General features: G+C 40.7%; 1 protein-coding gene across 2 annotated transcripts; it reads right to left on the reverse strand.

Annotated features, from left to right (window-relative positions):
• Positions 1–7,349: 7,349 nt before the first annotated feature.
• LOC127529594 (chemokine-like protein TAFA-1) lies at positions 7,350–117,639 on the reverse strand. Of its 2 annotated transcripts, none has more exons than XM_051933598.1 (5): positions 117,263–117,639; positions 69,922–70,077; positions 34,522–34,662; positions 12,740–12,864; positions 7,350–8,688 (listed from the first exon to the last, which is right to left on the reverse strand). In XM_051933598.1, the coding sequence occupies exons 2-5, from the start codon at positions 70,064–70,066 to the stop codon at positions 8,638–8,640; spliced, it is 462 nt and encodes a 153-aa protein (XP_051789558.1). In that variant the 5' UTR covers positions 70,067–70,077; positions 117,263–117,639; the 3' UTR covers positions 7,350–8,637. The 2 variants fall into 2 exon arrangements, with proteins under 2 accessions (XP_051789558.1, XP_051789559.1); XM_051933599.1 differs by having other exon boundaries at positions 7,350–8,683; positions 117,263–117,638.
• Between the last annotated feature and the right edge of the window lie 26,540 nt (positions 117,640–144,179).

Here is a 144,179-nt window from a genome sequence, read left to right on the forward strand (position 1 = left end):
GAGCTGAAACGTAGAATTCGTTATCCAGTTTGTCTATGGTATTCCACGTATGTGGGTACTGAATTTCTGCTAGACCGACTTCCCAAGAACCTTCTAATTCTATGGGTTTAGCAAGCTTCGTTGTGAAATTGGAAATTGTGTTGTTAGGGAAAATGTCTGAGGAAGCGTTGCTCGGTAGAGTCACAAAAAAACTTTTGCGCTCCATCGTATACCGCTAGAGAATGAAGAGTCGATTAGGAGCGTTCTGGATTTTATTGCACATCTTGGGCTTGGCTCTCCGGTATCCAGCTGTTAAATTTTTCTGGCCAGCCGAGCCATTTGACTAAAATGAGTCGTTTTTTATTCTTAACTTTCCTAGCCAGTATTTTTTCGATCCTGTAAACGTCTGTGGTTTCGACTTTAATTTTCTGTAATTCAGGGTCGTAAAAGGATCCTATGATTTCTTCACCATCGTAGTCTTTCAGTTTGTACACAGCTGGTGCCCTAGGTACAAGTTCAGATACGGTAAAGATTTCATCTGAAAATGTTTGTTAATAACCTTTCTCAAAAGGATGTCTGGTTTTAGACACCCTAACTGTATCTCCTACTTTGAACTTAAACAATGGCAGACCCGGGGGGTTGGCTACGCCATATAAGTTTTTGAAAACTTTCCAGGAATTTAACGTGGAGGAGCCATTTTTATGCTTCGATGATAACTTTTGTTGTAAGAGTATACTAGATCAGGCAATTTATCGATGTAGGTTCTCATATTATAAGCGCTGAAATATTTCCACATTTTAGATTTTAGTGTGCGGTTAAATCTGTCCACCACAGAGGCCTTTAATTCGTTTCCTGTGGTGAAATGTTTTATTCCGATCTTTTTTAACAGCTTTTGAAAATCTCGGTTGAAAAACTCTTTCCCCTTATCGGTCTGGAGCTTCTTTGGAGTTCGACCGGTGCTCAGAATGTCTTGGAAGGCTCTTGTCACTTCCTTACCCGTTTTATTCTTCAGGGGCCGTACCCACATGTACTTTAAAAGTACATCGATACAGGTTAACAAATATTTATAACCCCGATTATGCTCAGACACATTTGTCATGTCCGCTAAATCCATCTGCCATTGCGAGTCTATATCGGATACATAAACCTTATTTCTCCTAAAATGCCTTCTAGTGTGTTTGTGAATTGTATAAGCATATTGACCGGATAACCAATCCGCCACCTGTTGGTCATTACTTTTCTGACCCGAAATCTTAAGAGCTCTTTTCAAAGAGTCTTTTCCCCCCAAAGCTGCCAGGATTTGCCGGGTTATAATAAACTTTTTTCATGTAACCCTCCATCGCCGACGGTAAAAGAAAAATGTCAATGGTTTAAAAATCAAATGAGGCTTTATTGGTAATTTTCAAAACAGCATGATTAAAAACATTATTAAAATTTCAAAACAGCATGATTAAAAACGGACAAAAACATTTTATAGCACAGGCACATTGAGTTCAAACACTTCATCTGATTTTTCTATGTCGTATTCCCCGTAAAACCCCAAAGGTGCATCGGTCATGTCAGGTACAGAAAAATGCCTTTTAGAGAAAGCATCGGCTATTTCATGTATTTATGAGTAAGAAGGATTGTCCATGTTGTGAAAGGCTTGTACAATAGCCTTGTTAATAGAATGTTCATTTTCCAGATCGTCGACAGCATTTTGAACAAATGAATGAACCTTGTGAAAAGGCGGAAGGATGTTGAAGCAACCCAGAGTCTTTATGACCAGGTTCCTGAGCCACAGTTTGCGGAAAACAGTCAGAACCTCTTGAAAGTGGCCAACCCGATAAACAGAGTCAGGCTCAAACAGACACGTATGCTGTGTCTGGCTGGGGTGATCTATCAAACAACCTTGACAGGTGCTTTTTAGGTCCCAATCGACTATTATGTCCAGCAGAGCCGCAATCAAACTCTTGATCAGTTTCAGAGTCTTTCGGTGTGTTTCACCCAGGGGCCAGTCAGTTTGTTCAAGGTCCATGCCCTCATAATCAACATCCTGGGACAATGTCTTCCAAGCGGACAGAACATCTACCAGTTCATCCACGGCCTCTTCTTGCCGCATGGCCTGCATGGCTATCTCCTCAGTGCCCGTTAGGCTCCCCAGAGCATCCTCAGCAGGGACAAAAAGGTCAGGTACTGTACGGTTCTCCAGGAGACTGTCCAGCCAATACATATCATCAGGGGTGGGTAACTGAGGCTCAAGCCAAAATATCTGGTCATTTTGAGGGCATCAGAAGATCTGGCCAAGACGGCGGGTCTGAAGGAGTGTTAGGATCAGAGTACCCGGAGTTAGGTACGATGTCATCGGGCCAAAACAGGCAATCAGCGGCAGCCGTCTGTTCCATAGACCAACATGCCTGATCAGGAACATAGCCGGCGGAGTGCTGGTTGTTACCCGACCAAAACACATCGTTGGTTGTCAGCATCTGGTCTGCAGCAGAGTAGCGGGGTTGTAGGTTAGTGTTGATCATCATCATCATCTCGTCGGGAGTAAAGTAGGCGTTGTTGGCTTGAGGGTTAGCCGGCCAAAACAGGTAGTCAGCGGCGGACATATGTTCCATACCCCCAGAGCTCGGTTCTTCAGAGCGCATCAGAGTGTTGAGGATTTCTGCCACCTCAGAGGCCGAGAGAACAGGGAGATGACCGGCCCAGCTAGCACCAGCTTCGGTAGGGTAGTTAGTTGAAGACATCTCGATAGTGTTTTAGGTTAATATAGTCTATGAAAAAGACCTCTGTATTTATCTCCACTCACTTAGGGGGTGGTTGTCTCCCAATTTTCTTCCTCCTCCTCCGAGCATGAATTATTCAACAGGCTAAACTCCACCTCCAATTTTCTTTTAATTCTTTTCATTTGGTCGGACAGTTTTCCTTGATAAATAGCCTCATCAATATTTGGAATAAGAGCTTTAAAAAAAGTCCAGTCTTTTATAGAAAAATGAATTTCACTCACTCGTTCCTTTATCTCATTTTCTTGATCTTCCTCCCTCTCTTTGTGACTGGCCTCTTTATATTCGGGAAGGATAGGCTCCTTCTTGGAAACCGCTACCGTGAGCTGTCCCTCAGCATTTCTTTTTACCTCTACCCGGTTCAAAGCACAGTTAGAATCGTACCAGCCAGAGCTGAAACGTGGTTCCCGTAACTCCGTCCTTCTGGACACCGTTTGCTTTCAGTTTCTTAGGAGCGTTCACAAGACCGTCCATTCTGTTTGCTTTTGTGTGTCATGGCATTTTTCAAATGACTAGAATTTTATACAAAAACTCTTTTGTCTCCTCCCACAGTCGGGTGTGAGCGACACGCCTCACCCCTAACCCTATAGGCGGTTAGAGAGATAAAGGTGTACCTCGGGGGTATGAGTATTGTTAATGGGGCGTGATAAGGGTTTGGTTTACGAAAGACCCACCCTAAAAGGCAGAGTTTAGGGATGATCAATTATGACGGTGGTCCAACCCCCAGGGGCGGGGTATATTTCATATTTTCATAGTTTCATATTTACATATTTTTATATTTATATTTTCATAAATCATATTTTTATATTTGGGGCGGGGCTTAGTCAGCCATCATATTTGGGGGTGTGGCTTAAAGTCATCTATCATATTCGGGGGTGGGGCTTAAAGTCATCGACCATCCGTGTGACAATAGCTGTCTGTATAACTACTTGGGGGTGGGGCTTAAAGTCATCCATCATATTTGGGGGCGGGGCTTAAAGTCATCAATCATCTGTGTGACAATAGCTGTCTGTATAACTACTTACATGAAACAAATATTTTTTAACGCCCTGGACCTCCACAGTGGATATTAGCAGGTGCAAATAGATGAAGACAGCAAGCAGAATTACCCCCAGAAGCTTTATACCAAATCAGAACCATGCTAGCTATTTTTCAGCATCTTATGGAGCAAGTCCTCAAAGAGTTAATTGGCACAATCTGTATACATTGATAACGTTGTTGTGTTCTCTCTAGCACTGCAACAACATCTGCAACATTTTGAGGTGGTCTTCCAGGGAATGCAGCAGGCTCAGACAAATTTATACCTAGACTGGCTAATATTTCAGCCCCATTGAATTTCTTTAAGAAGAAGGATGTTCCATGGGAGTGGACAGCCCAGTGTCAGGTTGCTATTGAACAACTAAAGATGGCTCTACAATATCCACCCATCCTGGGACAACCTGACACACAGCTTACTTTTCAAATTACACGGATACCAGCAGCACTGGGCATGGAGCTGTGCTGACAGTCAGCCATGTGGGAGCAGAAGGTAATTGTTTATGTGTCAAGGGCTCTGCGTGGTACACCAGAAAAAGAATGCTTGGCAGTGGTGTGGGCTGGGGAAAAATGGTATCACTTTCTAGAAGTAGTTGATTTTGAGGTCTACACTGAATGTAATTCCCTGACCTGGGCCTTTAATCGTCCCCAATGACTAGATGGGTTTGCACCTCCAAGCCTTTAATTTCAAGGTGTTCTACCAGAAGGGCTGCAGCAGCACCTTTCCAGATGTACTGTCACAGATCTGGGGATGTATGTGTGACCATTACTCAGGCTCAATGGTCAGACTTACCTTTAAGTATGCAGAACCTAACTCGAGCACATACCAACAGCCTTGTGTGCCAAAGGGTTAGAGAAAAATCTGATAATACTGAGCATGGTCACATACATTTTAAGGAACTCCAGGATGTGCTTTTCCGTGTTTTGCCATCTAAACCCAGAACATCTAAATACCGGTTAGTGGTCTTTGAGGAATAGGTTCCTGAAGTATTATCACGACAGTCCTTCTGGTGGGAACCTTGGTCACAGGAAGAACTTAATGAATATTTTGGAGGTGGAATGGTGGCCCACCATCCAGATGGATGTCTTGGGCCACATAAAATCATGCAAAACCTGTCGAGAACTGAAGACATCACCAGGTATGCCAGCTGGATTTCTCAAATCCACTATTACATCTGAACCGGGCAAGTTGTTGGGTATTGATTTGATGGGGCCTTTACTTTCAACCAGTGCCCAGAAGACAGTATTGATGGTCATTGTAGACTGTTTTCTCAAAATGGGTAGAACACTTAGGGACACTTAGGGACGCCAAGGTTTCAAAGCTTTGTTTTACCCTGAAAGATGATATTTTCACCTGCGGTTCCAAATGTATATCATGTCTGATAAGGGTCCACAGTTTACCAGCTCTCTGTATTCAGCTTGGGGAGTTGAACAAAAACTCAACACTGCGTATCAGCTACAGACCAATCTGATGTGATCAGGACCCTGAAGTCTGTGATGGTCTCCTATGTGTGTGAATGCCACCAAGATTGGGATAAGTGGCTACTAGAGCTCTGATTTGCCATTAACACAGTAGTGCAAGTGGCCACTGGTTATACTCCTGCTCTGGTTGCACCCCAGCACCTTGTCCTGACTCTCTAAAGCATACAGTACACCAGTATTCATATTCAAGAAATATTAAAGCAGCAAGTCCAAAGGAGACTGATGAGTTCAACATCCAGACGTGCCAAGTATAACACACAATGTAAAGAGGTACCCTTAGCTGTCAGGGACTTGGTCTAGACTAGGACTCGCCATCACTCCAGTGCCATCAACAGATTTGCTGTCAAGCTAGCGCTGAAATGGTCAGGACCAGCAAAAATCATAAAACGTTTCGGACCAGTTAACTTCCACATACAAAGGGGTAATGGATTAGATGTCAAAACTGAAATAGTTCATATACACAATATCAAGTCCTACTTTGGACCCGCTGTACCGTTGACTGGGTGTGAAGATCTGTGTAGCTCCTCCACATAGAAAATGTCAGGTACTTGCTGCTTGTCTGTCTGGTCTGCTTGTGCAGGCATGAAGATGGCCCATACACACTGAGATTGACAGTGGCACCCCTGAAGGCTGGACATCTGGTTGTAGAAGGAATTTGCATAAATTGCATTGTTTTTCCAAAGGAGAGAAAGGGTACAGGAATTGGAGGTAAAAGACTGGACATCTAGTGAAACAGATAAGCATCTGCCTTGGCCAAATAAAAGGGTTTTACTGGTGTGAAGACCTGTCTAGATAAACCAAGGTCAGCAATTGTCTCCAGGGACGTGAATCTTGCATCTAATTACAAGTAGCAGACTCTGGTGAGCTTGTTGAAGTCCTTTTTTTATAATGGTGCAGTGCTGACTGTGAAAACATTTTACATTTAAATGTTGAGATTCTTTGGTTGGCCAGCTTCTAAAATTCCTTCACTAATTATACTCAGACAACTTGAACTGTGGACTATGGTGTGAACTCCAGAAGGGACTGGGGTGTCTATTCCACTGTATATATTTTTATTCCCACATACTGATCATTGCTCTAAATGTGTAATATATTTTTTTCCTGCTTTGCTCAAATTGCCTTAACTGTCATTTTTCATATACTGTAAAATATATCAAAAGGGGAACGTATGGTGAGGCACTTCATGGGGTGATATTAGCCTATCCTTGTATTAGCCACCTTACAGTTCAGGAAGGTGAGTGGTAGCAATCAGCCCGTTTCAGCATATCAGGTCCGATTTGTTACACTATGACTTTGACCACCTTAATGCAGGTTTTAGTACACTCTTTGTTGATAAAAGGATGTAATTGAACATGTAGCCATGACTGCTTCAATGTAGACCTTTAACACATACCTTTACTTCATTGTTGATAATGTGCTTGCAGTGTACTCTCTGGCTGATACCAATGCTGTAATGACTTAATTCTTCATGAAAGCATATAACTGCTTGTTTGGCAGGCAGAACCTTAACAAAAGATGTGCCCATCTCTTACATGAAGAATCTCATATTGTGACCACCATGTTATGAAGGGCTGCATCTCAAGACTTTATAAATGAAGTTGTGTACCTGTACCTGTGACCACCTCCATGTCAATGAAAGGCTTTAACCCACTCTGACCATAACTTTGTCATGGGATGGTTTTAATCTACCCTATTAGATCATCATTGAGGGTTGTGACCACCTGAAGACCATATCTTCAATAAACAGTTGTATCATACCTTGTGGCTACCTCCTTCTTATTCAAAGGTTGTAATGCCCTCACTGGGCACATCCTTCTCAATGAAGGCCCTCCTTGCATGATTAGGCCTGAAGTAGGTTTCTCTGTTGACTGTCACTAACCCAATATAACTGCATTCCAAGATGAGGTTTTAATTACCATATTTAGATTTAGACTTAATTTTCAAAGTATCTTCTGGGAGGGTGACATGACCTGAAACAGTCCACACATCCACAGGTGACAGACGCATTTTTCCCCCAGCTCTGGCAGGTGAATATGCTTCCACATTATCATTACTTTATTTTGCCGCTCAGGCAATGTGGTGCTTGAATATTAATTTGCCTCGTGTCTACTCTTGGGTCTGGTAGTTAAAAACCCATCGCAGAGATAAGACCGGTGCTATTTAAAAGAAAAAACTAATGAAATTAAGTAAGTGACAAGACTAATTTACTCGAGTTACAGGACCTCATTATCTTTTTTTTTTTTTTTCTTTTTCAAATTAGCTCACTAATTATAGGACCGCTGAAGTATTAAACATTTTGAAAAGCATAGAAATGTTCATGTTTTATTTGGAAATGGTCTCCGTATAATTAATTTTCAACATATCAGGAATTATCATATTTTTTTCTTTCATGTCTTAGGACTAACTTGACACGTTGGATGGGAACTGGAACATTACAGAGCCAATGAAGTAAGTCGATGTTTCAGTCAAGAAGTCTGTAGGTGAGTAGTTCTGGTCAAACCTCCTATTGCTGTTCACCTGGTAGACTGCAAAGGCTGCTGCTCTGTGTCAAAGCCCAGAAACAAAACAAGTAAGATGTATATATTTTTGCAATAGAGTATGTTTTAGCTTCACTCACACCGTGGTTGATGAAAAGGGCTTTTTGAAGAAATGTTAATTATAAAGGAGCCCTTGAGTCCAAAAGGCTGAGGTGACTTCCTCCGGTTAGAATGCCGCACCTCTCTGCTTTTTCCCCAAATTCTGAGATCTTTTGGTTTGAGCTTGTGTGGTGGCAAGGTGCTGGCCCCTCACTTGAGTCTGGACAAGTGGCTCAGCTGTTGCACATTTTTTCATAGGAGCCAATAGAAAACTCCAGGCCTTCATCCTGAATCTGAAAGTGGTAGAGCAGCAATGTTTAGGAGTAGGTGGCGATAGCCAGGTGGTGCCAGGATTGGCAGCCAGCTGCAGCAGAGAGGGGCAACACAATCAGACCTTGGAACACTACCAGACATTTTGTGAAGATGGTCAGAGCAGAGTAACTGAGAACTGCTGTGTGTGCCAGCTCATGCATGTTTGTCTTCATTGCAAAATGAGGGGCACCAAAAACCCTTACAATTATGAAGGTGATATGGACAAATCATGCACAATGTGAACATACCAATTTTGCCCACATTCTAAAAATCATAGCTATTTTTTGAATATAGTCTGAAATCACAGCTGTCCCCATCAACTTCTGTTCAGTTAAAAGCAGGTTTGCCCTCCTCAGTACTTGTAATGACACATTCAAATCCTCCTTTGTTGTCCAGTATCTTACGTTTTATGTAACTGCCACAAGGAGGAAGAATACTGTGTCTGCAGGGGTTGGAGATCTGAAGGTCTGGCTCCCTGAGTTGAATTTTCAGATCTGTCGAGCTCTGCTGAATCTCTCAGAAACGTTTGTGAATCTGTGCTTGAAACAGAAGAACATACAGAGAGCAAGTCACAGCATCAGTCCTTCATTTTCATGATGATCTGCTTAAGCACACAACAGGATATCATTAATGTAGAAACATCACCCCGTCCCCTGCTGACCCTGCATGCTGGGCTGCAATTGAAAAGGGGACATGGCTAAATAAAGTAACACCATCTTCTGGCTGTTACAGTATTTGTGCCAAATCAAATTGAGGTAATACCATCTGAGAGCCTGGTTAATATGGCCGACTCTGTAGACTGGCCAGTTGTTGAGCACATGACTATCTGTGTTTGCTAGTCTGGATCAACAGTCTATAATTAAGTGATCTAAACTTCCTCCAAAACCACACAACTATGGAAGAGCACACACCTGACACGGCTAGCCCTGTCCACTGGACTGCTAATAATACATAGAACAGTGAATGAATAAGATTGATGGGCTGTGCTGAGCTTGTTGTCAAAAGTGGCTTAATGTTCTAATGCTGTAGAGCTGATTTTGACATGTAATAGATCACACCTTCTATCTACTGCTGCACTATTGTGAACACAGCTCATCTTGTCTGCTGGGCTGTTTCCAAGGACACATTTAGCACTAGAATTCCTGAAGCCTACCTTAAATTCCTTTGCACCTCTACCATCAGCATCTTTTGTACATGTGTCGATCAGCACAAGCAGCAAGCAGCCTGCTGTCCCATCCCCTGCCTTGACAGAACTCAGCTCGGGGGAAAAAAGTTCTCCCAGCTCAAGCCAAGGCTCCTTATCTGCATGTGGGGTGCCTGGAGTTGTATAGGGTAAATAATACAGTATATCGTTATTTGGAATACATGCATTTCATGTGTGTTCCGTGTCTACAAAGATCTGGATAAGTGTAGGATGACAGGAAATTCGAGAAATGCAAGAAATGCTGAACACAGCAGAAAGTTTTTCAATGTTACATTATTAATGATGAGAAGTATATAATGTGTGAAGACTTTAGTCCAAATATCAAATAAACGTGTGCTTTTATTCAAGAATATAACCAAAGGAAAAAAAAAGTTTATATGTGTTCTTGAATGGTGCAGAGGTAAGAACTGCTGCCTTATAACCCGAAGATCCCAGTTTTGAGACCGGGTGCTCCACGTTTTGAGTAGTGAGCTGCTATTTATTATTATTATCATTTCTACAATATAATAAAAACATACTTTGATTTGAGTCTGTAACACCCAGTGTAAATTTTGGCTACTTGTAAATGTTAGCGGCTGTTTTTTATTATTCAGGTTTATACTCTCCGTGATGTTCATGTGGTAAAACAAACTTGCCTCTCCCTTTTTGAGTTGATGGCATTTATCTCCATTCTTTTCACAAGAGCAGCACTGTGGCTGATGCCTGCTCAGAACTACTTGTTGTACCAGCAATCAAAGATACAATGTCCTGTGACTGCTATCAGACTGGACAAAGGCACGACTGTAACAACAGACAGCTTCTTCACAGTGCTTTCGCTGCACTGTAACGCAACTCTGCTTGGCACCATAAGTAAAATGGGACTTCCACCTGCTGCTAAAATCACTTCAGTATGCGAGCAATTCGCCATGCCCACAAAGAAGAAGCCTTTGATTTCAGTCTGTAAGAGCCGGTGTAAAGTTTGGGCGCATACACCGTCAGCACGGCGCTGTCAGATCTAAAACCTATCATGGCGAATTGCTTGCGTACTGAAGTGACGTTAGCTGCAGGTGGAAGTCCCATTTTACTTATGGTGCCAAGCAGAGTTGTGTTGCGTTACAGCTGTCTGTTGCTACGGTCCTGCCTTTGTCCAGTCTGATAGTGGTCATGGGACATTGTATCTTTGATTGCTGGTAATCCTCACAGGTGGCGCAGTGGTAGCGCTGCTGCTTTGCAGTAAGGAGACTGTGGAATATTGTGGGTTCGCTTCCCGGTTCCTCCCTGTGTGGATAGCACTTTGAGTACTGAGAAAAGCACTATATAAATGTAATGAATTATTATTATTATTACAACAAATAGTTCTGAGCAGGCATTAGCCACAGTGCTGCTCTTGTGAAAAGAATGGAGATAAATGCCATCAACTCAGAGAGGGAGAGGTAAGTTCATTTGTACCATGTGAATGTCACTAAGAGAATAAAACTGAATAATAAAAAAACAAGCACTAACTTTTACAAGTAGCAAAAATTTACACTGGGTGTTACAGACTCAAATCAAATGTATGTTTTTATTATATTGTAGAAATAATCATAATAATAGCAGCTCACTACTGAAAACGCGGAGCACCCGGTCTCGAACCCGTGACCTTAATATCAATGACAAAAGATGAACCAACAAATTTTTTCAGTTAAATAGTGAATCAGTTATCTTCCACACTTATGGAAATTAAGGAGATTTAAGACTGAAGCCAGCAAGCAGTTCTTCACACAATGAGTGGTGGGAATTTAAAACAAACTACTCCGACATCTAGTTAAAACAGAAACTTTGACTACTTTTAAAAAGTAAAAATGTAGATAAGAGAGGAGAAAGCTATTAGGTAAAGAAACTGGCTTGGTGGACTCAATGATCTCCTGTCACAATCTTTTTATTTTGTATAATAAAATAAGGCAGGAACAGTCCATCTATGGTTATCAACTCAAATTCTCAAAATTTAAAGATGTGAATCAACCAAATCTGTGTACCTTTGGTTTATGGGAAGAAATGCATTGATACATGGGATGAACATGCAAACTCAATACAGAGAGGGTGCATGATTAGTATCCTAGATACGCGAGACAGCAGCATTTACCACAGAGCCACCTCTAAGCTATTCATGACACATTTAATTGGGCTAACCCCGTCAGCCAGGCTTTTACCAAAAATAAAAATGATGTGGACAAAGGTTATAGTTCTAGCCTTGTCTTTTTTCAGCTAACAAGGGCACAAGTCATAAAACAAAGCCCATTTACTACTACATGCTTCACAACAGAATAATCTAACTAACTGTCTCCACTGAGGCACACATACTGTAAATGACTGAACCCACCTTGCCTGCCAGGTAAGAACACACATAGCTTTAAGTACATGCTGCTTGCCAGTGCTCACCAAGTATGGCCTTGGGTTGGTACTGAAGATGCAAATAAGTCTATACACTGAGATTAAGAGGTGACATGATTGAAGTTTTTAAAACTATGAAAGGGATTATTAGTACAGCGGATCCATGCTGTTACATTAAAACAAGTTCAACAAGAACATGGAGTCACAGTTGGAAACATATTAAGGGCATACTCAAATGTTAGAAAGTTTTCTTATAGGAAGAGCACCACAGATACATGACCATGTAGTGTGGGTGAGAGTAGGATTTAGGAACCTTGAATTACAACTTGATGTTATTTCAGAAAAATTAGGTTGATCGAATTGGTGAGCTTTGTTGGGGTAAATGGCCTATTCTCATCAATGTTTTTTTCTAAAGTTATAAAGGACGCAAACTAACAGAGCTAACCCTGTCTTCTGCCCTGTTCTTAAAGGACATAGTTAATAGAACTACTATTTTCTTGTATTCTCAGTTGATCTTAAAAATGTTATCAATTTCAGAATAAGCCAGTGTTTAGGTTTGTTAGCTAAGTAGTGGCAAGGATTACTGGGTATAGGGACACTTACAGTAATAAACACTCTCCTTACAAGAGGTCAGCAAGTCTTGTACTGCTGTCATTATATGGGACTATTCCTTCATGTTTGTGCCATATAAATTGGACATAATTATTAGCCATTTATTATTGCAAGTGGCCATCTTTCATTAAAAGTCAAAGTTAATGTATGATTGGCATTATTTTTACAAAGATATGAACTGTATCCTTTGTAGATGGTGATACAAGTCAATCTGGCTTCACAATATTTTCCTCCTCTTGAATCTGTCTTTGCTGAGGTGGATTTGCTGTATTGGGTGCTCTGCTACAGAGTTGAACCAGGCATCTTCTGATTGGTGCTTGCATTGGGCACAGTCATGCCAATTTGTAATTTTTTTTAAGTTTGAATGGCTAATACCCTCTCTTATTATTTAGCACCAGCCCTTCTCACCCTTAGTTTTAACTCACCTTTGTAGTTTTAATGCGATTGCCTAGAGAGCACATCCAGCCAGAGTTGTCGGGCAGTGTTTTGCATTCCTCACCCTCCAAGCACGGCTCCATTTCACACCACCACTTCCCGGTGACAATAGAAGCTGTCATTGAAAAGACACAGGAGCAGATCAGAGCTTGGCTGTCACACATGGACTGTACCTGTGAATCCTGAGACAATTTAGAAGATAATCCGCTTTGTGCTGCTTCTAGTAAAGGAATGTACCTTCATAAATTAGTTAACCCCCTTATTATTTCTCACTTTTCTAATTTGCAAAGTCAAATTAAAGAATATTTAAATTCAAAATTTTTCTACTTGTGCAGAAGTTGTTCTCTGTAACCTAAAAAATGAAAAACAGTATTTAGATGTCCTCAGAATTACATCAAAAATGTAAAAAAATATATGTAATTGATTTGTATTACCCACTTAATTCTATTATCAAAATTGGGCTGTAGTATAGTGTGCCTGTGGCTCAGAAGAAGGTAGATGATTTTTTAATAAATAAATAATTGAATGCCTGGCCCGATCACAGTGGGTGTGCGTGCTCACGCAGCTGCGTGGAGCAATTGGGGCGAGATGCACCTGCATGTGAGGGTGTGGTCTGTCTCAACTGGGTCATCGCCTTTTCCCAGTTTGAGATCAAGGTGCTGTGTCCACAGGGGCAGATAAAAAGGGAGCCAGCACTGTAAGAAGGAGTCACGAAAAAGGAGGAAAATTAGCCTGGCCAGCAAGACAAAAGACAAGAGACAGAGGTTAAATAAAATGGATAGAAGACAGAGACATGAGGAAAGAGCGAGAGGCAAGTGGTCAGGTGTGAGCTTCATGACTGCAGCAGCCTAAAGCTGAAGAAAGGGCACTCTTACTGAGCGATTTCCAGGTAGTAGGAGCGACCCAAGTGATGGCTTGTCCCACAAGGGCCAAGTATGAGCAGTGGGAGAGATGTGTGCGGCTTGACAGGTTGCCCCACAGACACTGATGGAAGAGGGGCAGTGAACGAAGCCATGATATGAAGGTTGAATGCACCTGTCAGTCAGCATCTCCTCCTCCTGCAGCTTCTGAACAGGATAAAGGGAGGAGGTACCAGGTTTAAATTGGCTCAAAGTTTTGTGGATCGTCACTGGTTTTAACTTCTGCTTTTAATGGATTATTTATTTGTTTTTAACCTTTGCCTTGTTTTTATGGATCATTTATTTATTGAACGTTTTGAACACTGCACTTATTGAACTTTTTTTTGAAGCACTTTTGCACCAACCCCTTGCTTTGTGTGTTGTGTCCTCATTTGCGGGCTAATCCTCAGGTATGTTTTTGGCAGTAGAGGGTTCAAGGGGCTCCCCGGAAACACCCAATAGTGTGGGGCCGACCCACACAGTCACATGGGTGTGTAATTCTGTTTCAGAGTTCACACTATATACAGTATGTTAACAAGGGAGGTAACTGATTATTTTGAATCCACCTATTGTGTAATTGCTGACTTAAAGAAGTCTCACAACTAAAACGGAGGGTTACATCAGTCTTGCTATCACTAAGGCCAGCGAGCTTCCCATGGAACTCTGAGATGATGTTGTTAGGAAGAAAGAACTGGAGAAGGTTATAAAAGGTATGGCAAAGCTTTGCACTTGGAAAACATGCTGCCATCTAAGCATCCCTGTCTCCAGACCAAACTGATAACGGCGGCACCTGACTTATTAGGGAGGGCTTCTCATGATACTCTCTCAAATATCTAACTAGCATTCACAGATTTCTGGCTGACTAAAACAGGTTTTCCTCAAGGATTTGTCCATCCATCCATCCATTATCCAACCCGCTATATCCTAACACAGGGTCACGGGGGTCTGCTGGAGCCAATCCCAGCCAACACAGGCTGCAAGGCAGGAAACAAACCCCGGGTATGGCGCGTGCATACACACACACACACACACACACACCAAGCTCTCGGGACAATTTAGAATCTCCAATGCACCTAACCTGCATGTCTTTGGACTGTGGGAGGAAACCCACACAGACACGGGCAAGGATTTGTCTATTTTTGCATCCATATATTTTGTTTTTGAGGTAAGCCTGGTTCCAGAGGGTCATTTAACTAGGCTAAAACTTCCCTCAAATATCATGTGAAGCCCAGCTAAATGATACCCTGGAACCGGGTTTACCTCAAAGGCAACGTAGATGGAGTCAAATACAGACAAATTCCTGAGGAAACCCTGTTTTAGTCAGACAGAAATCTGCATTTAAGGTGAATATTCATTTGCCAGCAGCACAATGACCAAAACCACATGGGCAAACTACTTAGAAGTGGCTTTAACAATATAAAAATGTAGTAGTGCTACCGCTTGAAGGACTCCATTTCCCAGAAGCCCCAAAGGGGATTGCCCTCATTGGATGTCTGAAAGCAGGGGTTGCTGGGGACAAGAAGGGCCAGCGGCAAACTTGACAAGGGGCCGGAGAAGCAGCAAGAGGGAGATCTGTGTTTCTGTGTAACCCGTGTGTCCCTTCCTATGTAACCACTGGGAAGTCATTTGTAACCTGGATCACTTCTTGCAAGGATGAATGGACCGTCTCGTGCCTGCCTGTCATGTGAATAGTGGTGGATTTATCATCATGTATCTTCAGAAGGAGCACTCCCACAAATCTCACATCTCGCCATTCAGGATTACTGGTAGGACAGTTCAATTAGTTTATTATGGAAGCTGTTCCAGGGATTGTCATTGTCATCTTAATTCCATACCATTTTATCCGTTTCTGCCCCATTGCAACTGTATAAGGACATTGTCATGAGTGTTTATTGTCGTGGTTGATTGTTGTGTTAAAATTGTATCGCTGAAGGGGATGGTTGTCTGATTTTTGTTGCTTGTATTTGCTTTTCCATTTAATATATTATTTATAAATTTGTTTGTTTCGTTTCTGTCTGTGAGTGTGTGCGGGTTGGGCCAAGGCTGGCTACATTCCTGGAATCCCCACCGAAAAAATAAATAAATCACCGTCCCATCAACGGTGTGAATCTGAGCAGTGCCGGACCGCTACTCATTTTGACGAGCTGGGTAGGAGCCAGGTTTCTTACACATACCCTTCTAGTTCCACACACATTTCTCACTTAAACAGAAGTCATGTCTGTCAAAGGCGCAGTGCAGGGTGAGGAGGTTGAGCTAAGTTTGCTGCTAATTGATATACGTCCGATGCCTAGGCCATGTCACATAATGGTCAGTGTCCCTCTTGAGGAGAAGTTGAGCCAGCAGAATACCCTGTGTATCTCCAGTCCAGAGCAGCCCAAGACCAGCGAGGGACGGGTTCTGCAAGACCTGATGCTGCACCTAGACCAGTTAGAGGCACGGGTTGATGACATTGCCCGCAACTTTATCAATTGAGACTAGACTGTCCATGGCTGCCCGAGGAGGCTGTGAGGGTGCAGTACCTTGAACAGTCCTTCATGTGGTGCGTGTAGCGCCTGGAAGCAAACATGTGAGAGGAGATCAGGAGGCAGGTGCAGGACAGCTGGCATGCCGTCTCACAGTCATTAAGGCAGTTCACTCTTGTAGTGGGGGTGGGGAATGACTGGAGACAGTCGTCCTTGTTGGTTGCAGCGCTGCGGTTGGAGCTCCCTAAGCTGGCTCCTCAGTGTGCACCCATGAGCATTGTCGACTTTGTAGAGGAGGTTGACGTGTTCATGGTGCTGCATCCACTGAGTGGGGCTGTGCTGTGGGGATTCATGAACATGGCACTCAGTGGTCTGGTCTGGTGTGGGCTTGGTGGTTTGCAGAGTGGCACAAATGTAGCAACTTGGCTACTGAATTTCGCACTGCATTACTGGATGCCTTTCTCTCATGCCTTAAGTGGCATTTGAACATGTGTGAGGAAGAGACATTGCGACAAATCCTCAGGTTACCCTCAGGTGGCAGCTATGCTCAGGGGAGTTGTGAGGTCGGTGGACAAGATGGTAAAGTTGGTGTCCCGAGTGGAAAAGGACTCGGCGGCCATCAGGGTTGGTGAGTTTCATAAGGGTCCCACATCTCTGGAAGTCCCCCGTCCCAAACCACGAGGGAAAGCCACCCTGCCCCTCTTAGAGGTGCCCGTACAAGTGGAGGGGGTCACTGGAGAGGCTGTTTTAGATACCAGCAGCACTTATACCCTAATGAAATACAGCTTGTGGGAAAAGCTTAAAGTGCCTCATGAGCAGTTAAGGGAAAATGTGAAAGTAAAATTCCTTCTTGCGGATGGAAGGGAGCACGAGGCAAAGAGCATAGTTCCTATGAGCTTCTGCTTGTATGAGATGCACTGGGAAACAGAAGTATACGTCCTGGAAGATGGCCACCTGTCAATGCCCTTATTACTCGGAATGGACTCACTCATGTCGGTAGGGCTTACCATCCACCTGTTATGGCTGGAGTACGAGTTGTCGGGGGAGAGGGCCATTGGTTTGGGAGGAAGGCTCAGAGCAATTTGGCCTGGCCTAATATACATCATTACCCTCACGCAGGAGGTTGTTGAGCCCAGCCTAGTAGAGAAGGCAATTCTTGAACAGCCAGAGTTCGTTCAGCCACTGCTTAGGAGGTGGTGTGTCACAACATCCACACAGTCGACCCAGTCCTGGATTTGCACATAGCCTACAGAGTGTCATCTCTGGAAAGGGGAATAATCAAGGAGTGGGTCGACCAGATGTTGGCAGATGGGGTCATCGAACCTTCCACCTCACTGTGGGCTAGCTCTGCGGTGCTCATTCAAAAGCCTGATGGAACCTACTGATTCTATGTAGACTATCGGGATCTGAACAAGAAGACCTTCGATGATGCCTACCCCATGCCCCTAGTACATGACATCCTTGAATCACTGCATGGGGCCGCAGTCTTCAGCTCCCTGTATCTGAAGTCCGAGTATTGGCAGGTGAGGATGGGGAAGAATAGTGGTTGCCAGGATGCCAGGACACCTTTGAGAAACTCAAGAAGGCACTGCTGTCATCACCAGTCCTGGCACAGCCTGATCCAAACTTAAACTTTCAGGTCCACACTGATGTGAGTGACCTTGGGCTCGGTGACGCCTTATGGTCACTGAAGGGGGCTGAATACAATTATTCCACCATTGAGAAGGAATTCCTCTTTGTTGTGTAGGCTGTTAAGAAGTGGCGCCATTTTCCTGGAGGGGACGATATTTGAAATCTACTGCATGACCACCATCATCAAGTCCTTCCAGTGGGAACCCTAAATACAAAGAGGACTGTTTCATTTATGTTAGGGTTATGTAATGGTCTGGAACCCCTACAGATTTTATTTTTTAGGTAATGTGAAGAAAATGCTTATATACACAATGAAAATCATCTCCATGTATTATTGTCTTATCCTATTTCTACTTATTACACTTCTGTGACAGGTGAAATAATGAGTTACACCCGTCCATCGTAGGGTGCATATATTCACCAGCATGACAGGGCCCTTTGGTGTTAACTATCAATTCTGCCAAGTCGTTGGCTAACAGCAGGAAGCCTGCAAAGCTACAGGGAGAAGCCAGTTGAGCTGTAACACTATGCAGTGATTGTAGTGAGAAGATAAGCATCAATATCACTTCTGCCTAATTTTTGAACATTGGATTTAGGCTGCTAAATAAATCGACACATACTGGTGTTGGTTGGGGGGCCTTGGATTATTAAAATCTCAAGGCAAATTAATGATAAAACAAATTGGATTTCATATAAGTTCTTCTTAAGGCTTGTATAGTTCAACTGCTGTCCCCTTGACCACACTTGATTTTATGGGTCAGATGAATGGTTTCTTCTGCAGTGACTGCCATCATTTCCCAGGCTGGATGTCAAGAACTGCTGATGAGGTCAGCAGTTCATTTGCCAGCGCTGCTTCCCTCCTTCTCGCCTCTGCCAGGGTCTCTGAGTGGCACCTTGTTAGCCACATTGTCCATGCAGAACAGCCGACACCAGACCACCGGATTAGGAACCTGACTCAGACATGAAGGTCAGCAGCACTTTACTATGTTTTCCTGAGGATGAAGGAAAGTCTACCAGGAATGCTGCAGCCTTTCAATTAGCAGGCAGACACCTAAAATGTAATCTTTTCACCAGCGGCCATGCAGGCGTACAGCGTGATCTTACTGTCTGCTTTGGACAAAGGACAGCCCACCAGCGGGCTTCAAAACAGACACTACAGGATGCAGCTTGAAGCCGGTGCCAACAAAAAACAAGGACCAAAAGGAGCTGAAAGCTAAAAATCAGAAGCCAATTGAGAAAAGCAAAAAAAAATGAATGTGCTCAGAAAATGAAGGGAAAAATAAAAAATGTATATACACATAAAAAAAGAATTATTCTGAGCAGAAATGGGTTGATGAAATGGTCAGGGATAAACTATTTAAAAATTAAATTCTTAAAGATAATCCTTGAGTGAAACTAAGTACACACATTAATTATCAAGTGACAAAATAGAAACATGTATTTTCTCATATATGAGAATTAAATTAAATATATTGTGCATATGTATATTCAAATCAAGATGTGATCTAAAAGCAGCCTCTTTATAACAAAAGTGTAAGCCTAGTGACAGCCCCTGCTGGTGCTGTGATGTCATGACTGGTCAGGCTCATCCCCTTACCGCCCCTGCCATGTTTAATCAAACAGGAAATGGGTGGCTGCCACAAGGAAAATATTTGTTGCAGGGCTCTGGTGTTTTTTTCACGGTGACAGCTTTTTTAACGAGTGTATAAACGTTATTTTGAGATGCTAGCAAGCGCCCCAACATTCAATCATGCTGCTGAGCTCCAGAATGAAGGACCCCGGTGCACCAGGTAAGCATCACCTGCTTCCGCGTGCCATTGATTTATTCCTTGCCGCCTCCATCTGACTACATCAATTTCCAAAAACATTATTATCGTTCTTTAAAACAGGCAACCGAGGCATGGTTTAGCAGAGGCTCACATCAATCTTCTGGCAGTGCTGCAAAGAGTGTCGGGGAAATGAAAAGGGGATCAAATCCGTTTTGCTGACAGTCTCATTAATCCAGCCTGCTGCTCGTCTCTCACACATCCTGAGTCGGCACGGGGACTGTCTGTGTGTCTGTCTGCTCTTCTTATTTCTGTTTCTTCTCCTCAGAAAGAGCTTTACTGGTTGGCAAAACTCAGGCCTGGTGTTAACTAAGGATAGCACCATCTGGAGGCATGGCAAAGACCATCGTTTTGAGTTTAAAGATACACAAGAACTTTCAGACAGAACTGGCATCCGTAAAAGAGAAACAATTTACTTGAAAGCAAAAACTGGCATCCAAGAGAATGTACATGTTAGTGCCAGTTTAGGAATACAAAAGTGGGAAGACCTTCCTGAGAAGGCCAGCATGAAGCATTTATGAAAAGTGACCCTTTACTGGGAAGCACAGTACGATATGGAATTTTTCTTCCAAGAAACTGGAGCTTTTATCACCACTTCAATACAGACCCTGGCATGCAGGAATGAGCAGATCTTACTGGGAGGAGAGGCAATGCATAGACTACTATAGTAGCTGGCATCCAGACAGTGGTCTTCTTAATGCCAGTTTATGCGGTTTTTCCTAGGAGACAAAGCTTGGGATATGAGTCCGAGCTGCCCATACTTTTAAGGAAAACATAGACTAGCAGCTGGCATCTAGAAACTGGCACAATCAGGGCCAGCACCACCTTTAAGGTGAATTAGGCACTCATAGACCATAAGGCGGTTAAAACTCAGCTGCACAGGTTAGCTACTGAACAGTTGGTTGGTACACTAATAAACTTGGCCTAGGGTGCAAAAAAACCTAGCATTGGCACTAGGCACAATTAGTGATTACTTACATCCACAGGAAGCATATTGTGCAGGACCAGGCAGCCCTTACTGGGAGATATAGTGTTGTAGCTGGCTTTCAGGAAAGTGTTAGCATAGACCACTAGAAAGCATAAAAGTGGGCATCTGTTCCAGCATGGGCCTGTATGCTGAATAACAGCTGGCACTGAAAAAAATGGTGCTCTTATTGCAAGCTTGGCATCATAGTTGGCATACTGTACAGGAGCAGGAGATTCTTTACTAGAAGACAAAGCATAGACTAGTAGTTGGCATACAGAAAAGTGGCACTCTTAATGCCAGCCCATAGTCATAATAGTCTTGTAGGAATGGCTAGCCCTCACTGAAATGTGATGTTAAGACCAGAAGGCAGATGGCATTTACAGGAGCTCAGTTCATGGAGAGTTGCCGAGACACCACAGTACACCACACAAAGTGGGGTTTCAGATCCTAAGAGGCAGGCCTGCAAGCAATTCCACTGGTACAGAATGGCACGAAGGCGGAAAAGGAAAACCTATCCAGCCCTGAATGCCCCCTGGGTTTAAAGAGGCAATTCCAAGTGCGCAGACAGGGTCGAGTTCCTCCTTATAGTACTTCAAGTGAATGCAATGGCAGCCCGTCCTCTCCCCCACACCCTGAATCACTCACAGTACAGCACCTTTGTGCCACGCCACCTCTAAGTTAATGAAAACGAGTGTTGTTGTATTTTTCCTCGTCTGCCCAGAGCAGTTTCCGTCGCATACACCAAATGCCTCTTCTCGCGGCACAGACGTCAGCTCTGACAAGTTATTCTCATTTTGAAGCTCCTCTTCATTGTGACAGTCTACTGAAGTCTCCCAGTCTGTATGTCTTCAGCCTTTTGGGGCTGGACAACCTTTTCTAAATGTCGACTCTGTCAGTGGAGCCCCTAGCTAAAAAGTCTGTTGGGGGGGACTAAACAGGAGAGCCAGTTTCTGACACAATTTCTATCATCCCCACTTCAGTAATTGTGGCTTCTCTGGCTGATGTGACATTCAAATGTAAACACCCCCCCCCCCCCCACATCAACCCCAACTAGAAAAAAAATAATGAAACTGCCAGCTTATTTGGACAGCACCCTGGGGTTCACATGCTGCACTCCATAAAGAGCAAGAACTGAATACACCTGGGCAGCCCAAAATGGGCCAGAGACCAAATAGCCGCACCATGTAGCGCTTGCTGATTTGCTGAGGGAGTATAAGGTAAGCGCCACTTTCTGAGATGTGAATAGCATGTACACTTGTGTTGTTACTATGAACAAAATTTATATTAATCACAGCAGAGCAAAAATAATAAGAATCTAATCTGTAAAATGAGCCATTGTAGGAATGCTAATGATGAACATGTAAGTTCTAATAACATTTACTTGCTGTTCTCTTCACATCCCTTACATGCTGAGCTAGATAGACCAGACCACCCTATACTCAATAACAACTCCCAGTGTCCCCTAGGGCAGTGTTTCTCAATCACTCAGTCTGCAGCTGGTTAATCGTGGGTTGCTGTCGTCGGGTATGTGAGTGGGTCGACAGTAGGTCTTGATGGGTTGCCTAAGCGGTTGACGGCACTGTGCATTATTTATGCTTGTTTGTATCTTATCAGTTGATGTTTCACCAATTGGGGATACCTTCCCTACTCTATCATTTGTGCTTAATTTACTGAGAGGAAAGACCCCAACCAACCCCCCACCCCCCCTTGGTGAATACAGTAATCTCTCCTCGATCGCGGGGGTTGCGTTCCAGAACCCCCTGCGAAAGGTGAAAATCCGCAAAGTAGAAACCATATGTTTATATGGTTATTTTTATATTGTCATGCTTGGGTCACAGATTTGCACAGAAACACAGGAGGTTGCAGAGAGACAGGAACTTTATTCAAACACTGCAAACAAACATTTGTCTCTTTTTCAAAAGTTTAAACTGTGCTCCATAACAAGACAGAGATGACAGTTCCGTCTCACAATTAAAAGAATGCAAACATATCTTCCTCTTCAAAGGAGTGCGTGTCAGGAGCAGAGAATGTCAGAGAGAGAGAGAAAAGCAAACAATCAGAAATCAATAGGGCTGTTTGGCTTTTAAGTATGCGAAGCACCGCCAGACAACGCAGCTGCTAGGAAGGGAGCAATGTAAAGGTAGTCTTTCAGCATTTTTTTAGAGGAGCGTCCGTATGGCCTGTGGTGCAAACAGCCCCCCTGCTCACACCCCCTCCATCAGGAGCAGAGAATGTCAGAGAGAGTGAGAGAGACAGAGAAAAACAAACAATTAAAAATCAATACGTGCCGTTCGAGCTTTTAAGTATGCGAAGCACCGTGCAGGAAGCATGTCGCTTGACAAACCAGCTGCAAGAAAGGGAGCAACGTGAAGATAATCTTTCAGCATTTTTAGATGAGCGTCCATATCGTCTAGGGGTGCGAACAGCCCCCCTTCTCACACCCCCTCCGTCAGGAGCAGAGAATGTCAGAGCAAGAGAGAGAGATATAGAGAAAGGCAAACAATCAAAAATCAATACATGCTGTTTGATCTTTAAAGTATGTGAAGCACCGTGCGGGAAGCATATCGCTTGACAAAGCAGCCACATTTAAGCCCAGCAAGGAAGAGAGCAAAGTGAAGGTAATCATTCAGTGTTTTTTGAGGAGCGGCTGCATCTTCTAGGGGTGCGAACAGCCCCCGTGCTCACAATATATTTGAGGAGTTTTATTTAATAGGTAATACGCGCTCTGGTTGGGTAGCTTCTCAGCCATCTGCGAATAGCGTCCCTTGTATGAAATCAACTGGGCAAACCAACTGAGCAAGCATGTACCAGAAATTAAAAGACCCATTGTCCGCAGAAATCTGCGAACCAGCAAAAAATCTGCGATATATATTTAAATATGCTTACATATAAAATCCGCGATAGAGTGAACCCATGAAAGTCGAAGCGCGATATAGCGAGGGATCACTGTAAACTGAAAATGGTAAAACTAGGTTGAGAAACATTGACCTAGTGAATTCACAGATGCCCCCAGGTAAGTCAAGACATATAATCCCTACAGTGTACCCTGGGTCTTCTTCTAGTTGGCCCTATCTTGTATACCTGAAAAGCTTCTTTGTTGGATTTAGCTCCCTGTTTTACTACCATGGTCTGGTAAAACATCCCCAAAACTGTGGCTGTTATACCCATTCGTTGGTCAAAATCGCCATCAATTCTCACTGGTAAACCAGACCCTGATTTACCTAAACTCTTCCACTTTGGACAACTGCTCACCCTCTTACTGGAATAGAAGAAGGCCACTCTTTTCTGGAGGAGGGCCGAGACCTTTGAATTGGAGGTGCAAATTCTCATCCCAGTCACATCATACTCAATTGCAAACTGTTCCAGTATGTGCCACAGATAACTGTTTGATGAGGGCTTCAGGAGCACATTTATAATATAATATAACTAGGGGGCTCTGCCCACTGCTCACCGACCCCCGGGCGGGCACTATGCGCTAGCCACTTTATGGATCTGCCGCTCGCGTATGGGTAATGGATGTGCAATTTTAACAGATTGTTATTTTCATGGAAATTGTTACATACAGTATGCATAATAGAACTAACTATTTCACATTACAATGAATAATTAACCATATTAAAAAATAGTAAAATGTAATAAATTGAAAGAAAATTGTTTCATGTTGCGTTAGAGGTATTTGTTGCGTTATATGTAGTAAAAACAATTTTTTGAATTAACTTTCGTCAATATCAAAATAGAATTTTGATTCTGTGTTTGGACTTGCATCGTATTAACGGAACATATAACTGCCCGTGAGTGAATATCATTTCTTTCTCTCTAATAAATAAACCGACTTTTTCGAATGTTTGTCCCTGTGATTTGTTAATTGTTGTAGCAAAAGCTATTCTAACGGGAAACAGTAAACATTTTAATACGAATAGCATATGAAGATCTCCTTTGGTGTCTAAAGTTATCCACGGAAGATGTACTACATTACCTTTCTTGTTGCCTGTTAAAATTTTACATGTCATTGCCATGAAACTGATCGACAATTTTCATGTTAATTCATCATTTCTCTGTGCTAGGATTGCCCGTGTACTCATTTCTTCTGTTGATAACCCTTCGGGATGAAATTCTTCAATAAGATTTGTACATAATAAGTCTTCTTTTGTTGGGAATTTAAAGTGAGGAAAACATAAAAAATGATAAAAGCTGAGAGTGCAGGAAATGTGTCTGACAAAAGTATTCACACTAATGAGAGGTGAGAGGACCGTGGGCTTGGTTAAAAATGGTTGAGAGGAGGGTGGGACTTGAAAAAATCTCTTGGCAATAGTCTTGTCTCAAGATTTTCTTTTACAATAGAGATATATACGAGGGACATTCAAAAAGTTTCCGCACTTTTATATTTTCGTTGGAAATGGTGAAGGCAAGAGGAGTAGTAATTTGGCATTAAAAACTTGGTATGATGCTGGGAAAATTACATCACAAACAAAGGTGACTGTGTTAAAAAAAAGGGCAGAAAATTTTTGTAAGTCCCTTGTAATATACAGTACTGTGCAAAAGTTTTAGGCAGGTGTGAAAAAATGCTGTAAACAAAGAATGCTTTCAAAAATGCAAGTGTTAATCATTTATTTTCATCAATCAACAAAATGCAGTGAATGAACAAAAGAGAAATCTAAATCAAATCAATATTTGGTGTGACCACCCTTTGCCTTCAAAACAGCATCAATTCTTCTAGGTACACTTGCACACAGTTTTTGAAGGAACTCGGCTGGTAGGTTGTTCCAAACATCTTGGAGAACTAACCACAGATCTTCTGTGGATGTAGGCTTCCTCACATCCTTCTGTCTCTTCATGTAATCCCAGACACACTCGATGATGTTGAGATCAGGGCTCTGTGGGGGCCATACCATCACTTCCAGGACTTCTTGTTCTTCTTTACGCTGAAGATAGTTCTTAATGACTTTGGCTGTATGTTTGGGGTCGTTGTCCTACTGCAGAATAAATTTGAGGCCAATCATACGCCTCCCTGATGGTATTGCATGATGGATAAGTATCTGCCTGTATTTCTCAGTATTGAGAACACCATTAATCCTGACCAAATCTCCAACTCCATTTGCAGAAATGCAGCCCCAAATGTCCAAGGAACCTCCACCATGCTTCACTGTTGCCTACAGACACTCATTGTACCGCTCTCCAGCCCTTCGACGAACAAACTGGCTTCTGCTAAAGCCAAATATGTTAAATTTTGACTTGTCAGTCCAGAGCCCCTGCTGCCATTTTTCTGCACCCCAGTTCCTATGTTTTCGTGTATACTTGAGTCGCTTGGCCTTGTTTCCATGTCGGAGGTATGGCTTTTTGGCTGCAACTCTTCCATGAAGACCACTTCTGGCCAGACTTCTCCAGACAGTAGATGGGTGTACCTGGGTCCCACTGGTTTCTGCCAGTTCTGAGCTGATGGCACTGCTGGACATCTTCCAATTTTGAAGAGTAATAAGCTTGATGTGTCTTTCATCTGCTGCACTAAGTTTCCTTGGCCGACCACTGCATCTACGATCCTCAACGTTGCCCGTTTCTTTGTGCTTCTTCAAAAGAGCTTGAACAGCACATCTTGAAACCCCAGTCTGCTTTGAAATCTTTGTCTGGGAGAGACCTTGCTGATGCAGTATAACTAACTACCTTGTGTCTTGTTGCTGTGCTCAATCTTGCCATGACATGAAACTGTCTTCCACAACCTCACCTTGGTAGCAGAGTTTGGCTGTTCCTCACCCAGTTTTAAGCCTCCTACACAGCTGTTTCTGTTTCAGTTAATGACTGTGTTTCAACCTACGTGTGACATTGATGATCATTAGCACCTGTTTGGTATAATTGGTTGATCATACACCTGACTATAATCCTACAAAATCCCTGACTTTGTGCAAGTGTACCTATAACAGGGGTGGGCAAAGTCATTCCTGGAGGGCCGCAGTGGCTGCGGGTTTTTGTTCCAACCCAGTTGCTTAATTAGAAAACAATCCTTGCCAATAATTAAATTTCATGGCTTGTTAGTGCTTTAACTCTTTGTCAAGTCATTCTCATATCCTAGATTTTTTTTTCCATTCTAAGGATATCATCCAAATACTTTGAAGTGTAAAACGGATGGGTAATTCTCAATCCTTCACTTTTTTCTCTTCTCTTTCCTTCCAAGTATTTAATTAAACCAAATAGTGCATGATAAATACACACAGGTGTAAAGGGTAACAAGCAAAATGGATAACTGCTGGTTTCTTTTGTCATTTGCATCTTATTGCTAATAAGGAGCAATTAAAAACCAAGAATGCAGCTGTTTAAGACTTAAATAAGCAATAAGGGTTCAAAATCTTAATGAGGGAGACAACTAAAATGAAGCAGAAGTGTTTCTAGAGCAATAAGTGCTTCTTATTAAGCAATTGGGCTGGAACAAAAACCTGCAGCCACTGCGGCCCTCCAGGAATGACTTTGCCCACCCCTGACCTATAAGAATTGATGCTGGTTTGAAGGCAAAAGGTAGTAACACCAAATATTGATTTGATTTAGATTTTTCTTTTCTTTGCTCACTTTGCATTTTGTAAATTGATAACAATAAACAATCATTATTTATATTTCTGAAAGCATTCTTTGTTTACAGCATTTTTTCACACCTGCCTAAAACTTTTGCACAGTACTGTATATGTGCCTCTTTTATGAAGGCAGTAATTCTAATAATGACAGTAATGATATTGTTTGGCACAGTGGCACATGCTACTGCCTCAAAACTCCAGTGTCCTGGAGTCACACTCTGACCTGATCATCTATGTGGAATGGAATGTTCTCTCTGTCTCCCTTGGATGCCCTCTTACACGAGAAAGATGCACAATTTAGACTGAGCAGTGACTGTAAATTGACCCTGAGTGAGGAGTGTGGATGTGATGGACTGGTGCCTCATCTGGGACTTCTTCCTGCCCTGTCCAGGAATTTTTTGGCTTGATTTTTTTTATCTTTGTGGTTGTCTTAAGATAAATACTATAGTAATTTTTATAAAATACTTTCAGCTTCATTTATTGTACAGTATAAAATGTGTCAAATATACCATTTAAATAAAAGTATTCTTTTTTTTCTTTTGCGTGACCTCAAAAAAGAATGGATCAGGGTTTAGTAGTTGGCATCTTTTTTTAAATTATAAGATATAATTAATAGTTCTGAACATCTTTCCTCTTGTTTTTTGACTCCAGGCATCTAATTAAATCCTGACAGCATCCAGACAGGAATCAGTCCTGGATTGGATGGGATACCAGTCCATAAAATGACACACTTGGACACAAACCCAATCACCCCTCAACCCATCACAGAACATGCACACACACCCCTACCCAGTTCAGATGTGGAATTGTCAATTATTGCAATGCCCACATATTAGGGATTAAAAGAAAAGTGTAGCACACAGAGACAACCATGGTGAAAATATGCCAAATGCACATAAACTGTATTGAAATTGAATCCAGGTCCTCGAAGCAGCACCACTTGCCACTGTGCTACCATGCCACCCTAGTTATAATAATACTATTAATTATTAATTTCAATCATGTGAGTATTCATCTTCCTCATAAGGAGATTAAGCAACCTCATAACATGATGGATGGAGTCATTTGCCTTATTGTTTTTGTTATAAATAATGCAAATATTATAATGTAAATATAATATAAATTGGCAGCGGTAATTCAAATAACTGACCCGACTATTCATTTTAAAACTCATTTTTTCCTGTAGCTGAAATATAATTAGGAATACATTTCCACTGATTTAGTTTACAAAGTCTGTTTCTAGCTCTAGTGGTCTATTTTTCATTATGCAGTGAAATTTCTGGATTTCATTCATTTTTCATTTTGTGTATCTGCGTTTCATTGGATGGGGGCACAAATTACATTCACTCATTCACAGCAGGTCAGCTTAGAGCAGCCAGTCTGAGAGACCTGTGGAAAGTGACAGGAACAGGTGGAGAACATGAAAAATCATCAAGGAGGTCACCCAAAATGTGCTGAAGCGGCTTCCGTCGGCTAAGCCACCCTGTCAACAATGGTAGAATCAAAAAAATGCCTCTTGGCACTTAAATCTCAGGTTTGAATCAAGACCTTGTTTTTTGGCTTCTCCATGTGCTCATTTTAGAGTCTGGTTTCTTCTTATAGTCTACATGCTGACACTCAGAGTTTACAAGAGGCGCTCTATTATCCTGTTGCGTGCGTGCGCCTGCTGCCATAGGCAGTTCAACCTCTCGACATGGTAGACACTCTGCTGATGGCTGTGCCCAAGAGGTCATTAAAGGCCTGGATCTTGGTTTTTATCCAGGACACTTGCAAGCCCATGTACTCTGACTCCTTGCTCAGTCTCTCGAGCGCCCCAATCAAAGCCTCCATTGACTCCACGAAGATCACAGCTTCGTCGGCAAAGTCAAGATCAGTGACTCTTTCTTCACCAACAGATAACCCACAGCCGGTGGACCCCATGACCCTGGCCCAACGAACCCTAACGAACCCCAGAATCAACTGGGAAAAACGCAGAGGTTCTGCCTCCATTCTGCACAGCACTCACAGTACCAGTGTACATGCCAGCCGTGATATGCAGCAACTTTGGGGGGATTCTGCAAAGTCTCAGGATATCCCACAGGGTAGCTTGATCAACTGAGTTGAACGCTTTACGAAAATTGACAAAGGCTGCAAAGAAACTCTGCTGATATTCACGTTTGTGCACGATAAGAGCCCTCAGTGCCAGAATGCAGTCGATGGTAGACTTCTTAGGCGTAAAACCAGGCTGGTAGGTGAGCAAGTAATCACGGATCCTATTGAGGATGACCCTAGCAAGGACCTTACCTGGCACTGAGTGCAGTGTTACCGCAATCCAGGTGATCAACCTTCCCTTTCCTGACAGGGATGACAAGTTCTGTTTTCCAGCCCGTGTCCCAAATGGAAGCAAAGATTGCTTGCAATGCAAGGAGGAAAGCCTTACCACCAGCCTGGAGAAGTTCACACCAGATACCACAGATCACTGCAGCCTTCCCTACCCTCAGCTGTGAAATCTCAGTGAGACTGGGTGGTTAACAGCTAATTGGGGGGATCATCCTCAAGAACCGTGGACCTAGAGATGCCCAACGGAGGATCATCTTTAAACAGCTGCTCAAAGTAGCCAGCCCAGCGGGTCACAATTGTGGCATCATGATGCTGATGATGACGATTTCTACATGTTCAGTCAATCTCCAACCCGCTATATCCTAACACAGGGTCATGGGGTTCTGCTGGAGCCAATCCCAGCCAACACAGGGCGCAAGGCAGGAAACAAATCCCTGGGCCTGGTGCCAGCCCACCGCAGGGCACACACACACACCAAGCACACACTAGGGACAATTTAGGATCGCCAATGCATCTAATCTGCATGTCTTTGGACTGTGGGAGGAAACCGGAGCACCTGGAGGAAACCCACGCAGACATGGGGAGAACATGCAAACTCCACTCAGGGAGGACCTGGGAAGCGAACCCAGGTCTCCTTACTGTGAGACAGCAGCGCTACCACTGCGCCACCATGCCGCCATTTCTACATGGTGTGACTGAAATTTATGAAAATATCCTTGACTGTTTGATTTATAATTTTAAACTGCAGAGCGCTTGGGGGGGGGGGGGGTAAATCAAGTACAAATGTGTCTTTGTCCCAAATATTATGGAGGGCACTGTATTTTCTGAACTTGTGGAGCACCACAGACTATTGTGTGCACCCCACCCAGAACTGGTTGCTGCTTTGGGCCTGATGCTACCTAGATACTATAAGTTCCAGCCACCTCATGATCCTTAATTGAATTAGTCTGGTTAAAAATCGATGGACAGGTTTGGAAATCGAAAACAAATGCTTGAAGGTAAGAGGCACACTCCTCCAGTATAAGAGTATATCAGCATGACTACACTAATTTGATGAATACGTCAGCATGTGTTTTTGTTAAAATGATTGTTTGTGGGCTGTTGGGGAATGACGAATGCTAGGTCTCATACTGTATATCTGTATTACAGTTTAGCAATAAAGTTGGTCCATTTCTTTTGATTTAACAGTGAATCACCGGATATAGATTAAGAGGAAGTCCATTTAAGAGTGAAGACACAAGTACTTCAATACACAAATATGGAACAAGCCACCAAGTGATGGAGTTGAAGTAGAAACCTTGACAACCTTTAAAAAGCAACTGAATGAGATAATGGAACAGCTTTTCTATTCTATAAGCAAACACAGTTGTTCTTATATTTCTATGAACCTAACCAAATCAAATTCCATGCAACTGAGATTGTAGTAGCAATGAAGTATTTACTACTTACTTCTGTATAAACAATCCATCACAGGGATACACTTACACGTGCCACACTCATGCTTTAAAAAAATTTAAAGAGGGCTGGAAAGCAAAGGAGCTATGAGATAAGACTGTTAGCCATTGTTCCTCCTTACTACGTATATATAGTCCACCATTCTAACACCTACCAACCAAACTCACTCATACAGCCCTGGGTTAACCTAAAAAACACATCCTTGGGCACTCAAACACCAGGGCAGCATAAATCCTGTCCTAGATTACAGAAAACCCTTGGCGATTACGATCCCCCCTCAGACCCTCTACAAAACTCAGTCTATGTGCTATGTGTGGGGTGACAGGGAGCTGGAGCCTCCTTTTAATTTGTACAGAGATTATGCTGAGCCTATAAAAAGTATTCATCCATTGGAAGTTGTCACATTTTATTTTTCTACACCATTCACTCACAGTGGATTTAATTTTTTTTGACACTGATCAACAAGAAAAGACTGTAAAGTCTAAGTGAAAATAGATCTCAGCAAAGTGGTCTAAATGAATCCACCTTAAAAAAAGATGTGTCCGTGTGTTTATCCGGTTGCTATGTCTCTGTCATTCCAAAAGATGAGGCATCATAAACATTTTTAGTAATAAAACGATACGTTGTATTTGTCATTCTAATAAATGGTACATCACAAATGTTAACACTGCTTTTATGAATCCCATACCAAATGGCATATAACAGAGACTGATGCTGTGCATGGTGCACTGTAAATGTTAATGCTGAGGTCTAAGTTGATTATTTATTTAAATCAAATAAATAAATAAGTTAATTATTATTTACAACTCTTCTTAGATGGGTAGCACCATCAGTTACAAATATAAAACACAAAATAATTGATAGAGTAAGTATTCACACCTTCTTCAAATTAGTATTTAGTAGATGCACCTTTGGCAGCCTTGAATCTGAGTGCAGTGATCTCTGTCATCTCTATATGTCTGGACACTGAAATTATTCCCCATTCCTTGCAAAACTGACTAATGGGGATTGTGAGTGAACAGCCTTTGTCAAACCCTGCCACAAATTCTCAGTTGAATTGAGATCTGGACTCTGACTCCGCCACTCCAAGACATTGACATTATTGTTTTAAGCCATTCCTATGTAGCTTTGGCTTCATGCTTGGTATCATTTTCTTGCTGGAAAACAAATTGTCTTCCAAGGTTTAGGTATTTTGTGGACTGTATCAGGTTTTTCTCTAAGATTTCCTAGTATTTTGCTGCATTCCTTTTTCCCTTGACCCTCAAAAGTATACCTACAGGGTATGCTGCATGTGTATTTTTGGTAAAAGTGTTTAGTCTGATGGCCAAAAAGCTCAATTTCGGCCTCATCAGACCATAGAACCTTCTTCCAGCAAACCTGAGAGTCTTCCACATGTCTTCTGGGCAACTCCAGACGAGAGGTCATGTACCAATTTTTAACAGTGGCTTTCTCTTTGCCTCTCTCCCTATAAAGATACAACTGGTGAAGCTCCCATCAACAGTTGTTGTCTGCACAGCCTCGCCAGTCTCATCCTCTGTAGCTTGTAACACCTTTAGAGTTATCATAAGTCTCTTGTTGGCTTCCCTCAATAGTCCTCTTCTCAGTTTTTGTGGATGGTCTGCTCTGGGCAGATACAGCTGTGCCATATGGAGGATTTTACTGGAGTCCAAGGGGTACTCAGTGACTTGGATATTTTCTTTTTTTCATCCCGACTTGTGCTTTTCAGTCGCCTTTTCATGGAATTGCCTGGAGTGTTCTTTTGTCCTCATTGTGTAGTTGAGGCCATTATACTGACTCACCACAAGTTGGACCTTAACATACAGGTGCATTTATACAACAATCAATGGAAACTCTTTGACTCTAGACACGTGATCTCCATTTAATTATTTGATGTCTAAAATTAATTGGCTGCACCACTGATGATTTAGGTGTGTCATATTAAAACGGTGAATACTTATATAATCAATTATTTTGTGTTTTATATTTGTAATTAGTTTAAACCAGGAGTTCTCAAAGTTGGTCCTGGGGGCCAACTGTGGCTTCAGGTTTTCGTTTTAACCAAATTAATAATCAGTGACAACAACTGGTAACACTGATCTCATTTAATTAGCTGGTATTTTTTTCTCTTTTGTTATTCTACATTCAGAAAAGCACTGTAGTATGATTTTTACATTAGTAAGACATTTAGAAATATTTCTGTTTTGCTGTAGATTTAAATGCTTAACTCTCTTTTGTTTATATCGTTATATTTTGCCCTTTCTCTGTGCAGTTTGCTCCCTTCATTGTCTTATATTTAAACATCTACATGTGGAAGTGTGTGTGTCTGTCCGGCCCAGAAGTGAGAGCTGGAGTCGGGGTAAGGGCTCCACCTCCGAGGAAACAGAAAACTCGCTTAGCCAGTAATAACACAAGCGGGGCCAACACGTCAGCAAAACGAAACCTCAGAAGAAACACAAAGTCGCTTATCTGCTAACATCGGCAAAACGTTATCCCTTTAACTTTTCCTCCCACCGCTAACGCACAAGCGATGCAAGCACATCGGCAACATGAATCCTCCTAGGAGAGAGATGCCCAGAGTAGTTCCTTTCAATTACCTGACATCTGTACATTTCAGTTTTTTTTTCTGACGATTTCAACAGTTTCTAGGACCCCGGGCTTTTTACAGTACAGGCTTACACAGCTAGTATCTTAATAATGATAATTAAAAACAAGCAGTGCAGGCTGCAAATACTTTAGTGTCAGACCCACTAATTAGTAAACGACGCATTAATTAAACAATTAGAATACCTGGAAGAGTAAAATGAAAAACAAGAAGAAAATATTGTTAAAAAGAAAAAATTCCCATTTAACTGCTTAGTATTTTTTTTTCTTTACCAAACTTAGTTTTCTAATTTCTATATTTTTCCCAAAACACGGAATCTGGGAAATAACACATCACTTAATTAGCCCAGGAGTCCAATTAAAAACAGAAGCTGGCTGGAACAAAAACCTGCAGCCACAGGGGGTCCCCAGGAACCCCTGGTTTAGACCATTGTGAAGAGATTCGTTTTCACTTTGATATTAAAGAGTTCTTTTCCGTTGATCACAGTCATAAAAGCCAAATTAAATCTTTTGTGATCCAAGGCTGTATAACAAAATATGTGAAAACTTCCAAGGGGGTGAATACTTTTTATAGGCACTGTATGTAGTGAATTGTGGTTTCATCCACAGTATGAAGTGTACTGCAGTGTTAATATTCTGTCCTAAATGGGGTTCCTTCCACACTAGGGTCTGTTTTCCCCTTCACTCTTTAATGGATACAGCAGATATAAAGATGGATGGATAGCAGTGCAGTTTATGCTTGTAAATATTACAACAGACAGCAAATCCTAGCACCTGCATGGCTGCTCAAAGGCACTGGTTCTCACTAAGCTGGTGGTAATTCTAGGAGCAGCAAAAGGGGGTTAACAGCAGAATGGCAGAACTATCAGAAGAAAAACTATTGTGTGAGTTGTGGGGACAATGACAGAAAACACTTCAGTCAGAATTGTATTGAATTAAATCAGCAGGTTTCTTTTTCAGGTAGACAAAGACAGAGGAAGTAAGAAGAATAGTTACGTCCAGAACATGATTCATCTTACTAGTTGAACCAAAGGCCTGTTTAAGTGGAACTCACCGTCAACACAGGAAGGTTTATTTCTAGTGGTCCCTGCCACTTTTCCTGGGAGGCAGGAACACTTGACTGTCTGTGACCGTTCCTCAATCCTATTTCTGTTGCAGCAACGGTGAGCAGCTATCACTTCACATGTGCCACCACCTGACAAAACAGAGAATAGAGTCATTCAATAATAAAATTCATTCTGCTGTCCACAAATGAACTTGCCTGTGAGAAAGTCATTGATTAGAATTCACCCTGCTGGACATTCTCACTACAGGACTTGAACTACTAACAAATCTGACTTTCTGAGGCCTTAGAAATTTACCTTTAAGTATAAAGGTGTATAAACTGTGTGGAAAACCAGCCCGGACACCAACAGACAGACACTGGCAGTTCCAAACTACACCCAGTTTATTTACAGAATTTACAATCCGCACATAACACAGTGTCCCCTGGAACCAAACTCCTTTCTAAAGTCCGGGCCTCTCAATGGTCCTTCCTTCACCGCTTCTGCTCCACTCTCCAGAGCTTTGACTTCTTCCTCCCAACACCGGCTAATGACTGGAGGAAGGCGGCCTCTTTTATTTCCACCCGGATGTGCTCTGACGATCTTCCTGCGGCACTTCCTGGTGTGGTGGAAGTGCCACATGAGCACCCGGAAGCACTCCGGGTGTCCCTGGTATTCCTTCCGGCAGCACTTCCGGGTGTGGCGGAAGTGCTGACATCCAGGGCTCCTCAATCCTCCGGGCACCCCCTTGTGGTGGCCACAGGCCCCGGTAGGTTTGAGCTTCCATGCTCGATTCCTGTGGCCCCCATACAGACCAGGGTGGCTGCCCTCTCGTGGTCCAGGGGAGGTATAATCCCTCTCCCGGTCCTTCCAGGCGTCCCAGCTAGGCATAAGCCCCCAGCCGACCGGCACAACTGACATACAGAGATCTCTGTGATATGACCCAAGAATAAGAGGTACTGAGATCTGTCCCCATCTTAGAGAGCTGACCGTAGAACTAGAAGTGCTAAGCGGATGTGACTTGATGAGCTCTCCGAGATCTGCAAACAGGTAACTGAAGACAACTGACCTGTCGAGTTCCTAGAAACATGTTCATAGGACTAGATGTGCGGACTAGAACTGACCCGCCAAGCTTTTGGAAATCTCCCCACAATTTGAAAAGAATCTAAAAACACCGACCTGCTGCTGGACTCTTATATGACCAAAGGCCGGTCATCTCAAGAGTAAACATGCCCTATGCGATACCATATGCTAAACAGCTGGTGGACAGAAAAGACTACTTTTGCTGATGCAGTAGTTTCTAGCTGAAATGTTTAACTCACATGCCCACAAGGCCTCGGCCAGATGGCATTAGGCACTTATATGACTGCACTTTTCTGCCTCAGTGCCCCTGACCCCTTCAGGCTCAAAGAGACAGACTGTCCCACAAAAAGGTCACCTGCTGTTTGTCCTCTCTTTTTGTGTCGGAAACCTTTTACTTATGCATTTTATTTGGCAAACCTTACTTAGGGAACAGAAAACAAAAATCCCTGGATGTTCTTTAAAATACATTCTCAAGTTTGAGAGGATTGGGTGTGTTGATGTGATGTTCTGAGCAGAGACACGAGCAGACCTGCAGAGATGAGTGTGAATTTCACAATGAGGGAAGCGACCAGTGTACCTTATACTTCTGCAACCTCAGAAGTCTCCAAACTAACAGGATCAGGCGCTGCAGAGACATCATTACAGGCTACTCGTCGCTGATGGGATCAAGCTTTACAGAGATAACAGCTTTACATTTCTCCAAACTGACAGGACCCAGATGTGTAAATTTACTCTTAGAGCCTCCTTGGGGTGGAACTGAAAGAGATGTCTGTATTTAATATTAGATATTGAATTACTGATTAGATCAGAAAATCCTGAAATATGGTGACAGACTTCTCAGAGTTGACAGAATCTTGCTTCATAGAGCCCAGAGGATCAGGCTTTATATGGCTGTCAATGACAACTTCACACAGGTGACAGGCTCTGATGTTATAGAGATACAACTTAAAACTTCTAACTGCTAATGGCATCTGTCTATGCAAGACTGCTACTCTGGCATTCTCAGTGTGATTTATATTTGTTTTATAGAGACACTATTGTTTCTATGCTTTCAGCCTCATAGTTCCACAATCCTGGGGTTGAGTCCCAGGGTTCTCTGGGGTCCCTCCCTCCACAGAGCAGACATCCATAAGGTAAATGGTGAGTCTACAGTACAGTGAATGTCGGGCTGCCTGAATGTGTTCTCCTGTGGACTAGTAACCATGTCAGGGATCAGGTTCCTGCATAGAATCTTGTGCTGTTGGGTAAAGAACTGGGCTCCCTGTTACCCTGAACCGGATAAATAGGACAGAAAATGGATGCATAGATGGACAGAAAGAATTAAGCAGCTGCCTCAGAACTAATAGGATCAGACTTTATGAGCATTTGGGTGTCCCAGAGTTGATAGGGCCAGGCTATAAATAGATATGACTTTAGACTCTTCAGAACTGGAATGACTCCAGATTAATGTGTTTACATACTTTAGAACCAAGAGGTTAAGGCTTTATAGAGATCACATTTTGTAGAGATTAGGATTCAGGCATATTAGAACTGGCAGAATCATAGTTTACAGAGGTAAGGCTTCACATGCCTTAAACGTGAAAGAATTTGCTTTCATAGACACTTGGTTTTAGATGTCTCATACCTGACAGTATCAGGCTATATAAAGACATGATTTCAGATTCATACTTTTCACAGCAGGCAGGATCAGTCTTTATAGAAGCATGGCATTGGGTATGTTTTAGCTGATATGATCAACGTTTAGAATGATACAGCTTCAATGCTGCACACTGACAGGAACACATGTTACATATAGAGTACAGTATATGGTGTTGAGTGCTTTAAACATGACATGATCAGACTTGACTACAAGATCACTGCAGATGCCAAAAAGTTGACCAGATCATGTATAACAAGTAGAAGACCTAGATGGCTCAGTGCTGAAAGGATAATCCTTTATTAGAGATAAGGCTACAGATGTCTTAAGGCTGGCATGATCTGGCATTATAAGCACACAGCTTTACATGTCTGTAGAGCTGACAGGATCAGAATTTAGAGAGTCATGCCTTCAAGTCTCACAGAACGTATGGAATGGAGTGTGGTAGGTACAGAATATAATTACAGACACTTACAAGCTGGCAGGAACTGCTTTACAGAGCTCATTCTCAAAACTAAAAGGCTTTGGCTTCATAACAGCATGACTCTCTCAAGGACGATAGCACTATACCCCAGAGATACAGCAGTAAACTTCATGACGCTGGAAGTATTTACAATGACTCAACGTTGGATGTCTCCAAAATAATAGCATTCCACTTTATGGACTTGACACTGTATAAGTCTAACTTTCCGAGATGCAATTGTTGTTCCTTCAGATCTGAAAGAGTTGGGCTTTATAAAGTGGACTTGAGAGCTGGCAGGATCAGAAAACAGAGATATAACTGCATGTGTCAGGTTTGGCCTGTTCAGAGCTGTGACTGCACACATCTCAAATTGAACAGAATGAGGGTTTATAGAGATTAGAGTGTAATGATCTCAGAGGTGACATGATTAAACCTTATAAAATAGTTTCTTAAAGCAGAAAGGATCAAGCCTCATAGGGAAAAGTGCCGACATCTCAGAGGAGAGGAATAGCCTTTATAGAAATAGAACTGGAAGCATTTCAGAGTTGACATGATCGAGTTTTATAGAGATAAAGCTGCACTTGTCTCAAAGCTGACAGGTTTAGTCTTCAAAGAGATATAAATACAGAAGTCTCAGAGCTGACAGGATCTAACCTTATTGAGTTGATTATTAGGGTTAACGGATCTGGCTTTATAAAGATATAAATGCAGTGATTTTCAGAGATGACAGGGCCATATTTACAAGATATGATCGCTGACATCACAGAGCTGGCTGGATCAGGCTACACAAAAATACAACTACAGATGTTTCCAGAGAGCCAGGCTCAGTCTTTATAGAAGTATTCACTAACTGCCCCCTTTGTTAGGTACATCTGCTCAGTACCAGGAATTGGGGATCAGGGAAAATACATATAAGCCATTGAAGTAAAGAGAAGTTACTGTCCTGTTTAGGTAGCAAGCTTGGTATGATGTATACATTGTACCATTGAGCAACATCCTGCTGAAAGCATCGCTTTTGGTTAGGTACACTGTGGAATTCAACTGATGCTCAGTTGGTATTATGAGGATTAATGTGTGTCAATACCATCATCACCTCATACTGTGGGCACAATGTATGCCAGACCCGAGAGGGAGAGAAACACATAGGAGTTATAAAAAGAAGAAAACTTCTGACTTGGCTAAAGATAATAGCACAGTCACAGTGAGGCACCATAAAGTAATTTTGAAGTAGGTATGAAGGAGCCCCAGTTCTTTGCACACTTCTGAATAATTTGTTGGCAAAAGATGCACAGTATTGTTCATAATGGCCATCCATTTTGTCTTGATTTTCTCCTCTGCTAATATCTCCAGAGGGTTGAGAGTGTGTCCCATAATTGAGCTGGCCTTCTTAATTAGCTTGTCGATTCGATGGGCCTCTCTTGAAGTGACGTTACCAGCCCAGCACACCACAGCATAGACAATCACACTGGCTATGACTGGATTCTGGCCCTGTCATCTATATGTCACTGCAGAAATCAAGATTAGTCAGCCCATGTGACATTTTTCTAATTTTTTTCTAATCTTGTCTAGTCTGAGTAATTGTACTCACTCTACCTTCATCTCCTTATTTTAGTTGATAGTTGTGAAATCTTGGCATGTTGTTCTGCTTCTACAGCTCATCCACCTCAAGGTTTCATTTGTGTGTTACAAGATGCCCTTCTGCACAAAACTGCTGTAAACGGCTGCTGAGTTACTGTATATGTTGTCTGTTTGTTAGCCATTGCTGCTCAGTGAATGTTTTTCGATAACTGCACCATTCCCTCTAAACTTTACATGCATTAGTGTGTGAAAACCCAAGAGGGCAGCTGTTTCAGAGACCCTGGAATCATCATGGCTAATACCAAAATCATATCACAAAGATACTTAGATCACGGTGTGCTGTTCAAATGTTTGGTCAGGAAACAACTAAACCTCCTGGCCACATCTGCATGTTAAATTTATTGAGTTGACAGGCTGTTTGAAGTAGCAAGCTATTTGTATTATCAAGCTGGTGTTCCTAATAAAGTGTCCACTGAATATAAGCACTCAGGTCATTCAACAACAATGATGAAATCTTACAGAGCAGACTATTAAAATAAAAAGATCAGATATTAAAAAGATAGAAGTACAAATGACTCAAAGCAAACAGATACAAATGCAAATGTTTAATAAATGACTTGGATGCAGACATCTCAGAGATGAAGAAATATTTGTCAGATTATTATAACTGAAGATCCGTATGTTACACAGAGACTGTTGTAGGTATCTCAGGATTGATTGCATTAAGAGATACAAAGGTACACATGCAGAAATCTAAAAGCAGGGGGTATAAATCTGTACAGTATTGAGTATTGTAACAGAATTAAAGGATCACTTATAGACATCAGGGTAGTATGGTGGTGCACTGGTTAGCAATGATGATGCACAGCTCCCATGCGCCATTTTCAAATTCCAGACTTGTCACTGTCTGTATGGGATTTGCATGTCTTCCCTGTGTCTGTTTGGTTTTCCCTCTCAGTATTAACCGTTTTCTCACACATCCCAAACATGTGCATGATAGGTTCACGAGTGATAAGTCAGTATGGGTGTGTGCATTAATATACTCTGTGTAGCAGCAGTAGTAGTAGTAATGTCATGAGTACAGGGTACAGTGAATCTTTACTATCATGTCTGACCAAATTTCCACTCTCCAAATGCCTTGGTAAACAAGAGTAGAATATAATAGAACATTTTAGCATACTCAGTCCAATTCAGTGTGGCCGGATTCTTCAAAACATAAAAAAAGAAACATTTCTTGTGTCAAGTGCATGGTGTACAGAATAGATGCTAGAGAAACACTGGTTTCTGCCTTTTGCCTAATATTACAGGAACAGGATGCAGTTCCCAAAAACCTCAAAATTGAATTAATTCTATAAAGCCTTATCCTCTGATTTCTAAGGTGACTGCAGTGGTCCCTCAATAAAGTCTGACCCTGTGAGCTCTGAGAGAACTGCAGGAAGTCTGATCCTTTCTAACTTAACAGTCTAACCTACGAGGTTCAATCTGCTCTGCTCTAACAGACCTACAGTTATAGCATAAGTCTCGACTCTGTCAGCTTTGAGTCTACTAGTTTTATCACCACAAAGCCAGCTCTTGTTATCCCGAAGATGTCTGTAATCACAGCTTAACAATATGGTCCTATCATAACTAACATATCGACCCTTATATCTCCATGGAGCCCAATCCTTTAGATCTAATGATCTACTCTTTAAGGTTTGATTCTGTCAGCTCCCAGATTTTTACATTTGTATCTCCATAAAGTCTGAATCTGTCACCTGTGAGACAAATGTGCTTCTGTCTCAATAAAATTGTATCCCGTCAGCTCTGAGATGCTTCCAGTTCTATTTTCGTAAAGCCCGTTCCTCTCAGCTCTGAAATGTCTGCACTTGTTTCCTTACACAATCCTGATCCTTTTTGCTCTTTGAATCTGCTTTATTAGGTTTGATCTTCTCAGCTCGGAGATGTTAACATTCATATCTCTATAAACCCTGATCTTGTCAGCTTTGAGACTAATGCTATTCTGTCTCTATAAGGTAAGATTTTGCCATCTCTTGGGTGTCTGCAGCTATTTTTCTTCAAATTCTCAACCTGTCATCCCTGGGAATTGTCTGCAATTGAGTCTCTATAAAACTAATTCCATTCACTTTTATATTCCGCACTTCAAGAACTGATCTTGTCTACTGTTAGATTTCTGCATGCAGATTTTCAAAAAGGGCAGCATGGTGGCTTCTACCTCACAGCTTTTTGGTTTGAATCTCAATGTTGACTCTGTGGAGTTTGCCCTTTCTCCCCTTGCATGACAGAAATTGTCTCCCAAAGAGATGAGTATTTGTGTGTGAATGTGTCCTGTGATTGACTAGCACTAAGCCCATGGTTCCTGTCTTGCTCAGCTAGTCCGAAAATGGATGGATGAACATCTTTATAAAACCTGATTCTGCCAGGTTTGAGAGGATTTATATTTTTAATCTCTATAAGGCCTAATGCCGTCAGTTATGACACATTTACACTTGCCCATGTATCCATTCATCCATCTACAGGCCCTCCTTAACTCTGTAAAGCCTGATCCTGTTAGCTGCTGTTGTTTCTCTATAAAGTATGAACCTTTACAGTACATCTATGAATCTACTCCATTGGGTTTAGTCAGATCTGCACTTATCTCTTAGTAATGCTGGGTCTTGTCAGCCCTTTCTTTAGAAAGCCTAATCTTGTCATCTGAGAAAGGAATGCAACAATAACAACGGCCTCAGGATAGAGGGGATCGGGCAATAAAGGGACAACTGCACATGTCTCAGAGCTGATGGGGGTCAGATGAGAAAAGTAATACCATGGCTAAACATTGCATCGCAACATCAATACTTTCCATGAGCTCAGTTCACATGTTTCTTTTGGTGTTTTTTTTTAATTAAGCTATTTGCTGAGGGCTATCAAGATGGGGAAGGCAAGATGGTTGAGGGAAAGAGAGCAAGTTACTATTCATCTCTTCTTTTTACACCCACAATTGCAAGTGCCAAGTTAGTGACAAGCTCCTTAGCCATAGTACCCTGTAATGATGATATGAAATTAGTGATAAAGCAAAAAGCTGAAATAATGCACTGCTTTTAATTAAGATTACAAAATGTTCTCAAACTTTCAGAAATATGTTCAACCTGGTCTTTTTCCAGAAAATAATGGAGAATGCAGCTGATTTTTTGTAGCATGGTACAAAGCAGCAGACAGCACCTCATGTAACATACTGTATGTATTTTGTCACCCACCCAGAGTGTATGGCAGACCCACTCGAAGGCCTTTAACAGCTTTCATTAAGCTCTCTTTTCTCATCGGCCTGCTACTTTCACTACCGACCTGAGGTGATGAAGATCACGGCTGCTGTTTAAACACCACAATGGGATGCATACAGAATATTACTTCACAGAATAGCTTGGTTGCTTTTACACAACTGCTATTTTCTCCCTTTTCTTTTAACTTACGTGGGGAATGTCAGGCCTCACATATCGATCAGTTCACTACCTCCAGCTATCAGAAGTGTCAGTCACTCCTGATCACTGGATGCACAAGCTGATGTGGCCAAGCGCAGTGCTGGACTTCCTAAAAGTCATGCCGGTCTCAGTCTGTCAATCCACTTCCTCTCTTCTGGAAAGGACCAGAGTGTAAAGCACATTAGTGGGGGAGAGTAAAGGATGCTGCAGGCTATCAAAGAGAAGCCTTTCACACTCTCTTGTGCCACATGGAGCACTCAGAACTGCATTAAAAATCAATGAGCGCAACTGAGATCCATTAGGGTCCAGACAGAGTGAGAAAGAGGCATTGAGTAATGTGCAGGCTGTGAGCGAAGCGGCCTTCTTTGTGAATTCACTTGCGCGCGCACAGTAACCTGTCTCTCATGTCATACAGGCGCACACATATAAATTCTGATTTGATTTGCAGTGTAGGGAGAAGTGTTACATTGGCCCTCTCTTTCCTAAATTAACAGATAAATAAATCTAAGTACTGACACTTTTTGGTAAAAAAGTAAAGATATCCTCACATATTTCACATATTGTGGTGTGGAAACTGGACTTAAAGTTTGCCTTAAGATTGATCCCTGTGCACATACACACATATATACACACCTTCACATGTACACATGCTGGTGAACCCTGTCCAAAGAGCTTGACTGGACCTAAAATATGGGTGTCCTATCATAAAAGGGAGGCCACTACATGGAGATGAACCACAAGTCAGGTAAAGGTGGAACCCACAAAGGCAGATGCTTAGATGCCCAGTGGCATAACAGTCGGCTCCTAGACCAGGCAAACTGGCTACGCTACACTGCGCTTGGGGGTTGTCAAGAAGGCAGGACAAAATTTAACATCATATTCAATCCCTCAATCTTAAATGGGCAAAATGGAAAATGGCAAAAGAATTGGAAATGTAAAACAACAAATGACAAACAATGAACGAAAAACACACTATGCAACCTCCTAGTTCTGCCATACTGGTGCACTCTCATTTTAATATTACATGACATAAATATTGAACATTTCATTAGCAACATACAGGTTTAAAACACACAAACCCATCCAATTCCCTTCTGGCAACATAGTCCTGACTCAAAGAACCGATCAGCACACACTGTGTACTTGGGTTGTAAATGGTGAACTGTCCTGTTTATGAAACTGTAGGAGAATATAAGAAAATGAGGCGGTCATTCATCACAGTTCTCAGAAAATAAAGTGGCAAAGACTCTGCTTCAAGACCTTTCATCACTGTCTTCTCACTGGTTGAGGAAATGGCCAGACACCTACAAAAGAAAGCAGTTCCTTGGCAGGGAACATTCCTTATCTGGTGATAGCTTTAGCTGCCATAAAGTATGTTTATTACAGGACAAGAAAGCACTGCTTATTTTTTCACCCTTGTTTATCCTTCCTCCTGTTTTCAATTCCTTGTCACTTTCTCATGTGATCTTTTCAACGAATTAAACTCCAGGAAGTTGCTTTTGCCTTGAAGGTATGTCCTCCCTCCAAAATTATACAGACAGATAATGGTCCACTCATTAAAAAAGAGATAGCATATAAATGGCAACACACAGACCAGAGTCACAACTATGTCATGGGGTTATATTGGGACCTGGCCTATTAAAAACATTTTGGAATCGGGATGCAATGTCATCAAAAGCCAGCAGGAAGCCAATGGCAATTTCAAGGAAACCCTTGACTCTGAAAGTAAACCAGAATGTAGTAAAACAAGAAGAGGTGGCAGTGCAGTATGGATGGAGACACCAGGTAGCTTCTCCCACCATTCAGTAAGACCTATTTTATTTAATTAATAAAACACTAAGGATGATATTAACATGTGCACACTTACTCAGTGACAACCTCCCTCTACTGCAGACCATACATTTCATTGGCTGGGACCTCTTCTCTCTTCTCATCCTTTTTCTCAGACCATGTGGCTTTCTTAGGTGCTTTGCCCCACTCATGCGCAGCCTGGCAGTCAGGTGGAGTTGAGTGGCATACGACAGAAGATGGCAGTTCCCAGTATTAAAAACTTAAAAGGAATGTTGGGAAATTAAGGTGTTTTCTAAATACAGTATGCAGGATACTGAGAAATTAATTCATGTGTTTATTTCTAGTAGGATTGTCTACTGCAATGCAGCATTCAACGTTCAAATTGTTTTTTATACAGATTTCATTTAATTCAAAATGCTGCTGCAGGAATTATGAACACATAACCCCAGTTTTAAAGTCCTTACACTGGTTTCTGGTTAAGTTTAGGGCCGATTTCAAAATCCTCCTTTTAACATATAAAGCCTTAAATGGCCAAGGTCCTGTTTAGTTATCTGAATTCATCATTACTTACAAACCAAAGTGCACATTAAGATTTCAAAATGCTGGTCCGCTTATGATTCTAAGGATTAATAAAGTAACAGTATGAGGTTTGAGTTTTTACTTACAGGATCCTGAAGCTGTGGAATGGTCTGTATTCTACAATAAGAGTACTATAAGAGGTGTCCCTTCAGTCTCAGCTTTTAAATCCCGACTAAAGACTCACTACTTCAGTCTAGCATACCCTGAGTAGAGCTGTTGATTATCTGTGCATCCTGCATTCTCTGTTGTTAGTCATTAGTACTAAAACATAATAACACTAATATCATGGGGTAGAAGGGTCCCTTCATCAGATTGGCCAGCCCAGCACTGACTCAGCTGTGGAATGGCCAGTAGGGGGTAGACGGTTTGTTGGCCGAGGTCTCCAGGACTCTGAACAAATTTGTATCCTCATATGTGATAGTTCTACTTTTAGTGAGTGATATAATCTATTCTTGCATTTTGCTTTGAAGTTTGTACTATACTATTGTATTGTATTCCTGAGGTGGCAATGATACTGTAGATTAGCCATCTAGCTCTGTGAAGAGGATTACTTGTGTTCTGTTTTGTGTTTTGCATTTACTCCATTTTTTGACACCCATTGCACAGCCAAATTACTTGGAAAGGGGTCTCTCTCTCTCTCTGAATTGCCTTCCCCAAGATTAGTTTCCCTGCAAGGGTATTTCTGGGAGTTTTTTCTTGTCTACTTAGGGAGTCAAGCCTGGGGGCCTGTCAAGAAACAGGGCCTGTTAAAGTCCATTGCAGCATGCCTTGTGTGATTTTTAACTATACAAGAAATTAATTGTCGCTGTTGTTGATTGAAATATAAACTCATTAACTGTATCTGGCAATGAGTTGTCTTTTTGAGATGCTAGTTAATACAAGGTAAAACCTTTTGCCTTGTGCTGACCTAAATTATCTTGATAACATCCACACTTGGAAACAGTGAGCAAAATGGCAACTATTCTCTGGAACCCTGGCACTGGCCTTATTTCTATTCCTGCTGACCACTGGAATCCTTATCAATCATGTGTTCCAGCTAGCTAGTACAGAAGAGGACATTTAGCACTACATCTCACTATGCTCCCTCAGTTCTTAATTATAACTTGCATTTTAATTACCAAGGCTGCCGCTGGGAGGCTGACATGCTGGGATCATAAAATACCTGGGGACTCACACAGACTACCCAAGGGGACTTCAGAAAAGTGCAAAAATTATGAATTCTACTAAAATAAAGGCTTTCTCCTCCTCTCCACATTAAGTCAGCTCTAAGCTTCTGATTTGAATGAGCTGCAGAGATAATGTCAGCGAAACTTGACTAATTAACATCTCTTATACCCACCCACATGTCAAAGAGACTAAGATCTATTCCGTGTCCTTGTCTGTCTTTTCTTCCATTAATAGGCTTTGTGATATTCCATCATTTTTTCAAAAAGGACCTGGATCTGGCAATGTTGCCCTTTTGGTCAGCTCATGTCATATGGAGGTGAAAAACAACTCTTTATATGTGAAAGATAAGCAAACTCTTCAAAGCGGGTGCCACTCAAACCATTACCCTTCAGAAGAATGTACAACTTCTGAAAAAGTCCAAAATGGAATTGTAAGATGTTAAACTCCAACTCCCTTGAAGAAATATGGCTGGGGAAAGCTGAGCTTAAGCCATGTCTCTGTGGTTCAGCAGCAGAATGGCATCAGGAGCAGCACACACTAAATGTCCACTTAGTCTAGTGCTAATGCACAAACGCATATGACAACACATCATGGCATGTCAAAAAGGATGCTGTTTGATAAACAGAACCCTTCATTGCTGATGAATGTAGCATTTAAATCATGAGGATGAACTAAAGCATAGACAGGGAGGAACAAAAAAAAATTTACTGCTTTAAATAAAAGATGAGAGGCCCACCAGACGCTCTGAGAAAACAAAATCACGTCTGCTGTCAGCAGGGCCTATCACTTCCACTTAATGCAATTTCAGCCTCACTGTATCTGCTTAGAGGAAGGATCAGATCACTTTAAAAGCAATTATGAGCCAATCAGCAGCAGCTCTGTCCTTAGCACTTTTCTCGACAGCCAAACCAAATGCAAAGCTACAAATTTCTAGGGCTCACTTTAGCTCATGAGGCTCCATAGCTGGTCAGATCTTTCATGCCATGGTCTACCTGCAAATCTGAACAGCCATTCTCACCCTTTAGCTTAATTCCAGATAGCTCTGAGAATGGGGTCTGATCAGTTCTTTTTTTATTTCATAAAATTCATCAGGTCAAATATCACAAGCATTTCTCATAATCCTGTAGCTAGTTGTTGCTCTTTTGGGGGGTTTACCATAAACAGATCAGCAGCCTAGGTATGGCCAGCAGGGCACTCAAATAGTAATATCTGAATAGCTTCCACTTGTTGTTTTCATGTCACTAGGAATGTCATGTTAGGTGTAGCTTACTCTTCATGCTCTCCAGTCAGACTTCAGAGATCTCAGGTGGTCTGAACAGGTCAAACCTTCTTACCTGGTGGTCAGATTTCAGTGAGAAGGGAAATTTGATTCCCAGCGGACACTGGAAATCTTGTTTTATTAAGGTCAGCAGGTGATGTGTGGGCACACCCTGTTGGCAAATCTCATATGATTATAATTAGTAGCTCTTGCATAGGAGGCTTCACCTGAAAAAAGTCAGCAGCTACCTATCATGTCTTTTATTCCAAACAGAGCCATCAGCACTGGACAATGCTTCTCATTCTGTGGTTAGAGGATTATTTCTGATCAGCTTTGAATTCCTGTTTTTATTTCATTGAGGTCGGCAGGTGTGGTGTGGACAGCATTTCTAACCTGGTAGTTCATGAACGGTCATTAGAAGTTTGACCCCAGAAAGATCAAGAGTTCATGACTGTTGAGCATCTCCCCTTGTGGTCAGCTGGCCAGCACTTTTTTACTCTCTATACATCCAGTCAGCACTTCACAGATTATAATCAGATAAGATGTTGGAAACGAGGGAGTGTCCAGAATCATTAGAATGAAGGTTATTGTGATTCATTCAGAAGTCATTGAATGGCGCTCTGTCAGCCTGCATTAGCACTGGAATGAATGATTCCTCGAGTTTAGTGCTGCTGGTATCTTGATGAAAAGGTGAATGACCACTGCCCAGTAAAAAGCCCGACAAGGAAACCTTGGGTATTGGAAGCAGCCACGGACTGTCTTGAGGCCTCCCAAGTTGTGGGGTACTGGCCGACCCCTAAACTGAGGCATTTTCACAATCACCTTGACACCCATCCATCAGCTCATCCTCTCTACTGAGCCAATGGAAACAGACAGAAAAGACCCCAAGGCGATGAATGGCACTGACTGCAGAATGAGGATATGGAACGCTGAACTGTGGGAAGCAGTTGATGTCTCAATGTATGCTGCAATTTGGGAGCGCCGGTGGCTCTTATTAAGTAGAGGTCATTGATTACCATTAAACTTGTCTTCAGCATTGCCTTCTCCTCAATCATTTGGAGCTGTCAGTTTACACGCAATCACAGAGTATGAGACCAGGTGAGAGAGTGCAGGGCAAAATTAACTCCCACAGGTGCAGAAGGGGAAGTAAAGCTGAATGAGAACTGGCACCTTTATCTGCTCTGGGTGTTGGCACCTTTTAGGTCCAAATTATAATTAAAAAAATTCCTGCTGTTAATAGCCGGATCATGGTGCTGGTTTACAATGGGGTGGCACTGTAATACAGTAGTTAGTACTGCTACATTGTAGCTCAAGAAAAGTAGTTTTGAAACCCAGGTCTGCTCATTCTCTGTATGTCCTTCCAGTATCCAAGGCAACTTCCTTCCAAGTACTCAAGTTTTCAATCTACATCCAAAAGTTAAAAGAGGATCCCAAACTATAATTGCAGAGCCCATCTAAATATGTGTGTGAGCCAGCCGGCACGGGTAGTGGTGTGTTATCTATGTTTGCAGGATTACTCAGAAATAACTGCAGAGTAGGCACTGGAGAAAGAGGGAAGGCTCATGGGAATGGGCAGGAGGCCAACTAAGTTGAACTAAAATACTAGGTGGCAGCAGAGAGCTCCCCAGTGCAAAAGGTGGCACCTATATGCCAGAAAGAATGCCTGGTTCTTTAACTGTATATTGGGATGCCGGGATAACTGGGATCACCAGAGGCTGCACTAGGAACATGAACAACTTTTAACAAGTCGGGTGTATTTGGGGATTAGTTAACTGTTTTGAAATTAGGAACATTTTTAATATCTCTTGATTTTCTTTTATTTTAACAATGAGAGACTCCGCTGTTTTGTTTATTAAAGATAGCATTTTTGTAACAATGTGTCATAATCAAAAATAACAGTGATAACAGAATGTACTTTCATACTGTAAATTAGTAGAGTAGAACCCCGTGACCCTGTGTTCGGATTCAGCGGGTTGGAAAATGGATGGATGGATGGATGGATAGAACATGTTTTTAATACCATTTTACAATTAGCTTGTGCTGTCTAAAATTTCATGAAGAAGGGATGCTGGGCCTGCAGGATTCTGTCTACCCATGCAGGCAAGTTTGAATTCCGATAAAAATTCTTAATACCATTCACTACCAGTTAAGAGTTTAAACATATCCAGAAATGTCCATATTTTAGATAGAAATAGATGCATTTTTTATCTGGATATCATTAAATTAATTTAACCCAGCCACAGGGGATGCACAAACCAGTGTGCTTCTTCATACCGGTCCCAATCCCGGAAAAATGGGGAGGGTTACGCCAGGAAGGGCATCCGGTGTAAACTTTTGCCAAATCAATATGCGGACAACAATGCAAATTTCCATACTGGATTGGTCAAGCCCCGGGTTAACAACGACTGCCACCAGTACTGTTACCCAACAGGGTGCTGGGGGAAATTGGGCTACTGCTGGCTGAAGAAGAAGAAGGAAAAGAAGAGGAGGGGACGTGTCCAGAGGCAGGAGGAGAGAAGGAAGGTAAAGAGAGTGGAACTGAGGCTAGGAACTTTGAATGTTGGCAGTATGACTGGTAAGGGGAGAGAGTTAGCAGATATGATTGAGAGAATGAAGGTTGATTATATTGTGTGCGCAAGAGACTAAATGGAAGTGGAGATAGGCCAGGTGGATCTGAGGTGGATTCAAATTGTTCTATCATGGTGTGGATGGGAGGAGAAATGGGGTAGGAGTTATTCTGAAGGAACAGTATGTCAAGAGTGTTTTGGAGGTGAAAAGAGTGTCAGGCAGAGTAATGGTTATGAGGCTGGAAATTGGAGGCGTGATGATGAATGTTGTTAGTGCATATGCCCCACAAGTTGGGTGTGTGATGGGGGAGAAAGAAGATTTTTGGAGTGAGTTGGATGAAGTGATGAACAGTGTACCCAAGGTACAGAAAGTGGTGATTGGAGCGGATTTCAATGGACATGTTGGTGAAGGGAACAGAGGAAATGAGGAGTTGATGGGTATGTATGGTGTAGAGGAGAGGAATGAAGAAGGTCAGGTGATAGTGGATTTTGCACAAAGGATGGACATGTCTGTGGTGAATACATATTTTTTAAGAAGAGGGAGGAACTTAGGGTTACATACAAGAGTGGAGAAAGATGCACACAGGTAGATTACATCCTATGCAGAAGAGCTGATCTGAAGGAGATTGAAGACTGCAAAGTGGTGGCAGGGGAAAGTTTAGTTAAGCAGCATAGGATGGTGGTCTGTAGGATGACCTTGTAGATCAAGAAGAGGAAGAGAGTGAGGGCAGAGCCAAGGATCAAATGGTGGAAGTTGAAAAAGGAAGACTGCAAAGTTGAGTTTAGGGAGGAGGTGAGACAAGCACTGGGTGGCAGTGAAGAGTTACCAGACAGTTGGGAAACTACAGCAGATGTAGTAAGGGTGACAGCAAGAAGGGTGCTTGGTGTGACATCTGAAAAGAGGAGGGCGGGAAAGGAAACCTGGTGGTGGAATGGGGAAGTACAGGAGAGTATACAGAGGAAGAGGATGACAAAGAAAAAGTGGTATAGTCAGAGAAATGCAGAAAGTAGACAAGAGTACAAGGAGATAAGGCGCAAGGTGAAGAGAGACAGAGGGACCGAGCTGGGAAAGATGTGCAGCAGGCTAAGGTGATAAAGGAAAAGGTTGAAACGTACTCACAAGTGAGGAGAGTGTGTTGAACAGATGGAAAGAGTACTTTGAAAGGCTGATGAATTTTTGAGTTTTTCTGAGTTTGAGTTTTTAACCAAATTGCTTAATGGAATCTTGTGAAGTGAGAGGATGCCTGAGGAGTGGAGAAGAAGTGTACTGGTGCTGATATTTAAGAATAAGGGGGATGTGCAGGACTGCAGTAATTACAGGGGGATAAAATTGTTTAGCCACAGCATGAAGTTATGGGAAAGAGTAGTGGAAGCTAGGTTAAGAAGTGAGGTGATGATTAGTGAGCAGCAGTATGGTTTCATGCCAAGAAAGAGCACCACAGATACAATGTTTGCTCTGAGGATGTTGATGTAGAAGTATAGAGAAGGCCAGAAGGAGCTTTGTGGACCTGGAGAAAGCATATGACAGGGTGCCTCGAGAGAAGTTGTGGTATTGTATGAGGAAGTTGGGAGTGGAAGAGAAGTATGTAAGAGTTGTAAAAGATATGTACTAAGGAGGTGTGACAGTGATGAGAACTGCAGTAGGAGTGATGGATGCATTCAACGTGGAGGAGGGATTACATCAGGATTGGCTCTGAGCCCTTTCTTATTTGCAATGGTGATGGACAGGTTGACAGACAAGATTAGACAGGAGTCCCCGTGGACTATGATGTTTGCTGATGACATTGTGATATGTAGCAATAGTAGGGAGCAGGTTGAGGAGACACTGGAGAGGTGGAGATATGCTCTAGGGAGGAGAGGAATGAAGGTCAGTAGGAACAAGACAGAATACATGTGTGTAAATGAGAGGGAGGTCAGTGGAATGGTGAGGATGCAGGGAGTAGAGTTGGTGAAGGTGGATGAGTTTAAATACTTGGGATCAACAGTACAGAGTAATGGGGATTGTGGAAGAGAGGCGAAAAAGAGTGCAGGCAGGGTGGAATGGGTGGAGAAGAGTGTCAGGAGTAATTTGTGACAGACAGGCATCAGCAAGAGTGAAAGGGAAGGTCTACAGGACGGTAGTGAGACCAGCTATGTTATATGGGTTGGAGATGGTGGCAGGGGACAGAGCTGGAAGTAGCAGAGTTAAACATGCTAAGATTTGCACTGGGTGTGATGAGGATGGAGAGGATTAGAAATCAGTACATTAGAGGGTCAGCTCAAGTTGGATGGTTGGGAGACAAAGTCAGAGAGGCGAGATTGCGTTGGTTTGGACACGTGCAGAGGAGAGATGCTGAGTATATTGGGAGAAGGATGCTAAGGATAGAGCTGCCAGGGAAGAGGAAAAGAAGAAGGCCTTAAGAGAAGGTTTATAGATGTGGTGAGAGAGGACATGCAGGTGATGGGTGTAACAGAACAAGATGCAGAAGACAGAAAGCTACGGAAACAGATGATCTGTTGTGGTAACCCCTAACGGGAGCAGCCAAAAGAAGAAGAATGCCATTAAATTAATTTAAAAATATAGCAAAGATATAACTAACATTTCTAATGGCTATTATTGCTTAAAATTACAGATTTTAAGCTTATTTCTCAGACTGAAGTTCAGTTCTTTGTTCAAAAATATCCAAAATAAAACCATTTTCTCAAGAAACATGTCATTCTGTTGTTTTTGCAGAATGAAGGCTATTCCATACAATTGATGTCCAAGAAACTGGAGATTTCATACAAAGGTATCTAATACTATCTTGAGAGAAGACGGTGAACTGGATCTAACTAGTTTAGAAAAAGATAAGGAAGGGCAAGATGGACAACTGCATAAGAAGATAAGGATATCAAGGTCTGTATTTTGAAAAACAAATGCCTTAAAGGTCGTCAGTTGGCTTCTTCATTAAATATGCATCAAATGCAAGTGTCATATACAACAGAGACAAGAGGATTCCAGGACGCTGACCATAATATGCTTTTCCAGTTATCTTCCATCCAATATATGTGTTATTTTGCCCAATTTAATATTTTCTTTTTACTTGCCAGATTCAGATATGGCTCTTTCTAGGAATACCAGTTCCTTGCAACCCAAGTGAATGGAATAACAAGTTTCACAGATACTAATACAATTAGAAAAGTTTCTCTAATAACCAATAAGCCTTTAAAATGACTAATTAACTATAAGCTAAGGGAGTTCACCATTAGGACACTGAAAAAATGGCTGTTAAAAATGGGTCTTTGCAGTCATATGTGAATAATAAATTTACAGTCATTTCAAGCCATAATAGCCATTAGAAATACTAGTAATGTCACTATAATTTACATCAATTTAATTGTATCTTGATAAAAAAGGTGTCAATTTCTATCAAAAAATGAAAATTTCTCTGTGCCTGAAGTTTTGACTGGTAGTGTTTTTTTAGTATACAAGTATGTACTGTATGTACATTTTATATGCATGTGTTTTACTTGCAAGATGCAATTTTGCATGATTGTATGATGCAAGATTATATAACAAAATGAACTGAATAAAAATATTAGTTGGGAAAAGGTGTAAAATATCAAAGAATGCAGGGGTAAGTGGAAGGAGAAGCCCCTGAGGAAATGTCTGTTATTTAAAACCTGCCTTTGTGTTTTTACATCAGCCTTTATCAGTGGTGAAATGTTTTGATAACTAAATATTTGGCCGACAATGCATCAATGGCCTTATCTTAGTAGTCTTGTCAGCTGAATGCAGGTAGGCGAAGCTATTTTTTAAAATTTTATAATCTTCCTTCGCTGAGTGCATTCAGTGTTGTGTGTTGGATTCTCTGTGTCATGTCATTCTCTTTTGACTAATACAACCTCGGCTGGGCTTTGTTCAACAGCAGTGCTAATATGTGGTGTTGCTTTGTGTGGAGTGATGTTGTTCTGTTTGCTCGAGTTTGTTTTGTGTGTATTCTCAGGCATATTGATTGTAAAATGAAAATACTGTGGTTTTCTTTGTATTTTAACCACACATTAACACCCCCGCCATGAAAACCCAATGCATAGATGCCAGATTACAAGTCTAGTGCTATAAAAATCGTTGGTTATGGAGGGTCAATGGCTAATTGTAGTTGATATTTCTTAAGCATAAACGTTTAGACAGAAATGCCTAATTTAGAGTTAAAATCTAGTATGTTGAAATCTCAAGCTAAAATGGTTGGTTGCAACAGTGTTGACCATGATGGATAGTAGGTCCTTGTGGAGCTTTGCCGGAAATTATAGTGTCAGTGAAATATTGATTCATTCCAATCTGTAGATAATGCAGCCATGAGATTGTTTTAGTGTATGTTATTGTAAATAACGAGCACATCATTATTCACTGTAGGTCTAACTGCTTACAGAGCTCCTTTCCTCTTCCATTAATTTTTAGATCAGTTAAGTGACCTTTTTCCTTACTTGCATTTTGATTTTTATGAAAATCATTTAAGTTACCTGATACGACTTCAAACAGCAAGAAAACTGAGTTATGTTATGATTGTGATTTCTTTTCGAGTTATTTTTCTGGTGTCACACACGTGCACATGGAAGACAGCTTACGGACTTAAATAACTGTAGTTATCTACCAAATCAAGGGTTAGTACTTTTCTCTTTCTCCCTCTGCAGACCAACTGATGGAACTGTCCCACTAATGACATAATTTCCGGTGGTGGTTCCCCTGGACCTGCCCCTTCTGGCCACTTATCCATATAACTGCCATTTTGTACTACTGCCGTCAGTTCAATTCATGAGGTCTGCCTGTAAAGACTGTTTGCTTTGATTTTTGGAACCTTGTTTGAAATATACAGGGTTACTTTGGAAGCAATCCCAAATCTTTATTGTGTTAGTCTCTGCTTATTTTATACTGGAAATACCATTGCTTGCATACATTATTTCTTTCTTATGCTTTTATCATAAAGAATCCAATGTTTTAATTATTTTTTGATTTTCGCATGATTTCAACAACATCAATCTTTATTCGCATTATGTTTCTTATAGTTATTTGACACCATTTGAAATCATAATGTAACGTGGTGTTGTTTTGATCACATAACAGAAGTTATGATAATTTAAGTTGGCACACAGAGTTATCCTTCATTGAATAAAAATCATCCTTGCATTCTGGGTAGGTTTACTACTAAAACTACTAAGTTCTATCTGTTCTCTACCAGTTCATATGTTGTGCATCCTGAAGTATTGTAAAGGGAAAAATATCTGCTTTGGAGGGCAATATTAAAAAAACGATACTGATTTTTGTGAAAATTTGTCCATTCGTCCAGTCCCTACTGTAAGGCCAGAATCAGCAGCCCCAGTTTGGCCTTTGGGTGAGTTTAGTAACAGTATAAAGGGGGCTAGAAAGTCAAAATTAAAACTCTTGGCACCCAGGTCACCAATTCAGAGCCAGAATCAGTACTTACCATATGGCAGCATGACTGTTAAGAGTGACTCTAAGAAATTACTCCTCATTGGTGGTTGAATAGGTTGAATTGAATATTAGAATTCCAAAGTATGCAAACCCAGCAGTAAAAGTTAAATGCCCCCTAGGTGCCATGGTTTTTGACAATGAGGATAAATTGGACCTCCTGGTCAATGATGAAGTGCCCACCTTTTTTTCTACATGTTGACACTAACTATATTGTTTTGTTTTGTAGCAACATGAGGACAGAGGATGTGGTCTATAGCAGACTGTATTCGCTTTATTGCTGGTTAGAGTCTTGGTGTACAAAAAAAAAAAAAAGTAGTATTTGTTAACTAGCCAATCCGCGGTGTACCATACGCCGCATAATCAGGCTGGGTTTTTAATGATTTTTAAGCACAGGGAAAAAATTAACATTTGAAAAATCCGGAGGAGAGGGGAAGGACGGCCATTACGCCCCATCTGTCATGCTAGTCTGCTGATTTCTCGTTCAGTAACCTGTGAGTAGTGATGGGCGGAGTGAAGCCTCACGAAGCATCAACACGTTTGAAGCAATTGTGTCAGAAATCGTATCGAAGCTTCGAAGCATTTAACACTCACCTCTGTAGTGACACTTCCTGGCCATTTTTATTAACGTTACAGAAACTTATGATACACTTCAATGACGTCTGTTAAAACTCGTATTGCTTTTATTTTTTCGCAGCTACAGACTGACAACGAAGAGAAGGGTTCGTCAGCAGCTTCTAGTGTGTGATGTGTAAAAAATATAAATATAACTTCTTTAACTGCCTTGTGGCGCAGTAGTAGTACGGCTGCTTTGCAGTAAGGAGACAGTGGAAGATTGTGGGTTCGCTTCCTGGTTCCTACTTGTGTGGATAGCAAATTATCCGCGACAAACAAACTGTTTTACACGCTGCAAACCAACCCGAGGCGTAGTATACGCCGCTTTTTCAATGTTTTTTAAGCAGAGGGAAAAAAATGAACATTTGTAAAATCCGTAACGCTGCTTTCAGTAAGTACAATGCACACGCGTTTAGTTTGTTGGTGACTTTTTGCCAGCTGTCTTTCCTGGTTTGGGCTGTTTTTGCACTGTTACCGCTTGTGCATATTAAATCTTGAATTCTTTTGAGTAACTAATTTAACTAACACCCACCCACTCAGCTTGTGTGAAAAAAATGCGCCCGTTCTTTCATCATTTTGTTGCAGCAATATACATTGTGTTTTCACTCAGCTCGGAGGTGCGCATTCATCTCGGATTATTACATCCAGCTAATCTGCTACACGACTGCGTTTGAAAAACCGACTTATCCCTGATGAGTTTCACCGGCATTAATGATTAGGAATCTGGTTGGAACAAAACACTGCAGCCACAGGGGTTCAGCAGGACCGAGTTTGGGAAACACCGCTGAACACTCGTGGCTCTTGCCAACTTCACGGCGTATCATATGTCGCATAATTATGTATTGATGGGTGAACACTTTCTGAACGACACAGTTGTCCAAACAGAAGTGAAAGTAAAATCGAGCCTGGTGCATTATTTAACTGCATTCTCTGTCTTGTAGCGCAGTGGTAGTGTTGCTGCTTTACAGTAAGGAGACTGTGGAAGATTTTTGGTTCGTTTGGGCTGCATTTGCAGTGTTACCACCTGTGCATATTAAATCTTGAAATCCTTCGAGTAACAAATTAACTAACACCCACCCACCCACACACACACACAGCTTGTGTGGAAAAATGCGCCCGTACTTTCATCATTTTGTTGCAGCCTATCAAAGACTTGCTGCCCCCAACTCAAGGTGGCTCTGAGGTCCATGTGTAGCGTACAACAGATGAACATAAATGACGCCATTATTTTCCGAGGTGTCGCGTCCCAGTTAGTGAGCGTGGCTCTGCGAGTTGTCATCGTATCCAATGGTCATAGAGTTGGTGGGCGAGGCTCTTTCCTACTTGTCGGCGGCTTAGAGATTCCACGCCTCTTCCTGCGTGCTTTCATGGGTGTCTTGTTTTGGTGTGCGTGCTTTCATGGGTGTCTTCCCCCTTTGGCGGCGACTTTGTGAATTATATATATAGATAACTGGCTTGATTTTTGGAAAAGGTCTGCTCTCGGGTTCTAAACTGGGGGATCCTGAGGTGGTTCACCATGTGTTTTGGGGTGGCAACGTGCTGTATTAGCACATGTTCACAACATTTCTCTCTCTCTCTCTTTGCAGTTTTAAGAGAGATTGTCTTCATCCTAACTGGAGTAGATCTTTACTTTTATCAAAAAATATAGCAGCAAAATTGGCTGGCTAACTAATTAGAGTACCATCCAGGCTGACACCTTGTCATCTTAAATTGCACCCTGTCTTATATCCAACCTGCTATTTTTCTGCAGCTATTAAACTAAATCACTGTTGCGGGGTATCTCAAAAACTGAGTCATACAACTAAATCCAAATCAACTGTTAAACAAAAACAGAATAATTGTCCCCTAGAATTAAAACCACATCTTAATCCAGGAGTGCACGGAAAGATCTTTGCTTCTGAAAAACTGTGGCATGAACTACCAGCTTATATAAGAAAGGACCTATCAGTCTCAGCTTTTAAACCCAGACTGAAGGCTCACTGCTTTTGTCTGCTGTACCTTCTGGTTTGTATTGCATCTCTGTTTGTTAGTCAGTTGTACAAAAATGTAAGTATTAAAATAATTAGGAGTGGTTACTTGTGTCATGATTTAACCAGAAAGAATACTTGTTGGTGTTAACAAGGAACAAAAAAGTTGATTCAACAGGCAACGTCTGGGTTAGATAAACGAGACATGGTGCCAGAAGTAAACTAATTAAAATTCAAAAAATCCTTCATAAGAGAATAGGACCAATTTAAATAATTCTAAAACAGCTGTGGGACGCAATGGAGGTTTTAAGCCGCCAGGTGAATTAAGTTTTGAAGGAAACCTAGTGGGAAACTGGAGTAGATTTTGGAAGCACTTTCAGTTGTACATCGTGGTGACTGTTAGCGACGGGAAACACGCAAGTAAAATCCTTCTTCATATTGCGGGTACGGAAGCCTTACAAGTGCAGTACCTTTACGCTTGAAAGAGAGGAGCATAGGAAAAATTTAGAAGAAATTATAAAGAAATTTGAGGAATACTGTATCCCCAAGCAAAATATAACATATCTACTCTATATATATATATATATACATATATATATATATATACAGTATATATATATATATATATATATATATATATATATATATATATATATATATATATATATATATATCTATATAAAATCCTAAGCCTGAAAGTGCAACAATTTTATGTCACACTTTAAATCAGGCTTATTTTAAAACCTACATATATATGTTTGGTATCATTCTTTTCAGAATTTATCAAACTTTAATGTGATGTTGTTAGATTTTCAGATTCTTACTCCGTTTTTAAATTATAAACTAAAATATCAAGATCTCACGTTTCGCGAGAGGAGACTTTGTGCCAAGACATTTAACCACGCCCAGGGCCGGAAATAAAAGACAAAGAGTAGATGAACAAGACAGCTGCTGTACAGGCTTTCAAATGTTCGAAGTGCCACACAAGATGCAGATAATGCCGCAAGGCAGCAGCAGCAAGCCAGAAGTAAGAACAAGTAAAAGTAAATGTAATGAATTATTATTATTATAAATCCCAAGAACTTCCATTTTTTGTGGTGAATAAAAGAATATCACCTGTACTGTGGATAAAAGCATATGAAAGTTTGAGACTTATCAAGAGAATAATGTCAGTAGCACAAGATGATATTCTGAATGAATACAAAGATGTATTTGGTTGTCTGAAAGGGGAATACTCTGTTAAGATTGATGAAACAGTGACACCTAAAGTACACCCACCTAGACAATTTCTAGTAATGCTGAGGGGCAGACTCAAAAAACAGCTAGACAGAATGGAAAAAAAATAAAATAATGAAGAAAATTCAGGAGGCAACTGAGTAGGTTAATCCAATAGTAATTGTGGAAAAAAGCGATGGAAACTTGAGAATCTGCCTTGACCCTTGAGATTTGAATCAGGCAATCCAAAGGGAACATTATCAGCTTCCCACAGTGGAAGAAATAACAACCAAACTCTCCAATGCAAAGTACTATTCTGTGTTGGATCCAAGTTCAAGATTCTGGCAAATTAAGGTGGTTGAGAAAAGTTCTTGCTGTTGCACATTTAACACACCCTCTGGACAGTACCAGTTTGTATGTTTACCGTTTGGTATAAATTCAGCTCCAGAAGTATTCCATACAGCTGTTAAACAGGTTTTTGGGGGCATTGAAGGTATAGAAACCTATATTTATGATGTGTTTGTCTGGGGGGCTACCAAAGATGAAGACAACAGGCTGTGTCAAGTCCTAGCAAAAGCAAAAGAAAATAACTTGAAATTGAAAAAGGAAAAGTGCAAAATAGGTCTCCAAGAAATTAATTTTCTGGGGTATGCACTAACTGGTGAAGAAATAAAACAAGATCCAGACAAAGTAAAGGCAATAGTAGATATGCCAATACCAAACTGCAAGAAAGATCTAGAAAGATTCTTAGGAATGGTGACCTGTCTTGGAAAATTTATTCCAAATATGTCTGACATTACAGAACCTTGTTGAGAGCTCTTACAGGATGAGGTGGCATGGCACGGGGAAGAAAAACACAACACAGCAACCTGTCGTAGAAGGGCACGTGAGGTTATGTACTTGCCTGGAATGGGGAATGACATTGAGAAGTTAGTGAATGCATGTGCAAGCTGTAAAAAGTATAGTAAAGCACAGCAAAAAGAGCCACTCCAGGCATACAGGGTCCCGGAGAGACCATGCCAAAAGGCAGGAGTTGACTTGTTTAATTTTAACAATAATGACTATCTAGTAATGGTAGATTACTTCTCAAAATACTTTGAAACTGTTCTCTTAAGCCACAATACACAAGTACTACAATCATAAAACACTTGAAATCAAACTTTGCTCACCATGCAATTCCTGAAAAGGTAAAAATGAATAATGGTCCGCAGAGCTCAAGTATAGAGATTAAATTTGTACAACATTGGGAATTTATACATACTACTTCCAGTCTACATTATCCCCAGTCTAATGGAATGATGAAATGTACAATATAAAATTGGAAGCTGCCAAAGACAATAAAGATCCATACATAACACTATTAGATTTGAGGAACACACCCTTAGAGGGTATAGGATTGCCACCAGCACAACTCCTGATGGGAAGAAGATTGAGGACAACCCTTCTCACAGCACCTCAATTACTGATTCCCACCCCGTCAGCAGGATGAGTGAAAAAGGAAAGAAGAGAAACAAAAAATGTACTCTGAGCGTAGTGCATGTTCCTTGCCTGTGTTGCAGCCAGGAGAGGTGGGTGCTCATAGAGCAAGAAGAAGGACGGAATCCTGCCATTGTTAAAGACGTTGAAGAAAATCCCATATCATACGTTTTGGAAACACCAGATGGTCAACAGAACAGAAGAAATAGAAAACTTATTAGGAAGACAAATGAAAAATTTAGTCAAGTAATAGAAACAATTGAAAACCCTGATAAAAAGTGTCAAACAGCATTAAACAATAACCATGAGTCATCTTATGCTCTAAAAAACTAATGACACAGAGATTCTGCCACCTATAACACCTAAATCACAAAATAAAACTTTGAGTGGAAGAATTGTGAAAAAAACAGCAAGATACAGGGATAAGTGAAAGAATGAGAAAAAAAAACTTGTTGCATAGGTAAACTGTGGGGACAATAAATATTTTTTTATGTTCATAGGTACACATAAACTTGTTTTTCTGTATAATTGTTTTTTTAAAGAATAGGATACTTGTCAGTGTTAACAAGGAATAATAAAGTTGATTCAATAGGCAGTGTCTGTGTGGTTCACTAGATTTACCAAAGCAAAGGAAAATGACTCTTTATTCTGAAGTTCTAATTTATGTAAACAAGTAAGTATATTACGGCTTTTTTCAGTCTGATTTTTTTTTCTTTAGAGGCCAGCTGAATAAGAACCCCTCTCATATCTGCTTTGTGTGCAATCCATAATGTGGCACTGCACAAAACTGACCTTTCATTAGTATGAAAGAATTCTTTAAGACTGTACAATCTGTGAAGAAGTCATAGGATAATGAAGTAAATAATTATTAAAGTCTCCTACGCCTGTTATTAGGTAAACCAGAGGTCTGCTCCAAACCTAACAGTATGGGAGAATGATCAGATCAGGATATGGTGCCAATAGTAGATGATTTCACTTTCTGTAAGGTCCATTTATCCACCTTAGAAAATATTGATATGAGAGTAAGAGGCATAGAACTTTGAATAAAAGGTAAAGTCTTTTTCTCCTGAATGCAGACACCTCCATGCATCATATAATGATTCATTCAGTAAAAATTGTGATAAATCATTGGTTTTTCTGGATCTTACACATGCAGAGTCTTGTGTATAATCTACTACTATATCAAAATCACCATACAAAATTAAAGATCCCATCTTAACCAATTCAATTTGCTTCCAAAGTTTAGAGAGAAATTTAAGTTGATTAGAATTAGGGGCATATGTGTTAACAAACAGTACAGACATTATTATCAAGTGATACTAGCACAATAATAAAACGGCCCGCAGGATCAATTACTGTTGTCTGAATTTGTACAGATAAGGACCTCAAATGCTATCACAACCCCTCCTTTTTTACGCTTAATTAAAGAATAGAGAAGATTATTAAACCTTTTATTTGTTGGTTTAACATAACTATGTTGGGAAAAATTAGCTTCTTGGATGCATAATACTGTACATCACAATCACTTAATAATGCCTCCTTCAACATAAGTGACCTTTTGAAAGGGGAATTAAGTCCCCTAACATTAAAAGAAAGTACCTTTAGGACCATGTTGATCAAAATATTTGCAGCAAACGAAGATTATTTTAAAACCCAAATGAAAATGTAGTTAATTATATATGAAATTGAAAATAGGTGGCACTGTACAATAGCAATACACATAAAATCAATAAACATCAAAACTATTATAACCAATAGAAACAAAAGAGTAAATATTAAAAAAAAAGTCAATGCCCATATAAAGTTTGATGAGTAAATTCTTGTGCAGACCTCAAATGAGTATATATATTGACAAAACAATCAAAAGCACACACAGTACAGCACAAGAAATTAGGATGGGGTGAAGTTATATCTCAGCTTTAACTTAAACAGGCATCACAAAAGTAGATCAACCAAAGTCAAAGCAAAGGCCATTCAGCCTCTAGTGCCCTGTTTGTCCATGTCTTCTTGTATATAAATTTAAACTTCTAAGACAATGGAATAGTTAAGCCTAGATTTCAGATAAAGCTTGAGAGTAGGGGAAAATGTATTACCAGGTCAGTTAACTGTTTCCCAGTCCTTTTGTTCCAGCTTTGGTGGGGATAAGGGGGAATATCAGAAATATCCAAGTTTTTCAACAGGGATGCAGCTTCGGTATTACAGCTACAGTTGATTAACAACAAACTGTCATGAATCATTAGCGAGAATTAATTTCACAGGAAAGCCCCATTTTATTAAAATATGCCGCGTTTGCAAAGTAGCGCCGTATAGGGAGCAAATTCTCTTCTTTTAGCCAAAGTTGCTGGTAAAAGAGCCTTGAAAATCGTTATCTCTCTGTAAGGGTCTGGAAGAGTTTTACTGCTTCTTGCGTTTTGCATGGGCCTCTCTTTAATGTGATAAAAATATAGCCAAAATATAACATGCCTGGGTGAATTTGCAGAAATGTGTTTAGGTTTAGGTAGTCTAGATCATCAAATCTGGTAATTCAAAGTCTGGCAAGAGTGCACGTAGAAATTTTTGCCAGTATTGCGGCAGCTGCGTATTATGTTTATCCTCCAGGATCCCTTGCAGTCTAACATTATTCCGTTTGGAGCGATCTTCCAAATCAGTGATCTTACCAGACACCCTGCTTATTGTCTCCATTTCGTCAGAAACCATTACAATTTCATAACTTCACAAACTCAGACATTCTTGTTTCCATATGTGACGTGCGTTCTGCAGTATCTGGTATGTCTTGTTTAAGGGCCATAATAGATTTCTTAACATCAGATCAAATAGATTTATGGAGTTCATCCAGAAGTAGAATCATTATTGTTTCAGTAATGGGTTGATCAGTAATTTGCATATCCAACTTTTTTCCCACTTCAGTTGAAACAGGATACCAGTGAAGATGTGGGGGACAGGCTGCAGGGTCTAGAGCGGTGTGTAGGCCTCGGAGTTGAACCTCCGGAAGTGCCATGTTTATTTCTACGCATCAAGCTTTCTGGAGTAACAAAGAAGTTTGGCAGCGTTGCTGGGCCGCCAGGACTGATACTGTGTCTGAGATTGTGTTATAACAGACTGCTAATCCCTTAGAAGTTTATTTTCTCCAGGGATGCTGATGGCCATTTCTCAACAATAATATTAATGGAAGTATATGGTTAAGATACTTATCAGTTTGAGATGTGTGTACACTTTGCCATTTGTAAAGTGAGTAATTGCGTTTCACCTGTACAAAAAGGAAATTTTTGCCATAAAGCTGCAGTGAGACAGGTGATTGAGTCAAGCAGAGAAAACTACGCATGCACTGGCAGTTGAAGAGCACCCCAAAATACCAATGTAGATAGACAGCTGGGAAAGGTAAAACTTGCCTGTTTAATTGATGCCCAGAATGGGATTTCTCACGGGCACAATGGTGAGAAAGAAATCTTGAAGGATCTCTGCACTGTGCCTGAAGGATGTTAGGTGGCAGTAGGCAATTTTCAATAGCAAACATCAGCCAAAATGCTTTTTCACAGTGCTGCTAACACACTTCCTTAGGATGTTGCTCACTCCAACCCAGTAGGGCACCACAGCAATCAGAATTATCTGAAGCAGCTCAGTTAAATGAGAAATCTCCAGAACTTATCTTTGCTCTCTCACACTCCACCTGTTCCTAGTCTACATCTAAAGGGTAAATGCTAATTTTTTCTTACACTCTTCAACACTGATAAATTGACACACCGGTATAAAAAAACTCTGTACTGTATCTCTAGAGCTGTTTTGCTATACCAGAGCCTGAAAGTTTTCACAGACATAGTAGTCCGCCATTGCCAGTCGCTATTTACTCTTTGCAGAGGACTTCATTATTTCCACAGGAGCACAGATTTCTGCTTAACTTTGTGTCTTCACGTTTTCTCACACTTTCTGTGCCTGTGAGTCCCTTCTCAGTGTGTGAGTGCTTCAGGGCTCTGTTACGTGGTTTGTAGGCGTCATTGCTCTGGTAGGCAAATTAAATCTCACACCGTACAAACCAGCTAATTGGCTGGCTGTCCTGTTAACCTACTTAAATGCTGCAGCTCTCTTGACTTTGCCACAAGCCTGCACCTCTACTTTTGACAAAATGAGTCAATATTTTTATAACAAATTCTACTGTATAATAGTGCTTTAGTTGGAATAAAAATATCTGTGAACACAAGAGTGCCCATGTGAGATTAGACAGTGAGCTTAAGCAGTTGGTTTGAATTATAATGCAAGACTCGGTAAATGAACATGAGAAAATACAGATCCTCTATAAATAATGTAGGTGAGCAGATATTCCACATTTCCCAGGAGAGTCCCTTATTTTTCTGGACTGTGTAAATAATATTTCATTTTTATTTTATAACTTATTTAGCTATATATATATATATATATAACTGTAAGGGTTGTCTGTCTGTTGTGCAAAAACTCGCAAAACCCTCAGCTTTGAGCCTTGATTTTGATCTCAAGTGACAGCTTATGTCATGATATGCGTAACGCGAACCATGAATCGGATGCACAGCCGACCTTGGCCATGATATTGGGGTTCAGGTCCTTCTTACAGCAGGTAGCGACATGGCAGGAGCACATTGCACAGACCAACTGATCGTTTGCATCGCAAGTATCAGTCGTACACTCTGAATTTGTCAAGAACATGGCATGCTTGTCAGGAAAAGAGTCGCGGTGACATTGGGTGGCAGTGTAGGACATTGTAGCAACCTTGGAGGAGTGACCAGGGATGATGTGTTTTGTGAAAAGTGCATGCACCACCTTTCGTTGAGGACTGTAGGTCCAAGTGTTTCTAGTTATTTGTAAATCTTTGTGATTTCTATTATCATTTTGCATGATTATTTGTAACGGTATCACCTTTCTGTTATTTGTTTGTAGGGGTACCACCATTTTGTGTTTCTGGTTTTCATGGGTGCCATATAGCAATGTCTGTCCATGCATTAAAAATAAAGAAATGCCTTAGAGAGAAAACAGTTTATGAGCACTGCTTTGGGTTGCACAATTTATTAAGTTTTACTATTACTAATTTTGGTTATGCCTACCACTAAGCTAATTTGATTTGGTCTATCTGAATATGTATGGAAGGCTCTCAGTTGTCTCAAAACAATCTGCCCAAATTTATGTGTCACAACATACTCTTAAAACATATATTTCCTGTATTTTAGATATTTTTGTGTAGACATTGTATGTGCATATTGCACATTGCATCATACTACAGTAGGCATTCCGGCAATTGGTTTAGTCAGCAATTCCATCAAGCCTATTCGAATCAAGATCTGACCAAATACACATCTGGGGGTGTTCCAGTGCTCACGTCTATGTCACTGTCCTCACCAGCATGATATCATGCTTCAGCCAAGTATGCTCTCTGTGAAAGATCACTTCAAGAGTGTACTGACTGACTCAAAAGAGACACTAATGATTATTAAGTGAAAGCACTGGGAGATGTGACGTAGTCAGAGAACCAGCCAAGTTTGTTAACCATTCTATTTTTCATTAAACCAATATGCTAGCCAAGAAATTAAGTCTAATTTCCAGAAGAAGAAGTCTGTTGCTCCAGAACACACTGAAAATTGTTTCATTATGACACAGAGTCTCGTTTAAAGTATAAATGCCAATGCCAACATTTTTATGGTTGTGCTGCTGCCGCCACGTTGTCATGCAGCACTGGGTAGTTCTGGGTAATATCACTATGGCAACTACAAACACAAACATCAGAAAATGGAAGCACCCATAATAAAATAAAATGGCATTGCGACGTAACTCAAAACAATTTCATCTCGCTCAAGAAGCTTTATACAAAAAACAAATGCAGTGAGTTAAAAAATGCAGAAAAGATGTATACATTGTCCAAAACATTTAAGGAAATCCCAAAAATAACAGGGAACAACCAGCCCAATTAAGAAAAAGCATTTTAAAATACTTATTTGTAAATTAAAGTGTAGCTGACAGTGACTCCGTTAGGAATGTTGCTGACTTGTTTCAATTTTTAGTTTGTGGTTAGTGATTTTCATCCTGTGAGGATGTCAGTGTCATTTCTTTATGAAAAACTATATTCTTTTTAAGACTGGATAAAACTTTCAAAACAGTTCTAATTCAAAGAATGGCTTATCGTTTCACATTTAGGGAGTTGACTTTTGCTGTCTCTATAGACTTTGATTTTTCTATAACATTCTAGTTTAGATACTTTCGTTTGATGGCTTCCCTTAGACTTACATTTGACGACCTGATCCGACTCTCTTTTTCTATTTCAACGTTGTGTGGCATAACCCCACCAGTTCAGAGTGCCTTTCGCCCCCAGCTCTCTATTCATCTTTAAAGGAATCACTTCCAAACGGGCCTTGAACTGGATAAGCAAGTAAGAAAACGGATGGATTGAGTGTACAAAATGGATTTAGTAAGCAAGCTCTGTTGAGTCGCTCTGCACATTCTGCAGTGGGGTATGGATAATGGCTAGAATATGCTCTAGCACATTCTGGCCCAACTTGAACAGATTGAATAGCTGTGACCACTATGTTCAATCAGTCAATCACGTTTACTACAGAGAGCAGTTCACAATTACTACTGTTACATGAAAGCAAAGTGCTAACTCCACACAGACAGTGGCCAGGACAAGGATTTGAAGCCAGGACTCTGCACCATTAAGGAAGCAGTACTACCTGGTGCTTGAAAGGCACTGCCTATCCAGTTCACAGCACCTTATTATAATCTTATTTAAATTATACCCTTAAGTAGTGTTTTTCACTGTGAATATTCTACTCAAAAAAGAATAAAATAACTGTCAAGTGGGACAGTTTTTAACGAAAATCATGTATTTTACAAGTTAAATGGCATCTGATATTATCACCTTTGTAATTTGTGACTTATAGTTCAACACTACCAACTATAATGATATATTTTCATTGTGGTTTGATTTCTTTATTGGGATGTGTAAATGAGGTTTCTAGTTTTGATGTTTTAATTAAACTTGTTTTCTTCCTTTTATTTAAGATCAAATGAATTAATCCTTGCCCTTCAAGTTCAGGCCTAACAAGTTTTATATTTTGGGACCTGCTGATCACTACCATATTGTGTTTGGAACACTACTGAAATTATTATTTATTTCATATTGTGGTATTTATGAGAATTCTAGTCCTAATATTTGGCTGGTTTGATTTTGTTTTCCACTTTGGCATTTCAGACTATACCAGGCTTGCACCGGGGTCATGTTGACTATGGTGAGAAGCAAATTTTCTTAAGGTCTTGTTAGCTGATCATGCTAATAATCAACCATTATAGGCTTGATGCAAGACAGAAATGTGAACTACATGCCTTGTGTCATTTGTGTTTAGGAAGGAAACAAGGTGTCTCATTTCCTGACGATGAGTTCAAGCAGAGCTGTTCAGATTTTAGAATTAGGCAACTGTACTGAAAGGACTAGACGAGAAAATTAGAAACAATTAATAAAATAAATTTATACCAAGCAGGAAACATCATCTCACTGCAGGGAACTGGACATAATTAAATGGCATCTACTACTGTCAGCGGGCAACTTATTTTAAGCTACATCCTTAACTAATGGACTTTGTGGTCAGTGGGTAGCTTACAATAAGCTAGAGGTCTATAGAGCATATCACAACAACCCAGACTCTTACCCAACATGTTTTAAAACTAGTGTGGATTTTACATTATTACTTAAGAGGCATTAGTTCTGGTGGACATCTGCTTTGGAGGCTAATAATGGCTAAAAATCAACTAGGATTAGGGCCAGTGTGAGTCTCACTATAGTATAACTTAGTTATTACCAAATAGGTAACTCACTGCAGTCTAGTAGGACTAGTGGGTATCTTGCTGAAATTATATCAGTAGGCATCACGGCCACTGGATATCTCACTGTAACCTCGACTTTAAGCAACAAATATTAAGGCTTTCTGCTGTCCATCTCATGGTGAATTAACCTACTAATCAACAGCCATTAGGGCATATAGGTTCTTGAGTAAGCAGGTAACATTATGATGAATGGGCCCCTCAATACCTGAACACATTAGTGGTCATTGGTGATGTTATTGCTACACAATGTGTGTGTGATTACTGGCATCTGCATTGACCACTGGGCATCTTGTAATCAAGTACTGAAAATAACTAACCATCAGACATAGGCATCTCACAGTAAACTCAAAAATAAACGACAAAACCAAACCTCAGCAGGCATCCAAGTACAACTTAGACAGCTACCCAAGAGACATTCTGGTCAGAGCAATTAACAGTGGACAATGAAGTCAGCAGGCATCTAACAGCAAACTATTTCATTAACAGTGGGCATTAATGTTAGTGGACACCTGACTTTTTTGTTTGGCTCATCAGGAACTCATGGTACAGCAGTTCAGTTGACTCCACAGCTTGTGGGGACCACACTGAAGACTGGCTCATTAACAAGGCACTAAGAACTGCAGCTTTTCATGCGGTGCCAACTTCATGCAGAAAACTGACAAGCATGTGGTATTTTCATTTAAAAGTCCTACTTTAAGAGATTTTGTTGGAATACAAAGAAAGTTTGGGATTTTCTTTATGTGTCTTTTTCAGAAAGACTGCTGGTGCAGATCAAAGAAGAAATATGACCTAAATGTTTGATACCCAGCAAACATCAGTGCACTTTGGATGAGCTGCTCAGCTGCGGCACACAAAGGAGCCTCAGGTCTCAGCTCCATACTTCCTTTGGGAGAGTCAAAATTGAGGTGCTGTACTCGGCTGAGTGACACACATCCTTCCTCTGTGTTTCTTGCGTTATCTATTCTCATGTAACCCCTACTGTGGTCTTTCAAAATTTGGGATTTAATCCCCCATCTTTCCTTGTGAGATCCATCATTTAAAAAATAATGAAGTAACCCTCCATTTTCTTGCATAATGAACAGCTTGCACTGCTGGATTTTGACACAAGTTTACCACTTTTTTCTGAGTGGCCCTCTACTTAGACACCCCCATATCTAAACATCTTATGAGTCACAGCAAGGCCCACATCCTCCTAGGAGTTGTGGATGTCACACACTTGAATCTTAACTTAGATTCAGATAACTCCAAGTAATGGTGAGTGCTGTATTAGTGTACTCACTTATAATTGGCACAATGGTTTCTTCATACTGGTAGTGGTGATGATGGTGGTGCCAGTGTTGATGTAAATAGAGCTGGTTGGCCCTTGTCAGCTGGTACAGCAGGGTGGCACACAAAGTCAGGTACAACTTGGAGATCCACGACATGACAAGTGTAGCTGAAAGAGAAAAAGATCATATTACACAACATACACCCAATTGTACTATCTTCTAAATTGTCCCAAACCACATACCTTTATGATCAATGATTTCAGCTGTGGTGGCCATTCTTTGCAACAAGATCTGCAGCACCATATTCTATATTATCGTCCAAGTTTTAGGTTCCTCAGTAACAACCCAACACTTCACTGGCAAAATGAGAATAAACTAAAAGTGTCACTTTCACCAGTCTTGATGTAAACACCTCAGGAAGAGAAGAACAACATTTCTTTCATGCTTGCCAGGCTCATGGTGGGACCAGAGTAAGTAAGTAAGCATATTAGAGACATGCTTTATTGCTCCAGTGCTTTGGAGATCTCATCCACAGTACATAAAGTGGGGAGCGTCCTGACTTCTGCACATCACAGTCCAGCAAGGTGACTACCAAGCCACTGGAAGCCAATCATCTACATTACCGTCTACATCATGATGTCCAGTTCTTTAATGAAAACAACTAAAACCTTTTACATGCAAAATGTTATGGTACAGGGAGAATTACTGCCCTGGCTAAGGATTTATGCCTTGCTTATTTAATCTTTTTGTTGTTATTTAAATATACAGTAAGTTTTCACATTTTGTTATTATTTCTATTTTTGGTTTCATCTTGTGCTTATTTAACATTATAACTTTTTTTGTATTGTTTATTAATTTTTGATATTTTGTATCATGTTAAGAATATAGATCCGTTGTTGGACCTAAAGGGCCAGGGCCAACTAATTAGGAAGCTGGGGTACTAGCCCCCACAGTATTTAAGCCAAAGCTGACGAGGGATCAACAGCTTTGGCATTGCTTATTTGTTTGGATTTGTGTTTTTTGATTTTTTATATTTGGATTAGATCCTTTGGCTTTGACGCCATGCTGTTATTGGAAGGTGCTGTTTTTTGGATTGTGATTTATGGGATTTGTTTGCTTTTATGCTCTGCCTTTTATTTTTGCTCCTTTTTGTTTCTGCCTTGTTTTTTGTTGTGATATTTCTGAATTATTTTGAATAAATCTTTAAACACAAGGGACTTACTTTGATTTGGTTGAATTAGAGTTTTTTTTTTTTTACATTTTTTGCCTTTCTCAATATCACAACAGTTTGAGACTTTGAACTTTAAAGAAGACTTGACTCAATATTTCAGTCTAAGCAGGACTGGAGGCTGGCTGTTGAGGTTGGGGCTGGGCTGCCTGGGGTGTTTATAATCCACTGGGCCCCGATCTGAAATACTGCAAGGGCTGGTGTGGCCTTTCGTGTGTTTTTTTTTTGATGGTCTACAACCCTTTTTTATTCTTTATTGAGCTTTCTATGAAGTGGTCCTGATGAGCAAGATTGAATTGACTGAGCCACTGAGGCCCATTCACTTGTATATCTTGTGGGTCCGATGCTCAACTTATTGAGTCACCAAAATGATTCCTTTATACTACCTACAGACCACTACTCTGTCCAGTGATGACCTGTCTAACTACTAGGCCCATACTCTTGACTGAGTCATCATTTCTTTCTTAGAGTGTAGATGGCAAAGGCTCTGCACAAGGTATAGTTTGCTTTCCAGATGAGTGCTGCTATGTTCATTTGTTAGCTGGCCTTTGCTAAATCTTATCCTGTTACTGCAACCTGCCACATTTTCACGCTTCTTTTAATTTTTCAGTTCCCAAGAAGGCTTTAAAGTTTGGGGATTTTGCCTCTAGGAATGGTTTGTTCAATTTCTGCATTTAGGATTGCACTTTTGGGCCAGCTCAGCATAACCTTTTACATTTTGTTGCAGTTTTAATTAATAATTCTGAATTAGGGAGCTCTTACTTTAGGGCAGCTTGGGGTTTATACAACTAGCTGCTGTTCACTATGAGCTTTTAATCATCCTGAGTTCTGACACATTATCTACTTTATGTCACTGTCACTGCAATCTTTAGGTGAGACCAGGTGGAGGGATAGTAACATTTGTAAAACGCAAAATAATAAACAGTTTATTTGTTTGTTACTTCTGCAAGGCTCAGGAACCAATGAAAAGCCTACATGCACCTGCCAGGCAGATGAATATTGTACACCACGACAAAATGCTGTTCTTCTGTCCTGTTTTCTCCTCTCAGCTAATTCTGAAGATGTGAGGGAATGTGGTGAAGTCTTCTCTGCTTGGTTAAGATGGTGGAGAGAAGAAGATGCAGATGGTGAATATGTAGTCTGCATGGTGAAAATTCTTCTCTTGGCAGGGGAAGCTGTATCTATAGCAGCACAGAATGGCACACAGAGTAGAATATCAACTTACTTGATCAGATCAAATGCAGATCTGACGAGGTAGTACATTAACAATAATTATTGAAGAAATTGTATTCTGGCAGTTCAAAAAAAAAATTTATTTTATATGTAGCCACATGCCTAAGTGCAGCCTGGTGTCCAACTTGTAGCAGCCAGCCCAGCAATTCACACTGAGGAAAGCCTGCCTAGGGAATGCTGTGATATGGCATTTAGCCCAAGATGACAGGATTACTCAACTGTAAAAAATGTTTCTTCCAAAATTAATCCCTCTTGCCATAAACTGAAGAGAGCAGTGATTCAGTCTGTAATCCAAGGAAGCCATGATCTCACTTTTAAGCTCATGCTGGATACAGAGAGGCTAGAGAGGGTGCCACCTGCTGGTCTGCCAGTACATCTCTGAGGGGGGTTTGCAAACAGTATATCCCAAAACATATGTTTTATTATTTATTTATAATTATTCAAATAAAGCCTTCAGCTTTAATATAATTAATGTATCCATTGCTTTCAGTTCAAAAGGTGGGTGTGAAACAGGAGATCCTGGTAGTACTGGCCACAAGCAAGAACCAAATCTGAATGTGGAACCAGTCCAGGTGACAATTTACACTCTGCAGTCAACCCAAGCTGCACTTTTTGGGATGTACAAAAAAAATGGAAAATTCACATGAACAGGGTGAGAATAGAAAAGCTCAACAATGACCTGTAAGGCGCCTTCAAAGAGTACATGTTTCATATCAATTTATTCTTTTATAGCACACATTCACAAAAGTGTATTGTTAAAAAGAAACCCCCAAAACACCAATGAATACATAAGAAATAAAGCAAATTATAGTATTTTTATTAATGTTTTTTAAAGATGGATATTTGTATACAGTTTATACAGTATGTCATGGTGCTTTAACTTTTATTCTCAATGTATTACATGTTAAATTTAATTGTGTCACATTGCTCAGAGCGTGTTCTAGGCAGACACTGTTATAAGGATAGATAGATAGATAGATAGATAGATAGATAGATAGATAGATAGATAGATAGATAGATAGATAGATAGATAGATAGATAGATAGATAGATAGATAGATAGATAGATAGATAGATAGATAAACTTTATCTTTTAATGAAGCTCAAGAAATATAATCAACAACAACAACCACCCTCAAACATAAACAAGAATTTCAAAAAAGAAGGTAATTAATTTGAATATAATAACAATAATGAAGTAATGATGGAATAATCTATGCATTGTCTTTACCATGCTTACACATGAGTCAGGCTCACACAATAGGGGGGAAGCTGGCCAAGCACTTTTCAAAACACTCTTCATAATAAAAGTTGGTTCATAAGACCGATGCCATCATTGTGGCAAATGTTAAAGCAAATCTTCATTTGTTACTATTAATCTAGGATGTTAATGTTTGTAACTGCTTCCTGCCTACAGACATAGGGAGAATATCATTAACAAGCCATTCCAAAATTAAACCTCACTTTCTACATTTGACGTCAGCCTGATCTCATTTCTTGTGGCTGGGCCTTCGTATTTTGGACTCTTTACTAACACTTTACTACTGCTAGGGCTCTTGTAGATTTAATTGACATCTAGTCCTGTCCTGTCACGCTTGGACAAACTGGTGAGGAAGGCAGGCTCTATTGTAGGCATGGAGCTGGACAGTTTGACATCTGTGGTGGAGCGACGGGCGCTCAGCAGGCTCCTGTCAATCGTGGAGAATCCACTGCATCCACTGAACAGTATCATCTCCAGACAGAGGAGCAGCTTCAGCGACAGACTGCTGTCACTGTCCTGCTCCACTGACAGACTGAGGAGATTGTTCCACTCCTACACTATGCGACTCTTCAATTCCACCCGGGGAGGGATGGTAAATGTCAACATTATACAAAGTTATTGTCTATCTGCATACCTGCATTGTTATCACTCTTTAATATATTTTCTTTCTCAGCATGCTGCTGCTGGAGTATGTGAATTTCCCCTTGGGATTAATAAAGTTATCTATCTATCTATCTATCTATCTATCTATCTATCTATCTATCTATCTATCTATCTATCTATCTATCTATCTATCTATCTATCTATCTATCTATCTATCTATCTATCTATCTATCTTAAACAACAGACACTTCACTGTGAGAAGAGACTGAAGCAGCTGACTCTCTTCATGAATATGAAAACTGTGTTAGACTGGTTGACTGTTACAATTTTCCCCCTGTTGTCAAAACAGTGAACACTTTGAGCTGTCTCTGTGGGGTAATATCAGATTCTGCCAATAACGAAGCTGTAGTTTAATCTCATTAATCAAATGACACCTGCATACTTCAGAAACCATTCTCTTGAACAACACATCATTTTTAGTCATTAGGGCCATGCTTAATTTGTTGTATGGGGAACAATACAAAACAGAGTAAAGGAGAATAAACTGACAGGCAGCCACTGACTAATGCAGATTGGTTTCTTAGGTTTTGAGAATGAACCAATGAAAACCAGTCATTGTCATATGGCAAATATCATTTCAGTGTCTGGTTATGCACAACTAGCCATGAACATTACCTGGGCTCAATGGAGCTGTGCCCATCTGAACCTGATGAAGAATGTCATGGTTAGTACCTCTACTTTTCTATCTCCTTCCATTTCTGTTAGAGCTAAAGGCTAATTTATACTTATGTGCCATAGGATATGCTGGTTGGTGGTGTTTGTATCATGCAAGAAAAGTGAATGAAAATGTAGAGAGTTTTTTCCCTTTGGGATCATCGCTCCTCTTGCTACACATTTTCTTCCAAAGGTGAATGTATTTGCCCCTCACGTTTTTCCACTTTTTCATACATTCACTGACGTTCAAACTGGAAGACAAACAGAAACGCGTTTCAGGAAATATGTAGTTACAAAACTGGCCAATCATAGATGTCTGTGTAGTGTTCACATAGTCACATTTTTGAGGAGGTGTGCATCAGGCTACGCCATAGGTACGCCGTAGGCATAGGTATACCATAGGCTACGCACGTGACAGCATACCTACTGTATTGGCTCAACGTAAAAATATAAATTAGCTTTTACAAGTAAGTCATGGCTAGCTTCTTTTGACAAAAAATAATCTATACATCAAAAACAATAGAAAAGTATGTGTCTATTGTGCAGATAAGTAAACAAAGTTATCAGGTGTACCACCTCCCTAATTATTCCACCAAATTCTGTGGCTGCACTGCCTCCCTCCCAGCCTCCATGGTCTCTAAAGTCCTGGAGCTATACCACCCATACTCATTCACAATATACAAACTGTATCATGACCTCCTTGGCTCTTGAAGGGGGCCTGCTTTTTATCACAAGTTTATCTATCCATTTTCCATATCTTTTTATGGTCTGTCTTAATCTTGAAATAGATAATTTCCCGCTGTACACTACTACTTCTGGAGAAGCTCTCCTTTCACTACTATGGCTTCATATGACCCCTGCAGAGCTAACTCTCAAGTGGATTTCCATTGGGATAGGCATAGAAAGAAATTAGGATTGAGGAAAGCATGAATTGAGGGATGGATAGAGAGATGGGAGAAGGAATAGTGAGCCTACATGACTCACTATGCACACTGCAGATCTATCTGCTCTTTCCACATTTTCATTGTAGGTCTTAAGCAGTGCCTCATTAATGTAGGTGTACAGTTACACAATAGCAGAGAAGTTACCCAAATACCAACTTTAATCTGAAACCGGAGCACAAAAACAGGGAGAAACTAATAGGAAATGAGACCAGACTGCAGAAACCTCCAAATGACAAGGAGGAGAAGCCTGACACAAGCAAGCGCCTAAGCAGAACAACTGAAACTAAGAGAGTAGAGCACACAGGCAGGGGTCTCCCGGGAATGCTAATGCAGTGGAAACTGTTCATGAGTGAACAGAAATGTGAGCTTTTGTGCTAAACACTATTGCAAGTGTAGTTATCTTCAAGGTGCTGTGGTGTCTCACTGAAAACATCCCAGAGCTCGTGAGGGGAGTCAGGGATGTGAGGTGCACCACCACTGCATGGCAGATGCTGTGTGATTGCTTCTTTCAGGTAGCAGGTGTATTATGAAGCTTATCATATTAGCTTGCATGAAAGAACATTTGTAATTTAGTGTAATTAACTCAGCGTTAGCAGATTGATTTCTAGTGACTGGTATTTCTAAACTTGTTCAACAACAGCATATTATTTCATGCCCAGGAAACATGTGTGTTAGCCACATGTGAGGTCCTCACCAGTGAGTGGGGGATGGGCCCAGCTCTGCTTCTCAAGGCACATTGTCTGCAGATTTTATAGCTAGTAACTTCTTTAAAAATATTCTGTATCTGTTTAATTATTTAAATCCCCTAACCTCCTCTGTGGGCCAAAAAATATTTTAGACTAAGTGCAAATTGTTGGAATAATAATTTTAAACTGCTACCTGTGAAAGTATATTAAACAAAACCAAATGAGAAAACAATTAGACCACTTAGAATAATTGAGAGGTTGGGCCAGAATACAAAGGAAAAGACATGTGGCCCTCAGAGAGCCAACTCCTGGGTCTTTGCTGCAGGCTCTCCTCCCTCATAAAAAGGGCACTGCAGCTGAGGCCATCTGCCAGGGTTGGTTGCTTTCATAATGCAGTCAGCAAGGGGAAAGGCCCTCAGTGTGAACGAGCTGGCAAGAATCAGTAACAGCAGAGGCGGAAATGACAGGGGTCACTGAGGTAACAGATAAGGCCATGCTGATGATGCTGAGCTACCTTTCCGTTGTCTCTTTCCTACACTTCTGTGATGTCAGTGAAGAGACTGAACTTGGCCTACTCCTCTAAAAGTGCTCCAGAGAAGCCAACTTGGATAGATAGATAGATAGATAGATAGATAGATAGATAGATAGATAGATAGATAGATAGATAGATAGATAGATAGATAGATAGATAGATAGATAGATAGAGATAAAAATGTATACATTAAGCATAAATATCATATATTAGCATTAATAGCCATAAAAGTAATTAACAGCTTCTAAAGCGTTAGATTTAGCTTAATTTAGACATGACAAGCTAATAAGATATGACAAGCAAATAGTTAAATAAAGACATTAGTTATATTGCATTTTCTAGTTAAAGCTTGAAGGAAAATTACCAATATTGGGAAAGGAAGGATAGAACAGGAAGAGAATGACGTACAGAAACTACCCGAGGACAAGAGAAGGGGGAATAAGAAGAACACCTGTTGAGTGATACCAATAACAAAAATGTAGGAAAAATGGTCCTGGTAGGCACGTGGGAAGCCAGCTGGAACAGTGAATCAGCAGAAACTGCAAAAGGCATTGCTACTAACAAGGTCAAGATGATGTAATGCATGAAAAATAAAATTAGTATATTCATGTACTAGTATAAATAAATATAGAAAAACATATAAGCATTAACCTTAGTGCAGATATTAATGCAAGTCAGGCCTGCCAAGCAAATGATTAAATAAAAGCACATGTCATATTTATTTTTAATTAAAACTTAGCTTTAAGCTACCAAGTATAAACTAGCTCGCAAGCCAAGGAAAGGGAAGTGATAAGAAAAAGCCCAAAAAATGGAAGAAGGAACTTCTGCCCAGCCAAGGCCAATAGAAATGAGCAAAATAGAAAGTAGGGCGGCACGGTGGCGCAGTGGGTAGCGCTGCTGCCTCGCAGTTGGGAGATCTGGAGACCTGGGTTCGATTCCCGGGTCCTCCCTGCGTGGAGTTTGCATGTTCTCCCCGTGTATGCGTGGGTTTCCTCCGGGCGCTCCGGTTTCCTCCCACATTCCAAAGACATGCAGGTTAGGTGGATTGGCGATTCTAAATTGGCCCTAGTGTGTGGTTGGTGTGTGGGTGTGTTTGTGTGTGTCCTGCGGTGGGTTGGCACCCTGCCCAGGATTGTTTCCTGCCTTGTGCCCTGTGTTGGCTGGGATTGGCTCCAGCAGACCCCCGTGACCCTGTGTTCAGATTCAGCGGGTTGGAAAATGGATGGATGGATGGAAAATAGAAAGTAAAAATGAACAATAGACAGTAAAAATACCGAAGGCCAGCTGCAGGGAAAGTCAGGAGATAATAATGGTTCCCATGAGAACTCAAGGTATCGGCTGGGCAGATGCAGAGGGGAGTCAGAGAAAACAGCAAAAAGCTAATTTGAGTGAGCTCGGAGTGATAAGAAATTACTATATAATTTTTGTGTCCTGAACTGTTCAGGGCTCAGCTCAATTTGGCAGTATTGGGTTGAGTCCGTGTTATTATTATTGTTATTTTATTGCAATAAAACTATAAACTCTGTTTGCCTATCCTGAGTCTCCTAATAGCCTTCATTTCAGGTAAAAAGCCTTGTGGTGACAATTTTTCTCCACGACAATAGATAGATAGATAGATAGATAGATAGATAGATAGATAGATAGATAGATAGATAGATAGATAGATAGATAGATAGATAGATAGATAGATAGATAGATAGATAGGAGTGCACATTATACACTGAATTTCTTTCACTAGACCTATTTTTCTGCTGAGTTGGTGGGTTGTTATTACAAAGCATTTTCACATTTTCGCTCTCCCTTCTCTCTCCCCTTACCAGTACTCCCTTTTGAAACCCTTGCTTTGCTCCACAAGCATAAACGTTCACTGTCTTCATTTTTCCCACGTTTGACTTGAGAAAGAACAGGATCAAACGATCTATTCAGGACTGCCCTGCCAAGGACACAAAGGCTCTGGCCAAAGCAGGGGTTAGTGTTCCCTTTTCCTATTCATCACCTAGTGCTTTTGCCAAAGGTCACGCCAGAGGACAGCTGACTTGCTACTGCTTGAGCTCCAAGATTGACTAGGATCAACTGTTACTGTCTGTTATTTGTTCCGATTCCCTCTTCCTTTTTATGTGGCACATACAGCAAAGTAGTGCCTGAAACACTAAAATGAAGAGAATGTGGTGAGATACTGAAAGCTGAAGTAGCTCACTTCATTTAGCCTATCATTGCCTGTATGAGGTGTTCTTTAAGTCACATTGTTCTATATGAATCATTAAAGCATTTTGTGTACAGTATGTCAACTCAAATTTCAAAAAGATTAATCTTACTTGTAATTTAATCAGTCTGCAATCTTAAAAACAGCACCCTGGTCTGCTGACTCTTTAACAAAGGACTATTTTTCTAATTTACAGTATCAATCAATCAGTTAGTCACAAGCACAGATAATGAATGTTTCTTTTTCATTGAGATAAAAGCTTATATTGTCATTCACATCAAAAACAGAAGACTGATGGCCTTTGGAATAAGACTAAATCTAATAAGCCTGCACGACTTGTCAGGCTGCTGCAAGATTTGATTTTGGCAATAGTCTAGTTTTCTCCTTCTCCATGTGCACACATTGTGCCCGTTCAAGAATGTATCCTATTGTCTTTGTAGCTAGCAAGTGCCCCATTGTCATATATGTAGCTTAGCAGTGCTGACATTCACAATGCTGGTGCACATAGTGGTGCACAATCATCGTCATTTTCAAGAATACAGTGAGAAAGTCAAAACCAAGCACAGCACATTTGGTTTTTTTTTAATAACTGCAGACATTGGCGCTTTATCGCTCATCACACCAGGAAAAGACAGGAAGCAGTTTTAAGCCAAGAGTATGCATCACACTGACAATCACAACTATTTACTTAAAATGAACTGTGTTGAAACAGCTGACAGGTGCTTCTGTTTTAAACTGAATCGGTGTGCATATTTTCATATACTGTATATACCTTATATTGTTTTAAGTGCTAACTTTGACAGCAATAATAACTTTAGAGCAAAAGATGTGGAATAATGCTATTAACACTCTTTATAGTTCTATGAATCCAATCTTTTGCTAGCTAATATTTTATTTCATGCAGCAGATATAAAGTATTTCCCTCAAATAATTTAACATTAACTGTTTTTTCTTCATATTGCCTGCAGTCTGCCATTATTAAATCAATAATGATTTTATGATATCAATTATGGAGGTGCCTCTGCGCCCATGGCAAATAAATTAGAATCTGATGGAATTAAGAAAGTCTGTGCATGGTTAGTCATCTTCTTTAAAGCTGATACAAAAGTCTGGGAATCACCATTTTAAGAGTGTCTCTGATTTTGTGTTCGGTCCAGTTCAACTTGCTGCTTTTAATTGCACTTCCACTCATTAACTCAGTGTACTATACAACAGTATATGTATATTTTCATAATTTAGTGTTTATAACTCTACTGTACAGAACTCAGACATGGAAGAGAAACATCTGATTATCTCAATGACCAGACAAGACACTACATCTCCCAGCGTCTCTCCTTAGAGTCGCATTGAAGCCAGCTCAGCTAAGATATGTCTCCTGAAATCAGGCATCAAGATCAGGCAGAAGACGTCACACACACACACGTCCTTAAACTTTTTGTTACTGTACACCAGTTCCTTCGCCAGGGTCAATAAGACACGTGAAGTTATAGTCTAAACGGATGAGTGCTCACAACTAGCAGAGAGTTATACAATTGACAGCCTAAGACAGCCTCATAAAATAAGAGACTGAAGGTCAGGAGTCAGTCTGAGCTGGAAATTCAATTACTTCACTCTGTGAGCAAGTACTAAGGCATTCAAAATCACTATCACTCTACCTGCTCTTTGCAAAAAAAGGAAATTTTTAATGACATGGGTTCCAAATTCTGTGCTTGTGTGAACAAAAAGGACAGCCCATCAGCAGCCTATCATCACTTGTGATTTTTTGCTCAGATCTGAGACAGTTCAAGCATTTGGATCAGCTCATCATTTGTTTCAAAGAATTTTCAGGGCTTTCTGTTTTTCATTTTCCTTGGGTGAGATCTAACAAAACATGCTGATCAGGTCTGGTTAGCACTTCTCAATCTGAGCTTATTGCCACATCATCAGCTTGTGTCAGACCTCCACCTTCATGCTTTCCAGTCAAGTGAGACAAGAATCATTGTTTAACAGAAGATCTGTTGAAGTGAGTTGGATATTGTTCTGAAAAAATGAGAAAGGACACAATTGTTTTAGGAAATAACCTGGAGATTAGACGTGAACCAATGGACAGATGATATTCATATAACCAGAAAATGAGTAGCATGATCATCAAAACCAGAACAAACCCTACATTGTAGTCAAAAAGTCATAGCACAAAATTCATTGCCAGGAAAGTCCTCACAAGAAAAAAAAAAACATGCCACATTTTTTGTACTTTTTTCTGCACAAACAAAGTGCTCTTCAGGACTTTTATACCCATGATCCCATTATATCAAAGCTACTAACTACAAATATTTTTCTAGAAATGGGGCAACAAAATGGTGGTGCTTGCCATAATCAAATTGCTGTCATGAAAAAAATGGTAAAATAAATCAACTTTTACATAACACTTTCATGATGCAAACCAAAGTCAAATCCAGAATCCCTAGGTTAAAAAACCAAACCATGTGTAAATATTTTCAAGAAATACCTCAGAAATGGCATAAAAACTGAATGAAAAACACAAGTCGAGCACATAAAAATATAGTTGTATGGAAAAACATTAATGAGCCAATTGATCCTGGGAGCAAGTAAAAAAAAATGTGTTCAAATCCCTAGCCAAAAATGATTATCCATCCATCCATCCATCCTCTTCCGCTTATCTGAGGTCGGGTCGCGGGGGCAGCAGCTTGGGTAAAGCAAAAAAGAAAATAATGAAATAGAAGGTCATAAATATGAGGGATGAAAAATGAGGTAAAAAGCTTGAGAAATTAGACTGGAGAATAAATGGTGTCAACTGCTTCCTAAAATGTGAAAATCAATTGGGCTCAAATCTATTATGACCAGTGTTACACACGTGCGATTGGAAGGCAGCTAAAGGGCCTGAATAATAGTAGTACCACGCCAGACCAGGGGTGGCGAGCTGCACTGACTTTCTCTCTAAATCCTCTGGAGACCATCCACGGGAAATTCCACTAGGCTCCAGCACCATTGATGATATCACTTCTGGTACTGGCGCTATTGAAGACGTCAATTCCGGAACCGCTGCCACTGATGAAAATGTCACTTCCAGTCCAGATGGCATCAGTTCCGGTCCCATTGATGATGCAACTTCCTGACCTGGCCATTAAAGCCACCATATTCTCATCCTCAAATCAGTTCTGTTTTGGACTCAAAGTTGTGAAGAACTCAAACCAGATTACCCATTTGCAGCCAGGGCATAATACATGGCTGACTGGCCCAAACCTTTTTGATGTCTTGTGACTGTGGCACAATCAACAGGATGCAAGAAGCCCAGAAGAAACAGGGACAGGACCTGAAAATTAACCAGGTGGGAGAGTACTGGGACCGAGTTTCCAAGTGGGGGGTTCGTCCCTTGGTCCAGAAAGACCCGGTGCAGGCTCCGCTCCCAATATACTTATCTCGGCTATCAAAGAAACAAGGGAAGAGTATGGGAGAGACACACAGGAGTGGGCTGGTCCCAATGGGGGAAGCAAAGGGGGCTTATGATGCACTCTCGGAGGAGAGAGCTGTCCCCCCCACTAGGGTCAAGACCTTAGCTAAATGTGGGGCATCCCCAAACCAGCAGGTGGAGAAAATAAAAAACTGGATATCTGACCCAGAGCGGCCGACCCAGGAGCAAGCCTTTGCTCTCTGGAAGAAGGTGGCGCTATGGCTAAGGCCATTTGAAGCCACCACCATCCAGACAGTGCAGCAGATAGCCTGTTTTCTGTTCATACAGACTCCTCCTGAACACTTTACCCAGCCGGTCTGGGGAGAATTTAAAAACATGGATGAACTCATCGAGCTCATTGAAACATCTAGGACGGCCTCACAATCTGGGAGAGCAGAACAATCCTTTAGCAGACACTGTGAGGATTACGTCCCACAAAATCTGTCTATTCCTTACAAGCCGGTAGCCTGTTCCAAAGTCCCTGGACTTGGGGCGCGCAACTTACTCGGGAATGAGGAGGAATGCAGGTGGAGAGAGAAGGGAGGGTTATGTGTACTTACAAACCCCCTGACAATGTCACATACAGAAGTAGTGATTGTTAATGGATTTAAAGTTGAAGCACTCTTTGATTCCAGTAGCAACATTTCAATTGTTGATCACCGATACATACTACTGCGACAATGGGTGGAAGTAAAGATCAGTATAACTTGTACAGTTAGGTCCATAAATATTTGGACAGAGACAACTTTTGGTTCTGTACATTACCACAATGAATTTTAAATGAAACAACTCAGATACAGTTGAAGTGCAGACTTTCAGCTTTAATTCAGTGGGGTGAACAGAACGATTGCATAAAAATGTGAGGCAACTAAAGCATTTTTTTAACACAATCCCTTCATTTCAGGGGCTCAAAAGTAATTGGACAAATTAAATAACTGGAAATAAAATGTTCATTTCTAATACTTGGTTGAAAACCCTTTGCTGGCAATGACAGCCTGAAGTCCTGAACTCATGGACATCACCAGATGCTGGGTTTCCTCCTTTTTAATGCTCTGCCAGGCCTTTACTGCAGCGGCTTTCAGTTGCTGTTTGTTTGTAGTCTGTCTGAAGTTTAGTCTTCAACAAGTGAAATGCATGCACAATTGGGTTAAGATCAGGTGACTGACTTGGCCATTCAAGAATTTTCAACTTCTTTGCTTTAATAAACTCCTGGGTTGCTTTGGCTGTATGTTTTAGGTCATTGTCCATCTGTATCATGAAACGCTGCCCAATCAATTTGACTGCATTTAGCTGGATTTGAGCAGACAGTATGTCTCTGAACACCTCAGAATTCATTCGGCTGCTTCTGTCCTGTGTCACATCATCAATAAACACTAGTGTCCCAGTGCCACTGGCAGCCATGCACGCCCAAGCCATCACACTGCCTCCACCATGTTTTACAGATGATGTGGTATGCTTTGGATAATGAGCTGTTCCACGTCTTCTCCATACTTTTTTCTTGCCATCATTCTGGTAGAGGTTGATCTTGGTTTCATCTGTCCAAAGAATGTTTTTCCAGAACTGTGCTGGCTTTTTTAGGTGTTCTTTAGCAAAGTCCAATCTAGCCTTTCTATTCTTGAGGCTTATGAGTGGCTTGCACCTTGCAGTGCACCCTCTGTATTTACTTTCATGCAGTCTTCTCTTTATGGTAGACTTGGATATCGATACGCCTACCTCCTGGAGAGTGTTGTTCACTTGGTTGGCTGTTGTGAAGGGGTTTCTCTTCACCATGGAAATGATTCTAAGATCATCCACCACTGTTTTCTTCCGTGGACGTCCAGGTCTTTATGCGTTGCTGAGTTCACCAGTGCTTGCTTTCTTTCTCAGGACGTACCAAACTGTAGATTTTGCCACTCGTAATATTGTAGCAATTTCTCGGATGGGTTTTTTCTGTTTTCGCAGCTTAAGGATGGCTTCTTTTACCTGCATGTAGAGCTCTTTTGACCGCATGTTGTCTGTTCACAGCAAAATCTTCCACATGCAAGCACGACACCACAAATCAACTCCAGGCCTTTTATTTGCTTAATTGATAATAACATAACGACGGACTTGCCCACACCTGCCCATGAAATAGCCTTTGAATCAATTGTCCAATTACTTTTGAGCCCCTGAAATGAAGAGATTGTGTTACAAAAATGCTTTAGTTACCTCACATTTTTATGCAATCGTTTTGTTCACCCCACTGAATTAAAGCTGAAAGTCTGCACTTCAACTGCATCAGAGTTGTTTCATTTAAAATTCATTGTGGTAATGTACAGAACCAAAATTACAAAAAAGTTGTCTCTGTCCAAATATTTATGGACCTAACTGTATACACGGAGAAATCCAACAATATAAAACCGCCTTGTGTTTCATCAGCCATGGAGGATTGCTAAAAAAATTCCCTGTAGCGGTCCACCTGAATCCACCTTTTCAGTGATTCTGGGGCTGGACTGCTCTAACAATAAATGTAGTATAGTACTGACTACTTCCAAACATAATTTAGGCCTAATTATAGACATCTCAAGCTGTCTCCATGCCATGTAATCAGCCGGTGGAGAGAGATACGGAAGACCAAGAGGCGGATGGGGAGGTTCCTGGACCGTCGCTGGCAGAAACATCATCACCCAGTGCCTCGATGAGCTGGGAAGAAACCCCACCCCTTGAGGTCAGATCAGACCCTCTCTCCAAGATTCAATTTCCATTTAAAGAAACACCGGCTCCTTTTAAAAGGGAGCAGTGGAATGATGACTCCCTGAAGTTTGCTAAAAATGCAGTCGTACTAGTCAGTGGCCAACATACTCATCAGCCCATGCCACAGGGTCCTCACTTAGAAAGATAGAAAATTACCTATTGTATCAGGTAGCCGAGTATGAGGGGGAGGTGCAGAAACTGTTGTTAATCCCACAAACCTACCGGTGGCAGGCCTGAGAATTGGTGCACACCCACCTTCTAGGAGGCCATTTGGGCACCAAAAAATGTTAGAGTGTATTAAGCTCCAATTCTATTGGCCAAGAATTAATGAGGAGGTTCGCCATTTTTGTATTTCTTGTCCAGAGTGTCAATTGTGGCAAATTCCTGGGATGGGCCGAGCTCCTCTCATTCCCCTTCCCTTGACTGATGTCCCCTTTGAAAGGATTGGGGTCAACATAGTAGGACCCCTAGAGCCCTTAGGCCTAGGACCTTACTCCTTTTCTATGTTAACTAATGTTGCCTTATTTTAATTTCTTATTTTGTCTTTTATTTTTATTTTCTTCATTATGTAAAGCACTTTGAGCTACTTTTTGTATGAAAATGTGCTATATAAATAAATGTTGTTGTTGTTAGGACATAAATATATTTTAGTTCTCGTGTTCTATGCTACCCGAAATCCAGAGGCTGTTCCTTTGCACTCAGCCACGTCTAAGGATATTGCACGGGGACTTGTAGAGGTCTTTGCGTGAGTCATCATCCCTAAGGAAGTCCTTACAGATCAAGGAATGCCCATTACCTTGGAGTTGTTCAAAGAGACGGCCAAGTTACTTAAATAAAGCACTTAAGACCGTGGTGTATCATCCTCAAACCAAAGGTCTAGTCGAGAGGTTTAATCAGACTCACAAGCAAATGCTTCGCAAGGTGGTCAGCGGGGACAGGAGGAACTGTGATCAGCTCCTCCTCCTCGTTTTCTTTGCCTATCGGAAGTCCCACAAGCCTCTATGGGGTTCTTGCCTTTTGAATTATTATATGGATGACAACTTCAGGAAATTTTGGATATTTTGAAAGAAGGATGGGAAGGAGTGGCTCTTCCCTCTACAAATATATTGGAGTATCTAATATCAAATATCCAATGCCTCGAGTGGACGACCTTCTGGAGAGCCTTGGACAGGTAAATTATTTGACCATGCTTGACACGACGAAGGGGTACTGGCAGGTTCCTTTAACGGACTCTGCTAAGGTTAAGATCGTGTTTAGCACCCCTGTAGACACTGGCAGTATCGTGTCCTTCCACTCGGGTTAGATGGGGCTCCTGTGACTTTCCAGCATCTGGTGGATAAAGTGCTCCGCCCTCATAACGCGTATAGTGCTGTCTACTTGGATGACATAGTCATTTATTCCAGCACATGGAAGGAACACATACAGCAGGTCCAAGTTGTATTGCAGACGCTGGGTGAAGCTGGGCTTCGGATCAGTACAAAAAATGTTTTTTTGGATTGAAAGAAGCTAAATATTTAAGCTACCTGGTGGGTCGGGGTACCGTAAAGCCACAGTGTACAACTCTCTGCAGACTATCCACAGGAAATCCCGCTAGGTTCCGGCACCACTGACGACATCACTTCCGGTACCGGAGCCAATGATGACGTCACTTCAGGTCCCGGCCTTTAAAGCCGCCATATTCCCACCCTCAAATCAGTTCTGTTTTGGACTCAAACCTGTGAAGAACTCAAACCAAATTACCCATTTTCAGCCAGGGTATAATACATGGATGGCTGCCTCAAACATTTTTGATGTCTTCTGACTGTTTTTGTGACACCAGAATGTAAAACGATCACTTCTAAGCTGTGGCAATTTTATCGTAAGAATTCAGTTGCAACACAAACTTGGGAGAAAGATGCTTCTAGGAGGGATGAAGCCATCCTAAGAAGCCATTTAGAGGAAATGTGTGTGTGAGAGAGAGATGATCAAGCACTTAAAGAGGACAACTTACAAGATCCACTTTACTTCTTAAATCAATTGGCCTGGGTAAATGCCTGCCTGTGAGTCTCGGGAAGGAGCGCAGATTGTGTTGCTTCTGACCACAAGTGAGTGGTACAAGGAGGAGCCAGTTATATGAATGTGCTAGCAGTGCAGGTAGCAGATGGGTGCAGAAGAGTTGAATGGTGGCTGAGGAAGGAGACAACCTCAAGTGAATTTCACATGAGGAAGCGATGGAGAGACACTGTGTTTCACAATGTATAGCCTTCTGGCACCAATGATGATAAAATGCCAATTGGAATAATGCTATAAAAATATACAAAATGCAAATATATCAACATACTGTATTTTGTCATAGAGTACAACAACCAAATGACAGTATTAAAAGATATGACAGCATCAAATACTCTATGCTGAAAATGGCATTTATTTCTACAGCACATTTTTATACAAGATAAGTAGCTGGAAGTACAAGAAAGTAAGAAAAAAATTATAGTTACAAGGGATAAATACAAATGAATTTTCTTATATTTCCAAGTGTTAACTTACATTGTAAATACAGTATGTAATCAACATGATTTTTGATAATGATGATAACCACTCCAAAATGAGATATTCAAGTTCACGCATCCTTTAAATTGTATCACAGTTAATCAACCAATGGTTGATTAAAACAACTGTAGCCTTTAGTCCCCTAAACAAAGGACTTCAGGATCAATGGGTCTGCCTAACCAGTCAGGAAACAGGCGGGCAGCACCAGTCACAAAGAAAAATTCACATACATAAAAAGAAATTGTTTTCTAGATAAAAAAATGCAATGAGGATATCACAGAAAACTGGAAAAATGTCTTTTTCTGCCACAAATTTGGTAACCTATACCTTTTTTTTTTATCTAAAACGCACATTTCATCTGATGTGTCTCTGAATGAATTTTGAAAATCGTGCCACATGGTTGTGCTCATCTACACAAGCATACTGCTGCTGGTGCCCATGCACTCTAAGTTGTCTACAGCTAGTCTTGTACCTTTATCAGATTCACTACAACATGCTCTCACAGTGGCTACATTTGTTGAATTTTTTGTGTTTTACATTGTCACACATGTGCGCATGGGAGGCAGCTAAAGGGCTTGAGTAAGGGCAATTCTGAATCCGACCGGGATATGACAGAGTGCACTGACTCTTTATCTCACTTTCCTACAGGTCATTCACGGGAAGTTCCACCTGGCCCTGTTGACGTCACTTCCAGGTCTGGACCTATAGAGGAAGACCTTGCTGGCTCTGGCCCCCTTAATGTTACATCCGGGCTCGAGCCTATGGCTGAAGACCCTTCCGATCCTGGCCCCTTTGACATCACTTCCTATCCTGACCTTTAAAAGCCTCCACCTTTTCCCTATACCCTCAGTTTGTGCACATTTATTTTTGCAACTTTTGCAGCCAGGAAATTAATATACGGGTGGCTGCTCCATACCTTTCTATGGCTCTTTGTGGAGTTTGTGACAACATACATTTCATTTAACTGCATTCTGTTGTGAGAGGAGTCCGCCTTGTTTGGAGGAGAGTCTGTGCATGAGATGCCTGGTGAGTTCTCTGTCGTATTCCAAATGTAGCCTAATGCACAGAAACTTTCACATTAAACAATTCCTTATTAGGTAATTTATGAATGAATGGTTTATTCAGAAATAAAGAACTGATGGTTCCAAGGGTAAATATTAAATATTTCATGTAAAATATTTTTTTGATATCTGATTTTTAATTTTTTGCTGCATTATCATGAATGGATTAAAATCAGGTACCAAAGGATGATCATATTTACTATAATTTTTCATCTCATTATATTTGTGTAAAGTCTACATTTATTTTGTTGCATTTGGCATCGTGATGTAGGGGTTGAAAGGTGTCTGAGGCTGCCCCTAAGGGGTTATATTTTTTTATTTAGATATGAGGAGGAGCCTCATTTTGTTTACCATCATTACCACTTCTTGTATATAGGCTTATAAGCATTATTTGGACTTTACATATTCATTTTACTTGTATATTATAAAAAATATTTGGTCAAATGCTCTGTCAGGTAAGAAAGTCCAATAGAGCTTTAAGATGACTGACTGCATCCCTTTTTACTTTGTCGTATACGAACTATAGGGAAAATATTGTAATCGTCCAAAAATTCCATTTCGAGATTTTGATGAATCTCAAAGTTTTGGACCTCCCAGAGTCTAAAAATACCATTTTTTGAATTATGTCTGTGTGTGTGTGTGTGTGTATTTAAACACGATAACTTGAGAACGCTTTCACATAGGTCATTGTTCAATATATTATTAATTTGATTCGATTTGTTGTTGATGGTTCTTTAATGTACATGATATAAACATATAATCATTGTCTTGCAGTTTACTCCTCAAATGTCCATTCCCATATCTGAGTATACGAGAAAGTCTAGGGGAGACCATTCCCGATTTTTTTAAAAATCCTCATTCTGGTACTTTTGAGGGGATTATTTTTGTCCAGGCTCATCCAGTGAGACAGTGCAAACCTATAACAGGTACACAAAATTTGTTATATATCTTGGTTCATGCAATTAGGATTGAACCAGAAACAAAGTTAAAAAGTGAAACAAAACCAGCCTTCCTGTTTGATTATGTCTAAGCCTCTAATAAAGTTTTTCTTTTTGGCGGCCAAAGTTCATTCATTTTTTGTGTATGCTTTCTTCTTTCTCAGCCTAGCCATACCAACACCATGTACTACTTTCACACTTCAAGAAATAACTCAAAAATGAAAGCAGCAAGAACTAATAATAAACTATACTCAAACAAAACATCAGAAATCAAACACTAATATGTATCTAACTAGGTTACTATAATAATGATCAAATCAATGACATATTAGAATAAAAAATAATAATACATAAAAATAAAAGTGACTGCAAAAATGTAAGCAAGCATGTGTTTCGAACAGCGAACAAGATCAATAGAAGCTTCCCCATAAGGTGTGCCTTCAAAAACCACAAGCCAAAAATACAGAGGGCCAAAGTCCAGGACAGCACATTAGCTCAAAAAAACTGATGAAACGGCTGACTTAGTAAACCAGAAGTTTAAACCCTTTAAGACTACTCTCTGAGGATGCAGCAGAATGATCACCATGGACTAAAAGCAACTTCTCCTATCTGAGTTACTCTCTTCAAAGCAGAGAACCTCTGAGCAAATCGCTGGGGCCGAACTATTATTTTCTGAAACCTAAGACAAATGGGAGTCATTCCCTCTAGACAAACTGCAAGGGCAGAATCATTATCTGGAACCAAAAAGACGTGGGAATCACTTGAAAATGGGGTGAAAATATTATTACAAGGAGCATAAAATATTAGCAAAATATTTCTTTTGGAGAAATTACAATATCAGAATGATTATTAAGAGTAATAATGGATGTGGAAGGATTTATTTTGGACTACTAACACTTTTACTATCTAAAACAAAAATATACTTAAAAATGGTCTCAATATAGGCAAACACAAATTAAATCCAGAGCAACTTTGGAATAGTTCTTTCTGAAAAAACAGAGTCATGATGAGATGACTCAAAACCCTGAAAGTTCCTGAACCAGCTGCAGTTTCTTGTCAGATTGAAAAAAAATTGCCCTGTGCGTTCAGATGAAAAGGGCTTGTTTTGTGGACTAGTTTAGATCAACAAGAGTACCAGAGAAAGCCGGCTATTAACAGTCATTCCAACTAACCAGAATTTTGTCTGTATGACCTCAATGTGAGGTAATGTCATGTCATCAACCTGCATTGGGCCTTCGCCTCCTTCTTCTCATATTTGGCTTTTGGTGGTAAATTGGAAAGGAGGACTTGCAACAGCAGCAAATTTACAAGTGGATTCAGTGGAGTTGGAGGGCTGGAGGGCACGAAATTATAGTTCTGTAGAAGAAAGGTCATGGAGCCAATCAGTCAAAGCAGGAAACGCAGAACTGATGAAAATGTAATCAAAAAATGGGCAAGAAGTCAAAACACAGACTGAGCAAAGACGTAATGGAAAGGCAAAGTCAAATGTTCGAAAATAAAGGTCATAAACACAAGAAGTAGAAGGCAAAACAAAACTAACATAAAACAACATAAAGCAATGCAACATGAACTCCATACATGTGACAATACTACTATTACTCCAACGACATAACATAACACAACATTCTCAGACCTCCTTAAAACAGTTCAGGGACAAGGTGTGGCTGCTGTGTATACGAGTAGCACAACCAACAAGGCGGGAACTAAACCTGGATGGAGCACCAGTCCAGAGAATAACACTTAACAAAAGAAGGCTGTAGTGACTGGTCTGAAGCGAAAACTGAAATAATTGAGTAAGTTCGGTTCAAGTCCAAGTGTTTTTTTCACAATTAGTATAAATAATAATTTGCCACATGAAACTTTGTTCTAAAGTGAAGTCATTTTTATAAATGTAAAAAAAAATACCTAGCTTGTTCCCATGCTTTAAAATGGAGGTAAAGGGTATCAAGTTCCAACATGAAATCATGTTTTGATACATTGCAAACCGCTTGGCCACCTTGTATACAGTGGCTGCCTTAGTGTCATGTACTGTAGTGCGTGCACCACTAGTGTTAAAGATGGCAGTGCCCGTGAAAAGCAGGTGCACAAAATGAAACATGACATGTCAGTCAGTCAGACAAAAAAAAAATGAAGAAAAAAAATTAAAAGGTAAAACAGAGCCTTACTTACTTAATCCTGACAGCATACGCCTGGAACATTATATAAGAAGTGTCTTTGTATCATGACTTAGCTGGCCATAAAAAATGCATGAGGGATCTTTACTAGTAAATACAAACAGTAAAAACAGAACTCAGTATCAGAGAAAAGTGAAAACCAAAGCCATGAAGTCAAACAATACAATTTGGAAGTTTAAATAAAGGGAGACCCTCAAATGTGATTGAGCATCTTGTCCATGTTGGATTCAGAATTTAAATACCTTTCTCTTTTTAGTTTGTAGTTTGCATGAAATTTTCAGGAACCAGGGACTTTTTAGAAACTCAGGAACATTTTTAGCACTCCCACCATAAGAACTTGGACCTTTTGTACTTCCTGATAAGTTGTTCCTAGTATGTTTTTTTAGTTCCTAGTATATACTTTTCATTTAACCAGAAGCTATCGTGGGTAGGGCTTGGGTCATGAATTGTGCTGATTGGAGAGGGTTTGGTGAAGATGGACTGCCACAGTTCTCATATACTTGGTCCAAAGCAATAATCTCCCCTGTGAAGTCGAGATTGCTTCAAAGCAATAAAGTGGAGAGGCCATCCTGTAAACTCCATTCGTGCCGCACTTTGCACCAGATCACTCTCCATAGTCACCTCCCTGGTGTGCTGTGCCATGCATCACATTAAAGCAATAATCTCCCTAGTGAAGTCACGATTGCTTCGATGCCATAAGGTAAGGGGAACCCGGTGAACTCCCAATCACACCACACTTCTCATCACATCATTGTTCTTTGTACATTACATATTTTGCATAAAGGTTACAGTTCATGCTGAGCGGTAGGAATGCAAAACATGAAAGTGGCCAGGGGCCATAAGTATCTGAGAGTCTACATCGTACAGGAAAATGTGGTGGAAAAATGCCTTAGATTGCTATTATTTGTTGTCTCTTGTGATTTTTTGCTATGTTCAATTTTTTGCTAAATTTCTATACATTTTGTTTAGTCATTGTTATTTTTTAAATTATTTTATAATTGTCCATGATGTTAATTTTGCTTATAGTTGTATCTGTTTATATGTTGAGCCTAAGGAAACGAAGCCTGCTGATGCTGCATGAGGCCTCAGGCAAACTTTTGTTGTCTGGCTCCATTAACACTCCTTTGTTGTATATTTTGTTTAATTTCTGTCTGTCTCTTTGTAGTTTTCCTGTTGCTAGGGGGGGTGCCCCTGGGATCACGACCCACAGGTAATTGCCCAATTCACTACATTCTTATCCGTGCTGCAGGTAACAAACCTTGCTTCATGCTTTTTTCATGAATATTTATTTCTTTAACTCTGGTTTTCTGACTTTAACTATGTTCTTAGACTCTGATTTTTTTTTTTTTTGAGTATGCACTGGATGCAAGGCAGGAATCAACCATAGACCAAACACAAATCATTTGCTGTGCACACTTAAGCACACACTACTACAGGGCCAATTTAGAGTAGACACTCAAACTAACATACATTTATGGGAGGAAAAACACAATACCTTGAGAAAATCCTAGGTGGACACATGAACAAAGTGTAAATGCTCTATCATTGATGTGCTGATAGGTTTGTATTTAAACAATGGTATACATGATTTAATGTGTGTCTATGTGTGCCAACCACGCACAAAATGCTGTCAACTCAAACCAATGGGACATGCTGATGTTATTATGAATGCCCCAAAAGCACAGACAGTTAGCAAACACCTAAAAATTTAAGAAAAATGTGGACACATCAAGAAAATCTGCTCAACGCCACCCAAAATACTGACACTACAGTGCTGATCTATATAGAGTTCTGTTCAAAATACTAGCAGTCCGATATCACTAACTTGATCAATCACTGCTTTTGGTAGAAATTGTATTTCTACATGGCAAATAATTTACTAGTAGCTGTAGTAGAGTAATAGAAAACCAACAGACCCAACAGTCATGCTGCTGATTCTGTGTAATTGAATCATTAACTGAAAGTGTTCAAAATAATAGCAGTGTGGAGATCAATTAGTGAGGTCACTCATTCTGTGAAAAAAACAGGTGTCAATTACGCCCTTTATTTAAGGAAGGAAGGCAGCAAATGTTGTACATGCTGGTTATAGTGCATTTCTCTCTGAAAATCTGAGTAAAATGGGTCATTCCAGACAATGTTCAGAAGAACAGCGTACTTTGATTAAAAAGTTGATTGGAGAGGGGAAAACATATAAAGAAGTGCAGAAAATGATAGGCTGCTCAGCTAAAATGATCACAAATGCTTTAAAATGGCAACCAAAACACAAAAGATGTGGAAGAAAATGGAAAACTACCATTTGAATGGATTGAAGAATAGCCAAAACGGGAACGACTCAGTCAATGATCAGCTCCAGTAAGATCAAAGAAGGTCTAAAGTTACCTGTGAGTACTGTTACAAATTAGAAGACACCTATTTGAAGCCAAGCTATCAGCAAGAAGCCCTCACAAAATCCCATTGTTGACAAAAAGACGTGCTGAAGAGGTTACAATTTGCCAAAGAACACTTTGACTGGCCTAAAGAGAAATGGCGCAACATTTTGTAGACTGATGAAAGCAAGATTGTTCTTTTTGGGTCTAGGGGCCATGGACAGTTTGTCAGATGACCCCCAAACACTGAATATAAGCCACTGTGAAGTACACTGTGAAGCATGTTGGTGCAAGCATCATGATATGGGGATGTTTCTCATACTATTGGCCGGGCCTATTTATCACATACCAGGGATCATGGATCAGTTTGAATACCTCAGAATACTTGAAGAGATCGTGTTGCCTTATGCTGAAGAGGAAATGCCCTCGAAATGGGTGTTTCAACAAGACAACAACCACCCCAAACACACCAGTAAGCGAGCAACATCTTGGTTCCAGACCAATAAGATTTATGTTATGGAGTGGCCAGCCCAATCCCCAGACCTTAATCCAATAGAAAACTTGTGGGGTGACATCAAAAATGCTATTTCTGAGGCAAAACCAAGAAATGCAGAAGAATCGTGGAATGTAGTCCAATCATCCTGGGTTGGAATACCTGTTCACAGGTGCCAGAAGTTGGTCGACTCCATGAAACACAAGTGTGCAGCAGTTCTCACAAACAGTGGTTATACAACTAAATATTAGTTCAGTGATTCAAAGAAAGCAAAATCTTGAAACATTTTTCAGTTTATACAGTGAGTGTTTGAGTTTGTAAGGAAGAATGCAGACACTTATTTTTTGAACAGCCTACTTTCTATAAATGAATAACACAAATTTGATAAATTTTCTTCATGTTTTGATTTGGAGTAGAATGTGCAGTACATTTGCATGTATGGAAATAAAAACTATTATAAAGATTTTAAGCTTTAATCACTTTTTTTTTGTTAAACACACTGATATTATTCTGAACACAACTGATGATTTGTATCTTAACTACTGATATCTTATTGTAAGCCATGGAATCCTACACCACGAGCTATAAATGTTATATGACTTGAAGCATAATGGGATATCTTAACATAAAGCTGATATACCTGCATATACATATTCCAATACTTTCTTGTTCATCATGGCACTGGATATTGTTTTGTGTTGGTGTGTACATGTGATAACATTACTGGCTTTACTGCATCAAATATTGTTACTACTACTACTATTACTAGCAGTACTACTGAAGTCTGCTGTTAGTTAATGCAGAGAATACAAGAATTTCCCCAGAACAGGGTCTCTGGTCAAACTAGCATTACAGTAAGAAGCACTTCAATAAAAAAACTCAGTGATCCACCAGTGCCACGCTTCACAGAAGTAGATATGTGAGGAAATAATATGCCAAAAGACTCCCAGGTCAGAGAAAGCCAAAACTGGATTCTTGGGCTTGAATACAAAGTATTCTGCTTCAAGTGTAATGAACACAGCTCTTCATCTGGAAATCCAAAACTCCCACCATAAAGCATAACAGTGACTGGCACTGGAACATGTCAGAACACAAGGAATAAAGTTAGACCTAAAAATGAGAATACCCTAAAGGAAGCCCTTGTATTAAACCAGGGGTCATCATCTCCGATCCTGGAGGACCACCGTGGCTGCAGGTTTTCATTTTAACCCTTTTCTTAATGAGTGTCCTGTTTTAGCTGCTAATTATCTTCTTCTGAACTAATTTTAATGGACTTGTTCTTGAAGACTCAGACCCAATAACTGTTTCTTTTTCCTTATTAGCAGCCAAACAATAATGAGATATAAAATGAGCCAAAACAACTGGTGTCCAAAGTACAATATCTGAAAATAAAGAAAGAAGAAGGTCTCAGGAATGTTGATCTGCTCAGGTCTCCAAAAAGTTTTAACTGAGCTCTCAGAAAAAAGAAAATCAACAATTTTGGAAATGTCTGCTATTGCACAATGAGAGCAGCAACAAGCCATGGAATTAAAGAATGGGTTTAATGAACAACAAGAATCAGTGGTTAATTAAGCAACTGGTTGGAGTTTGAGGCCCTGACTGAGTTGGTCTTCTGTTGGCTCACTCACTTCTCATTTCATTTCTGTTTGGGTGCCACTTAAGGAAAGAAATTAAGCAATTTAGAGGAACGGTGAAGAAATTCAGGGGAACAAATCTTAAAATAGCAATTTAATTAGTTGCATAAACAGGGCACTCATTCAAAAAAGGGTTAGAATGAAATCCTGCAGCCATGGTGGTCCTCCAGGACCGGACTTGGTGACCCCTGTATTAAATTATACTGCATATTCACAATCAACATTAACCATTAAGCATCACCTGAGCAAATGGATAGAACTGAAAGGCCCAGCCAAATGTCAAACCTTAAAATGAGAGAAAACGATTAGATTGTCCTTTGTTGGTTCTCCCCAGCTAACCTGGCAGAACTCCATCAAATGAACAAGATTCAATGAAAGTTCACAAATTTATGTAGACATACAGATGAAAGACACAGAGATGGAACTGCTGAGAAATGCGCAATGCCAAAATCCTCAATATGGAAGTGAGTGCTTATGGAAATTAGATATTCCAGCTTTTCAGTTCTCATACTTTTGTTAATATTACAATAAAATGATGTCCTCCTGTTAAAACTGATATGTTGTTTTGCGTGAATTAAGGTAGAAGAAATCATTTCAATTCTTTTGAAGTTCAGGGGTATCCTGACAACAGACCCATTTGTTCATCAGTGTTCATCAGCATGTAAAAGTCTTTGCAGTTCCAAACAGAACTTTCCGACATGTGAACAGTGTGAAGAATGTCTTGAGACAGACTTGAGTTTGTAATGTACATACAAAATGTGTTTTGAATGTTTTACTCATTAAATCAGTCACTAAATACGATGGAGAATCAAAAAAAAAAGGCAATTCAGAAATTACACGGTAACCGCAGCGGATAGAAGCTGGAGCAATACTACACTTTCACAATGGCTTATAGGTAGTTCAAACACACACAACACAGTGCTCTGCTGTTAGTCTAGTTGAAGCCATGGTCAAATGAAAATGGATGATCTGCTATGGGGATTTGCACCATTATTGAACACATGCGCTGTAGTGAGATGCCTTTGGGCAGAGGGAGTGAAACCTGTGTATGGCTCTGTAGCCCCAAAAAGTTTAAGAAAGGTTGAATTAGATAATGTTTAGATGCTAAATGATATCAGAGTTAAGATTGCTTTAGCTGTTCCAGTTCATTGGCTGCATGCCAGCGTTGTTTAAGTGTAATGTGGCAACTTTGATTTGTTTCATGGTAGATGAAAAAATACAAATATTACACAAGCTAAATACTGCCAAAGTTATACAGTAAAATCTACAGCTGGCAATGTTAGGTGTATTGTTTTGTTTAACATCTTTTATAACTACCACCAGTATTTCATTATTTCAATATAGTCTTGTTCACTAGAGATGATCGTGGTTAAATGAAGAACAGTACTCAGGTAAGGGTAGTAGTGAATCAGAGCTGTCTGCATCTGACCATAAAAAGCAAAACAAAAAAAAGGTGAATGTTGCAGCGTTGTAGTTCTGCTTAACCTCTTCTTAGATATCTGTGATGGTCACAACAGTCTAATCAACTCTCCCTCATTGTTCAAAGTGGCAATGAGAGTGCTTGCAGCATTTGTTGAGCAAGTGTAGGGGTGATAATGCAACCAAATTTTTCACAAATCTTAATACATAATTCGCCTGCCTCCTAACTCACTCACTCATTCACGTCCGTCCGAAGCCGAATGTGCAGTCGCCTTCTGCGCAGCTGCCCGAAAAACCTTACGAGACCGACATCCAACCCCAACATCGCGGCATCGCGGATTTACGGCTGCAAAAATTCAAATAGAAAGGCGACTTCGATTAAAGCTCTAGAGGCCTGAAAGGCGATTTCGACTACAGCTCGAGGCCTAATTACGCATTCTGATTCAATTACGCATTCATTCAATATACCTATATCAGGTTTGTGGTGCTTATACTTACTAATAATAATAATAATAATAATAATAATAAAACTACATTTTATTTATATAGCGCCTTTCCCATGCTCAAAGCACTTACAGAATATAATAATGAACGGCAGCGTATACAGTATATAGCATTGTATAAACCAGATAAATAAATAAAGAAGATTAAGACAGTGAATTCTGAAAAAAAAAAGAAACAGACAACATAATTGATGGTCTAGCACACACACACAGGTTACATTAGCATCTTGACAGAGAGGTAAACTAAGAGAAGGGTAATAAAGTCAAACAGAGCTAAAAGCCTTCCTGAACAGATGAGTTTTGAGTTGTTTTTTAAAAGAATTCATGGAGTCAGCTGACCTGATTAATTTTGGTAGGTCATTCCAGAGTCTGGGCACTATACAGCTGAAGGCCCTGTCACCCATAGAGTGTAGATTAGTGAGGGGCACAACAAGATTGCCAGAATCAGGGGACCTTAGTAGGCAGACAGGTACATAGTGATGGAGAAGGTCACTGATGTAGTTTGGCGCGAGGTTATTTAAGGCTTTGTAAGTTATTAGTAGGATTTTATATTTGATTCTGTAAGACACAGGGAGCCAGTGGAGATGGAGCAGGATGGGTGTTATGTGCTCGCTGCTGCTGGTTCGAGTAAGGACTCTTGCAGCTGAGTTTTGAATAAACTGGAGCTGTGATATAAGATTAGAAGGGGCACCTGCTAGTAGGGAATTACAATAATCGATGCGGGATGTGATAAAAGCATGGACAAGTTTCTCAACGTTAGAAAAGGAGAGGAAGGAGCGAACACGGGAAATGTTACGGAGGTGAAAGTAAGAAAGTTTCTTAATGTGATTTATGTGGGCGGAATAAGAGAGGGAGGAATCAAAAATGACACCAAGATTTTTTACAGTAGAGGCAGGTCTGATGAGATCACCGCCAAGACAGACTGGGAAGGAGTTCAGTTTTATTGCAATTTAATTTTAAAGAGTTCTGCTCCATCCAGGTTTTAATTTCACTAAGGCAGGTTGTGAGCTGAGAAAGCTCTGATGAAGTTCCACTTTTAACATTGAAGTAGAGTTGAGTATCATCTGCATAAAAATGATAACCCAGTCCATAGCTACGGATACTATTCTATATTGTACTGGAACATTCATCATTCAATATTATACTATAGGCCTGGAAAATTCATCAACTAACAGTACAAGCCTGTACAGTAATGAGTAAAGCGGACTACAATCATTACAAAACAACTTCTTCGTTACTTATCATTTGTTCTTCATACACTGCTCACACAAACTCGTGCCCGTTTCATCTTATGTTGTCGAAACAGGCTCTTTGTCTAGTAAGTAATAAACATTAATTTTCTGCAAATGCAATAAACTCTAAATGGTGGGGAATTGTTGAAATATTTAGTTAATTAATAGATGTGCAAAATTATGTCAAGATATTATTTTAAAATTAGAGTTGATTATGTAATGATACTCGGAAGTGGGCAGCACGATGGTGCAGTGGTAGCTCTATGCAGAGTTCACATCCTGTGTCCTCCCTGCATGGAGTTTGCATGTTCTCCTTGTGTCTACATGAGTTTCATCCCACAGTCCAAAGAAATGCAGGTTAGATAGATTAGCGATACTAAATGGGCCCTAATGTGTGTGTCTGTGCATCTGCCCTGTGATGGACTGGTGCCCTGTCCAGGGACTGTTCCTGCTTTGAGCCTAGTAGGTTTAGAATATGGATAGATGGACATAGTGAGTGGCCTCTCAAAATGTATACCCTTTAAAAACTGTATATTAGACACACTGCACTTAAGAGGAAATTGTGGAAAAATTGATAGTATATACTGTATGCAAATCTCTTAAAAGTTAAACAATTATTTTGAACACCAGTTGCTGTTACTTCTTACTAAGAATTATTTTCTCTGAGAAAATCTATTTTCATCTTACATGTTAGTATATGCCATAAACATTATCATATTTAGACTAATTGCAGATAGTAGTGAAAATGTGAGGACCTTTTCACTAAAGTATTATCAATCATGACTTGATTTGACTTGCTTGAATTAATTCAGCAGCTCATAACTTGTTCGAATGTTTTTTATCCTTGTAACTCGAAACTTGACTTAAAACTTGAGGACTTGAAGCTTGAGATTTTCATAGTCCATCACTAGGTACGTTTACATTATTCACAGAAACCTGGTTTCTAAAATGCCATGTAAACCCTCGATCGGGTTATTAAGGATTTAATAGTCTGCCCATGTTCGTTGCACTCTGTCAGCCTGTGCATGTATTTGCTTCACAGATACTTTTAACAGCCACAGGTAGAAGCATCCACAAAATACATTTCCTGAGGCAAATATTTGGATGATTGCATTATTCCTTCTCCTGGGTGAAATTAGCTGTCTCGATAATTCAAAAATCACAAAATTTATGTTGATGGAGTAAACGTACAGTTCTAAACTCAACAACATAATCTCAAGAGCAGTATTTAAAGTAACTTGATATGTAGTCTGGTTAGTTTATACAGTAACAAGTAACCTAACACATATCTTATTAAAGTAAAAATACCTGCGTTATTATTCTAGCAGCACTGTGTGTAAGGCAAGAAGCACACATAGCAGGTCCTTTGCAGGGCTTAATCACACAGTCAGTAGCCAAGGGTGAGATGTGTGCCCCTATCAATAAAGCTTCAATTTGACTAAACATAATTATAAAACACAATAAAATGATCATAAGCTGGCATAATGTTTATTATGGAATTCACGATGGCCGATGATGACATCTAACTCTTTTTTGAGCAGTTTAATGACATCTAAGCGTTTTGACAAAGTAGAACTCTAGAACATTATTTACTCATGTAAATGTGGATTTTTAAAAAACCAGGTATTTGCCTTATCTGGATTATTGACCTTATCCTGGTCATGTGTGTGCTTATAAACACAATGAATGTTAGTTGGAGTTACAGAACATTTTTACCCACTCAGACTCCAGTTCCAGTAACCCTAAAACTCCTTCCAGCTCCACAAGTCCTGGGTGTGATTCAGGCAAAACTCTGTATTTTTCTAACTTTATTTTAAAATTTTCTCAAAGTACTCTTCACCTACCTTTTTTTCTGCAGGTTTGCACATTCATGATCCTCTTTTGAAACTATTAATAAAGAATAATAGACAGAGCGGTATAACAAAGTATGCTTACACATACCACCTTCACATAGACTAAATCCGATAGATCGATAGATCGATAGATCGATAGATCGATAGATCGATCGATAGATCGATAGATCGATCGATAGATCGATACTTTATTAATCCCAATGGGAAATTCACATTATGAACAATGGGGATTTTTATGTGTGTAATGGGTAGCTAATATATCTGGGATTTTGTAGGCGTGTACAGGATAACTGTATTCTAAAGTATCTAATAACTGTGCCTTTGATAGATTTGAATTGAAGTAACTGGAGTACACAAGGTGTACCAAGATGAGAGCTGACAAGAGTTCCAATGTCTGACAAGTGCTTGAGAAATGTGAACAAAGGTAATGAAGTCTGATAGGTGTATACAGGGCTAGCTGGGCTCGTGTAAGCATTTATAGGGATCACAAATATCTAACAGGCGTAAATAATGGTTATGGAGCTTGAACAAGTGTTATGAAGGTATACAAAAGTACACTTAAATAGAGTCAGACATGCATATACAAGAGTAAATTTGGTGTGATTAGTGTGTGGTAACTGAAAGTTGTAAAAGGGTGTAACTGGGATAGCAGACAGGTGTATACAAGGGTAACTGGAGAGTGATCCATGTTTACAGAGGATACTAGAGGCTTGTAAGTGTGTGTGTGTCTAACAGGTGTGTACAGGAAGGTAGCTGGAGTGTAGCAAGTGTGAGATGTGACAAGTCTTCACAGGACTAACCCATACAGTATATGACAGGTATGAGCATGGGTAAGTAGAGCTTATTAGGTGTGCAAGGTTCACTAGATGTTTATAGGTATATACAGGAAGATTGGAGTGGCACCTGTGGCAGCTCTTTGCATCCAGAGCAACACCAAGTGGGTCTAAACTAACCAAAAGTGGTGTCCTTATTAATAAAACTTACACAAGGGAAGGGTGGACACAGAAAGAAAGCAAATCACTGTTCCCTCAGCAAAAAATCAATCCTACTGCTTTTCTAGACTTACTTTAATGGCTGTTCTATTTTGTCTACCTAGTGGGGTTCATCCACTTGCCCAGAAGAACAGCATTATTTGTTATGGTCTGCCCAGCTCAGAAAATTCAGAAATCAGGATGTTACCCAAAAACTAGGCCTCAGCTCTGTTATGAGCTTTAGACACAAAATCTGCCTGACCCCACTCTCAAGGAGAAGGCCATAAGGCCTACACATGACCAAACAAAGCCAGGTCTCAAAAATTCCAAAAAACCATTAAAATCCATGACCAAAATTTCAAAAACAAAGTTTTATATATTTAATAGTTTTCAGAAATTTCAAAAATCACACATGAGCTAAATGAGTCAAAAAGGTTTGTCAAAAAGAAAGTCAAAAGTTAACAAAATCAAGTGTCCACCCAATAGTCAATTCCAAAGACAAGAAGAGTTCATAACCATAAATAGCACTTGTAAAATTACTGAAGACCAAAGTCTAGCCACACGAACAAGAGATGACACTGAAACCTCCAAAGACTTACAGTACACAGGCCTAGAGGTGATCTTATAACTGGAGCTTTGGGGCCCTGCCCGCTTGTAATCAGCACACAGAAGACAAGGTACACAAGAAAAACAAATAAAAACTACAATATAATAAGCAAGCAGGAAAATAAAATACAATTAGAGAGAAAACAAAAGCATATTCAGTAACATAAATTACAACAGAACACATCAAAAATAATCAAATAAATTAAAAAATATAAAATAAACGTGAGCTAGGGATTAAACACAGGCACTCTCCTTCTCACCCCTTACTTTTCCCATTCTTGGCTTCTTCCTCTTGCCATTTGAGCCTTCAATATAATACTCTGCTTCTGACACCAGACTCCTATACCGTCTGAAATGACTTTAAACCTTTAGCCCAGCTCACTTCCGTCTCAGGGGTGGCCATATTTTTGCTTCAGTCTAGAAGTTCCACTAACTGCTACTGCCAATCCTGTACCCTTGTGTTTTTGTTACCCTTTAATGGCTAAACAATATGGTCCCTCTCCTCCAAGGCATGGACCATGTGTTGTCACCTAGCCATCCGGTGTTAGATTACTGGTGTCCTGTTGATTTTTCCTTAAATGAGCACCTAGGTCCCAGCTTTCCCAGCCAGAGACTAAATGCTGCCACCACCTGGCCAGGAGGTTAGGCAGCCCATTGCCAGATTCCCTCACTCTCTTTCTCATTCTAGACCAGGAGGTTTCAAACTTAGTATTGGGGACCCCCTATAGCTGCAGGTTTTTAAATGGACTCCTGGGCTAATTAAGTGAACTGTTATTTCCCAGATTCTGTGCTTTGGGAACAATATAGAAATTAGAAAATGAAGTTTGGTAAAAAAAAAAATGTATTAAAATGTACTAAGCAGTTATATGGGAATAATGTATTTTTTTCTTTTTAACAATATTTTCATCTTAATTTTCATTCTACTTTTCCAGGTGTTGTAATTATGTAATTAATCCATCCATCCATCCATTTTCCAACCCGCTGAATCCGAACACAGGGTCACGGGGGTCTGCTGTAGCCAATCCCAGCCAACACTTACTAAATAGTGGGTCTGACGCTAAAGTAGTTGCAGCCTTTCATGATTCAGTGTTGTTTGCTCTGCTAATTATAACTGTCATTATTAAGATACAAAGAAGGGAGCAAACTGCAAAGGGAAAAATATAATGAAATCAACAAAAGAGAGTTAAGTATTTAAATCTATAGCAAAAATAGAAATATTTCTAAAGGTCTTATAAATGTAAAAATCATGCTGCTATGCTTTTCTGAATGGAGAATAAGAGGAAAAAGTACCAGCTAATTAAATGAGATTAGTGTTATCAGTTGTTGACATTAATTATGAATCCGGCTTGAACAAAAACCTGCAGCCACAGTGGGTCCCTAGGACCAGGTTTGAAAACCCCTGCTCTAGACTAATGCCTCTGCCTATTGTACAATCAAGACCTCTATGTTCTTAAATTAGCACCTGCAGGACATCTCCTACTGCCACTGTAGCTCTTTTTCTGCCAGATAGCTGTTTAGTACTAGTTTACTGGTTGAACTTACCTCTGGTCACCTCTTACTACCTGTGTACCCCTTAATAATAGGGCTAATTTAAGTCTAGCAAGTGACTGCTGGAGTAATTGGAATCTAGCACAAGTGTATAGAACAACTGGGCTGTGATCAATGTGTATGAGGAGACTGTAGGCTAGTAGGTGAGCACACATAACTGGGGTTGGACTGTTGTGCCCAAAGGTTCATGCGCATTGACATATATGGTGAGTTACTAAAGTCTCATTATTCCGTCTCTCTGTTTTGCTTCTATTCCATCTCAATTTACTCTTCATCATTTGCTACAAGTAAAACCTGGAATGCGGAGGCCTGTTATGCACCAGTCTGCGCAGCACCCTGAGAGGTGAAATGCATCTCATTCACACACACAGGCACACAGACACACACACTTTCTCACTTTAGGAATCACACAATCAAACAGCATATTATTGCTCCCCATTTTTTCATTTATGACACAGCAGGCGTGAAGTTATTGTGCAATTACAAAGGACTCTTTATGCAACAAATTTCTCTTGTCATACTGTGGAATGGATGATGACAGAGATGGACTGGGCAGAATTAAGGCAGGACGGGCCTACATATTGATTAAAAGGAGTTGAATCACCTTGATGCAAAAAACATTTGGCACATAATATTGTGATGCAGATGATTCTGGCAGGTTCCCTGCAGACGTAGGAGAGTCACCCTGCCACTAGGCTTGTGATCTGAAACCCCAGGTTCTGTAGACTTTGCTGTCATTGTTTTTTGTTTCAGTGCCTCCGCCATTAAATTACTGATTGACTGCAATTCTGTTCCAAATTGTGTTACAAACTAGAGGGGTGTCTTCTCTTATGTGTTAACGCCCACAGGGGTTTGCTTGTATACCTGTACAACTGTTTAAACGACTTGAAACTTGTGAATACCCCCTAGCAGCCAGATACTCCAGCACGTCTGGCAGAGGTGCATCCACTTTCCCTATCCCTTCTGTAACTCCACTCTCTTTCTCTTCCCTGGCTCACTTGTCTTGGAATCCTCTAGGATGTGTTAGAAATATAGATGTAACTTTATTACATTAAGAAATCCCTCCTCACTGACCCAACCATCTTCTTGTGCCATGTACCTCATGCTGGAGAATGGATGGATTTTGTTTCAGGGAGGCATTTGCTCTTTGAACTGAGAATTAGCCTGCCCAGGCACCTCTCATCACCACTGGATGGGCCTTAGCACGCCTCATTCTGGACTATGCCTAAGAACCCCTGGGATGAGCTGCTACATTACTCTCTGAACTATCAAGAGGAGAACAATGGGTAGCAGATAAACTAATAACTAAAGGGAAAGGCAGAATCATGGTGAAAGGACAAGCACCTGCAAATCTTGGGGGATACGGCCCTGCTTTTTCAAAATCACTCTTTCAATACTAGATTAATGCACATCTGTTTCTAATCGTATCAACAGATAAAAAGAAGATGAAAAAATGACTGCCAAATGTAGATGAAGCACCGTGGACACTGATTTAATTTTGTAACACTCACTGTCTAAAAGTTTTTGTGAGGTTTCATTGATAGCAGCATTCACCATTGATGTGATTACATCTCTTTTGTGTTTTAGTTTCGTTATATATGTTGTCTATATCTAGCCCATAGTGCAGAGCATATACATGTCAACTCAGCTCTGACTTCCATGAATACTGTATGTTCCTCTTTCACCATGCAGTTTTTTGATTTCTACTTTGACTTGAAGCCTGGGCTTTACTAAGATGGATGTTCAGTATTTCTGTGACCTTCATTCTTGAGTTTGAATGATTTTGTAACCAATAATTGCTTGTGCTGCTTTTTGATGGTGGTTTCTGTGACTGACGCAGGGTCTAAAAAATGAATGAATATTACAGTAGATGCAAGGAATAAAAGGTCTTTAAGGTATTGTTGGTCTACTTTGATTATTATCTATGCTAAGAATGGACCAAGCAAACGCTAACATTACCACAAATACAGTCCATGGACAACTGCAAATGACCCCAAAGCAGATCAGCAAAAATAAGCTGGTTGATAAGAGCACCAGGGAAATGTCCTTTCACATTTCATTCAAAATTAGCATAACTCAAAAGGAAAATCCATGTGGATTTTCAAATTAAAATTAATTTTTTTTGCTCTTCCTTATGTCAACAGACCACCAAGTTGTTCTTTAGGACCGAAAATATTGTGTGGAAGCAAAAGCAACAGCTGAAATGACTTTCTGCACTCACTGTAGGCTAAAATGTGCTTCTGTACTAAACTTTTTACTTGGACAAACAATCAGGCTTCTACTTAGGAACAGCACTTGGGCACTCACATTGTCACTCTGTCCACTTTTTGAGTTTGCAAGTTCACTTCTGCCTGCTAAGGATTTGTGTAAAAATGGAAATGCTTAAGTAGTACATAAGAGACCCCAATTGTGACAAAAATCTTTAAGGGTATCCCCATCCATAAGTATGTCAAACTCATAATGCTACTCTATTATTTTAAGAGTATTACAATTTCCCTTTTAAGGTTTACACATTCAAAAACTAATGTTGAAGTGGCAGAAGGTATTTCCCAAGCTTGAAACTTGGGGTTGCAGTAATGAGGCCTCCTAGAGATAACACCATAAGGGAGCTACATATCTTCCTAGAATGTCCCTAACCTGAGCAATGGGCAAAGTCACTTAATTTTGGGGGTGTGTCTTAAAAGACCCTACCACAAATACTTCAGTAAGCTGCTAGGTTGAAGAGTTAAAGAAAAGGAGTTAGGAAGTGGTAGGCAGCCTTCAAGGTTTTTGGTTCTGGAAAGGCATCACTGGCAAGGCTGTCATTGTCAATTGAATTAAAAGCCTTTATATGGTGGTTTAGCAGCATTTTGTTCCAATCTGGGCCTATATCTCCTAAAGTGACACATTCACTGTTATATGCTGAATATTTTAGATTAATCCACTTCATGCTGAAAGGTGCATAAGGAGTCGACAATTTGCCTCCATCTGGTGCTGCCTTGAGCTATGTGTTCTACTTCACCCATGTTAGATCCATCTCCTTCAGTTCATTTATCACAGTACACTGGCCAATTGTTTTATGCTGGTCTAGTTTGTGCTTCCCAGGAGGTGCCCATCTCAGAGCAACCTTAGGTCCATTCTGAGGACATGGCCAAGCCATCTTAAACATCGGCGCTTGATCACCAACACCACACTCTGGCTGTTAGTTTTCTTGTAAAGGTCTTCATTAAAGATCTTCTTGGGCCAGAAGATATGACAGATCTTCCTGAGACATCCATTGTGGAAGAAATCAATCGTATTCATGTCCCCCTTTACAACACACTATTTGGACTTGCAGATGGGCTGATATCTTGCAAATTGTGGCGGGCCGCTGGGAGTTGTGGCCAGCCAGGACGCCGAGAAGGACCAGGAGAGGGACTATGCCTGACCACGAGAGGGCAGCCGCCCTGGTTTGTGTGGGGGCCACGGGAATTGAGCATGAAAGCTCAACCCTATAGGGGCCCGTGGCCACCGCCAGGGGGTACCCTGAAGACTGCGAAGCCCTGGACGTCACCACTTCCGCCATACCCGGAGGTGCTGGTGGAAATATTACCAGGGACAATGCAGGAAGCTGATCAGGAGGCACCTGGAGCACGTCCAGGTGGGGATAAAAGGGGCCGCCTCCCTTCAGTCATCAGCTGGAGTTGGGTGGAAGAGGATGAAGCTCGGAGGAGAGGAGTGGAAGCAGCGAAGAGAGGACAGGATTGAGAGGCCTGGACTGAGGGTGTGTGGTTCAGGGGCACTGGGTTGTGTGCGGGACTTTACTTTGTAAATATGGTGAATAAACGTGTTGTGGTGTTTGAACCATCTGTGTCTGCCTGTCTGTGTCGTGGCTGGTCTCCACAAAATGCACTGCATGCTTTCCCAAGTCTTGCTCTGATGTCTGTGCAGCATTGACCTTACTAACAAGACCTCCCAGATTTGTGAATTCCTCAACATATTTGAAAGAAGCATCATTTACTTTGATAGGAACACTAGGATTGGAATTTATGCACATCATTTGTATTTTAGAGGAACTGATGTTGATGCCTATTTGCTTGGGAAAGATGTTCAATCTATCAGTCTTCTCCTGCAAATGGTATAATTTTGAGGAGAGGGCAGGTAGGTTGTCAGCAAAGCCAATATCTTTAAGTTGGGATAATGGGGTCCATTGGACACCTCTAGGCTTATCAGCTGTTCTCCTCCAGTCAATGGCAAGCAAAATACTAAATATACTGTGTGGAATTTGATTCAGGAAAACTTCAACTCTTTATATGTCCAGCCACATTGTCAAGCTGATAGACACCAACCTTGCTTTTAGTCAGTCACCAAACCTCAAAAACCACAGCATGCAAGGGTCAAAGTAGCTGAGCTGAATGTCTATAGTGGATGCCCACAGGATGACTAAATGGACAGGATTCCAGAAATTCATGGAATAACAAAGCATCATTTTCTGCTTGGCAGCACTGGTTGGGTTTCTGCTGGAGCCAGTCATGATAAGTGAAGGTGATATGCTGCCCAAGTGAAAATGCAGAGCAGGAAGACAAAGTACAAAGAGAAATAAGCTACCTCCTGAAAACAGGTCAGCTTGGCCACTGTAGTGAAAAAAGCAACAATGTGCCCCCAAAAAACTTTGAATAGGATACAATCACTGGGTATTTGAACTTTGACTCAACCCCAAACACATACATGACCAGAAAGGCCTGGATGAGGTTTGATAACATTTGATAAAAGAGTAAATATAACTTAAAAAGCAAAAAAAAATTAATTTTGTGATCCAAACTAATTAATAAGGCAAAATATAATCAACATGTCAGAATAGGAAGCAATCAATATACGACAAACTTAAAGGCTGTCCCTCAATGCCCCCAACACCTATGTCCCATTTTCAGTGCAATACCACCAGGAATCTCAGCAGTAGCAACCAGCCACAACCACTACAACTGACCAAGTGATGGCATCATGAGTTCACAGAATGCCAGTTGAGAACTGATTGACTAGACTCACCATTCACTGGTGATGCAGTCAACTTGAGAAGAATTAGATAATAAAATGAAGATATACAGTTCTTCAGCATGATCAGATCAGGGGTCTTTTACCTGGAGGCAAGGAGAGGTTTAGCAGCTACTGCTCCGAAAAGCTTTTGAGCAAAGAGTGAGGTCTATGCCAGTACATGGGCATATATGACCTTGGGACTTCCTGAGGTCAAAGGTCGATAGATTGATAGATTGACAGATAGACAAATAGATCGACAGATAGAACTTTAGTTGTCCCTAGAGGTGAATTTAGCTTAGCCATGAAGTGTAGCTTATGATGGGTAATTGAACAAATTAATACTTGGGTTTTCTTCATAAAATTTTTTAATTATATTTTTGAAAATGATATCCCAGCAAACAGTAGAGGATAAGGTGAGGTTCCACGACCATTGAGAGATGACAGGGGTTTATAGGAGGCCTTACATAAGGAGGAGTATAGAAGTAAGATGAGCTTTCTGCTTAGGGTCACACAATAAGTCAGAGAAAGGATTGAATTGGCAGCCTTGTGGCTAACAGTCCAGTACTTTAACCACAAGGCCTCTCTGACTGTTTACAGATGTAAATTAATGAGATGAAACTGCCCATACCAACAGATTACACAAGGTGAGAGGAGTTTGAAAGAAGGTGAAATGATTCCAGCAGCATATCAGAGTAATCAGTATATCTGCCACTGCTAAGCCATCTTCCCGTTTTCGTTGCCTTCTGTATTCTGTGCCACTGTACCCGACAACAGTAAAATAACTGATTGACGCTCTGACTCAGACCTCCAAAAGGCAGCAGCAGCAGCAGCGAGATAATAAAGGATGAAAAGAAACAAATGACACTTATTAATGTCTGAAGGTTGCAGGGTTTCAGGGTTGTAAATACTGAGAGCTACTCTCAACACCTTCTGCCATCCCTGCCTTGCATCATTGCTCCTTACAGTCTACATTTCTCTATTTTTGTACATTATTAATTTTGATAGCTTATTACTGTCATACAATATATGGGTGATTACTATGGACTGGAAAATGTCAAATGTTTTTGTTTATTCAATCCCTGAAGGCTCATAAAGGAACACCAAGCCAACTCTGACTGCCTTCTCTGAAGCTAGAATTAACCCAAGAGAGGACAGTAGCCCATCTGTCTATTTATCCATTCATTCCTTTACAAATTTAAAGTAGCAGGAAGAGGGGTGACTCAAGTCTATCCTGGACAGGGCTTTCTCTTGGCAAACTCATGTACTCTCCAATTAATATGAAGAAAACTGCAGTATTATTTAAAAAAAACTAATGCACACATGGTGAGAAGATGCATCCTCTGCACAGATTGTAACTGTCCTGGAATTTGAACCTAACCTAATGCAGCCATAGGGCACTGACAACCAGGGAACCAAACTAACTGCAGCGGGCTGCTAGAACCTAAATGAGTATAATAGATAATCCAGGCCAGTAGTATCCTCCTGTCTGTCTTCCTCTCTTCTATTTTCAAGCTAGACACAGATACAATCATTGGACTGCATGTCCATTTTTAACACCATGGAACACTAGGATTCAAAGTGTAACTTTTACAGTCCACATCGTGCCCTGAAGGGGACAATAATGAACAGGCCCTAATCCAAAACAAAGACAGGGGATTTAAGCAAATACGTTTTTTATTTATTTATTTTCATAAAAATGATAAATAACAAAAGGGCACAGGGACATGGATATAGACACTACAAAATAAAAGAAAACGAAACAACCTTACATGTGTCATCACTGAGAATAACTAAAGAATGGTTCAAGCCTTATCTCCCTAGTCCACTTTCTTACTTCTTTGTAACTCTTTTTCTCCTCTAGCTGCTCCTTCTGCCTCTTCATCTTTCTCTGGCCTGTCTTCCTCTACCTGCTGTACTCACCCTGTGTACATGTTCAGTAAACAGTATGTGTTTCATGGATGATTTAATAGTAGACACATGATGGTGAATCTTTTTCTCATTTCAGAGCCTTCCTTATTATGATTAATTTGCTTGGGTGGTTATTCCTATTTCCAAAAGCAAATGAAAAGTAAAGGGGGCAAATTAAAGTCCAAATGGCATAAGAAAGAACAACAGGGGGATTTATTTCAAAGGCAAATATGCAGTAAACAGATTTTCTTTATACTAACTAACTAGGCACATGTATTTATTTATTTAGTATTGTGACTACTTTGAATTGTACAAATTGTGTTTGCAGCAAATAACACTAAAGACTGAAGACCTTTGCACTTGCTGTTCAGAGTGGAGGGTTTTCTACTCTTGTCTCCTGCACTGTAACCAGTGAACTCCTGCTAGAACTTCTTGTGTCATGTGTTAAAAAAATTAACTATGCTGTGGCTGAGTTGTCAATTCCTGTCCATTAGGCAGCCTGAAGCACTTCAATGTTAAGTTATAGACTGCAAACAGAACTGAAAAGATGTAACCAAGAGCTGAAGGCACAAAGGGAGCAGACAGTCATTGTCAGGTACATGCAAAAGGATCTGAATACCAGAGGTGTTATGTTTTAGCCAGGGTCTGATCTCTGTCTCAAGTATGTTTTTTTTCTATTTTAAATTAAATATTGTTTTTCAAATATTATTTTTCATTTTGTTACTTCCACTTTTGCACTGGTTTTGTATTTTTTTTTTTGTAATTTCCAAGGTTTAGATAACATTGTATGCTTAATTATGCATTTACACTATCGAATATTAAATAACAGTAGTATTTATATATGATATGATTTAACTGTATGTAATGCAAATTGTTTTCAGTATTGTTTCTGGCTTGTGCATTGTCTGCAAGTTTCTGCCAGCTTTCAGCAAGCTTCAAAAATATTCGTTTTTAATTGTCACGGCCAATTTACGAATAACTGAAGCTGCGAATATCAAATTTGCGAATCTGGAAAGGCGACTGTACATGTACACAAAAGCTACAAAAAGGAGTACTGTAAGTTCAAAACTCAGACTGAGGGCAGGTGAGCAGAGCACCCCAGGTTCACCACTTTGAAAGGTTTTGTGTTCTCACTAGAACGTCTGGCAGTTTAATTTTCTGCTGCTGAGCCGGCCTGGGGGCATTGAGAGGAGTTTACAAATTCAGGGCGCCATCAGTTCTTGCTTATTTGGCTAACTGGATGTGTGCAGCTGCTACTGGGATCCAAAAATCTAGAAAAAAGCTGTTTGTTTATGTGGGCAAAATAAAGCTGTGCTTCACATTTGCCAACAGATAACCAATTTGCATAAACAATGTACCACTTAATCTCACTCTATACAAAAGTTTTTACACCAGAATGTGCTAGGTGAAAGCTTTTAAGAATCAGTTTTGCTTTTTTCAGTTCTAGTAGGCTTTGATTGCTGGAATTAAATAAACATGTACATTATTAAAAAATTATTTACCTTATACTCCAGTTAATACTTGCCTTATGTAATGTCCCAAGATGTTCCTTACAAGGTAATATACAGTAAATAAAAACTGAATATCAAATTATGTCTTTCAAAAAATAAACTTGCTTGTACTTTAAGCTTGATTTCTTTTTAGTAAATTGCACATTGTCTCCTGAAACTTCCAATTGCCACTAGTCCACCCTGACATCTCCCAGATATCCCCACACACAGGCAGTGAGCTGCAGCTCCTGGTCCACACGTCATTGCCATGGTGTCAATGGACCTCCACAGGACAAAACGGCATTGTGCTACACATATTAACAATTCAGTACAGGACAAACTATAAACTGGACCTAAGGTTTGCAGCTACCACAATCAGTAGGACTTCCAAACCCCAGCACTTACCCATGTGGTAACTTAGAAGGGGCTTGGAGATGGCCAGTCATACATCTTATTTCCTTTGCTATGTTTAAAAGATGTTGACAACTGGAGTCACTAAAATGCCTCTGAGCCTCTGGCCATCTGATAACACATTATGGAGGTCAACAATGACAGTGGTGCTTTAGAATGGTAAAGCCTGTGGACAGTGGGAATGAGTTTTAGCTTGATAAAGAACCTTGTCCATGAAGATTTGTCATCATGACCACCAACTCTGTGTGCAGATTAGATATCCCAGAGACAGAACATGATGACAGTGTGTTCCTAGCTCTGTGCTGCTCATTTCTTTTGGGGGTTTGATGGAAATGTTTAACACAGTATTGCTTCCTGGCATAGCTGGTAAGCACTTGCTTGTAGGTTTAAGTTCCACACCACATTCACTGTTTGAATTTTGTTATGGTTCATTTCCTGGTGGGTGCTCTTACCTGGATACTAAATGTCAATGTGATCCCAAAATATTTTAAATGTGTTTATTAAGACCCCTTTGAATAAATGCATTAACCCTTCCTGCCCAGCTGGAAGACTTTGAGTCAGACTTTACTTGACTGGGTGGCTACTCACCTCGGTGCACTAAAATAAACCAATCTCTGCCTTTCAGTTTTCAAGTGTTTCTTCATTATTTAAGCATTATGAACTGCCAACCTTGAACTAAAAGGACGAGTCAGACATGATAGCATTCATGTTAACAACCCAGCAAAGAGTTAACACAATTCTGGAATCCAAACAGACACAAATTCTCAACTCAACAGAGCATAGATGTTGTTAGACAGGCAGTGTGAAGGTAGATGGGAAAGTTAGCAATAACAACAGGGTCGCCATTTATGTTGTAAAAAATGTGGACGTGAGCGTCAGTAGTCTTTGCGCCCCGGAACCAAGTTATCTGAACTATTCTATATATAACATTTCAGTAATTATTTACTGTTCTGATGCTGATCTTTCTGATCATAAAATAGGTCATTACGACATCAATTGACAAGAAGAATTCATAATTAATTGCAGAATTACGGTATTTGAGGGTTCCTCTAGGGTGCCTCTTCCTCTTGCACGATTTGGCTCAAAAACTAATCACCACATCGTCATCTCATAACATTCTTACATTTCGAGTTTGGTATTTTTCTGTCCAGTTGTTTTAGCTCTAGACCGTCCTCAAGAAACTGTGACACATAGACACACAGTATCAGGGGACCCTAAAACATCAAGATCGAAATTTTTGATGAATCTAAAGCTTTTGCTTCTCCCTTATTAAGTGGGAGGGTGAGAAGCAAAAATACATAAACCTTTGCCTCTTTCCTTAACCTATTTTACAAATATACCCCGGCAACGCTGGGTACTTTGGGAAGTATAATATAGCATACATAGTGGGAGAAACATTAAATCTGGTGATGCTATTTCTAGGGTCAAAATGCCCTATTAAACCCCATAGGTGCCCTCTGGCCACTCCCAGAATAACTGCATCCCAGAAACATTAACTGGACTTAAATGTTCATATGGCCATGGTCCCTGTGGTGTCACTTCTCACTTACATATCAAGGAGACTCCTAGACTTAGTATCACTTAGTACCTAAGTGATCTTTCATTCATTGCATCCTCTGTGGCAGCAGGGGTTCCCATTCAAGGTGGCATCTATTCATCTACATTGCCAGACAGGCAACCTATAATTCACCATTTCTCTTCTATGTACATAGTGAGTCTCATTTTCTGTCTGATTCTGCAAGGACCTTCTCCAGATTTGTCTCTCTCAGGATCTGGATTAGATAGATAGATAGATAGATAGATAGATAGATAGATAGATAGATAGATAGATAGATAGATAGATAGATAGATAGATAGATAGATAGATAGATAGATAGATAGATAGATAGATAGATAGATAGATAGATAGATAGATAGATACTTTATTAATCCCAAGGGGAAATTCACAGATTAAACACCACCTATCCATTTTACTTAACTAGTTTGTCCTGGTCGAAGCCGGAGGGCATCATACCTAATCCTTGCAGCAGACGGTGTGAGGCAAGTGCCATCTGTAACCTTCTAAAAGGTAACAGTATCAGGTTCCTAGAATGTAAAACTGCATTCTTCAGAGAGATTACCCTGTCAGGCTAACGTGAGGATACAGGCATCTGAGTGCTAACAGTGTTGGGAGGTAGTAACAATCCTCCAAGTGCTTACATTAGCAGGCTAATAGAGAATAAAACCATAGGCTTCTGGGGACTAACACTTTCAAGAATTATTAATATAAAGATCTCCAGTTAGCTGACAGGGTTAAACTCAAAAATATAAAGTGCCTAACATCTAAAAGCTGGCATTTCTCAGAATGTGGAGGCCTCTACAGATTATCAGGGTTAGGCTCATTGAATGTAAGCTGAAATATGTGAAGAGTCCTGTGAGATGGTGGCATCAAGAGTTTTAAATGTAAAGATGTAGGCTGACAATAGCATGTGTAGAAAAGTAAGGGGGCAGACCACTTAAACCTAACAGTATGAGGTTCTTTTGTAAACCTGCTGCTGACAAATACCGGGAGCTGATAGTTTCAGATGTTACTGATGTAAAGGTACAGGCTTACTGGAGATGACAATGTCAGGATCAAGGAATGTAAAGTTTTGAGCTTCAGACCCCTGCCGCTAAAAGATTATGAAAACTATTAATACTTGTACTGTCAGGAGTTGGGAAAGTAACGCTGCAGTCTTACGTGGGCTTATATCAGGATTTGAAGTGTAAAGGCGCAGGCCATGACAGCTAACGCCATCAGGCTCACGAGAAATGAACGTGCAGCCCTCCCAGACCTGGTATTCAGACACAAGGAAAAAGTCTGAATACCACCCTGAAGTCAGTGCAGTCGAGGGTTCAAGAGGCGCCAGGCACAAAAAAAGCTTTATTTTTGGGAGTGGGCTTTGCGAAGGTGTGCTTATGAAACAAATGCCACCCATCTGTCTCAGTTTTGAAATATCAGATATTATCCCCAAAAAAATTTCTGGAAAGCAGACTGCAAGCCTTACTTTATATATCTATTGCTTTATTCTCTAAAGGATTCGCTGTTCCAGTCGTTTTTTTTAAGAGGCAGAGGAGGCTTTTCATTGTGCTTCTCTTTCTAATGACGCTGCCTCACCGTTCCAGGCACCGAAGTTACTATCACCCACGGTCCCGCCATAGCCTGACCCTAATTGCCACCCCCTCTAAGGATTTGGAGGTGAATGCCGCTTCCCCATGGCCTTTCCACTTATATTTCCTCAGAACCGCCGCACAACCCCACGAGTGGCTTCACAAACCTGCGCAGATGGGACGGTCAACTCCTCTCAGGCACAATTCCGATTTCTCTAATTTTTCTTCCATTCTTTCTAATGTTAAAACAAAATATCTTTATCTTAACCAGACATTGCTATTCTTAGCGCCACCCGATCGCGTCCTAACATTCCGCTGCTCCACTTTTTTTGAGAAGCCTGCATACCTTTTCATCTTGAGCAAGTTGGCACTGCGCACAAACCAAACTCATCAGTCCAGCCTACGCGTCAAGGTAAGAACCGAACCCGGACGGGACGCCAGCCTTTTTACAGGACACGCTCACTCGCATGTCGCACCTGCTGGTTCTAGTCTTCATACCACCTGCCTATTGTAAAGGAGAACAACGTACCTTTTCTTAGCGTGTTCCGCAACTAAATCCTCTCGAGGTGATCTATTCCCCGAGCAGCTTCACTGCATGGTCCGGAGCGAGAAAGCTCAGCCGGCGTTTCCGAACTCTGCCGAACCTTTAAAATACGCCCACTTCCAGCATCAGAGACCGTCCAGTCCGCTCGTTTCACTCCTGGTGCCCTGGACTGACTCTTTCTTTCCACATTGTCTTGCTTCTTTTAGACTACCGCTCTGCAGACAGTTGTGACAAATGAGAAAGCTCTTCGCTTCGCCGCGAAAGGCAGTGGTGTGCGGAGCGAGCGCGCGGCCGTCCGGCGCTGATTGCCAAGAGGCTGAAGAGAAACAGCGCGATCCGACGCGGCCAGCGCACTCCGCTATTAAGCAAATGTATCCTGTTGCGCTGGGTGACAGACAGGCAATGCTTACTCGGTCGTGGTCGAGGCTCTCCCACCCTACCTCTCTCTCTTTTCTAGTGATTCACTTTACCCACCCCACACCCCCTTTATCTGTTATATTTCTTCATGTTGTACTTAACCTATTTTTTATGTTGGGATGAAACTGCTTCTGTACAAAGACCAATTAAATTCATCCAAAGAAGGAGAGTGACCAGTGAGGCAGTAAACTGTATGCCAATGAGTTGTCAAGGGGATTGCATTATGCTCCATGTGTCAGACAAGAATGGGACTGATGATGAGACTAAAGCTGGAATGTGGACAATGCACACAATTAAAATGTATAATTAAAAGAGGTACGAAAGGCAGAGGGAACACAACTAGAAATGTATGCTGCACTTCTCATGCTCTGATTTTCATTATTTGCATTCGCTCCTTTTCTGTGCATAGCAGACTTTTAGAGGGGCACCACTGTTACATCTCATCAGAGGTTTCATCCCTGTGCAGACATCAAAGACACCAGTAGTTTTCAATGTTTAGACATCACTGGCTGAATAATTTTGCTGTCTTATGATATTCCATTACTGGCAACTGGCACTTCTAAGAGCTGTCATGATCAGGGCACGAGACGTAAAGGCTTCCAACCTCTGCTATTTTGTGTCTCTTAAAATGGAAAGATGTAGCCTAGAGAAAATGGAAGTATTAGGTAATATAAAGATTCAGTTGCTTGAGCATATGTCGGATCAACATTGCAAAGATGCAGGCACCACTCTCAACGAATGCAAAGGTACTACTTCTGGGAGTCACCAATGTCAGAAGGCCAGTAAGTGGTAACTATATCAGGCTCCTGTGATGTGCAGTTCAAGGTTTCTGTGATTTAATGTTATAACGTAAGACAGTGTCAGGCTCCTAGATTATACATTTGCTGGCATCTGAGAGCTCACAGCATCAGGCTTCAGAAGAGCGAAGCTGCATAAATGTGCATTATCAAGGTTGCACTGGAATGGAAAGCTGCAGTTTTCTGAAAGCTGACAGTATCAGACTTAGGAAAAGCAACAACACACACTTCTATGTGCAGATTGTTTCAGCAGGTAGTAATGTCTAGATGCAAGTTTCAGAGACCAGACACTATCAGCCTCCTGAAACCACATGTTACAGTCTGACGAACATCAAAAGCATCAGACGTCTAGGCTGTAAAGATGTTAACATGAGGCTTTAGAAATGTGATTCTACGCATTCTTTGTAAGCTGATTGTTGCAGGAGGGACTCGTGTAGAGCTGACAGTTCCTGGGGACTGGTACTATCAGTTTTATGCAAGTTGCACTCTTCTGAGAGTCAACACCATCAGATGCCAAAAGTGTAAATGTGATGGTAGAAAACAACTGGTATCATCAGGCTACAGAAACTTGACAGTGCACAATTCTGTAAGACAATTCAGTCGGTGTTTAGCAAAGTGAAATGGAAGGATTTCAAGAGCTGACGGTAACAGGGTAGTAGAATGTAAAGTTTCAGGTGTCTTTGAGCAGACACTATCCAGCTCTTGTAGACTAACTCTGCACTCCTCAGAAAGTCAACAGCATCAGGCAGATTGCAAAGGTGCTGACATCAAGTAAGTGGTAGTATCAGGCTTCAGAAATGTGCCAGACAAAGGCCTGTGAGCTGATCACACTAGGAGGTAGTGATGTAAATAAACTGGATTCTGAGAGCAGACAGTGGAGAATCAGGGTGACTGAATGTAAACTGTCAGGCATCTGAAAATAAACTATATTACGGTTCTTGATTGTAAAGTTGCCGAATTCTGAGAGCTGGCTGTATCAGGCTTATAGAACATAAAAGACAAGGCTGTTGGAGGCTCATGGAATAGAAACACGCAGAATTCTGAGAGCTGACAGTGTCAGACTCATAAATTATAAGTGTTCAGCATTATCAGTCTCGTAGAATGCAATGGTGTAGGCCTCTGAAATCATGGTAGTATCAGACACAAAGAATGAATATTCAGGCTTTTAGGAGCTGACAATTTTAGCTCAAAGAATGTAAAGGTGAAAGGTTCTGAAAGACAATAGTATCAGGCCCAAATAATTTGAATATGCAGGCCTTTGAGAGATGACAGTTTTAAGATCATAAAATGTAAATGTGCAGGCTTTTTGTGAGCTGACATTATTAGGCTCAAAAACATAAAGGTGCTGGATTATGAGAGGTAGCAGCATCACACCCAAACAATTTAAACATGCGGGCTTTTCAGAGCTGACAGTATTAGGATACATAAAATTTAAGGGTGCAGGTTTTTGGAAGCTGACATTATTAGGCACGGAAACATAATGGTGCAGGATTATGAGAAACATCAGCATCAGGCCCAAATAATTTACAACATGCAGGTTACTCAGGGCTGACAATATCAGGATCATAAAATGCAAAAATGCAGGCTTTTCGGAGTGGGCATCATTATATTCAAAGAACATAAAGGTGCAGGATTATGAGAGATAACAGCATCAGACCCAAATTATTTAAACATGCAGGCTTTTCAGAGCTGAGAGTCTCAGGATTACAAAATGTAAGGGTGCAGGTTTCTGAAATGTAAAGGCACTGTCTTCTGAAAGCTGTTAGTATCGCACTTCAGGGATGCGAAGCTGTATAATTGTGCAAATGCCTTAAGAGGCAGCAATATATAACTGAAGACATCCAAGAGGCTACAATATCCGGCTCCTGACAGCATCAGGCTAATATGAAAATAAATGCAGTTGTGAGTTGTTAATATCAACAAGTAGTATTATATGTGAATTTCCCATTGGGATTAATAAAGTATCTATCTATCTATCTATCTATCTATCTATCTATCTATCTATCTATCTATCTATCTATCTATCTATCTAAATGCTGGAAGCCTCAAAGCTCTGACAATATTGAATACCTGAAAAAAAATCAAACAATATGCTTATGAGATCTAACAAAATCAGCATCTATGAGTATAAGGGATTTCAAAGAGCTGATAGCATCAGGCTAATACAAAGTAAAGATGCCAAAAGGGTTAGGCCCCTAATAATTTGAGCAGTTCAATTTTGAGAATCAGCACTATCAGGGTATAGCAGTGTAAACCTGCAGACCCTTGATATAATCACACCACTATAAAGTAAGGGTGCAGTTTTTCTCAGAGCTAGCAATGTCAGGCGACAATTATTCAAAGATAAAGTCTTTAAAACTCTGACACTATCAGGCACATGGAATATAAACATAACTGGTGTCTGGCAGTTTATTGCATTGAACACCAGAAGTATGAAAGCACTGCCTTCGGAAAACTGACAAGTTGGACAATTCTGAAGCTGCAGGCCTCAGAGAGCTGACAGTATCATTCTCCCGAGATGCTTCAGTGGCATCTCAGTCTGCGGATATAAAGGTATAGAGCACTAAGCTTTATCAATATCTGACTTTGAGAAGAAATTATTTATTGAGAGGTGGCATTAACACACTTCAAGGAACCTAACTATCTGCAGTCTGTTTATAGGAATATAGCTTCAGGATTCAGGACTGTGACGTGTTCAGGTCTCAGCGAGGTTACCTTAAGGAAACAAGAATCTCTGAGAGGCAAAGTGATCTCTGATGCTAAACTGCAGGCCGATCAGCTTTTACAGCATCAGGATTCAAAAATAATAATTCTACAGGTAAAAGGCAGGATCTGAAACACAATGAAAGTGTTTTATAATTTTAGTAATTCTTCGCTTTGCAGTTACTTCCCCACGTAAGCACTCCCTCCCTTGTCCCCCCAAGTCTCACACCCTCCCACACAATTTTACTCTCTCCCCTCCCTCTCTCACACACTTTTCCAAAGTGTTGATAAGACTAAATTGGTCTCCGTGCAGGGCCAAAGTAAAAGGGATAAAGTGGAGGCCTAATGAAGCATAGTGATTGTGACACAAGGTATGATAATCCACTGCTTTCATTTCAATACAAAGGGGAAATGGAGGTGAAAGGAGGTCAGTGCGTCAGAATGACTGGGACCAGCTAGTCCTAACTGGTGTGGCATTATAAGGGGGGGAATTCATAGATCAGCAGGCAGCAGCCTCCGTGAATGACACGAGACGCTCCAGAGGAATGGAAGAACCTCTTGGAATAAAAGATGTGCTGACTGCTTTACTGTGTTTAATGTTATTCCTCTTTATGTATGCTACTATAAAGAAAATCTCGCCCCATGGGTGCAATTTCCCGTACAGTAGTTCAAACATGTCAGTTTTATTTTCTACATTCTGAGATTAAATTGTCCCATTCTGATACTGGCAAACCAAATACATACAGGCTCACATGAACAAAAACCTGAACAGACATCATACATTGAACGAAGAAATGGATAATCATGAGATGAAATTTTAGAGTCCGTTTCTGGTGCCCTTAGATCTCTGGCATTTCACATTTGCTTTTGTCGTACAGGATGGCAGCTTTTTCATTCCACATCACAGCTGTGGCTGTCTGCTACTCTATCTGTGTCTTAGGCTGACTTACACACTCACAAAAACAGATGCTGTATTGTGATGAGTAGCATAAAGCTTAATGGACTCGGTGAGAACGTTTGATCAGACACTGAAGCACTGCTGGAATCTTAAAATAATGAAGTAGATGAACAAATGGTATGAGTAATGGTCACCATAACCTCTATTAAAAATGGAAACAGCCTTTTACAGGGCATTAGGAAGATACCAGATGGTGTCTAAAGTGGAGATGTTAAGGTAAAGCTCTCCACATACATTGGCATAGGGGATGCTCTCACAAAATGAATGTACTGCAGTAGAGTGATGCCATTCCACAATAAACAGCATATCTCTAAAGATTACACAGTCCATGTTTGACACCTTTTGAGATAATGCTAGTTTCCTGTTCTAAGTACTGTATATGCTTATATACTATATCTAAATAAGAACGACCATTTTTTAACCAAGTTGGGTGGCTTTCCACAGTTGCCTTCCAGCTCTAGGTGACAGGATTCAAACTCACTGTCTGTGTCAAGGCTGAATGTTCTCCATATTTCTGTAACGTGACTCTAAATAAACTCCATATCAGTGAATGAGGGTGGGTCTGTCCTGCATGCTGTTCTAAGCTGGGTCCTACCTCACATCTGGCCGAGGATAGACTCTGATCTACCATGACCATAGAGTTCAATTGTTGTGGATGAATGTGGAAACATTTCTGTGAGTGATTGTGATTACATCTATTGTGTGGTTATTAGCCAATTAATCCATCCATCCATCCATTACCGAACCTATGTAATCCTTGTGGAAGGAGTATAGGAGCCCACTGCCGGATTATCCAATAGGCACATGTAGCATATGCTATGGGCCCCGCAATTTCGGGGGCCCCCAAATGGTGGACCCAATATTTAATGAAAAAGTGTAGCATTGAAAAACTGGTCTTTAAAAATATTATCTTTACGTTTTTAAACTGTAAATTTCTTACACAACAAAACTTTAGGGGCCCAACACATAAAATTCACATAAATATTATAAGATTCTTATTACAATCGAGAGTAAAATAATTATTTAGTCCGGTTTGAACTGTTCAGAATCTAAACTTCAGATGATGCAGACCAAAAGGGCCCCCAAATTTGAAATGTGCTACGGGCCCCCAAAGCTCTTAATCCGGCCCTGTAGGAACCAAGTCACCCCTTTTAATTTATAGCAACAAGTAACAAAACAGGTGCTTGTGGGTACAAAAACAGAACATAAATTCCCTCTCAAGCTCTCAAAGTAAATAGATCTTGTGAATAAGCAGCAATCCATCCTATAGATTCATCCAGGCCATCATTTAGGAGCATCAGGATTTTATAGCTGTCTGGGTGGGGTTAGTTGCCCTCAAGGGGTATCATCTTGTTGCTGAAGAAGAGAAAAAAAAACAACACTGTTAGAGGTAGCTGCCCCTCTCAACCCAGTAGGGTGTTGCATACCTTGGATGACCTCTGAAGGTGTCCCTCAGACATGTATGCGTGTCATCCAGTTTGGAGTGACGATCCCAGAGTCTCTTCTGTTGGCATCAATCAAGGTAGTAACCAGCTCTAGACAGACTGTCTGGCCAAGTATAATATGCCTTTATTTTTAGTAAGTAGCCTTGGACCTTGAAGTATAATTCATCCTTATTTATATTTTAATGCTGTATTTAATGTATTGTTGGAGTAAACCAGAACATATCAAATCATGGCATTCTTAAACTCGCTTATTCTAGTTTAGGGTCATGGAAAGCTGGAGCCGATCCTGGCAACACTGGCTGCAAGGCAAACCAGCAGTCCAGATCCAGCGCCAGGCCATCAGAGGCAAAACAAAATAACTTTATATAATTAAAAATATGGCTTGATTATTGATTGAAATGAATGATTTTTCAAGTTGAACTGATTAAATTGTTTGCTTTTCCAAAATAAAAGACTTCTCTATAGAATAGGATCCTTAAGTACTATTACTTTCCCTGATGAAGTGCATTACAAGTGAACAGTGCTACCTCTTGGGAATTCAAATGTAAATATAAAGTTCTACCTCAATCAAACAATGACACTGCCCAGATGGAACTGCATGAGACACTCAACTGCCACCAGAGTGATAACCTACAGTGGTGTGAAAAACTATTTGCCCCCTTCCTGATTTCTTATTCTTTTGCATGTTTGTCACACAAAATGTTTCTGATCATCAAACACATTTAACCATTAGTCAAATATAACACAAGTAAACACAAAATGCAGTTTTTAAATGATGGTTTTTATTATTTAGGGAGAAAAAAAATCCAAACCTACATGGCCCTGTGTGAAAAAGTAATTGCCCCCTTGTTAAAAAATAACCTAACTGTGGTGTATCACACCTGAGTTCAATTTCCATAGCCACCCCCAGGCCTGATTACTGCCACACCTGTTTCAATCAAGAAATCACTTAAATAGGAGCTGCCTGACACAGAGAAGTAGACCAAAAGCACCTCAAAAGCTAGACATCATGCCAAGATCCAAAAAAATTCAGGAACAAATGAGAACAGAAGTAATTGAGATCTATCAGTCTGGTAAAGGTTATAAAGCCATTTCTAAAGCTTTGGGACTCCAGCGAACCACAGTGAGAGCCATTATCCACAAATGGCAAAAACATGGAACAGTGGTGAACCTTCCCAGGAGTGGCCGGCCGACCAAAATTACCCCAAGAGCGCAGAGACGACTCATCCGAGAGGTCACAAAAGACCCCAGGACAACGTCTAAAGAACTGCAGGCCTCACTTGCCTCAATTAAGGTCAGTGTTCACGACTCCACCATAAGAAAGAGACTGGGCAAAAACGGCCTGCATGGCAGATTTCCAAGACGCAAACCACTGTTAAGCAAAAAGAACATTAGGGCTCGTCTCAATTTTGCTAAGAAACATCTCAATGATTGCCAAGACTTTTGGGAAAATACCTTGTGGACTGATGAGACAAAAGTTGAACTTTTTGGAAGGCAAATGTCCCGTTACATCTGGCGTAAAAGGAACACAGCATTTCAGAAAAAGAACATCATACCAACAGTAAAATATGGTGGTGGTAGTGTGCTGGTCTGGGGTTGTTTTGCTGCTTCAGGACCTGGAAGGCTTGCTGTGATAGATGGAACCATGAATTCTACTGTGTACCAAAAAATCCTGAAGGAGAATGTCCGGCCATCTGTTCGTCAACTCAAGCTGAAGCGATCTTGGGTGCTGCAACAGGACAATGACCCAAAACACACCAGCAAATCCACCTCTGAATGGCTGAAGAAAAACAAAATGAAGACTTTGGAGTGGCCTAGTCAAAGTCCTGACCTGAATCCAATTGAGATGCTATGGCATGACCTTAAAAAGGCGGTTCATGCTAGAAAACCCTCAAATAAAGCTTAATTACAACAATTTTGCAAAGATGAGTGGGCCAAAATTCCTCCAGAGCACTGTAAAAGACTTATTGCAAGTTATCGCAAATGCTTGATTGCAGTTATTGCTGCTAAGGGTGGCCCAACCAGTTATTAGGTTCAGGGGGCAATTACTTTTTCACACAGGGCCATGTAGGTTTGGATTTTTTTTTCTCCCTAAATAATAAAAACCACCATTTACAAACTGCATTTTGTGTTTACCTGTGTTATATTTGACTAATGGTTAAATGTGTTTGATGATCAGAAACATTTTGTGTGACAAACATGCAAAAGAATAAGAAATCAGGAAGGGGGCAAATAGTTTTTCACACCACTGTAGATGTTGCCCTCATTTTGGCTGGTGATTTCAACAAGGCTAGTCTCAAAAAGGCATTGCTGAACTTTTATCAGCACAACACACATTCTACCAGAGAGGATGGGACACTGGCTCACTGCCATACTACATATAAAGATGGCTGTAAAGCACAGTTGCTTCCTCCTTTGGGCAAATCTGACCATGCTGTCATGTTTGTTATGTGCAGGCACAAACAGAAACTGAAACAGGAAGGTCCAGTCACACATCAGGTCACACATTAGACAGACCAATCAGAGAACATTCTCCAGGATGCACTGAGTGACGCAGACTGGGAAATGTTCAGATGCAGCTCTGATGGCGACATCAACATATTTATTGGATATCTTGTAGAAAAAAATCGTACCAAAAGTTGTCATCAAGAGTTGCCCAAAACAGAAATCATTGGTGAATAAAACTATTTGTGATGCATTAAATGCATGCACTGTTGCATAAAACTCAGGGCATCACTTGGTATAGATGTCCTGAATGTTAGGGAGTGCACATCCAGTGATGCGTTCAATTGACCACACCACTCTCAGCAGAGCCTTGTGGTCCTGCTCTGTGCTGTTCTCAAACCAGTAAGAAATACTTCCCGTCAGGCTTTCCGTTATTGACGTGTAGAAGTTGTACTTTAGTAATTGTGAGGGCTGCTTGAAATCCCTGAGGCATCTGAGGTGGTAAAGACATTGTCATGCCTTCTTCACCAAGGTGTTGATATGCTTGGATCAGGGCTGATTCTCTGTGATGTGGACAATGAGGTATGTGAAACCTTTCATTCTCTCCTCCTCAGGGCTGTTAATAGTGCCTCTGCTGTTTTCTCCCAAAGTCCACAATCAGCTCCTTTGTCTTGATAACACTCAGGAATAGACTGTTGTCCTTACACCAGTGTGACCCCCTCTACACTTCATTCAGGTAAGCCTGCTCATTGTTGTTAGATACCAGGCATACCACAGCTATGTCATCAAAAAAATTGATAATGATCCCGGACCTTAGATTGATCAACACTGAATTGAGCTGCTCTAACCCTCTAAATACCCTCCACCAACCAATTTCCAGGCCACAAAAATTTGTAGAATTTAAAAATGACTTAGGGTTTACCCACCTGGTTGTTTACAAGCCACCCACCCAAATTTGAAAAATCTGGCTTTGTCACTGTTTTAGAGGGACCACTGCAAAGGACTCAGAACACAGCCCTGTGGAGCCCCTGGGTTTAGAATAAAGGATGATGAAGTGCAGCTACCTGGGGTCTGTCTGTCACATTGAAGTGCTCAGATGAAGGGTCCCTGAGCTTCAAGATGAGTTTAGAGAGGTTTATTGTGTTAAATGTTCAACTATTAACTAAAAATAGCATTCACACATAATTCCCTCTCTTGTTGTCCAGGTGGGTCAGTCCTATATGAAGGATCAAGGTTCCTGCATCATTCATGGATCTTCTGGAGCACGTGTGAACCATAATGGATGGGGTTCTATTGGAGGAGAAGAACATCTATAATTTTTGATTAGTCTCTCAAAATACTTTATTGCTCTAGGTGTTAGTGCAGAGAGATTATGTTCATTCAGAAAGGCAAAGAAAACTATCCATAATACCAGCCATCCCAACAAAAGCCTCTTCTTTGTGCTGAGGTCAGGAAAACATTACCACTGCCTGAAGACCAGTTCAGAGAGACTAAGGAGGAGCTTTTTCTATAGTCCATCCACATCTGGAATCAGGAAAGTGTCAAAACTTACATGATTCCCTGTTGTTAACACTCTTACATTGTTATTTATTTATTTATTTTTTATCACCTATTTTGTAATTCTATTATAATATGTACTATTGCACTATTGACAAAATGATTTTTATAAATATTTACAAATTCAGGTACTGTATTAGAGTTATTGTCCTTTTATATTTTCTTAAATGCAGTCTTGAAGTATAGCAACTAAGCATTTCACAACATATTGTACTGTATGTAAAATTTGCATGTGATAAATAAAATTTGACTTTTTTGACTGAAAGAAGGTGGTTTTACTTTTTCTTTATGCACAGACACATCAGGTGAACATTACAAATTGTATTTTTAACGGCTGTTATGAAGCCTTGGACATGTTAGCATTGACAAGCTTTGTGTGTCACCTGTCTCTTATGAAAAACCCTTGTAAGTATGTGTAAAACAAGTGAATAATGTGTAGGGGACACTGTCTTCTCAGTATTTTAGGACCTCAATGGTAGTCCGCTGAAGTGTGAATGTTTCTTGAGAGTAACTGCAATACTGACTTGTTAATGATATGATTCAGCAGCTATTGTGCAGTGCATAAAAATTTTATTTTAATAATATTGTCTGGAAGATTGCCATATTTTTACATTGAAATCTCAAAGAGAAATACATATTATTTGTATTATTCAACAACTAGAAAGCTGCAAGTTTCTTTTCATCAGGATTTCATTTATGTGTAATTTTGCTGTTTTGGACTGTTTATTTACTCTTGTCCTTTGGCACCATTTTGGATTTTTCTTTTGTTGCACATGCCACCATCCACATCGAGAGGAGTCAGATGAGGTGGCTTGGGCATCTGATCAGGATCGGGCACATCTAACCGGGAGGTGGCCCAGGGGAAGACCCAGGACACGCTGGAGGGACTATGTCTCTGGCCTGGGAACGCCTTGGGATTCCCCCGGAAGAGCTAGAAGTGGCCGGGGAGAGGGAAGTCTGGGCATCTCTGCTCAAGCTGCTGCCCCTGCGACCCGACCTCGGATAAGCGGAAGAGAATGGATGGATGGATGGATGAATGGATGGATGGATGGATGGATGGATGGATGGATGGATGGATGTACATGCCACCATGTTCCTGGTAGAAACAATGTTCCAATGCCATTCACCTGGTTTCTGGAGTTGTGATGGATGGTATCATTACTTGATCCTTTAAAAGCTAACGATTTGTTTACCCATGCATCTACATAATGGATTCATTCCTTGTCTTTCAGCCTTACATTTAGTGTCAGTGGAAGTGAAAAGGCACTTCCTTGAAGACATTAGTGTTAGGACCTTTTTTGCTTTTCTCCTTGTTAACCCTGATTCTGGTTTAATGGTTTTGGCTATGTTCAAACATCCTCTGACCACTTCTGGTATTTGCCTGTTTTTTGACTTTGCTCCTGCCTATCTGTTTAAGCATTTTACTTTTAAAAGTTGTTAGTTCCTGCTTCTGCCTTTTGGAAGTCTTTGCCATCATAACCATTACGGTTTGTAGACAATGAACTGGTGCACTGAAAAAAAACAGAGTCCTTGAAAAATGACCATGAGATGGAAGCAACAAACAGAAGCAGGCAGATTCAATGTCTAGGTACAAGCAAGACTAAGAAACACCACAGAAGCCATCAAAACTCATCATCAAAGCCAATCTTCTTCTTCTTGTTTCGGCTACTCCCGTTAGGGGTTGCCACAGCGGATCATATCTTCCATATCTTTCTGTCCTCTGCATCTTGTTCTGTTACACCCACCACCTGCATGTCCTCTCTCACCACATCCATAAACCTCCTCTTAGGCCTTCCTCTTTTCCTCTTCCCTGGCAGCTCTATCCTTAGCATCCTTCTCTCAATATACTCAGCATCTCCCCTCTGCACATGTCCAAACCAGCACAATCTCACCTCTCTGACTTTGTCTCCCAACCATCCAACTTGAGCTGACCCTCTAATGTACTAATTTCTAATCCTGTCCATCCTCGTCACACCCAGTGCAAATCTTAACATCTTTAACTCTGCCACCTCCAGCTCTGTCTCCTGCTTTGTGGTCAGTGCCACTGTTTCCAACCCATATAACATAGCTGGTCTTACTATCGTCCTGTAGACCTTCCCTTTCACTCTTGCTGATAACCGTCTGTCACAAATTACTCCTGACACTCTTCTCCACCCATTCCACCCTGCCTGCACACTCTTTTTCTCTTCTCTTCCACAATCCCCATTACCCTGTACTGTTGATCCCAAGTATTTAAACTCATCCACCTTCGCCAACTCTACTCCCTACATCCTCACCATTCCACTGACCTCCCTCTCATTTACACACATGTATTCTGTCTTTTTCCTACTGACCTTCATTCCTCTCCTCTCTAGAGCATATCTCCACCTCTCCTGTGTCTCCTCAACCTGCTTCCTACTATCACTGCAGATCACAATGTCATCAGCAAACATCATAGTCCATGGGGACTCCTGTCTAATCTCATCTGTTAACCTATCCATTACCATTGCAAATAAGAAAGGGCTCAGAGCCGATCCCTGATGTAATCCCACCTCCAACTTGAATGCATCCGTCACTCCTACCGCAGACCTCACCACTGTCACACTTCCCTCGTACAAATCCTGTACAACTCTTACGTACTTATCTGCCACTCCTGACTTCTTCGTACAATACCACAACTCCTCTCGAGGCACCCTGTCATATGCTTTTTCCAGGTCCACAAAGACACAATGTAACTCCTTCTGGCTTTCTGTATACTTCTCCATCAACATCCTCAGAGCAAACATTGTATCTGTGGTGCTCTTTCTTGGCATGAAACCATACTGTTGCTCACTAATCATCACCTCACTTCTTAACCTAGGTTCCACTGCTCTTTCCCATAACTTCATGCTGTGGCTCATCAATTGTATCCCCCTGTAGTTACTACAGTTCTGCACATCCCCCTTATTCTTAAATATCATCACTAGTACACTTCTTCTCCACTCCTCAGGCACCCTCTCACTTTCCAAGATTCCACTAAACAATCTGGTTAAAAACTCCACTGCCATTTCTCCTAAACACCTCCATGCTTTCACAGGTATGTTCTCTGGACCAACGGTCCTTCCATTTTTCATCCTCTTCATAGCTATTCTTACTTCCTCCTTGCTAATCCATTGCACTTCCTGATTCACTATCTCCACATCATCCAACCTCTTCTCTCTCTCATTCTCTTCATTCATAAGCCTCTCAAAGTACTCTTTTCATCTGCTCAACACACCCTCCTTGTTTGTGAGTACATTTCCATCTTTATCCTTTATTACCTTAACTTGCTACACATCTTTCCCAGCTCGGTCCCTCTGTCTAGCCAATCGGTTCAGGTCCTTTTCTCCATCCTTAGCGTCCAACCTTTCATACAACTCATCATACGCCTTTTCTTTAGCCTTCGCCACCTCTCTCTTCACCTTGTGCCTTATCTCCTTGTACTCGTGTCTACTTTCTGCATCTCTCTGACTATCCCACTTTTTCTTTGCCATCCTCTTCCTTTGTATACTCTCCTGTACTTCCCCATTCCACCACCAGGTTTCTTTTTCCTCCTTCCTCTGTTCAGATGTCATGCTAAGCACCCTTCTTGCTGTCACCCTTACTACTTCTGCAGTAGTTTCCCAACTCCCTGGTAACTCTTCACTACCACCCAGTGCCTGTCTCACCTCCTCCCTAAACTCAACCTTGCAGTCTTCCTTTTTCAACTTCCACCATTTGATCCTTGGCTCCACCTTCACTCTCTTCCTCTTCTTGATCTCCAATGTCAACCTATAGACCACCATCCTATGCTGCTTAACTACACTTTCCCCTGCCACTACCTTCAGATTGACTCTTTTACATAGGATGTAATCAACGTGTTTGTATTTTCCTCCACTCTTGTATGTAACCCTATGTTCCTTCCTCCCTCTTCTTAAAATACGTATTCACCACAGCCATGTCCATCCTTTTGGTAAAATCCACTATCACCTGACCTTCTTCATTTCTCTCCTTACACCATACCTAGCCATCACCACCTCATCAAAGCCAATATACTAAGCCAAAAAGTCATGGTTGAAAATTAATACTGCAAAGTCATCACACTAGCTTACCATAATTGGCCCAAAAACATGCTAAACTTCTTATTTTGTTTAAAGAAAATGATATAATGCTTAGATGCCAGAAGCTGTGATCTTTTACAGGTGTGACTAGATGACAGGATGCATCATGTGATTTCCATAAACAATAAGGCCATGCAAAGTGCGACACAAAATAGTGGTGACCAAACCAAAATGTCGAAGATGTCAAAAACTCTGATTAATTACAGTAATAGTTAGTCTTTACTTAATTAAATTTGAACACTATTGTGGGGGTCCCCCCTAGCAAATTGACCTATCACGTGACCTACTTACAACCCACCATGACCCACTACCAATAAAAACAATACCAACTCACGACCCACCAAGGGGGTTTTCCATTGTAAGATGAAGATGATCACTGGGATGGCAGCCCACCGTTACCCACTTCCTGACTCACTGCGACCCCCTACCAATATAAACAATAGGAACGTGTATCACTGCTGTCAGCAGCTCCAAACACCGGGGGTTGAGAAACACTGCCATATACTATTTAAGATCTAACTGTTTAAATATTAGAGTGGCACAGTGGTTAGTGCTGTTAACAGTCCTGCCAGAGTAGAAAAAGGTTAAAAAAAAAGATTTTATTGTAAAATGCCAGATCAGAAACTGTGTCACAAAGCCTACTGGCTTTTTTAAAACCAAACTTCTCTGGTCACTAATAAGCTGGCAAAAGAGGGATCAGGGGATGAATAAAACTTTAAATGTTATAACGTCAATACCAGAATATCAAGAAAAACAGGCACCAAAACCAAAATGCTAAGCAGATTCTTAAACTGGAAATCACAAGAACAAGTCAAATGTACAGAAAATTACCTGTCACCAATTTTAGATATCAATGGGCATGCAGCGCTGGCATTTAAAATCACATGATATAACTTCTGAAGTGGGTGTGGCCTAGCAACTGGGACCTGTGTCCTAGCAACAGCTATTCTAAATGTTGATGCCATAGCAATAACAACTATTACCATATATCAAGGTACAATAACTTATAAAAATAAGAACACATTGAAACAATATTTATACAGAACAGGAAAAAATGTACTGTATTTCTGAAAAATAACATTAATACATCAGAATTTCAGTCCAGTCACTCTGTGTGGAGTTTGCACATTCTCACTTGCAATGACAAGACAAGTGAGTTGTAATGACAGTTGGGGTCTCAGCCGGAAATAAAAACATTGCTTAGTTGATTTTGATAAGAAAAAGCAATGAAAAAGAACTAACATTATGGCTCAGGGCCAACAGGGAGAGAACTTAGTCTGCCCAGAGTTGACATCCTTAAGCAGTAGTACTGCTCTTCTCAGCAGCTGGTTCATTCTGAATGTCTGCTTCCTTCAAGTGGTGGTGTCTTCTTTTATATTGTGGGACTAGAAGAGGTGGATCTTTAGAGATTTGCAGGAAATGACATAACATCTCTTTAGAGGCATTGTCCTTCACTCTACGAGCAGAACTGGAAATTGAATGCCAAACTCTGCATTCCCCCCATTCTTCTCCAATATGTTCGCCCCAACAAGACCTCATACAGCACTCAACATGTTAGACGACCCATATCCAAGTAGGGTTTTCCAGGAGGCCTCCATGTCCTAAAGACACATTAAGTTAACTGGAGACTCCAAAATGGGCAACTTATTGTTATAGACACTGTGTTGTGTCTAGGGATTATTGTGAGTGTGTTTGAAGCAGAGGATGAGAAAAACTGGATTAGATGCAGTCAAAGGCGGACAAAAGCCAAAGATTGAGAAGTTCAAACAAAACCAAACAAACAAGAATCAAAGGGCTGAGCACTAAATACATGAATCAAAGAAGAAGCAAAGCTGAGAATCATGGAACAATCCTACTACTAGGCCTACTTGGAATAATCTACTTGGTAAAATCTAACTACCCTCTTCAAATGTTGTTTGCCCACTGTGGCCAGATTTATATCATCTCCTTAACAAGCTGACTGTTGCAGTAATGTGACCTAAGAAAACAAGACGATAACCAAAAGTTAACTTTATCAGTTTTTATTTTAATTTAAAAACAAACAACAGGAATCAATTCCTGGTGCATCCAAACCCTAAGCAAAGCAAATTCATATGAACAAACAGGAGTATTATGAGACTTATTGGTTAATGTGTTCTCTAGTGGACTGACACATCATCCAAAGTTGGTTCCATTCTTTTCTTCGGTTCTATATACTGTACTAGATATTGCTGCCCTAAAATGTTAGTGAGTTTAATAAATAGAGAGATAGGTTGTAGGGTCATCATAGATTTGTAAGGTTATTATTGACATATGTATAGAGTGTAGTAAAATTCTTACTTGCATGTGCTAATCAACATGTGATGTGTCACCACCTCTGGAGCCATGATATCAAAGAGATCTAACAGACCGACACCAGCTTGCTGGTCCACAACGTCTGTCATAAGAGCAGAGGCATAAATAAGATGGCATCTGATTGTCCTTGGCTGTCTCTTGCCACACAGTTTAATTTGTTCTTTGATCTAAAGGAAATGGATGCCTGGTGTTGACAAGTGAGCTTGACTCCACAGCAAACTGGACCTCATCCTGAGATCCAAGGGGTGTTTTACTAAAACATTACCCTGCAAGCTGTCAAAAGTATGGTGGTTGCACATCATGTGGGACCTTTCGGAACCTGAACTGGATGATCATTGCCCACACAGACATATCAGAAGAGATAGAGGGTTTGAGTTTGAGGATGACAGAAGAGCTCTGGGCGTTGTTCTGATTTTTGGGCTCCTGGCTGCCTGGACCAGCTGGGGTTTCACTTACTCTTACAACAGTGAAAGGTTAGGGTTAACTGCGCTGTGAAAAGTTTCCATTTCTAAGAAGAAGGGGGGTGGTTCAGATTTTGAAGGCACTCGAATCTCACCCTGTCATCACACTTACAGACAGAGTGCATTAAAATAAATGAAATAAGCCTTTTTACTCCACACGGGCTAATAGGTTTAGAAGAAGAGAAATGATCCTGTTCAACAGAAGGAAATTAAAACTGGAGGCTCCAAGTGTATGAAGGCGCAGATTGCTGTCCTATCATAAAACACTGCTGGCTGGGCTGAGGCACATGGTCTGGACCAGAATCTAGGCACAGGGTGGCATTACTGCCAAGCACACAGGAGAACGTAATGTGAGATGGCAGCTCCTGAACGAGTCAAGCACGGTCAGCGTTTGCAGCCGGGCGGACGTCCCTTCCTGTTTCAAAGCGTTCTGACAATATCTGAAGCAGACGTCGTGTCATAATTCTTTTCTGCCTCTGGCAATGGCTGCTACAGCGGCAAGTTTGATCCTGATGAACAAGCTCGGAGTGCGCCAGCTGAGCTAATAGCAGGAGCGCTCTGGACATGCTTTTAATAATTCATTCGTTGCCTGAAAAATGGAAAAGTTTTTTAATCGGGTTAGTGAGCTGTTATGGCATGTTAGCGATGCCAGGGTTCAAGAGGGAAGATGTTGATGGGCTTTTTCATGGGTGAGATGGCTTGGTGGGTTCAATCAATGGTGAAGCAATTGAAAAGGGCTGCATGGTCCATGCCAAACCACTCTGTGAAATGTACAGCACGAGGTGCAAGTGGAGCAGCATGATGGTTGTTCCTCATGGATCCAGCATCCTGGGTTTGTATTCTGTGCCCAGTCTTTGTTCTCCCTGTGGCTGCCAAGGTTTCCCTTCATGCACTCTGGGTTTCCTCCCACGTCCCCAAAGATGTGTGCATCACATTATTTGGTGACACCATATTGTCTTTTGTGAGTGTGAGTGAATCCTGCAATAGATTAGCACCCTGTCCAGGCAGTTTCCTGACTTGCGTGTAGTGGTGTTGAGGCAGGTTACAGCCATCCAATGACCCCTGAGGTGTAGCTATAAATTTGGCATAATTTGGTGGTGAGTGGCTCTGAAGTCACATTTAGGCATCAAAGTCACTGACCTTTTGAGGAGGAGGTAACATGAATGGTTGCTTGATCAGCCGAACATTTGAACCTCCAGCTGTTTTTAGTCTGTTTCAGAAGCTAAACCACATACAACATATGCAATTTATATAAAGGCACAGAGGATCAGTTTATTTATTAAAGGACAAGCATATATTCTTCTAAAATATAGCAAATATGGCCTGTAGGCGTGACACAAGCCCCAAAACCCCCCACACAACTAAACCACAGTTCTGGGTTCAATTGACCTTTTTTAATTTCACAAATACTGTATCTATAACAGGTATTTTCAGTCAGTCCAACACAGCACAATATGTGATGTTATGTCACATTACAATCCAGTCCCTCCCTTTTCTCTCATTCCACTCCTCCCAGCATGCCTTTTCTACCTCCACCCGACTCCAACTCCCTGAATGAAGCAGACTGGCTCCTTTTATGCCAGACCTGGGAGTGCTTCTAATGCCAAAGTAAAGAACTTCTGAATCAGGTGGAGTAGACATGTAGGAAAAAAGATCCCTGGCAGAGTTCCCTGGTGGTTCCAGGAGCTTCCAATAGGGCTGTTCATCCATGACCCTCTGTGGGAGCCCAAACTGGGGACACGTAAGAGGAACACTGTTACCTAGTCCAGTGGAGAACTGTTTGCTCCCACAGAGCAGTGTGACGATGCGAGTTCTGCTCCATGCTCCCATCTGCTGTTAGGATGCCCCTGAACCCAACACCGTCGGTAATGTTACCAATGAGCTAGACAGTGAGGCAACAACACAGCAAGGGGATGGTACAAATGTGCAAAGTTGCTTTTATTTAAAAACAATCAAACAAAAGAGTGTTCAAATAGTGCAGTGATTCACAGTTCCAATAAATAAATAATCCATAAAAGAAATGTGGAGGTTTAAAAAACAATAGAAAAACAATCTTTTAAAACCAAAGTTAAAACGCAATGCAGGAAGCAGTCTTTTAAAAAACAATGACAACCCCGGTGCTTCTTTTACACTAGCGTCTCACCTGCTTCTCCCTTTTCGGCCCTGCAGCAGGCGAGACGCTCTCTCTTCAGCTGACCTTCTCAGTACCTGCTTCTACTGTCAGTTGCCTTACCGATCCTTGGCTCCGGTCGGCTCCCCCTGACAGTGACTTGGGATTCCCCAATGACCAAGGCTCTCACGCTGGGGACACCATGTCCCAAGTCTCGACTCCCGCTGCCTTCCGCGGCCTTCCGCGGAGAGTCACCCATCTTCCAGTCACTCCCACTCTCCAAAGTAATTTCTACGATAGTGACCACAACTACTACTCCCCCGGGTGTCGGCCAAACACCCAGGTTGCCTGCTTAGCTGCCGCGAGCCTACTCTCTCTCGCATGTTCTCCCGCACTGACTTTCTTTCTCTCCTCACTGCTTCCTGCTTCCTCCACAACCTCTGTTTCCTTCTCTTTTCTTTTTCTTGTTCTACCTTTTAACCGTCTCAGGCTTCTCTTTATAATGGACGTGGCAGCTGTGGCAATCAACAGTTCCTGGGAACAATTACAGAGCGGACCGTCCCTCACCTGTGCACTTAGGTGAGAAACGTCCGCAGCACGAATCCACCAGGGAACCTCTTCAGCCACACTACCACGCCCCCTCACTACGCCGCGAGTGCGGTGATCATTTATTTAAAAGTGGCTTTTGCTAAGAGAGCTGTGAACCCACAACACCACAAGCAGTCCCCCATTGTTCTTTCTTTATCTTATACCTGAGGCAGGGAACAGCTCTCATTCTGGTTAGGACACCCGTCCACCTCTCTCAAGCATGGTGTCCTTCTAGTCACTCTAGGTATGACCATCCATCCCAGCAGGTGGGTCAGTCCATCTGAAAGCATTCTACACTTTATAGTGCAGTAATGGGGGATTTTTTATAAAACACTGGCATAGCATACATACACTCATTGGATGAAGCTCTTTAGGAGTCAGCAAGAGAATTGTGAGGCACTGCTTCACAATCTAAAATAGCCAACCAGTGTATATGTATAAAATATCCTGCAAGCAAATTTTAGTGTTCTGTACAAGAAACACCTGAATAAACCTTTAGAAGGTAATGGCTGGCATCACGTTATCAGGCAAATACAGAGTCCCAGTTTATAATGGAAAACAGTACACATTGTGTATGATGCTACAAGAACACAAAAAAAAACAATCACACATACATATAGCTTACCCTACATCTGCTAAAATCATAAATACATCCATTAGAGGTCCCAGGGTGGAACAGAATTCTTCTCAAAAACTTTAAGTGCAAGTCCACTGCAAGGTACAATCAGAGCCATTCACACCAGGACTATTCAGATTTGCCAATATGAAGTACATGACATCAGATAACCTGTACACATTGCCATCTTTAAAACGCAAGCGATTATAATAAATTCAAATTGAGAGAAAATGAAAAAATACACATTAGATCTAGGTCATCCATTACTTTTCTGAATTAATTTATTCTCAAGTACAGTAGGTAGACTAAGAAATACACTGTCCCTTACCAAATTTACAACAAACATCTACATAACAAACAATGCCTCAGACAGATACTGTGGATTTAAAAGATATCAATCCCCTTCTACTCATTTGTTTTTACCGTTTAGGGCGTTTCAATCTGCAGTCTCAAAGTGTTGAATTGAGGATTTTAGTCATTCAGGAATAAGAAGGTTTAGAAAACAACACCACTTTACCGATTCTTCTAAAAAATTATAAATAAAAATTACAATTTACTTGATTTAATATTTATGTCTTGTTGTCTCTGGTGAGAAATCTGTTAAGGCTCCACTACTCTCTATGTCATGTCCTTACACAGATAGGCTATCTGCAAACCTGGGACCTCCGAGTCAGTAAGCAGCAGTTTATCCAGTTGTGCTGTTGTTGAACTCCTCTTGTCCAAATGAGTACATGGGCCTCTGACTTATACTACAACTGGGAGGGTATCATATTACACAGCCACTGCCTCATTGCCTTCTGTACAATTGCCCATCCCCGAATAACACCGGACTAGCCCCCAAATTTCACCAGTGACAAATCGCTCAGGTTCCCATCCCTTTTCATTTCATGTCCTCAAACTGAGGGAATGATTGTGAAGTCCTCCAAATCAGTAAACCAAAGCTTATCCAGTGTGAGGTCATTAAATAAAGACGGGCAGAACCCTTTCTCATTGGTGATATCTTTGTTGTGACATACCAAGGCTCAGATACAACTGTCACTTCCTTTTTCATCATCTGGTGTGTAATGCAATTGTAATGACACCATTACACGTACTCAGATTTCAGGAATCTGAAATCACACCCGAGTGGCCAGAGTGAGTGAATGGAGAAACAAAGACACAAAAAATTTTATGAAAAAATACAAAACCAGTTTATTCCACAAGTTCCAAATCATAGTCTTGTCTTGTCTTGAATTATCCATTAAATCAGTTCAGATGCTCAGATTCAAGTACAAGGTGTAATTAAACATAATAAATTAAGATGAAGTAATACAAATTGCTTTCTTTCCCTTTGTTCTCTTCTGACTGAAAACTACTCCAGGCAAGAGAATTTCACCCATGCATGATGACAAAACAAATAAGACAACAACATTTAGTTCACCCTGACAACTAGCACTCCGCACCGATTCACTCTGTTGCTTCCATTTCTGTACTCACTCAGAGGACTTCCCTTCACTGGCACTACAACACCTTCAGTCCCAACATGGAGCTTCTCGCGAGCCAGTCAGATCCCTCTAGCACATGAAGCACTGCTTCAACCCTGGCTTCTATCTCCACTTCAGTGATAAATCACAGGATTGTAACACCAGTAATACTTGAGCTCTTCCCAGCAATGACCATGCAGTAGGCTGGCAGACAGAGACATAAGGCTTGACTCCTCAAATGAAAGCTGACCACACTCTTTTCTTTGCTAGTCACCATTGCACCATTATATAACCTCATGGGACCTCTGCAGGCAATCCTGGGCGAATATCACAATCCAACCTGTAGGCTCACAAACCGCCATGCTTCTATTACTGCATTCAATCACCTAATCACAACTCCTATAATATGGAACAATGAACCAGCACTTGTTCACATGTAAACACACAAAACAGATTTACGGTCCAGTCAGCTTTCCTGAATCCTGCTTGCATAACTCTGTCCTGAACACTCTTTCTCTCCATGCCCTGGCACACTCTAGGATGTCTCTCTCCTAGCCTGTGATTAACTTGACACTCAACTTCCACAGGTTACTGGGTAATGCCAGGATGTCTGTACCGTCTCCCATGGATTTCCTCAAGGCTTGAAAGGCCTCTTGAGCTAACATGCTCATCCTCCACTTTCACCCATGGCACAAACCCATGCAGCTGTCCAGCATCCTTCACTGGCAACCCTGCTATACCACCACCACCACTACCCATTCTTGCAGGCAAAGACGTACCTCCTTTGAGATAAGTACTTAAATCAATTTTTAAGGGATAGGAAAATTGTGTCATTCAGTCTCTAATTTACCTGGCTCCAAGTAAACCTAAGATGTGGTCTTCCATACATGGTGGCAACACAACAAGCTGGACAGACCAAACCAGACTGTGCTATTCTCAGAACCAGTTTTCAGGCACTTGTGGGAAATTTATAGACCCTCCGATGTGGAAATATTTAAAATGCACCTAGGTTTTCTTTCAATACACCAAGCACAGGAGGCACCTCCATGCTCAAACCACCTCAACTGGCACATCTAGAGCTGGAGAGGCATTGGTTCTACTCCTATATCATTCTGCTTCTCATCCTATGATGCAGAGTGAGAACACCTTATTATGGCCTCCTGTACTTGAGATTGGATTCCTTTGGTCACTGCTCAAAGCTTGTGCCATTTCAGTTTCACCTTGAGGCCTAAAAAATGGGCCCCTTTCATGAGACTTGCACATCTTTCCATTTTGGAGCAGTAGTCATCATTATTATAAATCACATTGACCCTGTATGTACAATACAATGTAGCACTTGGCCCAATAAAAAAACTGAAAAGTTATTAACATTCATTTGTGTTCCAGCTGTTGGTGTTTATATTCAGAACCGCTCAATCCATTAGATGACACAGGCGGCTGCCTAGGATGCCATCACCTGAGGGGTGCCATTTATTAAAGATAAGGAATGTGCAGTCTGGACACTGAGGGGCAATGTTTATGAAACTCAAGAGGCATGTGCTCCAGAATCCCCCACCTGGCTGTGCTATGGACATTAAGGGGTGCCATTTTGGTAACTCAAGTGGTTTGTGCTCAGGACACCAATGGAGGCCCCACATTCCTCGAATTATAGTAATACTGAGTACACACTATGGACACCTAGGGGTGCCACTTAGGCGCACTTTCTGCCCCACCCTCCTGTCCATATCTGTGCTATGGACACCGAAGGGTGCACATTTCTGGCACCAAGGAAGGACCCCCATGCCTAGAGCTCCATAATGGCACTGTTTATCTTTGATATTGATGTTGAGGTATCTTCTAGTACTATGCTTTGGTGGCAATATATTGATAGATCTTCATTTTGTATAATTTTATTATCTCTGGCCTAATTCATTGTGCCACCTCATGTGAAACATACTGGAGGTCACTTTCTTCCTCAGCTGGTGCACCAGAGACTGTAATGATCTTTTCTCTGCCAGCACATTCATACTACTGTCTTTGCCTCACACTGCTCACTTGTGCCCAGTGGCAACACTATTTGCACTTACTTTCCTGAAATCTATGAGAGAATACAAGACAGGATCCTTCTCACGATCGCCAGTGCCTGCGTAACCAGAGCAATGCATTTCAGCAGAAGAGAAGATTTCATAAATGCTGTTCTTTAAGAATCCCACCAGGAGGGTGTACCTGTAAAAAACCTCTGTAGGAAGATGTCCAGGTAGGCATGAGAAGTAGAAACAGAAAGAACCAATGGCCTAAATTACCAAAGTCCAATGTAAAACCAGCAACATTGTTGAGAAAGGAATGCTAAATTAATAACCAACAAACACACACAACACCTTGAACATCGTTAAAGTATTTTAGAACGTGTAGCCACTATCTCAGAAGCTGCATACAATGCAATGGAGATTTATAATGAGAATAACCTCCATTATCAATGATCTGTACTGTTATAGTAGCCAAACCACAAAATGAAATTGTGAAGGAAAAAATAAAATAACAATACAATCAAAAAAGGCATAGTGTGACATAAAAGCAAAAATATGAATGAAATAATCAAGCCAAAATATTCCCTGATGTTCAACATCAACAATGAGCCATAACTATAGATTAACAAACGCATTAAGTCGGCATTGCTTTGTTCCAAATGCTATACAACCCTACAACAAAATGACATTTCTGGAAGATTTTGTTTCTAAATCTCTATGTTAAATAAAAAAAAAATTCTGCAACGACACGAGACTTTTTGGATGATTTTTTCAAGTCCCACATGTTGAGACCTTGGCCATGAGATGTTTTCAAGTCACGCCCTCCTCTCAACCATATTGAACCACGCACATGGTACTCTCACCTCTCATTCGTGTGAATGCTTTTGATAGACACAGTTCTTGCTCTCTCTTATAAATTTTAACGTTTTCGTCATTTTAAGTTCCCAATTAAACAAGACGTTATGTCAAATCTTATTGAAGAATTTCGTCACGAAGGGTTATCAACAGTAAAAATAAGTACACAATCCTAGCACTGAAAAACGAGGAAGTCAAACAAATTAATGCCAAAAATGTTGATCGGTTACACTGCAAATTGGTTAAATGCGTATCAATAGACTGTGCTGAAACAGTTGGTGGTGATTGTACGGAAGATGAAAACAACAACTTAGGCCTACAATATCCTGAAGAATATCTACAACCGTTAACACCGTCCAGTCTTCCTCTGCATGAATTAGTGTTGAAAAAAGGTTGTATACAAGAAAGGTAATGTACTGTAGTACATCTTTAGAGGATAACATTAGACAACAAAGGAGATCTTGATATGCCATTTGTATTAAAACGTTAACAGTTTCCTGTTAGAGTAGCTTTTGCAAAGAAAGGCAATATACAAATCTCAGAGCCAAATATTCGAAAACGTCTTTTTATTTAATAGAGAGAAAGAAACAAAATTCAATCATTGGCAGATATATGTTGCATTGTCATGATGAAAGTCCAAACACAGAATCACAATTCAATGCGATATTGACGAAAATTTAATTCAAAGAATTGTTTTTACTGAAGTTTTACAGTAAAAGTGTAAGTTTAAAAAGTTTGTGTGTGTTCATTTCAAAGTCAAACAGAACAAAACCGTATTATGTAATGAATAACTCTAACGCCACATGAAATATAATTTACTTTCAAATTATTACGTTTTACTATTTTTTAATATGGTTAATTCTCGCTGTAATGTAAAATTGTACATTTGCATTCCCATACGCGAGCAGCAGAACCGCAAAGAGGCGAGTGCGTAGCGCAGGCACGGGGCTTGGTGAGTGAAGCGAGCAGGGGGCAGCCCCCTAGTTTTATATAATAAAATGATATGAAAGTCAGTGTTACACCACAACAGCATGAATTTAGTTAAAACGCTGTCTCTGAATTATCCTACTGGGAACAACCACTTATGAGGGTGTTGTTACGTGCGTGCGCATGGGAGGCAGCTTAATAGCTCGGGTGAAGGTAATATCCTGATAAACCAGGGGTTGGCGCTGTTCTCTAATGCCTTCTTCCTCTGCAGAATTTAAGATTAATTGCCATTCCACTGTTGACATCACTTAGTTGTCTGTACTCCTGGACTTTCGCTTTGCTGCCTGGAACCCATATAACTGGAACACAGCCAGCTTTATATCAGTTCTGTAATGGACGCACGTCTGAAAAGATGTTGCTAAAATCTTTGTTGAAACGGTCAACGCTGGAAACCTTTTTCTGTGTTGGTCTGCTCTCTTACAGTGTCAACATGGAATTTCCCTTTGGGAAGTTTGTACTTCTCATAATTTGTTTAGCACATCAGTGTAGCATTTCATTTGAAATTTGAGATTAATGATGCATTTTGTTTGACTGCTATCATGCTTGTACCGTCTGTCCGGAAATGCATAACAGAATGTGCGTTTCATGCACTTTTTCATTTTTTATGAATTTATCAAAGCCAAGGGCATTGTATGTGCATCAGTGAATTCCTTTCCCTTCTCCAGCTGATTTCTTAAATTGTGTTTTTTAGAGGGCGGCGCAGTGGGTACCGCTGCTGCCTCGCAGTTGGTAGACCTGGGGACCTGGGTTCGCTTCCTGGGTCCTCCCTGCGTGGAGTTTGCATGTTCTCCCCGCGTGGGTTTCCTCCGGGCGCTCCGGTTTCCTCCCACAGTCCAAAGACATGCTGGTTAGGTGGATTGGTGATTCTAAATTGGCCTTGGTGTGTGGGTGTGTTTATATGTGTCCTGCGGTGGGTTGACACCCTGCCCGGGATTGGTTCGTGCCCTGTGTTGACTGGGATTGGCTCCAGCAGACCCCCATGACCCTGTGTTCAGATTCAGCGGGTTGGAAAATGGATGGATGGATGTTTTTTAGAAGCCACTTGATGATCACAGAGGTGGGC

This window comes from Erpetoichthys calabaricus, chromosome 11, assembly GCF_900747795.2.
Source record: "Erpetoichthys calabaricus chromosome 11, fErpCal1.3, whole genome shotgun sequence".
Lineage (NCBI taxonomy): Eukaryota > Metazoa > Chordata > Cladistia > Polypteriformes > Polypteridae > Erpetoichthys > Erpetoichthys calabaricus.

Coding starts and splice junctions, on each gene's coding strand:
- LOC127529594 (XM_051933598.1), bottom strand. CDS start 70,066: ATGTCGTGGATCTCCAAGTTGTACCTGACTTTGTGTGCCACCCTGCTG. Junction 12,865..34,521: donor TAAACCTTCCTGTGTTGACG/GTGAGTTCCACT, acceptor TTTCAATGACAG/CTTCTATTGTCACCGGGAAG. Junction 8,689..12,739: donor ATCGCATTAAAACTACAAAG/GTGAGTTAAAAC, acceptor TTCTGTTTCAAG/CACAGATTCACAAACGTTTC.